General features: G+C 37.5%; 1 protein-coding gene across 1 annotated transcript; it reads right to left on the bottom strand.

Moving 5' to 3' along the window:
- Positions 1 to 71,812: 71,812 nt before the first annotated feature.
- Positions 71,813 to 142,520, bottom strand: LOC150077441 (soma ferritin-like). The gene is made up of 4 exons (XM_090386456.1): positions 142,264 to 142,520; positions 106,047 to 106,193; positions 88,676 to 88,801; positions 71,813 to 72,402 (listed from the first exon to the last, which is right to left on the bottom strand). The coding sequence occupies exons 1-4, from the start codon at positions 142,366 to 142,368 to the stop codon at positions 72,262 to 72,264; spliced, it is 519 nt and encodes a 172-aa protein (XP_090242582.1). The 5' UTR covers positions 142,369 to 142,520; the 3' UTR covers positions 71,813 to 72,261.
- Between the last annotated feature and the right edge of the window lie 1,659 nt (positions 142,521 to 144,179).

The following is a 144,179-nucleotide window of genomic DNA, read 5'->3' as shown; positions in this document are numbered from 1 at the left end:
TATTTCATTCAGAGAAAGAAAAAGGTACCAAATGAGAACGACTGGACAAAATAAAATAAATGAAAAACTCTTTATTACACTGCATCGTATGGCCTACAAATGTCCGCCACGTCGTAGTGCTTGAAAAAAAAATTGAGAGGAACAAACAAATATAAAAATCAAGGATGTGTATATAAGTTATGGGAGTGAAGTTGAAAAATATGTAATTATGTTTAAATTTCGCATGTTTATTTAATGAAAAAAACTTTGGAGCCTACAGGCCAGTAAGGCTCCTGGGGCACTCCCTTGCCCCTCTCCCTATAATCTTAAGGGAGAGGGGCAAGTGAGTACATTGAACCACAGAGGCTAATTATGAGAGCACTACTGGATTCGGGAGTGATTCCGTTGTATTGGAAAAGTGCCAATGTATCTTCAATACATAAGGGCGGTTCTAAGAGTGAATTCAGAAATTACCAGCCGATCAGTCAGTCTAACTTCAGTAGTAGGGAAAATCATGGAGACTATGATCAAGGGTGGAATTCAGGATCACTTAGATAGAAATGGAATTCTGAAGGATACTCAGCATGGTTTTGTAAAGGGAAAACCATGTTTAACAAATCTGGTTAGCTATTTTGACAGGGTCACTTGGCTGGACTTAGGGAATAATTTCATCATGTTTATTTGGATTTCAGCAAAGAATTTGACTCAGTCCCACATCAGCGGTTATTTTATAAGCTGGAACAGGTTTGAATCACAGAGAAAAATCCTTAGATGGATACCTTGATGGCTTCAGAGAAGGGAGCAGACAGAGGGTTGTGATAAATTATTCCTCAGATTTGGTTGATGTAAGAAGTGGGGTTCCCCAAGGGTCAGTATTAGGACCACTGTTGTTTTGGATTTTCATAAATGACATCGATGAAAAGATAGAGAGCGTGACGTCTAAATTTGCAGATGCGGTAAAGATTGGTAGAGTAGATAATGATCACCGCCAAGCAGAGCGTCTTCAAAGTGACCTAGATAGACTTCAGGGATGGTCAGAAAAAATGGCAGCTATGCTTTAATCCAGCAAAGTGTAAGGTATTGCACCTGGGGAACAGTAACTCAAAAATAACTTATACACCTGGCGGAGTTCAACTAAAGCCGGTAGTGGAGGAAAGGGACTTGGGTATTACCTTACGGTGGGACATGTTCTCCGAGCAATTACTAGTAGAGATAAGGAACAATTACTAGTAGAGATAAGGACGTCATAATCCCATTATATAAGGCTATTGTTAGACCACACTTGGAATACCGTGTTCAAGTATGGAGACCACACCTAAAGAAAGAAGAGCTTCTTGAAAGGATCCAAAGACGGATGATTCGCCTATTGAAGTCAGCAAAAGGGCATCTATACGAGGAAAGACTTCGAATATGTGGGTTGCAGAGTCTGGAAACTAGGCATCTTAGAAGAGACTTTATTGAGGTGTTTAAGGCTCTGAGAGGCATGAGCAAAATGAATGAGGACGAAATTTTCAAGGTTATAAATGACTCTAGAACTAGGGGCCATACTTTCAAGTTACGGGAAGAAATGTTTAGACTGGATTGCAAGAATTTTTAATTTAGCCAGCGAGTTATAAATTAATAGAAAAAGCTACCTACATGGGTGGTAGCGGCTGACATCGATGAAAGGATAACAGTTCGGGGAAATTCAAAGTTCAGCTGGATGTTGTTATTTGGTTTTAGGAGCATTAGCAACTAAGACCATATTGCTCCGGGTATATGCGGTGGTCATTTCTTGACCTTCCTCATCCTCCGTATTTTGGTGGTCACGAGCTCGAACCCCGGTATAATCAAGAAGCGTGTGCACTGCTGCTCCTGCCCACTTGGTTACGGAGGCGCCGGTCAGCTCGATCAAAGGTCAACGGGAGGAGAGAAACGCATAGGTTGTCTATTTCCTTTTCTCTTATTGGTTATTATTAAATTTTTAATTTTCTTCTTATTATTTTAATTCTTATTTTATTTTGTTTATTTTTGTTATTTTATTATTATTTTTTTCTTTGACTGGTGCAGCATAAGGCATAGGCTCCCTTGCACCATGTGAGGTACATCCTGAGGTGTATTACGCCGATTCCTCTCTATGCTTCAGAAATTTGGTCATCTGCCCCTGCCTCATACCTTCAAAAGTATCTCAGTTTAGAGTACTGGTTGCTTAGATGGATGAACAGGGTGGTAGGCCACCCCCTAACTATCTCCAGATCTATCCTACAAGCAAATCTGGGCACCACTCCCTGGAGACATATCATCATGACAAAAAATGTCTTCACGCTCGCACGGCTTCTAACGAGGCGAATTGATGCTCCATCAGTATCCACATTAATCTCTGGCCCGAGGAGGGCAAGGGGAGAGCACCCCGACTCCTGTCTCCCTCTACGCCTTATGCTGTCAAACCTTGATTCCCTGAGGAACATGTTTCCAGCCAATTGTCTTTGGATCTTCAATAAATTTAGGATCCATCCTGATAGGTTCTGTGAAGACAAGCCCTACAGGAAGGAAATCCTCAAGAACTGCTACCAGATTATGAAATTATAATACTCACCTGCTCCTGGATATGACAGACTGTTTTTTTTTTTTTTTTTTTTTTGTATATTACTGTATATCTTGTATATTATTGTATATTTATTCCTGTAAATGTCTCGGGTTGAGCACGCATGTACTCTTGTTTATTGTGCATGTGTTCCTCGCACCTTAGTCTGTAAACATTCACACCCTTCTGGCACAGAGCCGTCCCAGGGTGACCCAAGGTTTCTTGGGAAATAAACTGATTTAATAATAATAATAAATAATGTGGCTATTGCTAATATTAAGTTAAGGGAGACAATCCACATGGATATTTGGGATTGCTTGGTATGCAGTTCCACATCAGCACATGGATAACTAATAGGGTTAAGCAGTAATGGAATGCAGTGAGTGCTCTTCGGAGCGATAGATGAGCATCTGTACATATTTGATGTAGGAAGGATGCCGTTCTTGGACACAGTAGACAGGTGAGGTCAAATTATATGGAATACATGCATCAAGGGCGACTTAACAGAGGACTCAGCTAGCGAACGACTGCACTTGAAATTTACTAAAATTTTAAAGGGTTTATTCAAAGCATCCGTAATGTGTGCCATTGACATATGTCCCAGAGATCAGAAGAGTTATTTTTTTTTTATCAACTATCAGTATAGCTGTGGTCCAGGTTCTCCCGATGCAGATAAGCTGATGCAGATATAGAACTTCTAGATGAGTGCTCATATTGTGGTCCTTCCTTTATTGGAGAGGAAGTCGGCGTTTTGTGGGTTGTCCAGTTCCTCATCCAGTATTTATCACAAAAGATGGGTTTCAGAAGAGGTCCATAGTTCGGTCCATAGTGCAGCAGAGGGTCATAGTTCGGTTGCGTTAAGAACAAAAGTGTAGATATCTTCTAGTTTTTGCATGAGTTATACTACGACGAGCGGTTCTGCAAAGCGGCATGTCTCGGATAATTTAATTAACAATAATTTAACATGCTCTTTGTGGCTTGTCACATTTCTAATGATTGTATTGGTTGTATAAGCGTGGGAGATTGTTTCAAAGGAAATTACAATGACTGATTTCATAGTTTAGTTAGTTAGAAAGGAGACGGATAAATGGAGAGAAACAGCCTGTTTCTGATTATTTCATTGTCAGCTAATGGCATGATTTCAGTTAAAAGTTTATATCATCAACATATGCAATTAAATCATCTAGAGTACACGCATAAGGAACGGGGTGAGCAGTAAACAGCAGACCTGATAAAACACCTGATAGTGGCACACTTGTATAAACAATATGCCAAAGCGCATAAAAATCGAACAAACAGGAAGGCAATTTTTTATACGTAACACGAATAAAACTAAAAGCATGCATCCAATCATGATATAAATTCTGAACGGCATCTTCGATATTACTAAAAATTAAGGCATATATTTCTGAAATCAACCCCCTTATTATTTGGGCCTTTATACAGCACACAAGAAGAGTGACGTTTTCAGCCAGTAAGAACTCAATGTCGTACATAACTCATTAGTGACTTGTGCTCTTAAAACACGCAGCGCTAACTCTGCTATACCTGTGAACTGACTTAAGTGATAAATGGGTACTTCATTAATTAAAATAGCACTTATGACATTACGAAAACACTTCAAGAACTTCACAGAGAGAAAATGACGCAGAATCTCTAAGCACAGCATCTGAGAAATCCTCTTTCTCTCGGACAGAATATCATTAGCCCTTCTTATCATCGTCATGGGATTTCTTTGATGCCATCAAAGTCTGTAGCCGCTTTGTTTAGTGAAGTGTAAGCTATTTTGTTCAATGCCATCATGTATTCCGACATAATTACTGTCGAAGAAAGAAAGTCGTTAATGGACGGTTCTGTTTCATAAAGGATTAAAAATAATTACTTTATTATAGTCAGCTGTTTCCTTGGGACTATTGTGTCATGTAGTATTTTAGGGATAATTAATTTTGAACCCACAAAAGTTACTTCTTTGTAAAGTCATTATTGTTCTAAACAAGTAAGCACACTGAATTGTTGCTCCCCTGCTCTCACAAATTTTAAAATCCACGTCGGCTTCTTGTTAAAGGTTGTCTCACTAAAAACTTCCATTTGTTAATACAGGCAAAGAAGCCTTGTGGCGTAATGAATTCATTCAGTCTATTCCATTGACTACAGAGTTTATGTGGCGTATCCAATAATCTTTATTAGCAACACTACTTCAAACTGTAAGATGTAAAATCTTACATGTTTATATTTTAGAAAAAAAGTGAGATTAATGTAAAATAAAGATTAGGAAATGGCAATATGGGGCAGCGGAACAGTATGGGTCACAAATACTAATTAGATAATGGGTCACAGGCAAAGGGATTAAATGTAGACAAAGTAACGAGCAAAGGTTAGCGTGGGAGACTATGGGCTGAACGTGGCTATGGCTACTGGCGAGGAGGTGCGAACAATTTAGGCTAGGACAGAACAATACGAGAAGGACACAATCGGTCGGACATTCCTTTTGATCGGGGACCTCCGGAGTCCAGCCAGGTGGTAAATAGGGGTCAAATGCTCAGGTGAGAATTTAAAATCGGCGTCTGACTGTCGGCGATCGCAGGTTTAGAAGATAGTGTAAAACAAATTCGTTAAAAGCACAAAGTAGCGGCGCGCTTCAAAGGAACAGACAATCTGGGAAAATTTCTAATTTATTAAAATAAGAGGTTGCATTGTACATAGTAAAATTAGCTTGAGAAAGGTCGAAGGCCGAATAGGGCAGAAATAAAGTCGAAGAAAAGGAGAAGATTGGTTATAGAACAAAAAAGGGGCAGACCTGACATACTAGGGCGGTACGTGATTGAAATGACAAAAAGGAGTGAACAGGGGAAAAGAATCAGATCGGTCAGTTGAGCTTTATGTGGGTGGTTATGAAGATGAGTTAGAAACAATGAGAACCCCGAGTTGAGTATGTGGGGGTGTGTGGAAATGTGTTAGGAAAGGACAAAGTTTAGATTCTCGTCGGCTTTTGGGAAAATGAGTTAGGACAGGTAGTTGAGTTTTTTGTGTCATGTTATAAAATGGGACAGACACAGAGTTGAGAATTTGGGAGTGTTTTGCGAAGATGAGTTAGTAACGTGGACAGTTGAGGGTTCTGTGTGGCAGAAAATATGTGTCAGTTAACAGTTGAGTGTTTGGTCGTGGTGGGAAAAGAGCAGGGTAGCGCCCTGGGAAATTTTCTTCTTGAAAGAGTTCTTAATAGGTGGAGCGGGAAAACGAGGGTAGCACCCTATGAGTTCTTCCTTGTGAAAGGTTTTAATAAGGTGGAGAGAAAGGGAGCGAAATCCGCAGAATCAGTAGCTCGAGAGAAAGGAGCGAAAACCAGGAATTAGTAGCTCGATAAAGTGGCAAATGGAAGTAGCCCGTGTAAGTTGGAAAAAGGCCTCAGGATGAAGATAGCAGTCCCCATATCGACGGAGTATGATAGTATGCAACGTGCCAGCCCAGTTAAAGTGTACAGTGAGTCCATCAGAATACCAGAATTGTGATCCTCATTAGAAAATTCGCTAGAAGTTCTAGAATGAATGCCCTGATATACGATGATGACATTTCCAACTAAGAGTGGGAGGATCCAAAACAGCGAAGCCGCCTAAGAAGAAATTAAGTGATTAACATAGTATTCTCGTTACCTTAAAGGACTTTAGGACCCTAATAACAGATTAGTGGAGATTTAAGATACTGAGAGATATATACATGTATAAAAATATATACGTAATATAGAGAGAGATAAGTTAGGTAATAATAATAGAAATTTGACAGTTATAACTTTGTAATTAGTGAAATGAACTAAAGAAGAAGAAAAGGGTGTTAATGATAGTAGTGGCTTTGATTAATAATAAAACATATGTTACGTTATAAGCAAAGGAGAGAAAAGGAATATTTGTCATAAGTTGTTTCCTGAAAAATGTAGGTATGATTAGCATTTTGGAAGGGGAAGGTAAAGTCCTAGACCAGTGTATAAGGTAAGAATTATGGAGCATGTAAGGAAATTTATGGATCATGCGCAAGGAAGAAACTATAACAGTTGCTGTACTAATATCGTTTGTGTTGTAAAGGAAGGGATAACATTAATAGAGTATAACCAATGTACGTAATTGTATATATAACTAATACTAAGTAGACAAAGTTGGATATTAATAGTACATGCCTCAGTTTGTTCAATTTTTTTATGTTGTATATATATGTAAATAAACTATGTTATATATTTGTGTGTGTAGTTTGTCATCCTGGAACACCCAGCTCTTCCGAAGGGAATTATAATTAATCGAGAAGTTCCCTTGAATTTGGAATTCTTCTGTGAAGTAAAGTCAGATGCGTAAGTGGGGGAAATAAGAATAAAGTGGACAAACACCTAAAAGGGAACAAATAAAAAATAAAAAACGAAATAAAAGTAAAAATATAAGAAACAAAAAAATTATATATAAAGCATTTCTTGTTATTCCACCCCCCACAAAACCTCAAAGTGGAAAACGGCAGCATTAATATAAATAGAAAGGGTAAGCGATTAAAAATTCACTATTATCAGTGTTTAGATACACCATAGATAACTCTTAAGAAACTACAAAGTAGTTGTTGTAGGCATCATTTGCTTTTTCTCATATTGTGCTCTGCCTTCACGACGAGTTGCCATGATATTGCACTACTTCGAATAAGTAACGCTTCACTAATAGAGAAGACTATTGTTACTTATTCTCGGTTGAGTACCACCACCCAGACAGCACTGTTTCACGGCTATTGGCCGATCATCAGTGGGTGGGCAGGTACCCTGGTATTGCAGACATGACGACCCAGTTGTGAAGATAATCACACAATATGAGAGATGCCAAGAGGTGTTGATGTGAATATTTTAAATAAATAAATGCACATGGCATAATACTTTAAGAGTTTGGTATCTATATAATCTGATGATCGGCCAATAGCCGTGAAACAGTGCTGTCTGGGTGGTGGTACTCAACCGAGAATAAGTAACAATAGTCTTCTCTATTAGTGAAGCGTTACTTATTCGAAGTAGTGCAATATCATGGCAACTCGTCGTGAAGGCAGAGCACAATATGAGAAAAAGCAAATGATGCCTACAACAACTACTTTGTAGTTTCTGAAGAGTTATCTATGGTGTATCTAAACACCGATATTATATAGATACCAAACTCTTAAAGTATTATGCCATGTGCATTTATTTATTTAAAACTATTATCAGTGTGCGAGCTTAGAAAAATGAATGCCATATCAGTATAAACAGAATACAACTGTAGTCATAATGAAATTCGTGAACACCATGAACAAGAATTACAGCAATTCAACCAATTGATTATGATGCAATTCCATAGCAGACTCCTCCCAATAGCATAGGAATCCATTACATTGGACCGCTGACCTTCGGGCTGTAAAGGACTTGTACAACAGTTGCGTTCATTTTACAGTTGTCCTAATTGGAACAATGTGGCATTAAGGGGAAGTTACTGCAATGGATTAAGGGATGGTCGGGTGGGAGAAGACCCCTATGTTTCGATGTTCTGCCCATTGTTGTTTTCTGTATTTATCAATGATACTGATGAAAGCATATCGGGCTTAATATCAAGTTGGCAGTGATACAAAGGTTGGTAGGCTGATTAGAAGCAGAAATGACTGTATGCCATTGCAAAAAGATCTAGAAAAGTTAAGCAGATGAGCTGAGATTGTTACCAGAATAAACGACACAAGGGCTACTGAGGCCAAATTGTGTATGGGTTGAGAAATGGCAACTGAAGTTTAACATTGACGAATGCAAAGTACTGCATATAGTTAGCAGTAACCCCAGGATAATTTACCAACTTTGTGGTACTACACTCAGGGTAGTGGAAAATGAAAGACTTTGGGGGTTATTGTTCACTCATATATGAAGTTCTCTGAACAGTGCAGACAGACTGCCAGGACAGCTCATGGGGTTTTACCAATGTTATACAGGAATTTTGCCAGCAAGGATAAGGAGGGGATTATCCCATTGTATAAGGCAATGGTCAGACACCTTGAATACTGCATACGGGTCTGGAAGCATCAGTTTAGGAAGGATGTGGAGCTGCTGGAATCAGAATACAGAAGGGCAATGAGATTGGCTAGGGGAACAAATGGGTACTTTTACCAAGAAAGGATTCAGTTCTACAAATTGCAGCATCTGGAGACTAAGTACTTGCAAGGTGATCCTGACCGAAGTGTTTAAAGCATTGAATGGATTGAGCAAGCCCAATGCTAACAGGATTCTTCCTCTTGTTCAGAGCACACAAATTCAAATGGAGGAAGGGCGGTTGCAAATTAGATGTGCGGAAGTTTGTCTTTAGCGAGAGGGTGGTTGATTGCTGAGACAAACTTCAATCTGCTGGTGGTGTGGAAATTGATAGCTTAAATAATTTCAAGGAAGAACCAGACAAACTACTAAAGGGAATGTATTGGTAAAATGTAATTTTTTCTTTTTTTTTTTTTTTTGCTAATGCTGTATAAGCCTGCTTTCTGGCATAATTTGCCACTGCTAATGTTAACAGTCCGTCACAACGCGAATAGTATGACGTGGAGGATCGTACTGCTGATACAAGTATGGACCTTCCCCAATGTGTTTCCACACCTTAGGTAACGCATTATTGTCCAGGACGTCTACACAGATCTCAGCTTTTATGGTTTTGTGTAAAAATCCCAATGATCCTAGGCCAAGCCATGAAAAACAGTCCGTGACCATCACGCTATCCCCACTAAACTTAATTGTCGGGACAGTACAGTCCAGCAGGAAACTTTCTCCGGGCAACCGACACTCGTCACTCCAAAGCACAGCTTTCTATTGCGCTACGTTTCAACATTACGGACTTTACACCAAGCTGGATTCAGTTCGACATTACTCGGGGTGATTACTGGCTTGCGGACGGCTGCACGACTATGGTAAGCCATTCGCAGGTCGCTGCGCACGATTCCGAGCAGAGAATTCTTTGCAGGATTCTCGTGTTGCGTTTCGTCATCTTCGGAGGTTTTCGAGTCGCTTCGTGATGTTTTCAGTACCATTACGCTTCCATTTGTAGATCTCATCACCAATCGCTGAACTTGGATCTTGTATGCCGTTGAAATACTACGTACAGACCGATTGCTAATGTGGCATCCTATTATCATTCCGAACTGGAAGTCTTAACTCCGTCGATCGGGCCATCTTGCATTCACAATCGTACTACTGTTTCCTCGAATTCCTAAGAGCCTGTTTATAGTTGAGTCTGACACTTGGTGTTTGGGTGAGACGTGACAGCTGTCAGTGGAGGGAATTAAATAAAGGTATGAGCTGATAAATTACCATGACCAAGCTGGTGTGAGCTGATAAATTTAATTTGAAACTAATTTTGTCGATTATGTATTAATCAGGACAAAGAATCTCGATTTATGACCTCGCTTGTTTTAATTGATGTGTATATCGTTAAGTTACGGTTCAGAAATTTTATTGAATTCATTCCATGCAAACAGTTTGTTTTGTCAAAACAAAGTCTGACCATAATTTTACAATTGGCAAAACACAGGCGCAACAAGCAGCAACTCCTGACCTTTGAATCCACATCAGTGGCCATGTGTCTTTAACCATATCTTTAAATTGTTTTGTACACCTCAAGAAATTAAACCAAAAACTTAATTTTCTATAAATTAATCATGAGATCCTAAAATTAATTTATAAAGAAGTTTAGTAATCTCTAACCAACTGCTTTTACATTTCTCGCAAGGAAATTCTCATTACTCTTCAAGTTTCGTATACCAGGCATTCATTCCACCTCGACTTTGCAGAATAATTTGATCGTTTAAAAGAGTCTCATCACTTTCTTATATGGTTACTTAACTCTAAAGAAAATGACATTTAAGTATTGGGGTCACGCTAGCGTCCTTGGCTAAATGTCGTATGAGTGTAGTTACGGGATGCCTGATGACACCGTTAATGGATAGACGGGAAATAAATCACGGCAATAGAAACCACTCCTTTTTTCTTCCATGCATTATACACAACAGAAAAAAACAATAAAATCTGGGTTATTATAATCCGAAAGGCTAACAGAGAAATTGGTTTGTGCTCTTTTTCATTCAATGATTGCCGATCATATGTACTGCAGATACCCTGTAATTATCCAAATAGGGACAGGCGAGGGACGTCGCCAGTTAAATCACCACTGAATTGCTAATATCGCTTTTAGGCTATTACGTAAATCATGGACGAAAATTAAAAATTATTTTGTCGCTTGTTATTAGTGATAATAGCTTTACTTCAGAAGAAGTTTTAATTAACAATTTTTCGCAACCAAGTTGATGAATAACACAGCCTGTCACGCGATTTAATTAAGAAGTTGACTGTTTTTAAAACTTTTCAATGCATGTCATTAACACCCATTATAAGTGTCTTCAATAAAGACCTTCTGGCCATTCGAATCCAGATCATTAATTCTATCACGGAATATTTTTCAATTTACTAAGCATTATTAGGGAAAGAGAGGAAAAAGTAAACCCACTAATTAACGATAGATCGAGGGATCTAAATGTCATTAAATGAAACACTTTCGTTAAGCGAAAATTACAACTCATTGCACCTAAACACAATAAGTGTGGGGGAGTGCTAGTGTCATGATCTTCGAAAATCATCAAAACAATAGTTAGCGCCAAATTTTCATATATTTTGGCTATAGCCTATGGCGGCATAGCACGTGTAAGAGAGGTGGGGGAGGGGAGGGGAGGACCAGATTAAGCTCCGAGGTAACTGAAGACATGAGGCGTCAGATAACGCCGTCTGTGAATAGCGCATTCTACGCCCGGTTTGCGTGATGAAAACCCATATCATTTAACTGCTATTTTTGCGCATATGTTAATAAAAAGAGCTACAGTAACCATTAAAATTGATAAGCCAAACTAACTTTTGGTTAAATAATCGCACATTATACACTGAGTGTTCATTCATTTCTTCGATAAATCTAATAATTTTAATACGCGATATACTAGTTTGATTTGCCTCTGAACCAATGAAGATTAAATCAGTTATAATTACGATGATGATGATAATAAACAAAACACTATTACGCTATAATAGGCTATTAAACTCTTCCTGAGATGTGTTAGCGATGTCGATACCCTCGTTCATTCCTTAATAAGCAGAGGCTAGTGATAGATTAAATAAAATAGTAAAATGGCAACATTCACTTGATCTGAACCGGGCATATATTCATAGTGAACTTATCCTCTAAATCCCCATCTCTGCCTGCAAAATTGTCGCGGACACTGTGGTGGCTTAGCGAGAGCACCACAGTTGATAAGGATCACACAGAGCACTAAGCCCAGACTACATGACTGTCTGGTTGCCATCAAGTTAAGAAAATTGTAGTAGCGGCAAAGGATGTACGGTTTCATACTATTGCAGAAAGGCACCAAGTCAATCTTCAACAACCAACATCACCCCATGCACATCAAGGGAATAGAAGGCTGGATGATACAGTCCAGTCCCTCCACAGACTTGAACAAGAAAAACTATCCAAAAAAAAAATGATCAGACAAAGCATGACTGGCTCTCTAAATCATTTCACAACTCCTGCCTCCTCATCTGCACCCTCACTGCATTCAGAACATATCCAAAAGGAAATAGCCTCGACCAGAATGCGCAACCACGTCAAAGAAGTGTCAGCAGATTCTCACACTTGGCGACAATCTAAACAATACTTTTAAGTCCCAGGACCATCCTCATTTCAGTCTACCCAGCCTTGTCGGTCCGCAAACATCAGTGAACCACACAGCCAATGGCCCAGTGTCAGCCCAGCAACTCCGTAACAACCTTGAAACTAATTTGAAGACAACCACAATAAACTGCATTCATCGACCCTTCGTGCCCGTTTATATTTTAGCAACAGACCTAGAGTCAATAGTTCGGTGTTCCGGCACGGTAATAATATGCAGGTTATCTTCATTTTGATTTCAGTAGGCTAAGTTTCAATTGGTTTTTTCCGTCACTAAAGAAGAGATTGGAAGAATTCCAGACGTTTGCCCATGTATAATTAAGTTTGTTTTCTATTTTTTTATTATACTTCATCAGCCTCGAACGCAACCAGATTCTTAATAGAACCCTCCCTAATCAAACACCTCCACAGTAAAAAAAAATCTCGCTTTAAAATAAACTGTTCGAAACGAAGTGTTCCAGACTTTTTCATAAATGAAAAAAATATCACTGTACATTAAAATCTGGCGTTTTGTTTTTTCTATGAAACAAACTGCTTTACAACACTGTTTTTGTACTGCATGAATATCAAACTTTGACCATATGAACTTCGGTGGTCCAAAACATGCATCACTAATCATGCCCAATATGGGAGGAGGCTCTCTCTCTAACTAGTGGTGCACGCCGAACTCTGATTACGTTGCAGAACTTCTATTACTCTACTACGACGCATGTCAGTCGGCCGCTTCAATAGGAATACTCTCCAAACTATAATAATTAGCCGAATCTTACCACAAACAGTATACACGCTAATCAGCATATCATGTTACAAAGCGAACACGTTACAATACAGGAGAACGCAATTCACTATTCATCCTAAGGCCTTGACCAAAGTATTATTAATATCCCGATTTAACTTCGAAATCACTGTAGACAAATACCAAGCATCAAAGAATAAATAAACCATTTTTATAAATAATGATTTCAGCCTAAATTACTTCTGTGTTACTCAATTAACGTCAATCGGCGAACACCAAAATAAATGAGTACATCTTGCACTTCGACTCTGCACCCTCCCTTTTTTTGGGGGGTCACCCTGTACACACACAGGCAGTAGCGCAATGGATTTCACTTCCTTTCCAAATATTGGGACAAAAAACATTGTCATCACTTTACGCCTGAAGAATTTCACGTTCTACTGAAGCAGATGACAGCGAGTCTCTTGAATTAAAGTGAGCAGTCTGACCTCCGACACTTCCTTTCTTTTATTGCGATGTGCGTGTTATGCGAGGTCAAAAACTTCGTCGCGGGTGTCAAGGATTGCGTTAGCGTCGCACCAGAGAAATTGTGGCAACTAAAAAGTTTTTTTTATACGCATTTTGCGAGGAATATAACGAAATTGCCAATAAAATGCACCGATAAACGTCGTTAATAAGAAACCGTGGGGTGCCCAAAAAATATGCAGTTCACAATAAAAATTTTATAATAACGAATGTTGTCCTTCCTCCACGTTTCACACTATGCAATGCATCTAACAAAACTGGTTTCTTCTGGTAGGTAATTGAAGACAACCGAGATGAATACTTACAAAAAGCTATCTGGATTTTTTTTTTAAATGGATCCACAGTAATTATTACGAGAGAAAAAAATTAAATACAGATAATTTTCATCATACTCGAGCATGATAAGAATTGTCCTTCCAGTCTTTTTTTAATTGATATGCCCACTCCGATAATTATTAGTCTTAATTATTACAAGATATTAATATTGCTTAAAGAGCTAAGAGATTGTTTATTTTTGTTCTTATTAATAAATAAATTCTGAGTCCCGAGACTTACACATTTGCGGGGTTATAAGAGTCGTACAGAATGAGGTTTATTTTTTAAAATCTAAATAAATTTGGGATCAAATTCGGTTTCACAACGATTTTATTCCATTACGCGCAGAAGCCCAAACAATGTTTTAGTACTTTAACAGAATTACCCCTTCCCCCCCTCCACTATGAAACATCCCTCCACGAGAAGAGCAGAGTGACTGCCTAACCACGAGCCAAAATTCTCAGTCATTATTAACAGTCATTCAATAAAAGCATGCATATTTGGCTTATGATTTAATAAAATAAATACTTCCAGTTTTTTTTACGAACGAAAAAACAAAATTTAAGAACGACATCATGAATATCGCAATTACTCGTCCAAGCTTCATTACCAGTTCATTTAAATATCTAAATACGTATGACGTTTACAAAAATTCTAACCCTGTTCTGTCATTTGATTTAATAAATTAGTATTATTCTGTACTAGTAAAAAATTTAAAAATTAGCCCTCGAGCTGAGAATTAAGAACGCTCCATAACTTTTTCTAATATCCACTAAAAAATAACTTAAAATGCCATAAAAACATTTGCATGCAACGTTTAACATCCGAAAGAAATATTCCTTTCGGATATTAAACGAATTACATAAATGTAACTTTGTATGGATCGAACCAAACACTGTGGAAATATTTCTCCTTCGAATTACATAAAATACAACTTTGTATTGATCAAATTAAATAATGTGGAGATACTTTTCTTGGCACTATATTTCTGTGACTCTTTCGAATTAACATAATTAACCAATATGGTGATAACAAGGCTTACTATCGGAATACGTAACAGGTGTATTTGAACTCTCAGAAAAAATGGTATCTTAGAAAAGGTTTCCCATCGTGGATATTGAATATAATAAACCTACCTGTTTTTGTCACATGTCTTGAAAAGATGATTTTAAACACTACAAAAGTTATGTCACTACCACTTGGCTAACCACGTAAAAATGATGACAAAAGCGTTTTTGGTTGTAGAGGGCAGTATGAACGACAATATCGTCCAAGGAGTTATCGGCTCAAATTAAAATAAATCGCGTGATATAGCCCAAATTTGAAAATCACTAAAATTATATGAGCATGTTGTTGTAGAGTTTTAGGAGTATCGGCGACTAAGGCCATATTTCTTCATGTATACTGTCTGTAAATTTCTTATGTTCTGTGGTCAATTTTCTGTTTGCAGTACGATAAACAGAGTTTCCGGGAGAAAAACCATGCTGCCCTGGCCTGAGACTGACTAACTTAGCCACGTTGTGAAAAAGACCCATGAAAATTCCCTTTAAAATCCCCTTTAAGCACCAAATATCGAAATAACGACAAACCTATTCTAAAGTTAATGTGTCAAGTTGGAATGGTTTATTTCAATATTATTTCAGGGATTCATCTTTATTTATTACTCAACTTTTTCTGATTAGAGTTGTTCTATTTTTTTTAATTGTTTTGTTTATTAATTCCCTGTATTAGCGTGCCACGTAAGAAGTATAGATTAACCTCCTGTTAATTGAAATCCTTCAAATGTCCTTTCATAATGCATATTAGAAAGGACATTCGGTGGTGCTGTCAAATGCATTATGTACTGTATTATGCATGTGTGTGTATATACATAGACAGGTTTCTCATAGCATGGGACCCACTTCAATGATGGATTTAGGAAATAAAAACAATAAAAAAAAGTTCATCTAAACATAGGTCTGATTTCGCCTTGTTTCGATGTTGCAGCCATTTTTGTGTTCCAGCAACTAACTGCATGGAAAATGACCACAGTGCACCTGAACACAAGCCTCCAAACGCCTCATCTGGAACTTTTGAAAAGTTCCAGATGAGGACGTTAGCATTTCACAAAGTCCGAAACAGCGGACTTTGTGAAATGCTAACGTGCTGCAGTGATGAAAGTGTATCAAGACTGGACGAATGGGACAGTTTTGACGACCAGACATGCCAATTGTGGAGCCCAATGTGCCATTGATCCCAGAGGTGAAAGTCGGCTGAAACGGTTAGTCAGGACTGATCGGCACGCTACTGTTGCTCAACTGGCCGTCCAAATGAACCATGAGGGCCACCAGAAAGGCCTTCAATACGACAGTGCAGTAAACCCTGTGGCGCATTGGGCTCCGGCCCATGCTGACGGCCGTTCATCGCAAACAACGCCGTCAGTTTGCACAGCAATACCGACACTGGACCCAGGCCGAGTGGCAACAGGTGACCTCCGATGAGTCATGGTTTCTGCTCCACCGAGTGGATGGACGGTGGCATATTAGGCGTGAAACCTCCGAAAATAGAAAAGGTCAAAGTCGAAGTGTATTTGTTTAATTGCGATCTCCAGGGTTTCCCCTATATACATCTGTAGCTTCTGAAATGGCAAAAGGCCAAGGCTGGCAAGTTTATATATGTAGGTGTGTAAGTATACGTGTTGTTATGTTGAGTATTGAGCGCCGGCACCCATGCTTCCCAGCCAGGGGTCAGGGGACACCAGGTCCCAGGTCCCCTGACCCCTGATTCCCAACGTTGGCCACGAGGAGGCACGCCAGGATCCACTTTCAACCAGAGACACTTACTGGGGCTATAAGGCAAGCTTGGGAGCCTCAAGTTTTCAACTGAAAGGAAGATAGGAAATAGAAGGTTTAGTTAGGGAGATGGGAGGGGAGGGAAAGCAGAAAAAAGAAGGGGAAGAAGAAGACATCCCCGAAAATGAAGAAGTTAGAAAAGAAAGTTTAAAGCCATTAACATAATCTAAACTTATAATACAATTATACAAACGTTGCCATGTGCTATTATCATTACTAAATCAAAACTTAAATTACAAATATACAGTGGTTGCCTGTACCAAAGTCATGGTAAAAACAATTTAACAGCTGTACGGGAGAATAATCCCCTGCAATTAGAAACCCTCGTAAAGTAAGCCGTTAAACAACAATGTCAAACTTATAATAGAGTACACAGCAATTACAAAGATATGTATCAAGCTGAAACATCAACACAGCTGTGAAGGGAGAACAGTCCCAATATTTTAGGCAAGACAACAGTATCGGTTCCAAACTAATACAGTCCAAAACCGGTGAGAGGGATGTCACATGAAGGTTCAGTCTCATATGTATCTTACAATACATAAGTTACCATACTCAAGAACAGAGTATCAAGTACACAGGTCCTAAGAGCGGTTCATACTCATGGTCCTTACACATAGCCAAACTGCCAAATAGTCTGCGTCAGTTTCCAAACTAAAACAGTCCAGAACCTGTAAGAGAAATGCTCATTTACTATACAACCTCACAAATAACATATAACTCTGATGCCCGAGAACAGACACCCGAACACGATTGTTAGCTGACTAGTGGGGGCGGCGTTATGGTCTGGGGAATGTTTTCATGGCATGGCTTGGGTCCGCTGATACCTCTGGAGGGCACCCTGAACGCAAATGCTTACCTATCGATTGTCGCCGATCAGGTATACTTGTACATGTTGACCATGTTCCCTGGGAGCGATGGTATCTATCAGCAAGACAATGCGCTATGCCATGTCACCAGAATAGTCCGTGAGTAGTTTGAGGAGAATGACGAAGACTTCAAGCTACTCCCTTGGCCACCGAATTCCTCGGATCTTAACCCAATTGAAAATCTATGGGACCACCTCGATCAACACATCAGACGGATGGATCCTCCACCAAGGAACCTACAGGAACTCCGGGGTGCACTGCAGTCTGCATGATCACAGATACCCGTAGCAACCTTCCGCTGACTTATTGAGTCCCTCCCGCGGCGCATGCTGCGAAAGGCGCATATTCTGGATACTAGGTAGGTGGTGACTGGACCCTGTATGTATCAGTTGTCATTTGGTTTATTTAAGTTTAATGTTCGAAATCTCTCTCTCTCTTTCATTTCAATGTTCTCAATTGGTGTGGAATAAACAATGGCTTTCAGATGGTCCACAAGTAAAAATCGAGTGGATTCAAGTCCGACAGGCGTGCAGGCCAGGCAACAGGTCCTGCACGACCTATCCATTTATTAGGGAATTGCTCATTCAAAACGTTTCTAGTGACATATGACATCGAGCGTAACCTTTTCCAACAACTCATTTAAATTTCCTCTTAAAAAATTGCAGTAAGATGCTATTAATCACCCAGTCAGAAAAATAGGACCGATTGAATTGCCACCAATTATTCCTGCCCATACATTCATGCTGAATTGTTGCTGGTATTTGTTTGAACAATGACATGGGGATTTTCTTCAGCCCGTCGATTAGCGGCATTGTAAAAACTGACCAAACCATCCCTAGTAAATCTCGCTTCATTAGTAAACAATACAGCGGATAGGAAATGCTGATCACAAGCACACATCCACAGAAACCAGGCACTTAAAGCTCCTCGTGTCGGGAAGTCAACTTCAGTAAAAAGAAAAATAATAATAATAAAAATAAAATAAATCTTTATCTGTCCTGCCAAGATAAATAAGTGTTACATCGGTGAGAGACAAATTCCCTTCAAGCCAGTACATTCCAGGAGATTTACTGTACATATAATACAATATAAAAGAATATAACAAGCCGAGTACGAGCTATTTTGGCTGCACGTGGAGCACCAACATTATATTAGGTAGGTGGTCATAACGTTTTGGCTTATCGGCGTACATATAATACAATATAAAGGAATGTAACAACACCACCACTGAATACACTATAGACGTGGCACACTTGTTCACATAAGCACAGCATTGAGTACACAGATATTACAGAACGCACAGAACTGTCAGGCGACAGTAGCCTGAGAAAACCATATCGCGGTTTGTTTCCTGTTAGCCTTTCAAAGTCAATTCCAATTTGAGGCAAGCTGTGGACTGATCCCAATGCCTTGGCTGGTATGAACCTATCAGGCATGTTCAGCCTGTTAGCGTTCATCCTCAGGAATTCCGTGCCTCTTAAGGTGGATGGGAGGATATGCCACTCACAAAGCTGCCAGAATCCCGGTGATGATATCACTCCAGTCATCATCCTTATTATAGTTTTCAGTGGTTTCCAGGCAATGATGTCCAGTAAACGCCGTAGTTTAAGGTATTCAGCAAGCTGCGTGGTCCTTAAGACCACGTGGTCCTTAATGGAAGAGATGGCGTTTATTGTTAGTCCACTTCAGCAGCCAAAATCAGTCGCATATATTCTCCTAATGTGGGTAGGGGTGGCTGACGCCCACAATTCAACACCATACAATATGGCCGAATACACTGTTGTTCTTATGTATCTTGCGGTTGTCGCAGTTTGTTTCACGTGCAAGAGGTGTTGTTTGGTTATCCAACGTAGATAGTTTAATCTCTTTACAAGCATGTCAACATGCGCAGTGAACGTAAGTTTGGTGTCGAATATTATTCCCAGATCTCTATGAGTTGTATGTATGAGTGTAGGTGACTTTTTGAGAGAGTACACCACCATTACAGTCTTTCTGCGGATTTGGGGCTAGGCCAAATTTATCTAAGTATATTAATAGCTCCATAAGCTTATGATTTATCTGGTCACACACTGCACTGTTAGGTAAGGATGGATGGTCGTTAAAATCTTAATATCATCTGCGTACGTGTATACATCATTCCTGCCCTCGCAGAACGGATCATCATTGCTCTAAAGAGGAGTCCGGATAAGACGTCACCTTGTGGATCTCCTGCAAGGACTGGTCTTTGGAGGATCTGACTGTCTGTATGCAAATAAATGGATCGCCAAGTTAGTAGGGACTGCAGGAACTTCAGCAGATTTCCTTTTATTTAGAAGGCGTGTTGCAGCTGACCTAGTAGGGCATGTACATTGAGACTATCGAAGGCGGCCATTATAGAACTTCATTTCCAGCTTGGAAAGCGTTCAGTATCGCGATTTGCACTATAAGGATAGTTTACCTGTTAGATATTGCATAATAAATTTGTTTAGGCTGACTGGCCAGGATCTGATGCGTCAACTTTGGCAGTAGAGCTTTCCCCAGTATTTTTCAAGAGTGTAGATGCAGTAGATATAGGCCTACAGTGCTCCATGAGGTTATGGTTTTTTTGTAATTTTTGGCATAGGGATGATAGCACACTTATTCCAATTTTCAGGGAAAATTCTATTAACAAATATAGAGTTAGAAATAGCTTGCAGTAGTTCAATTAGATATGGGCTGAGACACTTTACCATGAAGTGGGCAACCCGATCGACTCCAGCTGTCTTAGTAGCCCTGATAGTTAATGCTTTGTATCGGCGCTTCTTTTATGATAATAAGAGATTCCAGCTCATTATCAACCAACGGAACCCACTCAACCTCGACCCAACTGGTTAAGAGAGATGTTGCAAGTAAGGCGTCACATGTGAGTAGACAATTCCATGAGATACAGTTAGCACAATATAAGCATTTATTCCAGTCCAGAAAGGCTGGCGAAGTCACAAGCTGGCTCTTGCATTTGTCGTTAACATTGAAGTCAATGTAGGGTAAGCATTAACACAGGACAGCGACTGCACTGTGATCGGAAAGAAAAAACGTTTCTGGAGGTACATCGATTAGACATTTACCAGAAGTAAGTTCTTTTATTCTCTTAAAATTGATGTGGATAAAGCTGTTGGTCCCGTAAAATGCTCCACACAGTCATATGTTCCTGCTGTTGCTATCCTTCGGGTGCTGTCGCCATCATTTTCTTAAACATGATTGAGGATTCGTTATTTCAAATCAATAGTTTTGGTGCTGATGAGTCGATCCCTATCTGAAACTCGTTTTCTAAATGAACTAATTTTCCACAAGACATACATATATTCTCTGAAGGTCTTCTTATTTGTCACATGATGATTAGGGACGTTTCTTGCATACACAGAACTTGCCTAGACTGTATTGCATCTGGCAAGTCTATAAATGAGATGTATGTCTGCCATCTCTCGATTTGAATAAGCCTCCATTATCACATCAAATGCAAAGTATCAAAATATTAATAACAAGCTCCAAAGGTAGTGCTATGCCCCTGTCGTGGGAATTAACTGAAATCCCTCAAAGAACACTACGGATCTTGTTTACATAACTACAACAAGATCCTCTATCAGATATTGAGCATGAATGGAGCCAGCCAAGTCAACTCAGTTTGTGGAAACAATTGCTGGAACACAAAAATGGATGTAACTGTGAAACAAACGAAATCATACTTTGTTACATGAACTTTTTTTATTGTTTTTAGATCCGAAATCCATCCCTGAAGTGGACCCCTATTGGAGCCCACCGTTGCCCACACTTGGTCCCGTGGAGGCAGACCAGATACACCAGTATTTTAAATGGTACTCTGGCAGGCCCTGCCACCTAATTTCCTGAGATTTCAGTGGCTAGGGCCTATAAAAAAAAAAAAAAGGGAGAATTACGCTAGAATTTTGCTAGGCCGAAATGGTCGTGAGCGATTACGCTTGTGTGAGGGTAGAGTGGGGAGAGAGACTGAAGGCTGGGGGAAAAAGTCAGAAATATGAGGACAATAGAGAAGGCATCCCCAGGAGCGGCCTGTAGGACAGCCCATGCCCCACTGGGAGGAGAAAAGGGGGGAGGGGGGGGGGGAGAAGTAGATGCCGTCTCCTCCCCCACCACCAGGGAAAAGGAGTGAAAATGAGCCAGGCAAGGACACCCGGCTCAGATCGCCAAGAGGCGTATAGCGAGCTGCAGAAATCATCGTGGGATGGTGTCCCGTCCAGGATTTTAGGATAGAAGTTCTTTGGTTGATGTCCTATCCAGGGTCGATGTGAAGTCTGCATATGTCCTTAAATCGGTTTGCCTGCGTGCGGGATGCAAAAATTAGAGTTATCAAACATCCTCCACCGCAGCTTAGTCGACTCCATACATCGCCATCACCAGCACATTACACTGATTTGATCCAATCCCTAGAATGCACCTCACACGAGCTTACCGCACAGTTCTTATTCGATCTACACGTGTATACAGTGTAGATGGAAACAAGTTTCTTCCCACTCGCGGTTCTGTGTTTCATATTAACAAATTTAGGCCAATATATTCTTAGTGATTAAAGAATGCGGGGTTCAAATATCAGTTGAAGTAACTGCATGAGCCCAACGCTTTCCCTCCTGTGGGTTCAGTAAACTGCAGATCTGAAAACTGCATAGGAAACTGCCTATTGACAACGATTGTACATTCCTTATATGAGTGGAAACAAGCTTTACTCTTATTTGGCAAGACATAAACGAAAGATCCGCTTAGCATCTAACAAGTTTTGATAAATTTAGATTGGAACACTACATAGTTATATCTTTAGCTGGATGAAATATTAATAATGCAGCATAATAGAGGTTGACGTCCTGTTTAAACATTCATATATGTACAGTCATTATAAGATGAACGATCCACATATAAAAATAGAACATGATCATTGCTCAATACTGAAAGTCGTTCTGCTACCATCATGCGCTCACAGCGTTTACGTGACACGACGTCAAGAAGGAACTTATAACGTTCTCTGCAGCGGATTGCAGACAATCACAGAAAGGACAGAAATATTCAGAAAATGTTTGACTTCTGTCTTTTATACCTAATCGGTAGGAAGCCACACACACTTCTCAACAAAAGAAAAAAAAAAAAAAAAAAAGGAGCAGAGGATCTGCACAGTGATTAGAAATGGTTGGAAAGGGAAGAAAAGTATTTTGATTGATTGTCTGTAATTTGAACTAAATCCGAAAAGTATACTGGTTTGCAAAATTTAAGGGACAGTCAGGTTTTCACCTGTAGCTTCTCATAGGAGTGGCCTGGATATGAGAAAAGCATACCAAAGGAACCTCGTGAGGTACAGAAACGATGAAGGAAACAACACCGACACAACAACGGAAACAAAACAGTACAGAGGGACTTTATTCAAAAATGGCAACATAGCACTTGTTGCCATGATACAGATGAATCATTGCCAAAGATGGAACAAAGGGAAGAGGTGATCCTCAGTAGGAGACATGGCCACCCCTAATGTCGATGCAGGCTTTGCACATACTTAGCACTTGCTTGTCCATACTTAGAACAATGTTGTTGATAAGTTCTTGCGATAACGTCGTCCATTCCTCTGTCAGCGCCACCTTCAGCTGGTGAACATTTTCTGGTGGGTGTGGACGTGCCGCTAGGCGTCTCCCCAAAGCTTCCCCCATGTGTTCGATGGGATTTAGATCGAGGGAAACGGGCAGGCCAATCCATACGAACAATGTCCTCACTTTCCAAAAGCATATCAACAGCTGCAGTGCGATGGGGGTGTGGCATTATCATCCATACACACGAACTCGGGGCCAATAGCATCTCGAAACAGACGCACATGGGGAAGGATTACCTCAATACAGTATCGTGCACCGGTTACAGTATCGCCTTCCAGTATCTGGAGTTGTATACGTCCGTCCAATATGTTGAGGGTCAGAGGGCTCCGGGGATTTCTCCCATCTCCGCGTATGTGCTATGTATCGAGTGACAGTAGCCTGTCTATGACAGAGGTTTAAAATAATGTATGGGTCATGTGATATATAGTATGTTGTGCCCATTGTTCATCCGGCCTGTTGGCCGCCGTGCCCCTAGTGGTACCCGGCGTTACCATACCTAGCGACGGGGACGCCGGCCGGGTGTACCAAGAGGCTAATTATACTCTGGTAGGTCCTGCCACTTATTTTCCTAGGATTTCGGTGGCTAAGACCTAGAATAAAGGTTGGAGCGATCTCGGTTGATTTCAGTAAAACTGCATTTAAAGAGCGCTGCGTGGGGTTTTACGCTGAAAGAACTATTTCTAGAGAGCCTAAAAGGTCGGGCAAAATTTGATGTGATTTAAATTTGGACATGTGGGGCAGTCGCTGTACAAGGGAAAGTGTTGGGAGAGGAAGGTGAAGACGGGGGGGATAAAATAGGAAGGTGATCCCCCATTTTCAGTGGGCATGCCCATGCCCTACTAGAGTGAAAATATGGGAAGGCGAGGAGGGGAGAAGAGCAAATACTCCCCTTCCTCCACGGGAAATAGGGAAAAAAAAAAAAAAAAGGCTCGTCGCCAGTAGGCCATCCAAATCACCCTAAAGTCTTGTCTTTCTGTGGTGTGAGTTTTTTGTATATCACGTGCTTGTTTGAGTTCTGCAGTCTTTCTAGTCGGGTTGCCTTTGTTGTATTGCTATCATTAATTTCCTTCTGGATAATAGATCCTGGGCATATTGGCTGAGTCCTCTTGAGCGTCCTCTTGAGTGTCTAACAGTTCTTGGTTGTTTGGTATATATTGGATTGCTGTTATTAGGCGTAGTCGTAGGTCATCATACAGATCGCACTCAAACATTAAGTGTCTCCAGGACTCCGGGTTGCCACACGGACAGTCCGCGTTATCTATGATGCCAAGTTGATAAAGCGTAGCTTTAAACGGGTCGTGTCCTGTAAGGAGGAAGGTGGTATTTCGACCAGGGTGAAACCACGCTGGCGCCTTAGGGTACAGCTTGGTGACAGTGGGAAGGAATCTTCTAGTCACTGCGCCTTTTTCTGTGTCGCTCCAGCTCCTCTGCCAAATCTGGACGAGGTGGTCGGTGATTCTTCTCTTCTCATAGTTGCGGTCATTAGTGATGTCAGTGGTGAGGTCATACGTTGTAGCCGATGTGCTTCTGGCAAGATAGTAGAGCAGACTGCAGCGGGTAGCTTCGAGGTCCAGGGGGAGAACCTCTCCCAGGACTTGGAGGGCAGCCGTGCTAGTTGTTCTAGTTGCTCTCGACACGGTAAGGAGGATGGTCCTCTGAATGGCTTCGAATCCAAGATAACGCCTTCCCAAACGAGAACCTGGACCGCCATATCGCTCTCTTTCAGTGATGTTTGCGGGGTGATACCGTGTGCCAACCTCTCGCCAGATTAGCTGACGTCCAGAATCGCAGCGATTCAGTCTCAGCAGCGATTCTGACGTCCAGAATCGCTGCTGAGACTGAATCTACTCTCATCAGTAAAGAGCATCTTAAGTAATGATTTTGTGGTTGTAACCTTTAGAAATAGCGTTGGTCCTTAAGTTTTGCACACCAGTGTATATTTGCGACTTGAGCACACGGCTCGCTTAAACAGCTTAAATTCTTACCACAAGGTAAGCTATTGCAATATAAATTTTTAAATGTTTCTACAAAAAATCATTTCCATGCACTCATTTAAACATACACTGCTTCAGCGTAACTCGATGGTTAAAATTACCATATTGTTGATCGCAAGAGATTTTTAATTAAATTAATCTCTTGTTTATGAGTCTTTAGAATGGATAAGGAAGAACAGCGTCTAGGGCGTGTGTCCTTTAGAACAGTCTTGTTTCTGCCATTCACTCGCCACTATCACCAGCGATAATTGCAAGATAACGAAGGATACTGCTTCAGTTAACAAGGCGGATTATCGAAGTAATCAAGCGAGATTACTTTCTCTTTGGAAGAAGTGTTTTAACAGCTTTTATATACCCCACAGGTAAGTCGAAGTGCGGTCTAGAACCAACTGGCCAACGGCAGAAAAGATAAAAAGTGGGGAAAGAGTTTTTCTCTTGAAACCACTTAAAGAATTTGTTTTGTTAGATTTTTTTTTGTTGTTTCTACTTTTTCTTTTGGATGATTTAATTTTACCTTCGAGTAAAATGATTAGGACCCAGATCAACACAAAGAAATTGGTAAAACTTTTGTAGTAGCCTCAACACGAAAGATTAATGAAGCTATAGTAGTCTTAGTACTGTGGATAGAAAGAGAAGTCTTTTATTAACGTTACATTTTAATTTCAAATGCATTAATCAAGATTAGCTGAAGAAGGAATCAAGATGCAAAACGCAATATGGCCTCAGTTGCTGATGCGCCTAAAATCCAACAACAACTAACAACAGTTGTTAATTAAAATAAATTAACTTCTACCAGAATCCGTCCAACCCTTTTATCAGGGGAACAATTTATATTTCTGCAACTCGTATTACAGAAACATTAGTAGCAGCGGCCAACTAGAAAGATGGTAATCCTCCTCCCAAAATTTGAAAAAATAATCTTCAGAAGGCTAATAGACAGACTGAATGTTAGGACTGTTCTTACATTTTTTTAAAACTAATTGAATTATTTTCGTTTTCCCTTATTCATAAAAATGAAAAGAAAATATATTTATCTGCTTATTAATTAATTACTGCGATTATAATTTATAGAACACTTAATAAAACTATAGGTTCTCTAAACTTAGCCGTTTTGTTTAATTACCACTGTATAATATTTATTACTCTATCCCGTGTATATTTTTTTCTATATTCATGCGCTCTGTCTATAAACGATGTATATTCTGTGGTAAGTTTGGCAGTTTGCGGAATGAAAATACCAAATGTTGGAAAAGAAAGAAATCGCATACCTTTGCCAGAGACCAACTTACTCAACCACCGATTAACGCTGCGAATTGTTTCCATAACCAACGGAAACCAATTGCCGCATTCTAATGAGAATCGAAATCGAACTCAAGACCTTTCCAAAAGAAAGGAAAGTGGCGTCCTTTATACTTCCACTGAGGACTTTCTGGATGAAAGCATGTTAACTTCGAAATGTTTCAATGTTAATACGCTTTCAAGAGCTGGGAAATCAAATGCCACATGTTCATATTGAGCGTCAATTTGTTTAGGTTGTCAAAGATTACGAAGCGGGAACTGGACATCTGCTAACTTTTGAATTTCTCCACGCTGTCAGCCTCGATCACACATGGAAGCAACTTATTCAAATAATTAACAAATCGCTGGTTAAAAGAAAACTTCCTGTAGTCGGTCTAAATCTCTTTCTCGTAATTTGAATTTATGGCCTCTTATTCTGGAATCATTTATAACAGTGAAAATTCTACCCTCGTTCATTTTACTTTCAACGCTAACCTTATACACCTCAATCAAATCTCCTCTAAAGTGTTCTAGTTTCCAAGCTCTGCAGCCCACATATTCGAAGCCTTTCCTCACATGGGCACCCTTCTGCCAGTCTCATCAGGAGGGTTTCAAAATTGATAAATAATAAACTAGCCAGTTTAATAGCGCAAAAAAGATGCCACGAAAAAGTTACAAAGCGATAAAAAGCACTGAAGCCTAACTTTTATTTGCACAAAGCCCCTCTCTTGAATCCTTTTTGGCAGTCCTACAAAATCCTTACAAATGAAATGTGCAATGCAAGTTGCTATAAACAAAAGTGCTGCTCTTGAATCCTCTTAGACACTGTCTATAAAAACTTCTTTCTGGAACAGTAATTATTTTAATTCAAGCCGATGCCAATACCAGTAGCGGTCCCTAATCTAAATCACCCCTTCTGTAGCGTGATATCATTTAACTGATTAGGAAGTTATCGATGTAATGTGGTTGGCTACATAACTTTACGGTTTGCTACTGGATAAGAGGACCAGTTCGAAGAATGAGTGGTAGCAAGGTGGATGAGTTGTCAGTCTAAGAAAGTCGGGGCATGCCTAATGATCAGTTATCTGTCGAACAACAATAACTTAGCCATTACACTGTGTAACCCATTGTAATCTATCAGGAAAAAAGATTTCTTTTTGCCTGTCGTGTCTGCAAAATATCCAACAACCTGTCACAGGGCATCGAGTCAACTCGAAACTCTACGGCAGAGGATCGATATGTTTACCGTTAGTCCGACACAATCCGCCCGCCGCAGTGTTTCAAAGCTACGTCAATTCATCTCGCGTTGCAGTGGGTGAGGAAATCATCGCACGCACTCCGGAAACAGACGCTCCGTGATTTAAACGACAGCCCACTCCACTTGTGCTGGTCGTAAAAGGAAAAGTCTAAGCCTGGCGACAACAAGTGATTGATCATTTGTATCCGGAAACGATATCGGGTTACTGCATCACCACCGTCAATAATGGCGTCTCTCAAGACGCCTTGTTACAGACCACGGAATAGCTCTGATTAACGAATAATCAGCAGGCTGGATAATGTACCCGGTTGTTTCGTGTCTTCTCAAAACACGTGTACCTCCTCGCAACCGATAAAACGAGCGCAAACAAAGTCCTTGTCAAAGGGTAAACACTTCTTGAAAACTTCAAGGATTCCGTCAGGTTTCCATGGAAACGGACTTCGAATCCTCCGACGTGAAGGAGAACAGGACGAGATCTATTGATTGGTTACTGGCTGTGACCTTTAATTTCAAACTCAAAGAATAGCCTCTCATTCATCACGATCTGTTAATTAAATTATCCTCTAAATTTTCTGCCGCGATATTTTTAGGACGTTGTAGCAATGATGCCCAAACAGATTGTCTTTCCCTATTGCCCATCAATCAGCCATTTCAGTTGGCACTGGTTATACAAAAACTTAAAAAAAATTAATTTCATAACTAAAATAATTAAACCTTAAATTTTAGTTATAAAATTTAATTAATTAAATAATTTAAAATGAAATTTAAACTTGCACGGGTCACCTAATGCCCCCTAGAGCTTAAATTTTCGATCCCGTCATGCTTTAAGTTGTCGCCTAGCAACAAGTCTCGATAAACCACTTTCATAATTCCTATGGGTATGTATTATTATCTAAAAATAACGAAATTACGCACTTATTGATTAAATTTATGAAGATAAAGGTAAATAAATATCTTACAATTTAAAAAATATGTCCTGTATTTAAAAAAAAACATAAAATTTTTAATAATCAGATAATAAATGTTTTTTTTTCTTTCCCTTGAGCGTGTGTCTCGTTTTCTGATGCAGCGAATATTTATTCCAGAACATATCAAATATTTCCACTCCTGCTACCTTAATTCTATATTAAACAAGCAGTTCAAAGGCTCTGAAGTGTTATTTCATGTTCTCTGAATTGAAAACTACCCTTCCTCAATATCCGATTTACTACTCTCGTTTCCCTTCGGGGTTCGATTGGATAGAATAAATATTGTTCCATCTTCAACGTGAGTAGATGAACTTTACCAAGTTTCTATCCCAAATGTATGAAATGCTATTTACACAATATCGCTTGATCGATAATATTTTGCTCGCTTTAAATGGAACGGATCGATAGCGAATTAGGTCGTCAACACAAGCGAACTGATTAAATTCACCGCCCTTGATATTTTTTAAGCTTTTATTTCGCAGGACGTAATTGTGTACACAAGAATTGCATGTAACAGCAGCAACCCTTCAACTAAAAAAATCTCAACTCAGAAAAGTTTGTTCTTTATTCTCGCAAATTAAATCAACACGCGGAGTAATAACGGGAAAATTTCAATTATGCAAAAAACAACACCTTTTCTATATTATCAGCAATTTTTTTAAAGGTGAACGGTTGATATTGTGTACTTTTAAGAGTATAACATCTTAAGAATGTTGACTGGAATTTATGAATTTTTTTTTTAATTTTCTGCGAATTAATTCTATTAATGATATTTTATTTGTCTCGTCCAAGCGAAATAAAAACTTTAAAATCGTTAGATCCAGCAACGCAGTTAATTGTAAAAAGTGGCACAAAAAATATAGCTTCGTTAAAAACAACATTAATAAAATTAAATTCATAATGACGTAAATTATTTAATACAGTATATTAAAAAAAATGCATGCGCTACGTCTATAACAATCTCACTTTACAGTTATTGAATAACTTGTTGCACTTACTGGTAGGATATTGGTACTGTCAAAACTTAGAATTATAATGAAATTAATTAAATAATTTCCCCGTGATGTGAGGGGAATGTGTTTGAACAACTTCCAAGTTTTATAAAGGAGAAGTGTTTCCAAAAATGCTGCAAATCAAAATTCCCAGGCTTTTAAAATTAAGTTCTGTTGGTTTAAAATAATAGTGAAAGACAATTATCTAGTATCTTTGATCACATGCAGGTACAACAGTCAGAAACGAATTTTCCCTGCAGCTGGTTCATTGGCTAGAATAATCATTTAGATCGGAGACTGCGTGGTGAGGGATTCATTTCGGAATACCAGCTGGAACTGCTTTGGCTGTGTCGATGTATTTCGCTGTGGTTGATATTCGACTACTTAGTTAATAAGCTAAGAAAAATTTTCTCGATGATATTACCATCTTTGGTGATTATTCTTATAAGAAATATTAATTACCAAGATATTAATTACAAGAAAAACTTACCTTTTTTTTTTATATTTTGCTAATTAAATGATGGCGTCACTTCCGAGCTATTTGAGTAATATCTCAATTTCAGTCTAATAACTGGAGGAACCAGATGCTTGACTTTAATAACTGCCATGGCAGAAAAGTTTTTATTACTTCCAACTTCTTAATCTTCCCGTTAATTTGGACAACAATTCTTTGTGGCCAGTGTGTTTAAAGAACTTTTCTACCCACATATATTCGCTTATATTTTGATATTCGATTATTAATAATGACAACACAAACCTAAAGAAGTCAAAATGTTAGACTTCTACCACATAACGTGTTGACATATTATCAATATTGATGCTACGAAGTTTATACACATCAGGGCAAAAAAATACCCAATTTATTTATCGATTCCGTCTGATAATTTGTCCAATACTCTTAAATACTTCAATCCGGTCATCAACCAGATGCTTAATTTCCAAAGATTGCAATTACAAAGCCCCCATTGGTAGAATCGCTGTCCTCCTCCACACCGGGTGGAAAAGACCTGAGTTTGAGTCCCGTCAATGACGTGAGGAATATATATATAGGCCTTTTTCACAACGTGTATGAATTAGTCGGTCTCTGGCAAGGGTAGCAGAGTTTTTTCTCCCGGAAACTCGGGTTTTTCGTCCAGCAAACAGAAAATCGACCATAGAACACACCCGATTTATAGACAGTATACAACGAGCAATATGGGCTTAGTCGCTGATGCTCTTAAAACTACAACAACAGCAATTAAAAAAGTAGGTTCCTAACCCTGCTACCTTCAGCTAACAAGCTGGATACACTATTATTATTATGGGCATTTTATTGAGGAGAGCAAGATTCACACAAACTCACACCCAGTTTAGAATTCTCATGAAGGAGATAATTTTGGTTCTTGTACAGATGGTGGAAAGAATAATTGGCATCACTTGAGTATCACAGTTCTACGAATAATGCCACATGTATGTAACTAGACTATTCATAAGACTATTCCTTAGAATTTAATGACTTCTGTCATTGACTATTCTTGCTAATTCCTTTCAACTATGTGTACGTAGATTTTAAACTGGTAAGCCAAATGTGATAGAAGATGGATTTCTTGATCAGAAATGTCGTTCTCAAATAAAATTCATATTCCAAGTGCTTTTAGTTACACACCCGATACTTTCCTTCATGCGCCACGTTTCGTTTATATTTAATAGCCTTCCTTGCACTCGTATTAAAGTCTTAAATATTTTAGAAAGCGCAGTTTGGAGAAATATAAAATACACTTGGGAAATTAAAGCTCTAAAAATTAAATTAAACAAAAAGTAAAGTGGAACTCACATTTTGATTGCATCCATACTGTGCCAGTTGGAAGGTGGAAATAAAAACGAAAAACTTTTAACAGTTGAAATATTATTCTGGCTATAAATTCTACTTTACCTTCTTTTTGTTTCTAATCTACAGAAAAAGAATTTCGTTTCTAAAAGAAGTTGCAAACTCCATTAGAAAGTTAAGAGAGTTTGCTCAATAACTCCAAATCCAGGGCACAAAAAGCAAAGGACGAAATACAGAGCCGTGTAAATTCGTAAATTCTCATTAAATGCTATTTTAACCCACATGATCTCATTACATGTAGAGAATGAGAACAATTTTTAAGCTAGTTAAAATTAAACTTAAAAATATAAAAATATATCACCATTACGATTATAATATTTTCATATTAACCTCTGGCATATAGCCGTGAAGAGTATTGTGTCCATTTTGTATACAATAAAGAGTTCTTTTTCTTCTTTAACTATAAAACGAAGTCTATTTGTACATAGACGGAGATCCTAATTGGCACGTTTGTCCAAGAGCAGGAAATGATATCATAAAACGTTCGCCCACTATATTTTGGAAATAATACCCCTTATCTAAAAGTACCATAGAGTATTTTAGTCTTATTTTGTTTCATACGCGCTTTACTGTGCCCGAAATTTCCCAACATTCACTTTTGTCAAAACAATTTTGAATCCGACTGCATCATTCAGTATGACTTAAACCAAAGGAGAAGAAATTGAGTTCGAAATTCCAGTTATTGACCTCGATTTCCCATCAGCCTGATTTCATGCAGCCGGTGGATAGTTTTCATTAATTCGGAAACTAATAAATATTAAATAAAATGTTTTCTGAAATGAAAGCAGACGTATGCATAAAATGAAAATGAATGAAGAGAAGAAAAACAGTGTTGCCCTGCTAGAAAATATGGTTCACTTATCCAATTTTGATCAGTGACTCCTTATTTTTTTTCCTGGCAGAAACCAGGCGAGAATCGGAATCGGATTCTGGATGAATAACTGCGAGATCTCGCTTTTAGTTACTTATAGGCATGCAACGTAACGTAGTCCTTCTGCTCATTAATTCTGGACCACTTCCAAGAACTCTTTGTACACCTACAGTTGAATTTTTATGTTTTATCCTGTTTCTTAAAAGAGATAGAAAAACTTCGAGTTTACATTGTATTCTGTTTGGATTCTGCGTTGATCTCCTAATTACCAACATAATTTTGACAGCAAACGATAAGCGAAAAGTTGAATGTTGTAGTTTTAATGAAGGCAACAAAGCTTTTTTATACATTAGATCGTGTTAGTCTACAGATGAAATTACTCCAATTTTGAGTTACCAACTTAAATTAGAAATTTCTAGAGCTGCAAGAAACTAGAGAATTGTTTCGTGATACTTTACTTATAAAAGCCAGATAGAGAATGAACAGATCTATAAATCGTTGTTTTGGGCAATGGAGAAAAAAAATTATTCACGAAATCCAATTGAAATCTTCTGCAAAAAAAATAAGCTTCCAATAATTACAAAAGTAGCTTTGTTTTCATTTGCTCTCGCCTTAGACTTACACAACAGATCTTCGTGATGTTTTCCTTGGGCAGAGCCAATAATAACCCTCTGTCTGTTGTCAGAGAGAAAATAAATTGTGTCTTTCTGTGTGTAGCTATATCCCAAAGGTTTTCTTCGTTCCCATTGTCGAATTCTTATCAGTGGAGCACACATTTTCCCTAACAAAGTATTCGCTACACGAGTTAAAAACAAAATACGCGCAATTTCTTGGATTAAATACGCGCATTCCTGTTAGAAGTGGGTTCTAACCAGAGAGCAGATTAAGGGACGAAACTGTTATCGCTACTTTGTTCATTGAAGTGAATATCCCACATCTAAGTAAGACAAAGAGACGAAAGTGCCTGCATACACGCATGTGTGTGTGTGTGTGAGAGAGAGAGAGAGAGAGAAATGATAAAAGCTAGCAACCCTGTCTCTTATTTTTTTAGAATTATACACGTTAGGAAAAGGACTTGAAATGTTTCTAATATATGGTGACAATATAAATGCATATTTTATTAAAACATACACGTACACATACATAATTTAAAAATGAATCGGATTAAAACATCGAATAAAATTCATCATAAAAAGTTAGCGTAGAGCCAGCAAAAATAAGATGTACATGAAATTTTATAAAATGAATTTTCAATTTATTTAGATAAAAGTTTATAGTTTATAGTTTATAGTTTTCATTTAAGCTTCACTGATATAAGAAAATTTATCTAAATTTCGGTATTCAGTGTTTGATTATTGTTTTAGAATGACAGAAATCACGAATCAAATCCAAATACATGAGTCCAGGTGAACAATGCAACATTATGGCTCAAGATCTTTGGAGGAACTTGATCTTAAACGAAGATCAGGTTCCTTGCAATGATTTGCAACACTTTTCCACACCTTCTTAACAAATGTCATTGTGGATGACGTTATGGAATCACGAATAAAATTCAAATACATGAGTCCAGGTGAACAATACAACATTATGGCTCGAGATCTTTGGAGGAACTTGATATTCCTTGCCAAGTGGCATGCTGAGAATGTATACAAATTTGTGATATGTATATTTTTCGTTCGTTTTGCTTGTTTTTGTAAGGTTCCTTTTGTTCTACAAAAGGAACCTTACCAAGAAACTATTTCATGTATAAACTGTCCGAGTCTTCTTAAAGAAGAGTTAATGTTCTTTGAGAAAAGTCAGGAGTCCAGAAGTAAGATTGAAAACTCGCAATAGAATCTGAATTTTGTAGGATACCCCGACAAATACCTCCAGAGATTGATTTTCCTTACAAATAATCACAGAGTCTTTAAAAGTACTTCTCTCGCTACCTTTAATCCTCCTGCTCTGTCTTTTGGATCAGGACAACTCTTAGTGAAATTAAAAATATCATTGATGATTATCAATGGCGAATAACAATATTCTTCTCTTCTGTTTAAGTTCTGCGTGCTCTGTTTCATAATGATACTTACAAAATTGTAGAATTCGAATTCCTGCGAGTGGAGCCACTGATAGATGCTGCATCTTTCAGGAAACACTTGGAGATTTCATGAATAAAGAATAATGCGCGAACGTTACTTCTGATTAATACAAACCATTGTAAGAATACAGCGAAAACCTTTTCGGTTTCCGTTGTAATCCAACGCAACATTTTTCATTGCTTTAGTTACCTGTAAAATTCAACAAAATGAACGAACGGGCCATCTAAGAGTAAAAATAAACGAGGGTCAATATATTTTGGCAGGGAATGTACGCGTAACGTTGCTGAACTATTACGAATGCCAAAATATAATAATAAATGAACAAAGCATATTTCTTGAGACATTTAAATTCATTAAAACTACTTTTAATCAATGAATTTCTCATACAAAGTGTATGAAAAAATAAATGATAATTGCTGGATATCTATTTTTCCGATTTTAATTAAATTTGGAATAGTTCGACAAATATAAAAGGTTCAACTATAAAATTTCATGAAAATCCAACCAGTGAAAGTCCCTCTGATACATGCGAACGGACGGACAGACTTGGTAAAGACAAAAGCAAACGCGTCTAATAAAAGGATGCAGCTATTTTTAGTAGGAGTGCACATTAATATTTCTTACTGTTATACATTTGAAGTGGGCGCTATTTGGAAGTTCATGTTTCAAGGCAGTACCTGACTTTCCAGAGAATTCATAAATAAATAGCGGTGCGGGAATATCACTTCTAAATACTTGCAAACCAACTCAAGCAAGCGAATTCTGCTTTAGATCTTCAATTTCAAAGAGAAAAATATACGTATGACACAGAAATTCGAAGTTCCTAAGAAATTCAGTAAAACACAAAAGGAGAAACATTGGATTTAATAAATATTATTAACATAAATATTCTTTTTTATTGCAAATCAATGACAGTTCTGTGCCTTCTGCCATTTCTGTAATCATGATGGTACACAGTTATATATTGTTCTAACCTGATAAATTTGATTATTTGCATGTACGTAATCAATTAATGTCCGGTGTCAGATAATTCCGGTAGTTTCGCACTAGTGGCACGCTTCTGTAATTGAAATGCCGGCGATTGCTCTGCTGAGTTTCACAAATTTTCCACCGATTTCGCTTCCACCTTCAGTTCGTTTTGTATTTGGTATGATCCGATGTATTCTTTTGTTTTTCAGAATTGTTCTATAAGTTTGATGTAGTTAGAAATGATGCAATAGCTGATAAGAAAAGCACGTGTCTCTAGTGTAACGCATCCGCATTACACTGGAAATAGCTTCGTGGAAAAGAGCAGTCAAACGGGGTTGTCTCGATTCCAGAAGCGAAAATAAAAAGAAAGGAAATGGAGAGGACATAAAATAAAAGGTGAGAGTATGAACGAAGAAGATAAAGAGAGGATAAACCTGTAGTAGGTTCTTCAACCAAGTTCAGCTGCGTATGTAAACAAAAAGGGGCTCTGCCCCTACTGCGATGTATTCATCCTACGTCTGATCTTTGGCACCATTATCTTGTCTCTTTTCAGTATAAAGTGAGATTGTGCCGAGTCCATTTCTCTACACTCACTGGCCAAAAAATTCCGGCTGACTGAATTTCTTCCTTTTGTCTTGCTCTAACTTTTAAGATGGTTGCTTTCGACGCATCAATTATTTCCTTTGTTTTTGTCAATTGCGGATCCTTGCTAAGCGTGCTCCAGCAATTAAGCCTTTTTGAAATCAGAAAGATCACCCGTCACCCCCCCCCCATGACCAGGTCGACCAAGAAGCCCTGGACAGCTACAATATTTATGTGAGACCAAGGAATTTGTGATCATACTATGCATAGTGTACGTTTAATTATCTGTTGACCCCAATTGTAGAACGTTTCTAATTTTTTGGCCAGTAAGTGTATAAGGATATTAAGTTGTCGGAATCGTACAATGTACAAGGCATTTACCACTTCAATAATTACATATATGCTTAAGAATTAGTTAAGCTTTGACTCAAACTGTAAGAGTATCTATGTGAGGAAGTTAACCCTTTTGTTAGAAGCTCCGAATATACGATGCATTTGGATGTCAGAAATGACGATATCTTAAGTAAAGCAACATCTAGGCTTAAGTAGTCTCAGCATATTTAAATTGTCATCGAACACCGTGAAAATGGCTAATAAATTTACAGTGTATTCATAAAAATGCTGATGAATAAGTAGTGGAGAACCCGAATTATAAATGACAGATATAGGTATGGTGATTCCTAACTGCAGAGGATTTTTTTTTTTTAAGTCACGTTAAATAATGTTTATAAAGTTTCATGTGTACCGAAACGTAAACATGATTGCAAGATGCATACTTTTAGTGATGAAAAAATAACGCTGGCGTTGATTTTTTCTGACAATGTCAAATGAACCTAGCAAACAGCTATTATGTCTTGTTTTTTTATTATTTCCTGAGCTTAGACTTTTCAGTATTTCTTGGGTGACACTTACTCCATCTATGAGCGAAGCTGCTTCGACTTAATAAAAAGCTCAAACAGTATAATGCCATTAAGCGTTTGTAAAATGCTCAATGTTTCACGGCTGAATCATTTTCATCAGTGAGCGCGTTCGTGTGCACGCGTGTGTGACGAGATGATAACAAACGTAAAAAGGAATCTCCGCTGAATATCTGCTTAAGTTTGAGTATTGATTAACATTTGCTACTACACGACCGGCGCTTTGTTTCTAGTGATGCATTGGAAATCAATATCGACATTCATTACGCTGTGAATTTTTCTCCGACTCGCGATGTTCAGGGCCAAGACAAAAGTCGAGGAAGACGAAATTCGAAGCAGTAATAAAATCGTTTCCAAGAAGATATCACTGCATTATTCAGCTCGACATTGTCGTGAGTCATTGACTTCCAATCTGATGGTCGCTTGAAAGTCTCTTACATTGGTGGCTCTCAACTTCTTCTTGGATACAGAATCGTGTAAACTGCACCAAAGCTACTCAAGCTATAAAACAATCTAATTATTATAAAAATGAAAATATATTTTCATTTTTACCATAATTAGAATCTTCTCCCCGTAAAATACATAAAGTGATTTCACTAGAAACTCCTGTAAAAGTTGGTTTGAATAAAAAAAGAAATGAAAATAATAATTCATAAAAAAGAGTTGTCCGGATTACACTGCAGCACCAAAAAATCAAAACTTTGAGTGCAATGTTTGTGCTGCCATCTAGTGAATATATCTTGAAATTATAAATAAATTTTCTGTATTTTTTTACTACGAAATTTCGGTCTTGAAATCTTTATTGCTACTAATGTTCTGTATAATATAAATGAAAAATGTGAATAATAATACATTAAAAATATGATCACTGAATAAATAAATAGAAATGCAATTAAATTATTAATAATTTTAAAATATTATTTCTCTAATTCGTTCTGCTTTTTCTCCGACCGTTTTAGTACCTCTAACAGGGAAAGGCAGAAGGTGCACCAGCTTTATAACCAGAATTATACACTGCCCTACCATTTATATCCGGACACCCCTCCATGGATGATGAAACAGGTCCTATGCATACAACATGTCACAGAACCTGCTATAAATATACACACTGGGCTTCGAACAGACAATTGGAAAAGTGTACATGCAAGATGGCACATTCAGCAGAATTAATAGACTTCCAACGTGGAATGTTAGTAGGATACAACGTAAGCGAGCGTTCTGTACGAGACATCGCAGTCACTCTGGGGATCACTAGGTCAACAGTTAGTGACGTTATATGCAAATAGCAGAGGAATGGGGCTGAATCTGCCAAAAAACGGCCTGGTAAACCCCGAAAACTAACAGGAGAATTCTGCGAAGAACTATTCGCCAAATCTTAATTTGCCATTGTCTTAAGTCACACAAACCCTCTGTGCGAGTATTGGGACTGATGTCAGCACTAGCACAATACGAAGGACACTCCATGATATGGGTTGCGATGGTCGTGCAACTGTTCATAAGCCATTGATCACCTCAACAAATGCTAGACGCAGATTAACATGGTGTAAGAAGCGCGAATCCTGGACTGTAGGGCAGTAGAAAACAGTACTATGGACAGACGAGTCGAGTTTCGCACTCTACCAGTCTGATGGCCGTTCCTGAGTGTGTGGAATGCCGGGGGAACAGATTCTTCCTGATTGTATCCTCCCAACAAGGAAGTTTGGTGGAGGCATTGTCATGGTTGGGCTTGGGCCCATTTACCGTTATCGACAAAACCATGAATGCTGTGCAATACCAGGACAACCTGGACAATTATGCACTTCCAACATTATGGCAATACTTTGGGGAAGGCCCATACCTGTATCAGCAAGACAACGCGCAACGCCATACTGCTCGGGTCGTAACAGAGCGGTTTGAGGACATGGGTGTGGAAAGGTTGGATTGGCCAGCCCACAGTAATGATCTGAACCCTATCGAGCATCTTTGGGATGTATTGGATCGTCGGATACGTGCACATCGAGATCGCCCAAAGAACAAGGCCGAACTGTTTTTTTTTTTTTTTTTATATGAACCCCAAACACGAGAGGTATTGGAACCTATAGTACTTAGTACCGCGCTTGGGTTGGAGGTTGAGAAGACGAAAGAAGATATTTGTTGACATTGGACTTGAACTTCTGTAGACTAATTTTGGGGAAATACGTATGAAGGAAGGTTGTTCCAGAAAACGGCACTTCAATGAATAAATGAGGAAGATGAAAAGTTGGTTCTGTGGGTTTGAAGTTGGACAGTAAATGGATGTTGACTGGTTGTGGTGCTTGTTCGGACTGCTTTGGAAGAGCGAGTGGGAATTATAGAAGCTAGTTCAGAAGAACAGTGCCCATGGAAGTATCTGTAGAAGAGGCATGCAGCAGAAACAGTGCGTCTATGAGAAAGCGAGTGGAGAGACTCTGTTAGAGATGAATCATTAATTAACCTAACTGCCCTCTTCTGAATGGAATCAAGAAGCCTGAGAGAAGTTTTGGGGGCACCACCCCAGATGTGGGGACAATATTCCATGGCAGGGCGGATTTGAGATTTATACAGAGTGAGCAGCTGTTTGGAAGAAAAGTAACGCCGAGAGCGAAAGAGAAAACCAAGTTTTTTAGATGCAGAGGAAGCAATATTTGTAATGTGCTTGTGCCAAGAGAGATTAGAAGTCAGGGTAATCCCCAAAAGAGATATCAACTTGCCTAGAAATCAGAATGTCACCAAAGATAAGCATAGGAGCAGAAGGATCCTTTTTGCGAGATATAAGAGAAGATTGAGTTTTAGAAGGATTGACATCAACTAAGTTGTCTTTGCCCAACTGGAGAATTACCTGGAGATCGACATTTAAGGAATTGGTAGCAGATATTCGAGAAGTTGAAGCTGATTGAGCAGGACAAGTTTTTTCAAAATGGAAAGTGGAATGCAATGTGCTATCATCAGCAAAACTATGAATAGGATTTCCAGTCAATGGAAGAAGGTCATTGATATACAAGAGGAAAAGAGTGGGGGAAAGAACTGAACCTTGTGGGACACAGGCATTAGTGGAGAGTTAGAAGACAGCGAGCCATCTACCATCACCCACAGTGAGCGATCAGAGAGAAAACTGGATAACCAATTACTAAAAACAGTTGGCAAACCATAAGATGGAAGCTTGTTTAGAAGACCTTTATGTCAAACACGATCAAAAGCCTTTGAGATGTCAAGAGCAACTACTTGTGTTTCACCGAACCTTTCCATTGAATTAGTCCACAAATGGGTAACATAAGCCAGAATATCACCAGTGGATCGACACTGACGGAATCCATACTGGTGATCGTTGATCAGACGGAAGGTTTCTACGTAGTTTAAGAGTTGGCAATTAATTGATTTCTCCATTACTTTAGAAAGAGTAGAAGTAATTGCAAGAAAGAGTAGAAGTAAATGCCGAACTGGTGACTGCGTTAAAGGCCGAGTGGTGGAACATATCACCTGACATTTATAAAAAGCTGGTTGAGAGTGTCCCGCGAAGATTGAAGGCGTCATAAAAACAAAAGGTTTCAACACAATAAAAGCTTATCTTTTTTTTGTCTAAAGGCAGATGTCCAGATATTAATGTTAAGGCAAATCGTGACTGTGTACAGCCGTGCGGTTCAGTGCTGTCATCGATAAAAAACGGACTCTTCGCCTACAGCACCAACACAGAGGACCATGGATTCGGAGGACCTCATCTCTATACCTAGTACAGTCATGGTCTCGTTCCTGATGATGAAAAGTTCTGTACCTCCAGAGAAAATAATGCTACCCCATCCCAGAAATCCACCTCCAACGAACTGTATTCCTGTATTAACACAGGGTTGTATTGGATTAATCTTTCACACCACACTAGAATTCGATACTAGAAGAATATGAATGCAGGCTACACCTGAGTCAACTGTGTAGAGCACATGGCGTCATTCTTCGTCAGTCCAATTGCGATGCTCGAGTGCCCACATTCCTCTGTCTCTACATTATGAAGCACTCGATAGAACACACACCATAAATCTTCTCGAACAACGGTACAAGACATTACACTTTACAATATCCGTACACTTTTAAATATCTAGCCTTTACAGCGTACTGTAACACACTACAATGTATACTACGCGGATATGGGCGGGGCCTGGTGCCGTTAGACCCTAAACACACTTTACTTTACGTAGATCTTCTCGGATAAGTCCGTGTTTGTGCAGGTTTCTGATACGGTGTTGTTAATGATCTACGACCTAGAGTATACGAACGGCCTGGAATTCTTGGAGCTGATTCCGCAACTTGCTGATGACATTTTGTGACATCCTTGGAAATATATTTATTTCCAAGATATTAAATATTAATCATAATTTAGAAAAACTTCAAAAAAACGGCAAATGATTTTTATGTTCAAAATTATGTAAAGAATCGTGACTGTGTTAAGCGAGCTTTAAACATACGTACCAACAAGACCAGAGTTTTTTTTCTATTACACGAATCACCAGTTAGTCAGTTGTAAGAAGAATAAAAGATGCTGAAACTCCCTACTACCACTTCGTGTCATCCTCGACCGTAAGGGCCTTTAAGAATTAAAAACTATAATGTCACTGATGGCCTATACTTAATTAATGCAAATTCATTATCATTGAATGTATTGAAGGTACATCCGCTCTAAATACGCGAATCCCTCTGACTGCAACCATACGAGGGGGGGGGGGGGTAATTCACACATACACAAATATGTGTGTTTTTCACACACACACACACAAGTTTGGTTGGTATGATTGTTAAGATCACGTGGAGATTTTCGGAAATCTGGCGAGGAACCCAAAATTTATAGTTTCGTTTCTGGTGGATGAACTCATAAGTAGGAACGGGCACAAAGCGCCGAATACCCACGTCCATCACAGCACAAATAAAGTTAAATTATTTTCAGTTGTTTTGTAGACGTTTGGTGGTAATGCTCTGAAAATTAAGATATTTAATAATTATGACACGCTAAAATTATTTACATGTATGTACTGATAATTAAATTCACTGGGTCATGTTCCTTAGCCAACCTTTCCACTTTAGCCACTCAATTACTACAACTGTCGCGAGCCGGTAATTAAAATATTATAATATTATGTTCTGTGGCTAAAATGTAAACAGTTAAAATATAATTTTTAAATAATATTAAACTGGTTCAGTCTTGTCTGTTCAGTGAGGCGTAACTCAAACAAACCAAATCCTGTTACTCGGGCAAGTGCCGCCATCTAGTGATAACATAATGATTCAGATTCTGAATCATTCATAATCCTTAAAGATACGCATCTCTGATACAAATTATGATATTGTAATTTTGAGTTACTTATTTTTTTCCTCTCTTTCTCTGTCTACTCTTTGTTTTTTTTTTTCTCTACTTTTCTTGTAAGTCGATTTTATAATACAGTTACAGCTAAAAATGTTCAGCAAGAGCTGCCATCTAGTGTTGATGTGGTGACTTATTAAAAGAAAAATTCTCAAGAGCTAATTTACATATTATTATTAAATCCCTACTGGATGTGTCAACCTTTACATAATGACAGTACAAAAGAAAGCATAATCAACACTGCCCAACATTACCCGAATATTCGTTGCCAGTGATTCACATATATAACTAAATATCAATATACATTAAAAAATAATAATAATAATAAAATAAAGGTCAGAGATTAACAGCAAAAGCTCGACAGTTTAAAATGTAAAAACAAATAACTACTGAGCAAGATTGAAAATATTTTTTTTTAAAAAAAGATAAACTAAAGCTAATTAGGATAATTAAAGAAAGAGCAGACTGAATCGATTCAAAAGGTCACTGCCTCACAATTTCTTGATCTGTAGCGATACATCGAGACTGAATCTTCTATCCCATGGAATCTTGAATGGATGCGAACTCTGCATTACGATTGACCTAATGACCAAATGGGTCAATACCATTATCCTTCACACTGCTACCACGATTGGCTAGGGACGTGTTCAACAGAAACAAATCAGCAGCAATTAAGAATATATATACCAGTATATATTCTTAATTGCTATATTCTTAATTGGAAGAATGGATGGACGGTGCAGTGGGTAGCGCTCATAAGCTTGCTTTCTTTCATCATTTGCTACTACTAATACTAATTTACCTGCAGTTATTTTGGAAGTTTTCTGGCCGTTCTTGGGGAAGTGGTCGGGGGTTGGGGTACGTGTTTTTTACCATTAATACTTGGGGAAAAAACACCTAACTCTCGACTGAGACATGCTCAATCAGCGAAGGCATATAGGACTTTAGGACTTTATAGGACTTCAGTCATATAAAAATTTCTACCACGGGAAGTACTTCTAAACTACAGCAGAAGTGGCATCCGAGATATGAGCAATGTTATCCCATGAGCAGTGTAGGATTTACATATAAGCTAAACAAGCTGCAGCTTAGGGCCTCACGTTCCAAGGGGCCTCGTTCCATCTTAAAAAATTCTTTTTTAATATTGTCACAGGTGAACAGTAAGGGAGAAGGGATTCATACATGTTATAGCTTAGGGCCACAACAAGTTTAAATCCGGCCATGCCCATGAGCAACCAGCGAGAGTCCAGTTAGGTGCAATCATCTCAGTGAAAAGTTTGAACACTTGAGAGTGCTAGGATGGTAACTTTGTAAAGCGCACCATCTTTCACTCTAATGAAATTCAAACTGTTCTTTATGCTGAATAGCTACTTTATTAGGTACGATACCCATTTTCATGAAAGGAAGCACTCCTACAGTAACATCTCCACATGTTCATACCATGCCAGATAAAACCAGGTGGACAGTTTTTTTTTTTTTTTCTATAAACCCCAAACACGAGAGGTGTTAGAACCTATAGTACTTAGTACCGTGTTGGGTTGGAGGTTGAGAAGACGAAAGAAGATATTTGTTGACATTGGACTTGAACTCCTGTAGATTGTAATTTTCAGGAAATACGTATGAAGGAAGGTTGTTCCAGAAAACGGCAGTTGAATGAATAAATGAGGAAGATGAAAAGTTGGTTCTGTGGGTTTGAAGTTGGACAGTAAATGGATGTTGACTGGTGGCGGCACGTGTTCGGACTGTTTTGAAAGAGGGAGCGGGAATTATAGAAGCCAATTCAGAAGAACAGTGCCCATGGAAGTATCTGTAGGAGAGGCATGCAGCAGAAACTGTACGTCTCTGAGACAGCGAGTGGAAGGACTCTGTTAGAGATGAATCATTAATTAACCTAACTGCCCTCTTCTGAATGGAATCAAGAAGCCTGAGAGAGGTTTTGGGGGCACCACCCCAGATGTGGGAACAATATTCCACGGCAGGGCGGATATGCGATTTATACAGAGTGAGCAGCTGTTTGGAAGAAAAGTAACGCCGAGAGCGAAAGAGAAAACCAAATTTTTTATATGCAGAGAAAGCAATATTTGTAATGTGCTTGTGCCAAGAGAGATTAGAAGTCAGGGTAATCCCCAAAAGAGATATATCATTTAGCCTAGAAATCGGAGTGTCACTAAAGATAAGCATAGGAGCAAAAGAATCATTTTTGCGAGATTAAGATAAGACTGAGTTTTAGAAGGGGTTTGTTTGGTTTGGATTTTAGTGGCGCATTAGCGACTAAGGCTAAAATGCGCCAAAGTTTTAGAAGGGATGAAATCAACTAAGTTGTCTTTGCCCCACTGGAGAATTACCTGAAGATCGGCATTTAAGGAATTGGTAGCAGATTTTCGGGAAGTTGAAGCTAATTGAGCAGGACAAGGTTTCTCAAAAGGGAAAGTGGAATCCAATGTGCTATCATCGGCAAAACTATGGATAGGATTTCCAGTCAATGGAAGAAGGTCATTAATATACAAGAGGAAAAGAGTGGGAGAAAGAACTGAACCTTGTGGGACACAGGCATTAGTGGAGAAGTTAGAAGACAGCGAGCCATCTACCATCACCCACAGTGAGCGATCAGAGAGAAAACTGGATAACCAATTACTAAAAACAGTTGGCAAACCATAAGATGGAAGCTTGTTTAGAAGACCATTTTGCCAAACACGATCAAAAGCTTTTGAGATGTAAAGAGCAACTACTTGTGTTTCACCGAACCTTTCCATTGAATTAGTCCATAAATGGGTAACATAAGCCAGAATATCACCAGTGGATCGACACTGGCGGAATCCATACTGGCCGTCGTTGATCAGATGGAAGGTTTCTAGGTAGTTTAAGAGTTGGCGGTTAATTGATTTCTCCATTACTTTAGAAAGAGTAGAAGTAATTGCAATGGGACGATAATTGGATGTGAGGGATTTGTCACACTTTTTAGGAACTGGCTGGATATGAGCAAATTTCCAAGCAGAAGGAAAAATACCTTTGGAATAAGAAAGTGATAAAAGGCGGCAAAGAATAGGAGTAAGTTTAGGAGCACAGGTTTTGAGAACACGTGGAGAAATACAATCGGGACCTGGAGCTTTCTTAGCATCAATTTTCATCAAAATCTTACTGATATCCTTTTGACGGAAGACCACAGGAGGCATTGGAATGGAGCGTGTTGGGAATGGTGGGAGGTGTTTTACCAAGATCATTAATACATGAGTTGGAAGAAAAATGGGATGCTAGCAAGTCAGCTTTATCCTTGGCTGAACTGACAGCAGAACCATCTGGTTTGGACAGAGGTGGGAGCTGAGATGGGCAAAAGTTGCGGCCAATAGCTTTGGCAAGAGACCAGAATGCTCGGCTACCATTCAGGCAGGAAGCAAGTTTTCTACTCTTAGCCTGTTCAAACTCTAGTTTGGACTGATTAATAACTGCTTTACAATTGTTGCGAGCTTTGGTGTAGGCAGAAAATGAAACTGAAGAATGAGAAACAAGTCAATTACGATATGCAACATTCTTCTCTTGAACAGCCCATTTATTGGAAAATAGCACATTTGAATAGCACATTTATTGGAAAATCAAGGTTTAGAGAAAGGACGAGATTTTAAAGTGAAGTGTGGGATAAAGGATTCCATTCCTGCAAGAATAATTTCACTGACACATGTGAGCAAACGTTGACATCAGAAGTTTTGAAACAGTAATCCGACCAAGGAAAAGAAGAAAAGTAGTCTCGCAGATCATCCCATTTTTTGTAATTCCAAACAACACGAGGTTGGGAATAGCCATGAGATAAAGGTTCCATTGGAGAAGAGACAATAACCAAGTTGTGATCTGAAGTGCTTAAAAGACCTCTCACTTCGACCGTGTACTTAGAAGGGTTGTTTGTGAGAAAAAGATCAAGCGTATTGGCTGTATGATTAGGATTGTCCTGTATTCTTGTACGTAAATGAACAATTTGTGCAAGGTCATTAGTAATTGCAAAAGCCTCAGCATCCCGACCAGCTGGGTCGGTGTGACTAAAAAACGGAAGCCAGCTGGAGTTGTGAATATTAAAATCACAGAGGAAAATTACCTCACTAATAGGAAAGTTGGACTGGAGAAAGTCAAGTTGCAAAGGGAGGAAGTCAAAGAGCTCCAAGTGATTAGTGGAGTTGGGAGAACGGTAGAGACAACAGATGAATTTGACACAATGAGGTAGAGAGATTTTAAGCCAGAGAAGATCAAAGAGAGGAGATTCCAAATTGCCAAGTCTCTGACAGGGAATATCAGAACGGACATATGCACAAGTACCACCTTTGATGCGAAAGGAATCATACAGCGAATAAATTGAGCATCTGAGATGAGCAGTAGTTGAATCAACCAATAACTGAGATTCTGTCAGAAAAAGTACATGGGGTTTGGCAGATTGCAAGTGGAAATGGACATCGTTGAGATTAGAGTTGAGACCACGTATATTTGTGAAATGAATTAGGAAGTGCTTGGGAGGATTAGATCTTTTCGCAGATAAGCTTACTCTATTAGTTTGACAATTCATGGTCTATTCAATAGTAAGAAAAAGTGGGTGGGACATGCTGTATGAAGTAATGAAATTTTTGGATATGGTGTAAACATGGTAAGAATATACCCAGATCCTTGACATAACGTGGCCTCGACAATGCTCCCCGCATACACACTACTCGGACTCCCTCCACTCACTATCTGGCAGAGTAGAGGTAGCACAATTATACACTAGCTGATCCGAAAGCCTCCTAGCTAGTTACCAATAGGTTCGGTCCGGTGTACTAACTAGCGGCCGGCCTGCGAACACCGTTTTAGAGCTGTACCCTCGAAATGTAAGGAATATTGGATCTCGCCACGATGTTCATCATAACCTGAAAAGGCATCAGTCATACTGCATGATGGAAGAGGTGGGGAAGGGTTGACCGGAACTTAGCTCTAGGGACTAAACATGGGTTCCACCACTTCAAGCCTCCAATCAGCAAAGTGGTGGTATTGCACCAGTTGATGAGAGTCATCTACCACCTAGGATACGTAAATACGTAAGGATAATCTTTATTTGTCCTACCAAACTAACTAAAGTGTTACACTGATGAGTAACAAATTCTCTTCACGGCAGCAAATGCCAGGGTATGCTGTTTGTAATTTTTTTTTTTTTTTTTTGAAAACCCTAAACACGAGAGGTATTAGAACCTATAGTACTTAGTACCGTGCTTGAGTTACAGGTTGAGAAAATACGAAAGAAAATATTTGTTGACATTGGACTTGAACTTCTGTAGACTGTAATTTTCAGGAAATACGTATGAAGGAAGGTTGTTGCAGAAAACGGCAGTTGAATGAATAAACGAGGAAGATGAAAAGTTGGCTCTGTTGGTTTGAAGTTGGACAGTAAATGGATGTTGGCTGGAGGCGGCACGTGTTCGGACTGTTTTGAAAGAGAGAGCGGGAATTATAGAAGCCAATTCAGAAGAACAGTGCCCATGGAAGTATTCGGTAGAAAAGGCATTCAGCAGAAACAGAACGTCTATAAGACGGAGAGTGGGGAGACTCTGTTAGAAAGGAGTCATTAATTAACCTAACTGCCCTCTTCTGAATGGAATCTAGACGCCGCAGAGAGGTTTTCGGGGCACCATCCCAGATGTGGGAACAATATTGCATGGTAGGGTGGATTTGCGATTTTTACAGAGTGAGCAGCTGTTTGGAAGAAAAGTAACGCCGAAAGTGAAAGAGAAAACCAATTTTATTAGATGCAGAGGAAGCAATATTTGTAATGTGCTTGTGCCAAGAGAGATTAGAAGTCAGGGTAATCCCCAAAAGAGATATATCATCTTGTCTAGAAATCGGAGTGTCACCAAAGATAAGCATAGGAGCAGAAGAATCCTTTTTGCGAGATATAAGACAAGACTGAGTTTTAGAAGGATTGAAATCACTAAGTTGTCTTTGCCCCACTGGAGAATTACCTGGAGATCGGCATTTGAGGAATTGGTAGTGGATATTCGAGAAGTTGGTTTTTCAAAATGGAAAGTGGAATGCAATGTGCTTTAATCGGCAAAACTATGGATAGGATTTCCAGTCAATGAAAGAAGGTCATTAATATACAAGAGAAAAAGAGAGGGGGAAAGAACTGAACCTTGGGGGACACCAGCATTAGTGGAGAAGTTAGAAGACAGAGAGCCGTCTAACATCACCCCAGTGAGCGATCAAACAGAAAATTGGATAACCAATTACAAAAATCAGTTGGGAAACAATAAAATGGAAGCTTGTTTAGAAGACCTTTATGCCAAACATGATCGAAAGCCTTTGAGATGTCAAGAGCAACTCCTTGTGTTTCACCAAACGTTTCCATTGAATTTGTCCATAAATGGTTAACATAAGCCACAATATCACCAGTGGATCGACACTGACGGAATCCATACTGGCGATCTTTGATCAGACATAAGGTTTCTAGGTGGTTTAAGAGTTGGCGGTTAATTGATTTCTCCATTACTTTAGAAAGAGTAGAAGTAATTGCAATGGAACGATAATTGAATGGCAGAGACTTGTCACCATTTTTAGGAACTGGCTGGATATGAGCAAATTTCCGTACAGAAGGAAAAACAGCTTTGGAATAAGAAAGCGAGAAAAGGCAGCAAAGAACAGGAGTAAGTTCAGAAGCACAGGTTTTGAGAACAATTGAAAAGAAATTTTAACCCCAGGGGCTCACATTTGGTGAGTATGGGTTTGACACACTCAGGGTCCTCAGCTGGATATCATCATTCTCTTCTCTTTCATGGTGATTCCCTTCTACCTCTCTCTCTCTCTCTCTCTCTCTCTCTCTCTCTCTCTCTCTCTCTCTCAGGGTAATTCAGAATTTTTTTTTGGCTGGCACAACATAAGACTCAAGCTTGCTTGCACCATACAGCTAATAATACTAATAATAATAATAATACCATCAGGACCTGAAGCTTTCCTAGCATCGAGATTCGTCAAAATCCATCTGACATCCTTTGACGGAAGACCACAGGCGGTATTGAATGGAGTGTGTTGGGAATGGTGGGAGGTGTTTTACCAAGATCATTAATATACGAGTTGGAAGAAAAATGGGATGCTAGCAGGTCCGCTTTGTCCTTGGCTGAAGTGACAACAGAACCATCTGGTTTTGACAGAAGTGGGAGCAGAGATGGGCAAAAGTTGCGCTTTGGCAAGAGACCAGAATGCTCGGCTATCATTAGGGCAAGAAGCAAGTTTTCTACTCTTAGCCTGTTCAAACTAGTTTGGACTGATTAATAACTGCTTTACAATTGTTGCGAGCTTTGGTGTAGGCAGAAAATGAAACTGAAGAATGAGAAACAAGCCAATTACGATATGCAACGTTCTTCTCTTCAACAGCCTTAGCACATTTATTGGAAAACCAAGGTTTAAGTAAAGGACGAGATTTTAAAGTGGAATGTGGGATAAAGGATTCCATTCCTTCAAGAATATGTATGTATGTATGTATGTATTTAACTGTCGAAGGGTGGCACCCGGACATACATCCATCTCCACCAATTTATCATATAATATCATGTTCTCATAATGGCCTGTTAGTGTAAGTGTGTGTACACGTGTGTGTAATGTGTTATAAGTGAAACAGGCTACTCTGCCACCAGGTGATAGTCCATTGGGCAATTACCACCTGGTGCCCATCCCTGGCACGAGGAGCTATGCCTGGATCTATTAACTCTGGCTGTGCATATTGCACCTAAATCCCGCACCCACCAGTAAGGGTGCAAGACTGGTGGGTGTCAGCAGTCCTGCTCCTGGGGTGCCCACACCCAAGAGCCAGCAAAAAAAAAAAAAAAAAAAATGCACCAACTAGGAGAATACATCTTACTAGTGAGTGCAACAATCCCGCCTCATGGTCATTCCACAAGGCCAGCCAAAAAAAAAAAAAAGAAAAAAATTTCTCCCCGCCTCCAAGACAGAATGCCTATCCATCCAGAGGAGGGGAAAAAAAAAAAAAAAAAAAAAGGTCTTTAGTCAGTATTAGTAACCACATGTATACTCCTTTTATTAAATGTCAACCTGCAAAACCGTTGAAATTCTACAAAATTCCTTTCATTAGACAGCCAAATTAATTCAGAACCCCTAATAAAATTAGGTACCAAATTAAATAAGTGTAATCTAAATTCATCATATAAATTGCATTCATATAAGATATGATCCCATGTTTCCAACCTTCCACAAACACAGTAAGGATCTTCCACTAAACCAAACTGATGCAACTTACTCTTTAAGGAACCATGCCCGTAATCAAACATGAGCATTCCATACTTGGATAAAACCAGCGATGCAATTTGTTATTAAAATTTGTTATTAAATTCAACACTATGTATAAATAAATAAGTTACTCTACCAGTACTACTGGAATCCCAACGGTCCTGCCATAATTTAATTAATTTCACCAAAATTTCTTTCTTCTGTTTGCTGACTGCAGAAGAAACTTCATTAGTAATCCCCAGAAATGTAATTTGTATTCCTTTTCTTATAAAATAACAAAAAGCTCTATACACGACTGTTAAATCCAAAGGCAATACCCCCGCAATCACCTGTAGAGCATTAGTGGAAACAGTCTTACAAACACGCAAAATAGTTAACAACATTATTCTTTGTATTGATAATAGTTTTTGTTTAAATTTTACATTGGTTTGTTTAATGTAGCCCAATCAGTCAAATCCTGAACAATAACTTCCATTCTACTTTCTAATACTGTTCTAGATCTTCCTGTCACGCACAAAACCAAATCATCAGCATAAGCCACCTTATAACAATTAGGGACTGTTCTACTTAACCACTGGTTTAAGACCAGATTCCATAAAATAGGACCCAAAACAGATCCTTGTGGACAACCGCGATCAATAATTCTATTAAAAGTTAAATGTTGGGATCTTATAATAATCTGTCTATCCATTAAATAACTTTTAATAATTTGGTATAACAAATTGGGACAATTTAATTCTCTTAATGAAAAAAGCACACTTTGATACCATACAGTATCAAATGCTCCTTCAAAATCTATAAATAATGCTAACACATATTTCTCACCAGAATTTACACTAAAATTAATCAAATCGTGTAGGGCATCCTCTGTTGAACTATTTCTCTTAAAACCATATTGATATTTAAAATGAAGATTTTGTTCGTTGAACAATTTCTCTAGCCTTAACAACAACAATCTTTCCAATATTTTGGCCAAATTTGCTAACAAAGAAATGGGTCTATAACCCCTAGGATCAGTCAACAATTTGCCAGGTTTTTGTAATAATTTTAACAGAGCAATTTTCCAAAATCCTGGAAAAACTCCTTTCAATAAACACTTATTATACATATTAACCATTATTTCTGGACACAAGTCAACAAACTTTTTAACACAATTATTTTCAATCAAGTCTAAACCTGGTGTTTTATTATCCCCAACCTTAGAACATACAAATTTCACTTCATCAATATTAAACAATTCCATCTCAGATGATCCAGTGTATTGTTCATTCCCCTGTCTAATTTGTTGCTGCTGTACACTATCTTCCCCACAATTGTCATTCAAAAATAAAGTGCTAGTAATAGTAGCAATTTCAGAATACCAATCAGTAGACTGAGTATCATTTGAATACACAGTATTAATTAAATTATTAACATTCAACTTATTTCTAGTTAACTTAAACAACAATCCCCATGGCTCACTATTTCCAGTAGTACAAACCTTCAAGAATAATTTCACTGACACGATCTGAGCAAACGTTAACATCAGAAGTTTTGAAACAGTAATCCGACCAAGGAAAAGAAGAAAAGAAATCTCGCAGGTCATCCCATTTTGCATTCTTGTAATGCCAAACAATACGAGGTTGGGAATAGCCATGAGATAAAGGTTACATTGGAGAAGAGACAGTGACCAAGTTGTGATCTGAGGTGCCTAAAGGTCCTCTCACTTAGACTGTGTACTTAGAAGGATTGTTTGTGAGAAAATGATCAAGCGTGTTGGCTGTATGGTTAGGATTGTCCGGTATTCTTGTAGGCAAATGAACAATCTGTGCAAGGTCATTAGTAATTGCAAAAGCCTCGGTATCTCGACTAGCTGTGTCGGTGTGACTAAAAAACAGGAGCCAGCTGGAGTTGTGAATATTAAAATCACCAAGGAATATTACCTCACTGTTAGGAAAGTTGGACTGGATAAAGTCAAGTTGCAAAGAGAGGAAGTCAAAGAGCTCCAAGTGATTAATGGAGTTGGGAGAACGGTAGAGAGAACAGATGAATTTGACACACTGAGGTAGAGAGATTTTAAGCCGGAGAAGATCGAAAAGAGGAGATTCCAAATTACCAAGTCTCTGACAGGGAATATCGGAACGGACATATGCACAAGTACCACCTTTGAGGCGAAAGGAATCATAAAGCGAATAATTTGGACATCTGAGATGAGCAGTAGTTGAATCAACCAATAACTGAGAATCTGTCAGAAAAAGTACGTGGGGTTTGGCAGACTGCAAATGGAAATGGACATCGTTGAGATTAGAATTGAGACCACGTACATTTGTTAATTGAATTAGGAAGTGTTTGGGAGGTTTAGATCTATTTGCAGACAAGCTTACTCTATTAGTTTGAAAATTCATTGTGTATTCAATAGTAAGAAAAGTGGGGGGACATGCTGTATGAAGTAATGAAATCTTTGGATATGGCGTACACATGATAAGAATATACTCAGATCCTTGACATAACGTGGCTCGAGAATGCCCCCCCCCCCCGCATACACACTGCTCAGACTCCCTCCAGTCACTATCTGGCAGAGTAAGAGGTAGGAAGATTATACACTAGCTGATCCGGAAGCCTCCTAAAGAGTTACCAATAGGTTCGGTCCGGTGTACTAACTAACTGCCGGCCTGCCAAAACCCTTTTTAGAGCTGTACCCTCGAAATGTAAGGAAGATTGGATCTCGCCATGATGGTCATCATAACCTCATAAGTCATCAGTCATACTGCATGATGGAAGAGATGGGGAAGGTTTGACCGGAACTTATCTCTGAACTCCTCTGACCGGAGTATAAACAGAAAAATTATTATTATTATTATTAAACATGGGTTCCATCACTTCAAGCCTCCAATGCAGTTCACGAAAGATTTAAGTGAGTTTGAACATATTAGTCTGCGTGAGATATTAGTCTGTGTCAGATTCGTTAGTGGTTGCAGGGTTTTAGACGCATCAGCCACACTGAAAAATACCCATAAAAATTCCTCGCGTCGTTGACGAAATTCGAACTCGGATCTTTTCCTCCCGGTGTAAGGAGAACGGTGATTATATAAACTGTGCTACTCACGAGGGAGGATTATACTCTTAGTTAAGGAAAACTGGGGCGGTGGAACCATTTTGTCCTGTCTTTTTAAGTTGATCAACAAGATTTCGCCGGATGGTGCCATTAATGCCAGAACACACCTCAACATCGGAGATCAAATACACCCAGCAATGTAGTATGCTTGCTTCTATGGATGGGGTAATTTTGAAATGATAATGCAACATTTACTGCATCAATTGTATCAGAGTGTTTGTAGGAAGAATAAGCATCTTCCCTGGCCAGCCAAATCAGTATGCTTAATCTTATCGAACATGTGGTCAAATGACTTATTAACAGTCATTTGACCACATCAAGAATTGACAGGTTTACATTAATGTTATGGTACAATATTACTTCTATATTGGCACAAAGTCATTTTACTGACTTTGTGCCGAAAGGTGATTTGGGCCAATGGCAATAAACACTATTCGTGTATGGTCATAATAAAGTGCATATTAATCTAGTTTATTGAGATAGGAAATTAGTACAGGTCACAGAGTGGCGACTACAAAATACATGGCTCTCATGGTAAAATTCCAGTTGGAAGATGCTTCAAGTGTTAAGGTTATCTGTAATAACCAAAATAGCTGCATAATTTACTATTCCTACTTTGCTTTGAAATTAATCATGTACATCAACAGACATTAAGTCATTGACTAGCACTGGTTCATTAATCAGTGATCGGGAACTGCTGTGTTAGAACTAGGTGACACTTTTTCCTGGTTAATGGACTGTGTCACACACAATAACCACAATATGTTATGTAAAGTAAATTCAACGTAACTTCAGTTGGCCACTTGTTACTTCTCGTCATGACTTATGTGAAGCAAAGGCTAATAATATCTTGTTTTTGTGACTGAACTATAATTGCTTTTTTACTCCTCCATTACCCATGTCCTAAATGAAGCACGATCATGTAACAACTGTCAGACAGCTTTTTTAATTATAAAAATTAATTTTTTAGCTTTTTACTGAATTTAAATAGGTGTTTTGTTACGATTTGCAAAACAATTATAAATTATAAAATATCGAACAAAAATAAATGAGAGAAGCAAATGTTTTCATATTTTTGAGAATATTCAAGGGCAAATTTATTAGTGTTGAATTGAAACACCTTGAGAACATCTTTTTGTCAGGTGTTTTTTTGTTTAGGTTCTATGAAGCTAGCAATGCCCAAGTTCTAGGGCAAGATTAAGACAGTTCCTGCAGATGTAAGTTGGTGTGAAAGTTCAGTATGTCAAATGTACACACTATTTGTTCGTGTGGTGTCTGCTAAACACCGTGAAAAAGAAAGTTCTCTTATATTGAAATTAACAAAATAATGTATAATTATTTAGTTAATACTGGGGAAAGGTGTACAACTGGATTTGATTTTATTTCCAAAAGTGTAAATATCATAAATTTTAAACTTAAATGTACTCTACCAATAGGATTGATCACGGGACTTGCCTCCAAACCAATGTAATAACTGGTACTTGGCTTTACTGAGTGCAGAAAAAGTCCTTCTCTTCTCATCAAGCCGTTTAATCAACAAGAAATGAACTCTCAAATCAATTATGTAGTGCTGATTAATATTTAATTTGATCGCTGATGCACTCTAGCTGAATTACGTACAGATATCAAGATCCTCAGTTCTCTTTGCTCCTATTCAAAACAACTATACTGACTATACTGGAGTTTGCTTCTCCTATATGGAACCCACAATATGCATACTTGATACAGCAAACAGACTCGCTCCAGATGAAATTTATCCACTATCTTTCCAGATGTAACCCCATGTTTTATCACAGAATCTTCTACCGGAATCTCTGTTCCTACTTCAAACTTCAATCTCTGAAAACTCGGCGAACTGTTCTTGATTTAAAACTGTTGTACCACATCTTCGCTGGTTCAACCTACCTGCAGGATCTTCTATGCCATATTGACCTTCACGCTCCAGCGGTGGCTACTAGAGAGAAGACTACATTCCATATCGGTAACTCTAAATTAGAGATATCCAGGAATTCCTTCTTCAAAAGAAAATTGGCACTCATGAACAAGTTTGACTTGGATATGGCTGTGAAAAAGAAACAGTTTCGCAGAACTATTTGGAGTAGGTTCACTGGCTGATGGGTGAGTTCTGGGCTAAAGATATCCTCATTAATTCGTGAGTGTGTGATGATGTATCCTGCAGCAACCTGCTCTACGCGATTTTTCATGGCGCTGGACCTGACGTCATGAATACCTTTTTTATTTCCGTTAATTGGACTTTTTCCGTTTGAATGAACTTTCATTGTTAAATATAAAATAAAAATTATTTTTTGTATGTTTGTTAAATAAGGAAGATTGAGTTGTAACCTTTATACATGCACAGTGCGGAAGAAAGTAATGAGAATGAATTCAAACAATCAGTCTGCTGACGCGGCTAGTGAGAGCCAGACGGTGTTCAAAGCTGCTAAGTTGACTTTTTTATTTATTGATTTGAAATTACAGTTTTTGTATAACTTTTGATTTAAAAAGAGCAGTATAGCGTTTTTTGTGTGTGTGATTTTCTGATTAATTTAGTGCATTTATTCTTTACTCGGCCTTGTAATTGCATAGAAAACCAATCGATTTCTGCCAGCATTAATTCGACAGGATCATTCGAATCTGCCGCAATTGTTTTCATATCGATAAAGCAGATACTGGAAGATTCTACGTAACTTGTAGCAGTGTAATCAGTATCAGTAGAGGATTATAAACTATAAATTATAGCAGGGTAAAACTCCAGATTGGGGTGCTCCATCCAACATGGCGGCTAGCAAAACAGTGATTGACAAGTTGTAACTCCGCCCACTGTCCTCCTAGGTTGATATGACTAGGGTGTTTTCCCCCCACTTGACACCGTTTTTAGATCGCGAACTCATTTTCCAATTAAAAAATAGCGGGATGAGGGGATAGAATAAACACCCTACTTAACACAAGCACCTCCCTCATCAATGGCACAAAACAATCAGAAAGAAAACGCCTTCACAATAAGCACCCAATCACAGCACTGAGTGGGATGTACCTCCACCTGTCAGTCACTTCTTTCCTTGCCATGTCGGATGGGGTACTGTAATCTGGAGTTCAGCATATAGCACTACTTATGTGTTTTAATAATTTAACTTGTCACGTAGATCGTAAGGTACGACATTAATATTCGTAGAGATTTTAGAATTGGTGATTTGGTATAAATAACTATAGTGTGGGAGTTCAAATCACGTGGGTGGCAATAGATAGTTCAATTATAACTACTTAGATTTTACAAACGTAATTTTTTAACTTAATACATATAACTTAAACTTGATAGGAGATACGAAATTAATATAACGTAACTTGGTAGGAGTTAAAACTCGATACTGAAATATATATTAGTAATAAAAAGGAAAGTTAAAAATTATAACGACTGTAACTAATATTTATTGGTCAATGCAGTTGCAGAGCAATCATGCATTACAACCATAATGTGTATAAAATATTGAGGATAATAATAGAAAAGGTAAATCAATCAATCAAATAATACCATTCAGGGATTTAGGAAAACGCTTGTCTGGGTTTGTTATCGACTGTTATTGCAGTCTTGTCTAGATGATCCTGCAATGCTTCTTTAACCAGTGACTCCATTATTTTCCCTGGAACACAAGTTAAACTGACAGGTCTGTAGTTACTTGTCACCTTTTGAACCTCCTTTGTGAATTGGTGATACATTTGCACATCAACAGCCCAAGAGGACCTCCCTGAGTCCAAGGAAGCTCTCATAATTATGGCTAAGGGTTTGCTTACTTCCTTTGCTGCCTCCTTTAATATAACTGGATACATTAGAAATACCAGATCCTACCATTACCGGTGCCGAAGCACATCCATGGCTAGGATCTTATTTTCCGGCGTCTGAATCTTAGGTAACAATTATTTATAAAAATTTAAAATTTTAGAACTCAATTTTTAACTCAAAATAAACTTGTGACCACTTAGCCTATTCTGAGGAGCAATACATTTGGACCAGGTCTATGTATCCTGATCAGCATAGTTCCCGTCCCTAACCACGGGGAGGTGGGTCGCCACTATCTATCAGGGCTCTTTTATTAAACATTTCATTAACAAATTTGTTAAAAAGAGCAAAATTGTTACAATCTGTGAACAGAATCCCCAGACTATCCTCGTCTAATACTCCTACAAGCATTTCTAATCTCCTGCGTATGTCCAAGTATGCGTTGCATTCGAGCATCAGATGTTTGGAAGTTTCATCTTCTCCACAAACACACAATCCAGAGCGATGTAATCCGAGCTGTGACAACTTATGTTTCAGGCCATGTCCAGTTAGTAAAAAGCTCGCTCTTAGCCCAAACTGTAACCAGGGCTTTAACCTACAATCAACCAGTCTTACATCAGGCAGGAACATATATGTTTGTCTACCTTTTTCACTGGTTTCCCAACTCGCTTGCCAAAGACCAACTATCTCAGTATTTATTCTTATCTTCTCGTCTCGGACTTCATTCCTAGAGTATTCTCGCCCTTCATCTGGACAGGAAGTCACACCCAGTATAGTTTTTCTAATATTGTTCTTGGTGAAGTATATTAGCCCTCTTAGTAATACTTCAAAATAAGCAGGTTTTCGTCCTGCCAGTACCTGGAGTGCATCACAGGAGACTGTACGGCATGCACGTGTAGTTCCGAGTAAAGCAAATCTTTGAGCCTGTACGAGATGCTTTTGTATTATGGTCTTGTCGACTCGGTGAACCCATGCACCAGAGGCGTAAGTAAGTATTGGGACAAATAAACACTGATATAACATGTTCAGGGAGCGTCCTTTTATGCCCCAATCTGTCCTTACTACTCTCTTGATCTTAGCGGACATGCTCGGTGAAGAACAGCCGCTCCTCTAACTGCACACCCAAGTATTTTGTCTTTTTGGCATAACGTATTGGTTCACCTTCCAATTGTACAGTAGGGTGTTTGTTCATGCTCAGTTTACCCTTCATTAGAGTCTGGACAGTTTTTTCCTTAGATATTTCTAATTTGTTCAACTTGGACCATGCGCTCAATGAACTCAGCGCATTATCTGCTCTGGTCTCCAATTGGGAGCGGGAATTAGCACTGATTAACATCACTAGATCGTCCGCATACGCTATCATATCTACACCAGCAAATCTGTTTTGGAGAAAAGTGTCAAACACCATATTCCAAACGTATAGACCAATTACCGAGCCTTGAGGGCATCCCCGGTACATAGGCCTGATAATCTCACCATAATTATTTCTTATGATCACATTCCTTTCTTTGAAATAATTCTCACATACTTGGTATAAGTTTTTAGGACAATCAATTTCTCTGATCCTAGCTAGGATACTCACCCACCAGAGCCTGTCAAAAGCACCACGGAAGTCAATAAAAACGGCAAGAACATACCTATCATTGCTTCCCTCAACAGTGCGGACTAGTCTGTATATAGCGTCCTCCGTGCTTTTCCCAGTTTTAAATCCAAACTGGAGCTCAGAGGACATAGACTTTCTTTCATATCTAATCATTATACGACTCACACAGAGTCTTTCATATACTTTGCCCAGCACCGGATAGAACTCATCTACCCCACGTACCTACCTTTATGTTTAACGTCAACAATTTCTCCTCCACTTTGCTCTGTTATTACAAAATCACTTAGCTCCCTGTTAGTTTGATAAACTTCTGGCATTCTCTTCCTTGAATAACTCATGTGTGAATATAGATGCAAAATACTCATTCAGTTCAATCAGCTACCTGAGCATGATCATCAATAGTCAACCCATCTATGTTAAGTGGTCCAATCTGATTCCTCCCTTTCCTTCTATAGTTTCATAGTAAAGAACTCTGTGCTGTTTTTCCTTTGCCAAAGATTTCTCATGTGCCTTTGCCTGCCTAACCTCTTTTGTGACTTGCTTACAGACTAGCTTATATCTGCCATAGGCTTCCGTGTCACCTGATACTTTATATGCATCCGATACATTTTTCTTATTTTAATTAACATCATATAGCATAAGCAACAGATACCCAAAGATTGGGAAACAGGAACAGTAATCAATTTACACAAAAAAGGCTCCGTAAATAACCCTAACTACAGAGGGATAACACTGCTATCAACTGCTTCAAAGCTATACTCTAATATACTAAAGAATAGGAACTTAATAAATACAGTGAACAATTCTCAGAAAAACAATGTTTGTTCAGAAAAGGGAGAAGCACAACAGATGCCGTTTTCTCATTACAACAAATTTTGGAGAAAAGAAGAGAATTCAATCTACCAACATTTCTACTGTTTATTGATTATGAAAAAGCATATGATAATATAAATCGAGAAAAATTTTGGCAGATTCTATGTGAAGAAAATATCCCAACCCAACTCCCGAAAGCGATGCAAATCCTATATAAAAACTCAAAAGTCTGCATAAAATATTTTAATGGTCAACTCTCAGACCCAGTAACACCAATAAAGGAGTCAAACAAGATTGTGGACTATCACCAAATTTATTTAATATCTAAATCAATAAAATTATTAAAGAATGGAAACGAACAATTAACAACAGAATAGTTGTACAACAGGAATAAAATCCAAACTATATTATATGCTGATGATCAAGTTATAATTGCAAAATCAAAAGATGAACTAGATAGCGGCAAATGAACTAAATAAAATAGGTAAAAAGTACGAGATGAAAATCTCCACCTCAAAAACAAAATCATGTAGATAAAACGCACACAGAGTCAAAATTGTTATTGATGACAAAATAATAGAACAAATACCTGACTTCATCTATTTGGTAAATTTAATATCAAAGACAACCATGCCAAACTACAAAAATATAATAAAATGAATGGAACGATTAAACACCACTTCGGAAAACAAGTGACAACTGAAACAAAATTACGACTGCATAACACACCTCAAAATCATCCCTCTTCTACAGCTGAGACTTGGGTCATAAATAAGAAAGATGCACACAAACTAGAAGCAGCACAAATGAGATTTTTAAGACCGTTATTAGGATTTGCAAGACTAGACCACCAAAGAAATTTAGATATCCGTGAGAAATTAAAAGTTGATAACATAGTAAATGACATAACAAGTTCCAGTCAATGTCTGGAAAGTAAAAATCTCCCATTATAAGACATTCTGATTTACTGGCCCACTATTTCTCTGCACAATTGCTCATTAAAAAATGGATCAGCCACCTAGAAAGAATGAACCCAGACCGGATCCCAAAATTAGCCTTTAACTACAAACCTACAGGCAAGAGAGAGATGTGGGTGGACCAAGACAACAATGGCAAGATCAAGACCACCTCCAAGAGCTACAACGGAACAGGTCTGAAAACATAAGCCAGGCCAAGTTCATGACATTTTTCTTCTCTGCCACGAGCCTCATTAATTCATCTGACATCCAATTAGGCCTAAACCTTGAACAGTATTTCTTAGTTGGAATGAAAAGCCTAGTAGCTTCCAAAATTTAGTCCCTGAAGGCTTCCCATTTAGAATTCAACGTTGGTAACATCATCAGTTGATCCCACCGTACAGAAATTAAAAGCTGAGACCCCTGTAGTCACATTTACAAAAGCCTTCCCTTTAGCCTGATGGTATTTACATCTTCAATTCCCACATCAGTACATTGCAATCAGTCACCCAGTGGTTACTTTACCTAGAAATTCTTAATGCATTAATAATCACTGCTGATAATCAGATTGAGTATCCCTCTGGTTGCCTCTCGAACATGTTGCTGTAGAAAACAGTCATCCAATAAATCCACCACAAGTCTTGCTAGTGTGCGACCAACCACAAGTTCCAGTCAATGTCTGGAAAGTAAAAATCTCCCATTATAAGACATTCTGATTTACTGGCCACCTGATACTTTATATGCATCCGATACATTTCCCTGCACAGTTGCTCATTATACTCATCACTATTATTAGATATATGGTGCACGTAGCCCGAGGCTTATGTGCAACAGCAAAAAAAAAAAAAAAATATATCTGAATTAGCCTGTGAGAGAGAGAGAAGTAAAAGGGAATCGCCAAGAAATGGAAGAATGATGATATCCAGCTCAGGACCTTGGGTGTGCCAAGCCCATACTCACCAGATGTAAGCCCCAGTAGGCCTACAAACAGACACTTTTCCTTTCTTACTGCTTGTCACACCAAACAGACTCAACATTGCATTGTCCACCATCAATCCTATGCGCTTCCTCAGATTTCATTACTTAACAGCATAACCCCTCCTCCATTCCTGTACACATTGTACTCCCCGAATTCCAATTCTGCACTGCTTCCATCTGTGACACCACATCTCTGATATCCCGACAATATCTGCCTTTGATGTCTTGACTAGCACTTCAAGCTCTTCAAATTTATTAACTATACTCCTAGCATTGGTGTACATGCAAGTTATACATGCACCTGTTTCTACTCTTAGTTACCCTAACACAGCCATATTTACTTGTTCCACGACTCCCAGCAGACCTGGAAATCTCCATTGCCTTGCTTTCCAGGCTGCTGCTGATTCTAATAGAAGCAGTACAAGAATCACTTCTTCCTCTAGCCACTGTTAACCTTTTAGTCTGTGTATCCCCATCCCCCCCCCAAAGCTAGCAATTTTCCAACCCACCTAACACTGCCTCGATAGCATCCCCTTTGTTTCGCCAGAGTTCCAGCACTATCGCTAGTCTGATCTTTGCTTCGCAGCTCTATTTTTGGGTCATGATTTCCATTTTAATACAATTAAATTAGCAATGAAATGTAAGATTAATGATATTTTTGATTAATTGATAATACAGTACTATAGTAAGCTAATAGATTCCTAACATTGTGCTTCATATTACACTATCTAGTTTTACATTGTACCTTTCACTATGAGTTCAAGATATATATACACATCATATATGCGGTGTTGGCGCATATCATACATGCGCCAACACCGGGAGTCTTAACTTCCAAAAGTCACTAGTTAAATTCAAAATAAGAAGCTAACGAACCCCTACTAAAGCTATTTAATATTTTTGTAAAACAAACAATGTATAATTCACTTGTATAAGGAAATGGTCAAGCTACACTATGAGTACTGTATACAGATCTGGAGGCCTCCTTTCAGAGTGCTGCTAAAAAAAAAAAAAAAAAAGTACAGAAAACGGCAACAAGATTAGTGAATAAAACAAAGGGTTGCTCTTATGAAGAATGGCTTAAGTTATACAAATTATTGTGTCTGGAGACGAGGCACTTGCAAGGTGTTCTGATTGAGGTGTATAAGGCCTTGAATGGTTTGAGCAAGCTCAATGCTGATGGGATGCTTCCTCTTGCCCAGATTTGCCTAGGGGGAAATAAATTCAAATTTAGGAAAGACAGTTGTAGGCCAGATGTGCAGAAATTTGCCTTTAGCCAGCAGGTGGTTGATTGCTGGAACATCCATGTGTCATAGAAGTTGACAACTTAAATAAATTCAAGGCAGAACTAGACAAACATTTGAAGCAATTGGATGGGCAAAATGGGAAGGGTGTTTTTTTTTTTTTTTGGCTGATGCTGTATAAGCTTGCTTTCTTGTGTCATATGCCTCTACTAATTCTAATAAGTGAAAACATGGATAAGGAAGATAACTGCTTACTCAGCTCTCTAAATTTATCCCTAAGGAACCAATTACACTTGTTACAGCCCTAAACTTGGGAAAACTCATTTGTGGTCATCTACTTCAAGGATCATCTGTTGCATCTTCTCTGCTCTCTTTAAAACACTTAAACCCTGAAACTGTGGAATATTACTAAGCTGTTAGTAACATTCTGCAATTCTGCCCAGACACGATAGAAGGGAGTATATGATGCGAGCCTTGTCGATCAATTCGGTCCTGGAAAGAATGTGCAAGGCTCAAGGGATAGAATTTTTTTCAGCCTGGACTGTACTTGTTAACAGGAGAGACTGCTTCTATAGGGATGGGATAAACTTAAATAGAAAGGGTGCAAGAATATTTGCTGATATTATCTAGGCAGTGTTAGGTGGGTCGGAAAACTGATAGCTTGGGGGGATACAAGGACTAATAGTTTAACAGTAGCTGTAGGCAGAGGTGAAGGTGATTCTTGCACAACTTCTATTAGAATAAGTAGCGACCTGGAGCGTGGGATGTTGGGGGTTTCGGGGACGGATGGCAGTCATCCTGAAATAGGTGGGTATATGGGATGTGTTAGGGTAACTAGGTGTAGGAGTATGTATGCTTGCATGTATACCAATGCTAGAAGTATAGTAAATAAATTTTATGAACTTGAAGTATTGGTCAAGACATCAAAGGCAGATATTGTTGGAATAGCAGAGACGTGGTGTCACACAGATATAAGGAATGCTGAACTGGAATTTGGGGAGTACAATGTGTACAGAAAGGACAGACAGGATAGAAAGTGAGGTGTTATGCTGTTAATCAAGAAAAACATAAAATCAAAAGAAGTGCATCCAGTTGATATAGATGAACAGTGCACTGTTCAGTCAGTTTGGTGTGACATAAGCACTGCGAAAGCAAAAATAAGCGGAGTGTGTTATAGGCCTAATGACTCGAATGAGTACAATGAACAATTGTACAGAGAAATAGAGTGGGCTAGTAAATCGGAATGTCTTATAATGGGGGATTTTAATTTCCCAGATATTGACTGGAACTTGTGGGTTGGTCACTCACACACTAGTCAGACTTTTGTGGATTTATTGGATGATTATTTTCTGCAGCAGCATGTTCAAGAGGTAACCAGAGAGAGTAATACTCTTGATCTGGTTATCAGCAGTGATCATTCGTGTATTAAGAATTTGCAGATAAAGGAATCACTAGGTGGCAGTGATCAGCGTACTGATGTGGGATTTACTTAAAGATTTAATTACCATCAGGGGTAAAGGAAAGGGTTTTTGCTTGCGTAAAGGTGAGTACAGTCGTCTCCGACAGTTTTTAAATTCTGTACAGTGGGATAAACTGACGATGTTACCAACAGTAAATTCTAAGTGGGAAGCATTCAAGGAATTAATTGTGGATGCTACAAAACGTTTCATACCTATTAAGAAATATTGTTCAAGGTTTAGGCTTAAATGGTTACCAAATGAACTAATGACTCATAACAGAAGAAAAATGCAAGGGATGCATATAAATTATCAAGCGACTCAGAAGCCTATGGCAGATATAAGCTAGTCTGTAATCAGGTCAGAAAGGGGGTTAGGCAGATTACGAGAAATCCTTGGCAAAAGATGCTAAGAAAAACAGCAAGGATTTCTTTACTTATATAAACTCTAAAAGGAAGGGGATGAATCTGATTGGTCCACTTGACATCGATGGTTCTACTGTTGATGATCCTGCTCAGATAGCAAACAAACTGAATGAGTATTTTGCATCTACATTCACACGAGGAATTATTAAGGTTTGAAAATGGCAGAAGGTTATCAAATTGTAGCAGGATACTTAATGATTTTCTAATAACTGAAAGCAAAGTGAAGGAGAAATTGAAGTCAAACATAAGAAAAGCACCTGCGGTGGATGGGATCTATCCAGTTATATTAAAGGAGGCAGCAAAGCAACTAAGCAAACACTTAGCCATAATTATGAGAGCATCCTTGGACTCAGGGGAGGTTCCCACGGACTGGAGATTAGGGCTTGCATAAAACCGAGAAATTTCAAAACCGAGTTTAACCGAAGTTTACTCTTAAAACCGGTTTTAAAACCGATTTTCTCAGATTTAGGGAAAATAATTAAAAGCTTATAACACAGGTATTTATTTTATCTTGGGTAGACTGTACAAATCGTAATCAAATATTTTAAACAAAATCTATCACCTCTTATAGTAAAAAAAATAAAAAATTAAAATTCTCCAAAAAAGTAACCAGCTTGAGATTATACAAAATTACAAATTGTATTCAAATCCTTTGAATAAAAACTATCTTCTCGTACAGCAAACAAAAAAATAATAAGCCCTACAATAATAATAATGTGAAAAAAACAGCTTGGGGAAATTACTATTTATTGCTCAGCTTTTTGCTGAAAATGATCCTTTAAAAAACGCAGTATATTAAGCATTTTTCCTGATAGACTTGACCTTATTTTTGTGTTAAAGAGACCAGTGATCGAAAACACTGTCAGATTGGACACTTGTTGGTTTAATGGGCAGCAGTGCTCTATAAACTTTCTCCAGATTTTCATTTCTACTGCTAGTTGCCTCCAAAATTTTAAATTCTTTGCTGATTTCCAATTCACTCGGATATTTTAGGCTCTTCAGTTAATTTCTTTATTACACTATCATACTCTCGCATGAGTGTATCTCCAACATCGGAACTAGACGAGTCTTTGTTTTCTTCTAAAAAAACAGTTCGTTTATTTTCAGTTTCTTCTTTCAACGCTAAGACTCCTTCGGAATGTTTTGCTGATAAATCTCTTCAGCATGCTTTTTCAAAACTTGCTTACTTGGAAAATCAAAAGTTTTTGAACCTGAATCTTCTTTCCTAAACTTTTTGGGGTTGTGCAGATAGCTCAGCAAAGCCACAGTTTGGCAATTTCGTCTTGCATTGTAACGCTGCAAAGGGCTTTGATGAAACTTTAAAGCAAATGGGTTTTCTGCTGTATCAAGCTTAGCAAGCAGAAATTCTATTGAAGACTCGGCTTTAAGTAAGTCTATCTTCTGAGGTTGTAGCTTTCAGAATCATTTCAACTGGTCGCTAAGTTTCACATAGCAATTCAAGTGTTTTCCAGTCATCGTCAGACACAGCTTCAGTTGACAGTACTGCATATAGAGCATTTGGAATGCAATTTTTCAATTTCAAAAAATTCTCAATCATATAGAATGTGCTATCCCATCTAGCCTTACAATATAATATAAGTTTATATTCTTTAAATTTTGCTTTAACAAAATTTTGTAATGTCATTTTTGGTAGGCGATTTTCGAAAAAGCTTGTAATTTTTTCTGACTTTGTTAATAGTTTGTGCAGTATTGGCCATTGGATTGAAGAAATAAATGAGCTCATCGGTAAAGTCGGTTTGATAAAGCATGCCTTGCTGTCTTTCTTCAACATCACTACTTTTTTCATTATTTTCATTTTCTTCGGGAGACTCAGAGACTGTGGAACCATAATTGATTGCTTTTTCATAAAGTACATCTTTTTTTTTTTTATGAAAACCCCAAACACGAAAGGTATCAAAACCTATAGTACTTAGTACCGTGCATGGGTTGAAGGAGATGGGGGGGGGGGGAGAACGCCGGAAACTTTGCTCTAGAGACTAAACATGGGTTTCACCACTTCAAGCCTCCAATAAGCAAAGTGGTGGTATTTCACCGATTGATGAAAGTCATCTACCACATCTATAACTGACAGATGTATACAATGGGCTATACATTGTTGATGATTAGGCGTAATTTGCTTGCCAAACTTAATTATCATTGCTGCTTCATCGGTGGTGCAGGCAACAATATCGTCATCCAAGTTCAAACCAAATTCCTTCAAGTGTCCATTCACAATTTGCTCAGTTCTTCTGCTATCAAGTGAACCATTAATCTCAATAAGACCTAACGACCAATGATTGTCTTTTGAATGCACACTTATATTCATATACATTTTATTTTGTATAGACGTATATTCGTCAATGAATACCATGCACCCAAAACCAATGAATTTTTGAAATGCTGAATGAGTTCTTCTTTCTTAGTTTTATAATAATTCAGAACCACATTTTTAATTCCATTCACTGAGGCTGGTGGTAATTTATCGTATTTATTTCTCTGAAGGTGAAGGCTTGATTGTATAAACTCACTCTCGGCAATTGAATTAACAGAAAATCCATCTAAAGCAGCTAATTTTGAAATCTCTTCTTCCATAGATTTTTTTAACGATAAAATTTTCCAATGTTCTTACCATTTTTACGGGAGGTTCACTGTTATCTAGTTTAATGTCAATCTGATGCATTTTCTTTAAATGCAACATCAAAGATGATTTAGATCCTTCAGACGACTTCATTATCTTCTGACATTTCGAACATTGTGCTTCATCTTTGCTTTTTCGAACAAAATAATTCCATACATTTTATTTCATCTTAGACATATTAAGAGTAATAAATATTAATTAGTAGGAATTTATATCACCGCAATTTTAAATAAAAATATTGAAGATAACAAAGGCACAATACTATGCGTCACTCCCGCAAGCACTGAATGAAGAGTCTAAACGAGGCAAGTTTCAAAATTTTCAAAAGAAATTTTTTATTTATTTACTTGCAATTTTTTTCCCCAATTAAATCTATTGTATTTTCAAGATTACATAAAAGCTAAATTTGGTGAAGCTGCTTTTTGGAGAACATTTGATCGCAAATTTAATAGGAATAAAGAAGCAAAAAACTTTCTACGATTGAAATTTGATGCAGTATTCAGCGAATCTGTTTCTAGTGGGTAACCATCAATAAGGCGCGTTCCACAACTCACTCAGTCGTATCGTAAATGAGTACACCTGCATCGTGCCATGATACAGGTGGGAAGATAAAAGGTACCCCTCCTAGATTTGGGCCATTGCCCATGAAATTCGTACCTAAACATAAAATAAAATAAAATAAAAACATGTTTAAAACAAAGCAGTTGAACGATACAGACAAACGAACAAACGAAAGAAAATGTGCGTAACAAAAAACTATATTCGAGGGCTAACTAAAAAAAAATATTCGAATCCGGTTTTAGAAGCTCGGTTTTAACAACTCAATATGAAAACCGGATTTAAAAGGTTTATAAAACCGGTTTGCAAGCCCTACTGGAGATGTGCAAATGTATCCCCAATTCACAAAGGGGGATCGAAGGGTGACACGAGTAATTAGACCAGTTAGTTCAACTTCTGTTCCAGGTAAAATAATGGAGTCACTGGTTAAAGATGCATTGCAGGATCATCTAGACAAGACTGCAGCAATAATTCAGACACAGCATGGGTTTGTTAAGGGAGAGTCTTGTCTGACAAATTTGATAGGATATTATGTGGTTACAAAGGAACTGGATGCAAAAAATAATTTTGATATCATATATTTGGATTTCAGGAAAGCTTTTGACACTGTTGCTCATGGAAGACTATTGTACAAATTGGAGCAGAATTAAGGGTAACTTGCTACAATGGATAAAAGGATGGTTAAGTGGGAGAAGACAGAGGGTGGTAATCAATGGGTGCTGCTCTTCTTGGACTAATGTTATTAGTGGAGTCCCACAGGTTCGGTGTTAGGTCCACTGTTGTTTAGTATATTTATCAATGATATTGATGAAGGTATATCAGGCTTAATGTCGAAGTTTGCAGATGATACAAAGGTTGGCAGGGTTGTTAATGACAGTAATGGCAGTGTGCTACTGCAACAAGATCTAGATAATTTGGGCAGATGGGCTAAGAAGTGGCAACTGAAGTTTATCCTTGACAAATGCAAAGTACTGCATATGGATAGAAGTAACCCCAGAAAAATGTACCAATTCTGTGGTACTACACTTAAGGTGGTAAAAAATGAAAAAGACCTGGGAGTAATTTTGCAGTCAGATATGAAGTTTTCTGAGCAATGCAGACAGGCTGCCAGGGCAGGTCATGGGGTTTTGTCAATGATATATAGGAATTTTGCTAGCAGGGAGAAGGAGGTGATTGTCACTCTGTATAAGGCAATGGTCAGGCCACACCTTGAGTACTGCATACAGGTCTGGAGGCCTCATTTTAGGAAGGACGTAGATTTACTTGAGCGTGTACAGAGAAGGGCAACAAGATTGGTGAGGGGAATGAAGGGATCCTCTTACCAAGAGAGGCTTAAGTTCTGCGAATTGCAGTGGCTGGAGACTAGGCACCTGCACGGTGATCTGATTGAGGTGTATAAGGCCTTGAATGGGTTGAGCACGCTGAATTCTGATAGGATCCTTCCACTTGTTCAGATTACGAACCTAAGGGGGCATAAATTCAAATTAAGAAAAGACATGTAGAATAGATGTGCGGAAATTTGCCTTTAGCCAGCGGGCGGTTAATTACTGGAACAAACTTCCATCTGTCGTTGTGGAAGTTGATAGGTTGAATAAATTTAAGGAGGAACTGGACAGGCATTTGGAGGGAATGGTGTGATTTTTTTTTTTTTTTTTTTTTGGCTGATGCTGCATAAGCTCATACACTTGCTTTCTTGCATCACATGCCACTACTACTACTACATTCCATATTTCAGTGACTTTGGTTTCTGATGATGGCATTAGACACCATGCACTAAAAAAGCAAGTTAAGTCCAACTGTTTAGCAGGTCACACTTCTATGCTTTTCTAGTAATCCATGTTGAAGAGATATCCACACCACATTTTTAATTCAATCCCATTACTTTTTTTTGCCACATTCCTATACTTTAACTTACCTGGCTTTGTTCATAAGCTTTTCACAGCATAGTAATATTGGCAATTGCTACTATTCAACTTATGATCAATGTATTTCATATATGCTGCTGTTGTGGTCATGATATGCATTTGCAAGTCAAGAGTAAATGAGTGAGAACTGAAATTAGAAAGGTATTTAAGAACTATTTTGTGGGAAATGATTTATAATGAAATGCACTTGCCAAAAAAAAAACTCCTATTCATTTTCAGCAAATCAGGTGAAATATAGGTTATATTTCCATGTTTAACTTTCTTTAGACAATCAAGCAAAGTCTAATCAAGTAAAGATTAGAAATTCAAAGGATTTATCCTATTAAAACAGGATAAATCCTTTGTATGATAAATCCAAAACTTAAATTCTTCACATGATGGTTTCTTGAAACACAACACTGGAATTCAAACGGATGAAATGGAACTAAAGCTTCAGGTGGACATTATAGCAAGCTTCACAATTTATTTTAATGCTGCATTTCAAGTATTAGGCAGAAGTGTCTACAAGTTTGATAAGTAAGCACAAACTTCATTTCAGTATCAGTGTAGAACATGCAAAAGACTAACTGGAAATGGGGGGGGGGGGAATGTCTAATAAATATACCATATGTTTATTTTTGCATGTGTGTAGTACATAATAGTATGTGTAGCATGTGCGTATGTAATCTTCCAGTGGCCACCATAAAATTAGGCTTTATTACAAATTTCTAAAGCTGCGATGCTCTATACAAGATTTATCTTTCTGTGAAAATGGGGAAATAAAAACCATCTGTAAAGTTAGTTTTACTACAGAACCTTACTATTAAAATCTAAGATGTTTTTAACTTAATTAAAAGTAGTAAAATACTTTGACTGTGAAACTTTGTTTTAGGCCAATGTACATAAGAAACCAATAGTCACAGAAGCAGTTTGTCACATTTATAAATACTTATATCATTAAACCAAGTGATCTGTTCAGTAATTTTAGATTTGTTTGGAAACAGTAAAAAAAAAAAAAATTCAACTGTTCCCTGGCACCGATTCATGCTCTGATCGTCTTATGTATGCCAAAACTTTAATATTTCAGGAGACATAACACTCAGAAATGGGAATCTGTCAGTTCCTCTGGAACAAACTGTTAAGTTAGCAACACAAACAATTATACATTACATTCTTCAATTTAACAATCATAGAAGACAAATTACACTTGCATCCAATCCTTGAATTTCTAGCACCAATGCAGCCATATTTTCATGTTGACATACAAGTTTGGATTTCCTATTCCCACAATGATTTTAATTATTCAGTCATTTGTGACAATTACACTTGATAAACTACTACAGTTTCACCTGTTCTGTTTTTCCAAGGGTATTTTTATAGTAATTAAAGACCCAAATGACACTTTGAACAAGTGCAGCCATTGTTGCTACAGCAACACCTGATAAATGTGAACTCACATCTCTTTGGAAATTTACAAAATCATGTGAATTTCCTCTTGCTGGTGAACTGGGGTACTAATCAGGTCATATGGCCTTATAGCACTTTTCTGCACATATCAATGCCATATTATCTCTGATTAAGCTCTACACATTTTTTTTGCATAGCTTAATCATTTGCATTTTTGTCAAACCTCCTGCATTTTCCTAACAAAATCAGGCAGTACATAGTTATATGTACATAACTTGCCTGTGTACACTTCAAGGAGAAAACTGAATAAAACTGAAAAGTAAGGAACAATAATGGCAATTCTCAATAAAGGATTTCTACCCTTAAGTTTACAAAAAGAAATTAAGATTTATTCTTGAGCAAAGTGTATGAAATATCTCCCATAAAAAAACAAGTACTGGACAACAACCAGTCTTGGTAATTTATTTTTAACCAATTTCTTTTCTTACATGGTTAAACCTACAATTTTTAAACCAATACAATACACTGTCAAATTAATATGAATCACAGGACCATATTAAAATGAGAAATTGTGCATGTCTAAAATTGCTCATAATTTCTGGTTTAAGTACATTCTCACTTCATATTTTAAAACGAAATGCAAAAAATAATAATTTTTTTTTTTTTACATTATCTAAATGCACAATAAATGCAATATAACAATATAAGCCCTATCCCTAGTCAAGAATTTTTTTCTTTTTTCTTTTCTTTGGTTTTTTTTTGTTTTTTTTTTTAACATTTTCCTGTTATGAAGAAGTATCTCAACTTCTGTATTTTTTTAAGATGGTGAAGTGCTCTCCAACTCCTATTCCAAGCCATTTCTGGAAAGGAAAATAGACGGGAATTAATCCTGAAGGGTCTCCTTGTCAAACATATATTCACCAAGGCCAGAACCCACACGTTTCAGATTTGTTATATAGTCTGACAGCTGCTTGATAGCCTCTACCTGTTCTTTTAAGTATTCTCCCTCCAAGAAATCCATCATCTTTAAAAAAAAAAAAAAAAAAGAACAAATTATTATATATGAAATATAGAACGTTATTAAAATTACAAACAAAAGTGCACGGGTCATTTCTTATAAAAATTACAGTGCACATGCAGTACAGTGATAGGTTAATGCAATGGCATCAGTTTAATTCATAGCCATCTACCCAAGTAGTTGAATTGGCATTGTTTTAATTGTATCTCAATATTTTGAATACCTTCACGAGTTGCCATGGTATTGCACTTCCTAAAATAAGTAACATTTCAACCAATGGAGAAGACTAATGTTACTTATTCTCGGCAGATATCACCACCAACCAGACGGCACCATTTCGAAGCTTACTGGCTTCGAATAGGTGGCTGGGCAGGTACCCTAGTGTTGCAATAGTGACAACCAGTTATGAAGTATAACTACACAATATGAGAGATGCCTGATGGCATGCAGTAGTATCTTCTCTTAAAATACTCTATAGTGATGCATTCCATAATAAGTGTTGCATAAATTCAAAGAATGTTGCACACTTCAATATTTTCATTTGCATATTTTGACTTATATTGCATTCATATAGCAATGTTTCAAAATAGAGTAGAACAGCAACTCAAGTTAAATGTGTCAATCAGAGTTCCTACCCCTTAAATGAAACAGCAAGAACCTAACTAAGAATCCAAAAACCAGGATAGCTTGCAAGCAGTTTGTGGAGAAGATATAGATGATCACTGTAAATGCAAATCAGTATGGGAATTTTGAACCACAACTGAAAACAAGCCATGGAGATAATCTTAACTACCCTCACACAAAGTGTCTCTGGCATTTATATCAATATAATTATAGCACACAACATAGTGACAGAAATTAAGAGTAACTGAAAAGAAACCATGAAAGATTTAACTAGAGAAATTTCCTCAAAAAACAAGTGGAATAAAAAGTCAGAAAATCTGAGATGCTTTTGGCAGCATTCCAATTCTGCATAACAAATGTTATACAAGAAATAGCACAATTGATCTTTTGGATGGGACATGCTTTATTCAGCTTACTGATTTCAGTTCAGTTTGCATTATAATTAATTACGATGAAGAAATGTTTATCACACATCCAATCGAAGTCACTGTAGCCCTCTATTCGGAAACAGTATGTAGATATAACAGATGCCAACAATGTTCATTTAAAGTGGGACTTTAACTTCAAACGACACAGGATTATATTAAAACTCATGCAGACTAAGCAATATAATGATATGAAATAACCTCTCATTTTAATTTGGAAATAACAAAATTTAATCAATGACATATTTATGTACAATAGATGCAGTTCACGGGTAAAGGCAAGAGTTCACTGGGAAAATATCTATTCCAGTTATGGGCTAAAGCCACTGTCAAGAGATACCTCTGAAACATTACCAGTAACCAAAGTACACTTCCAATCAAAATGATATAAATTCATCTTTCATATTACATTTTCTTAGCAGGGCTGATCGAGTGGGGCACAGGGCATCAAAATTTAGGGGAGACAAAATTCCCCACAAATTCACTGACTTGCTGTAAATCTCAAGTCATGATATGAATTCAATCTTACGTTCTAATTCATATCATGATGTGAAGTCAATCTTATGTTCCGATTCAAGCAATTCAAGAGCAAATTGCTTGAATCAGATTTAAAAAAGAAACAGTTTCTTTCTTTTTTTTTAAATAATAAAAAAAGTATTTTTCAAAGTAACAGTAAAAATATAATGCATAAACTTAACAAGAAGTTGAAGGTGCACCAAAAAACTTAACACAACAGATTTCATTAAATAGCATTTGCAGCTGTTATTCCTTTAAATAATAGTTTAATGTAACCTCCACGAGAAGTTATCATATGTTCAATGAAACATCTGAGAAGTCAGTGGTTAAAAGCACAAAGTTAACAGTTAAATACCGTAATTGGTCTTTTATGAATAAATAAAACTCAATAAAGCATGATGGGACATGCTTTATTCAGTCTCACTGTAAGGAAAGGAATCAACCAAACTGCAAATTGATTTTACTGTTTTATGGCAGTGACCTCCAGAAATGTGCTTTAGTAAAACATAAGCATGTAATATGTGAGAATAGCGTGTTTCTGCCTTTACTGCATTGTTTATTCAGTTGCTACTTGTTCGCTGTGCGTTTATGTATATCAAGCTTGCCTTCTCATTTTTGTTCATTTTATAATTGTGCTCTATTCTCAAAAAGAATAAAATACTTGAAGTGTGAAAAGGAAGCATTCTGGTGAAAATACTTCAGAGAGAAAAAGAAAAGCAATATCGATAGAAGAAAAATACGAAATTGTGAAACGCTTTGACCGGAATGAAAGAGCATGCGATATTGTGCATGCTACAGGACTAAATGAGGTAACGCTGAGAACAATTAGAAAGAATGCAGAAAAAATAAAAGCAACTTTCATAGCAGGAACAACACAAAGTGTAACAAAATCAGTTAGATCAAGACACAAAGAACTGGAATGTCTTTTATCTGTTTGGATAGAAGATCAAACAAAGAAGAGATCAGGAACAAGTTCGCTTACAATAAAAGCAAAGGCATTGGCAATATTTGAAGACCTCAGAAATAAAGCTGAAAATCCTCAAGAAGTGCCTCCTTTTACTGCCAAGTATGGCTGGTTCAATAATTTCAGGAAACGTCACGCTTTCCATAATGTGAAATTATCAGGTGAAGCTGTGAGTGCAGATAAAGCAGCAGCAAAGGTATTTCTGCCGATACTGAAAAAACTAATTGAGGAAGAGGACTATACACTGGACCAAATTTTCAACTTTGATGAAACTGGACTGTATTGGAAAAAAATGCCATCACGAACATATATCTCAAGAGAGAAAGCATGAGCTCCAGGCCTCAAGGCTGCTAAGGATAGGTTGACCGTTATGTTAGGAGCAAGTGGCGACTTGAAACTGAAGCCTGTTGTTGTTTACCATGCAGCCAATCCACAAGCGTTAAAAGGGATCGCAAAGACTACCCTGGGTGTTTACTTTAGGAACAGCAGAAGAGGGTGGATGACAGGGCAGATCTTCACTGACCTTCTACTACATGTGTTTGAGGATGTGTTTCAAAGCTACTGCAAAAAGAAAAATTTGCATTTTAAGATTTTAATTATTTTGGACAATGCACCAAGTCACCCTCCAACCCTTGCTGAACTGTCACCAAAATCAAAATCCTGTTTTTACCACCTAATAATACAACATCTCTTATCCAGCCACTTGACCCAGGAGTAATTGCTGCTTTTAAGCACTATTACACAAGATGCACATTTAAGATGCTAATAGCAGAAACAGAGGGCGAAAATTCACCAACAGTTAAAGATTTCTGGAAGCGATTCAACATTAAGAATGCAATTTACATAATTGTGGAGGCTTGGAACGAAGTGACGAAAGAATGCTTACATGGTGTTTGGCGGCCTCTTTTACCAGATTTTATTCGTGATTTTAAAGCCTTTGATCCTGTAAACGAGCTTCCTAAATTAAAAGCACATTGTGTTGCCCTCGCAAAGCAGGTTGGCTTTGAGGAATTGGAGGAAGATGATTTAGAAGAGTTGCTTCAGTCTCACGAAGAACTTTCAACTGAAGAACTGCAACAACTTGTTGCTGGAGGGCAGGTGGAAGATGAAAAAGACGACGAAGTTGAATGCCTGAACACCACCATAAAATCGCTTTCTACTTCAGAGTTATCGTCAGTTTTAAATTCATTTGAGAAAAGTATGCAATGGCTAGAAGATAACAATTATAATGCAGAAAGAAGCAGAAGGGCACTTCATACAATTCGGTCTGCTTTGGAGCCATATAAGCAGCTGCTTTGTGAAAGAAGGAAGATTGCGAAACAACAGAAACTAGGGTCTTTTTTTTTTATGAAAGCACCCAAGAAAGAGACAGAAAATGAGCCACAGCTCTCTAGTTCTGGTGTGACCACATTTCGTCCAAAGTCCTCATCGGCATCTCCTCCACCACCCAGTTGTGATAATGATTACAACCTGCCGCCACTTTCCCCATAATTCCGCTGCTTCAACCCTTTCTCTCAAGCTGTCTTCATTTACTTTTAAGGTAAGAATCTAAATTTAAATGATTAAATTATTAATTTTACAACTGTGTAAGTGTTTCATTACGATTATTTATTGTGTTTGGTAATGTTTTGGTTACAAATGTGTGTCCAATCTTGGATGGTCAGCACCTAACCCTATTTTTTCCATAGGGCCTGTTTATATTGCAGGATTTTGTATTGCATGAAGGTTTCTAGTAACATAACTATCATGTTATACAAGGGCTGACTGTATATGTATTCTTAATGCTAGGAGTACAGTAATCAAATTTGATGAATTTGAAGTACTGGTTAAGTCATAAAATGCAGACATTGGGATATTGGAAACATGGTATCACTCAGACATAAGGGATGCAGAATTTGAATATGGTAAATACAATGTGCACAGAAAGGATGGGGGATAGACTCCTGGCTGGCTGACTGACTGACTGATTTAATTTTTTTTATGGTGCATAGGCCATAAGAAATAAAAAAGTCCTCTATGGTTAGCTATAAACAGGCTACACATCAAGAAGTAAATAAAAAAGCAAATTATAAAAGTATAAATTTAAATTTGTGTGTATAAATTAATTGACTATAGAAACTTAAAAACAGACATGTCTCTGTCATCTAAAATCTTGATGAGTGTAAACGATTCAGCTAGACTATTAAAATCAGCAAAATGAAATCCATGCATCTCTAAACACAGGACATGCAATAAAAACAAATATTTAAAATAGTTTCATACTTTTCACATATGCGGATCATCTGTCCTCAGCAGAGAGTGTCAGATAATGGTGACCTATATGGAGCCGAGAAAGAACTCCCTCTCTTTGGATCCTGCACAGACTGGACTACCATTTCTTGATTACAGGCTTAATCTGATATAGTTTATTTGTGGCCTGCCCATGCCAAGAATCTTGCCATTGGGAATATAAATTGGTGCATATTTGCCTGTAGGCCATATAGGGGACCGAAAGACAATGGTCATCCGGGGTAATTGCCGGGTTTCACAGTGGTACAGCTAATTCACTTCTCCTGATCCCAATGAAGCATGGGATTCTGTTACCCCTAGAGTTTTGCAAACACTGTATTTGCAAAACTATGTGAGAGAAAAAAAAAAGCATCTGCAAAATCTGAGACAGGTCTGGATGAGGATTATACCTCATCAAAACTAAAACCTGTAACATGCTTGACAAATCAGTACAGGCTGGCCTCGATTAACGCGATTAATTCGTCCCACGAGCGCATCGTGCAAAATGGAAATGCATTAATCAAATATAATAATCAATAGGAAAAATAATTGGTCCTTGACCTTCTGGAATGTCCATAAAGAATTTTAAAAATAACTTTTTAACTGTATACAATGTAAAAGATAATGAAAATAAATGTTTATTGCATAAAACAGCGGTTCCCAAACTGTGCGCCGCGGAATATTTTAAATTTGAGGGAAACACAGCGCGAACTACTAGCTCGAGGTAGTTCAGTTTCAGCATTTCTTATTAAATTGTTTGGACCTAACTACTAAATGGAACTGTTAGGTATTTCTTTTGGTCTGGGTGCACCTTGAAAAAATTACTGAGACACTAAGGGTGCCGTGAACCGAGAAAGTTTGGGAACCTCTGACATAAAATACACAACGAAGAAATGACTGTTGCGGAAATATTTGAACAGTGTTGACTTTCTCTTTTCATTAATCAATTTCTGATAGCCGACAATCTTCTCTGGGCCCTGGCGAAATAAATATCGCAGGGAACCTCAAACCTTTTGTTTGAGGTTCTATGCGATATGAAAGATTTCATCTAATTCTTTTACCGTTATCTCCTTTGCAGTAACATTTTCATCTGACTCATTTAAAAATTTGAATTTTTATGCAAGTATGCATTGTCTTTATTAGCAGGAGACAAACAAGTAACACGTCTTCTTCCGATGGTTGATGGAACACACCCAGGCAGACAGCAGGCAAACGTTTGTTTATTGCCTGTATGACTTGCGGTAAGCTTAACGCGCGATTCAAATCTTTTTCAACTATCGCATTAAAAAAAAAAAAAGATCGCATTAACTGGAAAGTTGCATCGTGTAAAGTGAAATAATTTTTCAAATAGCGTTAACTGAAAATTGCGTTAATCAAACTCGTGTTATGCGAGGCCTGGCTGTATATCATATCTTTGGTAATGGCTATCTTTAATGTAATTTAAACCTATTTCTACTGCATACAACTCTGCAGTATATATGCTAGTTTCTTGGGAACCTTGTTGGATAATATTTTGTGTGGGAGGACAACAGCTGATTTCAAATATGATTCTGACTTCGAGCCATCTGTGTAGACTGACAGGAAGTCATATAGTTGTGTGAGAGCCTTCCCCAAGATCTTGATAGTATGGTCATAGGATGGAAGATGCGCATACCAAGGCAAACGGGGTTGGCTTGGTGACATTGTCTGTCTACTGTAATGTTTAGTTCATTTAACAGCCCATGGATTCAAATACCAAAGGATTGGTTGGCAGTCCATCAGGTGTTATACAGATTTTCCTATTGTGGTTCAAAAACTAATGCCAGGCAGGACAACCACTTATGTCAAAGAGACAGATGGTTCATTTGCTTCCATGTAAAGGCTTTGAACAGATGTACAAAATGCTCCAGTGGCAGTCCAGATGGCTTGGTGGTGGAATGGATCTAACCACCTAGCAGAAGCATAAACCTGAGAACCATAAGAGTTCAGAACAGACAAGGGCTCAGTAGACACACAAAAAAGGATACAGCTATCTGCACCAGACAACATTATGAAAAGGGATCACAGAATATTAAGCCCCTTGGCACACCTTGTTCTTAGATGACAAATGCTGTAGAAAGTCGGCATGTCAAAAATTAGTCCCGGGAAATTTAGCTTCTTCTACTACCAGGATGATATTTTTCTCTAGCCTTAATTCTGAATCAGGATAAAGATTCCGTATGTGACAAAAGTATACTCAGTCTTCTGTGATGAAAATCTGAATCTATTAGCTAAATGTTCATGATGAAAAATGATCAATGGCTTTTAGCACTTGCCTTTCAATTACCCTCTTAATGCACGAATGAAAAAATATAGTACTAATAAATGGAAAATGATGCAAGGAAGCAAGCTTACACAGCACCAACAAAAAAAAAAAAAAAAAAAACCCCACCCCATTTCACTTATCCATCCCCTCCAATAGTTTGGGTAGTTCTACCTTGAATTTATTCAAACTATCCACTTCCACAACAGTGGATGGATGCTTGTTCCAGCAATACCAACCGTTAGCTGAAGAACTTAGATCTATTTTGCAACCATTTTTCTTCAATTTATATACCCCTCATTTGCATAGTCTAAGAAAGGGAAGAATCCCATCAGCAATGAGTTTGCTCAAGCCTTAACACCTCAATTTGATCACATCACAGGTACCTAATCTCCAGATGCTGCAATTTGTGGAACTAAAACCTTTTCTTCATAAGAAAACCCATTTATTCCCTCTCGTCAATTTCACTGCCTATTCTTCCACCACTAGCATGCTCGGGGTATAGAAGGATATTGCTCTCATTGTTCTCATAGTCTTTGGCACAACATCAAGCAGGAGCAGGGTTACCATGACAGGCTGTTTACAAGTGGCCATACTCAGCACTTAAACACCTTAGCAGATTTGCAATGTAAGTCAGTACTGGGCAGCAGCCTGCCTTGATGGAACTTGGAGGCCGTGGAGTGTTGAATGTAAGGATGACAATTCATGTAGGAACAAGATCCCCATATTTTAGCACTGACATTTGCTTGACAGCTGTCACACCTTGTTCTTCCAATTCATATTTCTGAAGATCCCGCTGTTATTACAACCACATGAAGAGTTCAGAGTTTTATGGGGAGGGATTACAACAATAGGTATTTCCCCTATTTGAATGCAATAAAGAGTTCTTCTTCAATGTAACTTTCAGAATTTACTGGACATGTTTTAGCCATGAAGCTTCAACTAAAGTCTCCAGAACAAAACCTTTTCACAGATTTTGGAGATCCTGCCAACTCTTCTGATCCTTTCTGGATCAAGAAGGGCAACATTTTGATTGCCGACTCTCCAGTAGAATGGAAAATGAGGAAAAGCAGTGTCACTAATGGCAGTGTATCCTCAGTTCTGTGTCTTTTGACAGAAGTGTTATTTGCATTGTCTAATCAATTAGGCATGGGCTTGGAGCCTTAGAAAAGGATTTAAATTACTCATGAGTAAAATAAATTTGTGATGCTTCAAGTATCTCACTGACCATGGAGCTCTATGATAGGATGCCAAGTTCACTTAGAGCAACATACCTAAATTTCCAATAATGTCTGACTTTTCCAGGGACAATGACCTATTGAAATGCAATTGACCTTAGCAGTAAAACCACCCACCAACTGATCCCAATCAGGCAATGGTCCTGGACCTCCCATCTTGTTTATGCAGGGGCTGAAGTGGTTTTTGGGATTGGATCCTCATCCACCACAGTTACTCTAAATTTCCATGGCCACAGCATATGCGTTGGATTACAACAATGTATCCCTGGAACCAAGGTATGGGTGTTGAATCACTGCGATATAAATCTAAAAGGCCAGCAGCATCACTGGGAGGTCCCCTCACCACATATGGGTGCCCATGTCAAGGAGTAGCTTTTTTTTTAGCTAACACAGAGAGAGAGAGAGAGAGAGAGAGAGTCTAAAGAAGTGCAGCAACCAGCTGACAATGGTGGCTGATGCAATATTATATTATCAATTTAGTGTGATATAAGCAGTGGGAAACAAAAATCAGAGTAGGAGTGTCTTATGGGCCAAATGACTGGTGAATAACAAACAATAATACAGACAAATAGTGAGTTAGTAAATCACAATATCTTAACTGCAGATACTGACTGGAACTTGACTTGGTCACTCACACAGTAGCAAAACTTATCTGGATTTATTAGATGTTCAACCAGCATGGTCAAGAGGCAACACTTCTGATCTGATTATCAGCAGTGACATTAAGCATTGGTAGATAAAAGAATCACTGGACAGTGATCACTGCATACTGATGTGACATTTACTTTAAGATATAAGAACTCTTAAAAGCAAAGGGAAAGGATGGATTTGTTAATGGACAATTTTTTCTGATCAATCTGAGCAGATACAAAGTAACTGCATGCAAAAAAAAATTTTATTCATATAGATATAATGATAATGATGAAACATGATAAATCATATCTATTATATGCTTATATTTTAGAAAAGCTTTTGATCAAGGCATGGTTGAGTGGGTGAAGACAATGGTCATCGATTGGCAACACTCTCAAAACTAAAATCAAAAATGAGAAGCAGCCCCTGGTCGTTTGGTTTGAAGTTAACCCATTTAATTTCTTTTTAACTTACTTGGATTAATCAAAGAAAGCACAAACCACTTTTTACCAAATGATATTTAAATAACAAAACTAATTAACTCTGGGACAACCAGTTTGGAAATATTATGCAAATAATCATTCTGGATCATTCAGCAGGATAGATTTAAGGTTAAACTGGTTAAAGAAGTAATGCAGGATCGTTTGGACAAGCATGCAATTATACTACAATAATAGCATGCATTTTTAAGGAGCAGTCTTGTCTAACCAATCTGATAAGTTACTATGATGCAGTGACCAAGGAATGTGATGCAAAAAATAATTTTGATATCATATACTTGGGTTTCAGGAAGGCTTTTGATACTGTTGAACATAAGACTACTGTGAAAATTGGAGCAGTGTGGCATTAAGTGCAAGTTATTGCTATGGATAAAAGGGATGGTTAAGTGGAAGAAGACAGAGTGGTTATCAGTGGGCACTGCTCTTTATGGATTAATGTTATTAGTGGAATTCTCCAGGGTTCATTGTTTTCAATATATATCACTGATACTAATGAAGGTATATCAGGCTTAATGTCTGATATACAAAGGTTGGCTGATTGGTTAACAACAGCCAACAGCATGAGCCACTGCAGCAAGATCTAGGAAAATTGGGTTGATGGGCTAAGAAATAGCAGTTGAAGTTTAACATTGACAAATGCAAGGTAATGCACATAGGTAGCACTTTAGGAAGGCTGTAGATTTGCTGGAACAAGTGCAGAGAAGGGCAACTAGATTGGTGAAGGAAACAAATGGGTGCTCATACCTAGAAAGGCTTCAGTTCTGGAAATTGCAGCATCTTAAGACTAGGCACCTGCAGAAAGATCTGATTGAGCTGTTTAAAGTCTTGAACGGACTGAGTAAGCTGAATGTTAATAGTATTCTACTACTTGCTGAGACTACACATGAGGGGGCATAAATTCAGGTTGAGGAAGGATGGTTGCAGGATAGATGTGCAGAAGTTTGCCTTCAACAAGTAGATGGATGATTGCTGGAACAGGCTTCCATCTGTTGTTGTGGAAGTGGATGGGTTGAATGAATTCAATGGAGAACTCGACAAATTCTTGGAGGGTATGGATGGATGAGATTTTTTTTTTGTTTTGCTGATGCTACATAAGCTTGATTTGACATTATAATGTCATTATACATATGACATTATACTACTACTACTACTGGCAATATTCTTTCTTAGCTATGCTGTTGAGTTAATTTCATTAGCAAACATGCACTAAACTTATCTCCCTTTTCAATCACCAATTGATACTAAAGAGTAATAAAGCTTAATTATAGAATAAAATGTATCAACATTCAATATTGCAGTTCTTTTGAGAAAGAAAAAAAGAGTTAATACACAAACTGTACTCAACTCTTTCAAACAAAACTGTATGATATATGAATACTAAGCTGAGCTGGATGGTAGCACCTTTTGAAATCAAACCAATTGCAACAAAGTTTTGATTAACTAAAATGTAACCAACAACTGCAATGTTTAACTTTAAAAGACATATACATTCCCATTACATTACACAAGCAAAAAAAAAAAAAAAAAAAAAACTTCGTTTCTGTCTAACAAGTGCCCCTTGGTTACACAAATTCCAGGGCAAATTCCTCTTCAAATTATGCCTTTAGCAGTTATTGCCATTCTACACATGATTTCATAGCTTTGAGTTTCTCTGTGTGTGATTAGTGCAATTATTGTGTCAGTGATGTAGGCTGCTGTATTTTTTTCCCCCTTTTGTCTGTAATTGAGGCAAAAAACTGAACATTCACAGTAATCAGTCAGTGACAAGGATTATTTTTTTTTTTATAAAAAATTTAATTGCTAGTTGGCAGAACATACTTCTGCAAGGGAATACAGTAGCTCAAAAGTTCACAGTTGGAAACCATTGCATTAACACGTTGACTGCCGCATCAGCCATATATGTCAGTCACCATTAGGTTTTTCAGGTGCCGCGTCAGACATACTGCCAACATCTTGTTTTTTGGTGGGACCTCCGTCGGCTGTAGAGCACTGACAATTGTTGAAAATTTACATTTTTGAAAATGTGTGGCCTCTTGTGATACATGTGATGAAATTTGCATGCTGCTATATGAAAAAATAAGCGAATAACTGTTCAACATTTTAAAATTCTTTGTTATACGAATTTTACAATTACAAAATTATGTAGATTTATGGTGTTGTCCAAAACACTAAACACATGAAAGGCTGACGAATATGGTCTGGGCAATAAGTAAACTTTTCTTCCTTTCTGCTAATAACTGACCTTCCTTCAGACTCTTTCAATTTTACATAACAAAAAACTTGCATTCTTCTAACTTTCTTGTTGTTTATGTCAAATTCTGTAGTTAGTTTACAAGTATTACCATAATTTGGCTTTCCATGTTTCCCTTCCTGTTCTATATTTAGTAAACTGGTAACTATCTCTTCCCAAAGCTCATCTTTATATTTTTTATATTTTCTCATGTGCCACTCTTGTATACCACGTAGGCATTGACAAGCGATATACAAGTATATATACTATTGGTAATTTGTGGTACTACTTTATTCCCTTTCTTAGCACTGTGGCACATGAACCCATTTGGTCCGACAGATCAATGCCTGCTTTTCCTTAATGCTAGATTAGGAAGTGGTTTGGCTTCTTTTTCATCTTACTTTACTGGAAGAGGGTCCCATCAACCATTTCTGGGGCATACTTTGTTGTCAGTAGTCCCACATATCACCACTTTAGAACAATTCCATTTTTTTTAGTTCCGTGGCAATCATCTCCCCTTTATTTAGCTTTCAGTACATGCCTTCTTTAGGCATAAATTTTTTTTGACTGGCTCATAACATACCAATAATGAGTTCTGAGTGCTTTATTTAGTATATATTGTCGAAATATCAGCCTAACCCTCCAAGGAATAAGAGTTTCAATGAAGAAATCTTGGCTGGGGAAAAATCTGATATTTAAGCTGCAACACATCTATCAGGTGTTGTATCTTACTGAGTCTGTCCCCTGGAATGGCAGTTTCATTGTCTGAAAAGTGAATGAGGTGTAACAATTCAAATCTGTTGCGAGCCAATTTTTATTACTGTTATTTTTATAGATAGATTTGGTTGACTAGTAAGATGCCATACTGCCCAATCTTACTAGTTCCATCCAGGTAAGAAGGCCAGAAAAACTTACCTCATCAGCAGTTGTTGGAAACCACTTTTTTAGACAACTCTGCCATGGAGATGGAGTACTCTGAAATTTTCTGTTCAGCATACCTGTTTGTTTCCTGTTCAGCATACCTGTTTGTTTCTGTTACAATAAGATTTATCACTTATTCATCAAAAAATAATGAAAACTCCACAAGATGAGTAATATTTCTTAATACTTTCTTGATATCTGCAGTCCCAATTTGCCTGTAAAATCAAATCTTTTTTGGTATCCTTATTCAGTATATATCACTGACTTCATTTATAATCAATAACTTCATTTGTTTCAATCTCAGGTCTTTTCAAATTGCTCATCAGTTTTTACTTCTGCTATCCAGTCTTGAAGCATTTCTTCAATATTTAAAGAAATATCCCAGTCACGATGTTTTACCAAATCAGAGTCAATCTTTTTCATCTTCAGAACTACTAAGATTGTCAGCAATTTTTCTCAGTTCCTCTTTTTTTTAGTAAATTTTCTTAAACACGCTTGCGAAGAAACGCACAACAAATATAATGGATAATAGAGTGCGCTAATGAACATGTTTTGACAAAATCTTTAACAATACTGACAAACTTATTGCGACGTTTGCTAAGTTATTTTATTGCGATTAGTTTATTGCAGTGTGGGCACACAACAAACTAATCACAAACAGCATTACATGTATGTGGCCGACATGGCTTCAAGAAATAAAGTAACCTACTAAGCCATAAATGCAAGAAAAAAAACTGATATTTTAAGCAAAAAAACTACATAACACTGACATTACAGTATTTTGAAATTACTAATCAAATTATTTACTAATATTTTTTGGCCCCGGGGAAAATTTTTTCTTAAACTAGCTTGGCTGTCAATGTATTAACTGGTTTTCTCTCCATGAGGTATAGAGTTTGCTGCTGTCAATGTAAATTGCAAAATTTCTGTGTTTGCCACAAACTGCATTTTTTTTTTTTTTAACATTCATTTGCCAGGACATGATCACACTGCCATTATATCTGCAACTGTGGTATAACGAGTTATGGTATATCAGGACTGCTGAACTGCATTTAATAGGGATGTTATTTTGTCATAATATTTTTCTCTCACATTCTCATTATTGCCAGAAAATGAATTTAAAAACAATGTCTAACCATTCATCAAGGAACAAAAAATACATGCTAATATTATTATTATTATATGATATTATATACTTTGATATTGTAACTGATATTCTTTACTTATGTAAACTCTAGAAGGAAGGGGATGAATCAGATTGGTCCACTTTATATCGATGGGTCAGTAGTGCCCCATGCATTATCCAATACATTTTTGTTTGCTTATCTAGCAAACAAAATCTTATAGTGCAGTATCTGTCATAGGAAACAACAGCTGACTTTTTTGCATGTAAAAAGCCCCAATCAAAATTAATTAAAAACATCACATACCAGTTTGAAAAATTTTTTAAACAGCCCAAAGAATAGTATGCTGTAGATGAATAGAAAATGAAAGCTTTTTATTATGCCAATGGTAAAAATTGGACACATCACGTTGCCATGACCAATGAGTGTAGTGGGTTGCACAAATTTGCCATGAAACACTGCTGTAACATGGATGGTGAATTGTCTATGATGGTAAGAACCCTACCCATAATCTCTATTAGTATGATACCATAAGCCATTGAGGAATAGAGGCAGGGGAATAAGGACAGCAGGTAAAATTCCGTAATTTATGCAATTCCTGTTTTATATGTTAAATACCCACCAAATATTATTGCCATCAACTGCTTCAAGGAAATACTAATACAGACTTCATCTCTAAAATTTTGAGGGCAGTTCTGGAAATGTCAGCCATGTCTAGAGACAGCAGGGTCGTTTAACTACACTCAGGTGTAGTTACTCCTTTAGTAATAAAAATTAAGTGTAACGGTCATTAAAATTTCACAAAACACAACTGTCAGTCTACCATGTTCTGACAGGCAGGTGGGTAGAGTAAAGCTTGAGTGGCATCAGATATATGGATTAAAAAAAAAAATAATAAAAAAATAAGCCTCCTAGATTTTGGGATTCTGAAAATGAGGCACCATACTGTACTTCCAAAACAGCATGCACTTGCTTGCCAGATTTACGCAAAAGCCACCGAATTCGAGGTGTAAAAAAACTATGCAAGGGCTGAATATGGAATCCCAATCCATCCCTCCCTTTTCAAAAAAAAAAAAAAAAAAAAAAAAAAAAGACACTATCATCTTCAAACTTTTTTTTTTTTTTTTTCATATTACTTTCTAGGCACTGCACAAAACTCTTATTCCCAATTTACAAAAGATTTAATCTTATTTTTCATAAGATTAAAAGTTTGTAAATTAGGTTACTGTATTAAGATACTAGCCATACTTAGGATTTTTTTCTGTCTGTCAATTCCTGTATTATCTGTTAAATATCCACCAAATATTATTGCCATCAACTGCTTCAAAGAAATACTAATACAGACTTCACCTCTAAAATTTTGAGGGCAGTTCTGGAAATGCCAGCCATGTCTAGAGACAGCAGGGTCATTTAAAACAACCCCGCTGTCTAGACTTGTGCCAAGGTCATGATCAAGTTTCATCAGAAAGTTCTGAAACAAGCTTCCCCCCCACCTGGATAAATATCCTTTCAGTGCAAGAGCAATTGTTAAAATTCCAAGTATGACTTGACCCCTGAAAATAAAACAAAAGGCACTTCTTCATTAAACATAACAGAATTTTGCTTGTTTTAGAATCTCCATAATCCTAACAGTAGAACTATCTATGTGCAAGTCTGAATCAAATCAACCTTCTGATTTAGTCTGTTTTGATAATCAACTTCCAAATGGAACAGAAGAATTAACTCTTTACCTAATGAATTTCTGCACTCTTCAACATGTCAAGGTGTTATATGAGTAAATGGATACAATGTGAGGTTTGTCTGAAGGGCTATGCTCAGGATTTTCAAAAGCTGACTTAACATTAAAAAAAAAAAAAAAAAAAATTTCAAATATAAATAAAAGTCCAAAATAAACTGAAACTGGCAGAGTACCTCTGTCTACTTCCATCATACCCATAAACCCTCCTATTAACTTTATGCAAAGTGCCAGAAGGCACAAAAATAAAATTAATATTAACTGAAAATAAAAATCACAAAGCCTCAGATAATTATGATGCTACACATAACCCTTAGTGGTCCCGATTCCAAAATATATTGCCAAATAAATATCTGCTAAAAGAAAATAGATTGAACAGCTTCCATAATTTCAACAAATAAGGTGCTGCCACTTAAATACTCCTGCTGGTAGTACACTATTATGAAGCCACAGAAAATAACTGCCAAAAAAATTACAGAAACTGGAAACCACAAATGGGGAACCCATAATGAAGTAAAGCCACCTGCAACAATCCTAAGCATCCAAATAGTTAGCCACGTAATTTTGCCTATGTTTCTTTCAGCCTTATATAATATAATCTTATCAATAAAAGTTAGGGTTTTGGATGATATTTCTTAAGCAAGATGGCTAAGTACTTAATAGCCATCTCGCTTAGGAAATATCATCCAAAACCCTAACTTTTATTGATATGATATGTTAAGGGATATCCCATCAATGAAGATCTATATTAGAACATTTTAAGCTATTCTGTATAAAATCATTGCAACAAATAATTTTAAATAAAATGCTTAATATTCACCTGTGCATCATTGTGGTTTGCAGCAATCTGATGTAAATCTAGAAGAGACTGATTCACAGTTTTCTCCAGTTCTAATGCTGCCTGCATGGCATTAATTCCAGTACCCCACTCTTCAGAAGATGGTTTCTGAAAATGAAACATTAAATAATAAACACAAAATTGCATTAAGGCAGCATAATCATTAATGAAAATATGTAACCAACTGAGAAGTAGGTCTCCCAATATTGTTCAGGCCCTAACAATCCTTGCATTGGAATTCCAAATTCTGTAAAAATAAAAACTATGTACATAAATTCTTTTACATAGTAATTCTTATTACTCAACAGTCCAACATTAGAGTGTGATTTATTAAAATCAAATATAACTGGTCAAAACTGAATCAAAAATACCTTCTCTTTTCTTAGTTGTTCACTATCTTTTTTTTTTAACCAATAAATGATCCTATGAACCTATTTATGTATAGCTCAGTTCAAATAAATGTGCATTTCAACCAATATCTTGGTCTTGGTTGAAATGCATAGTAAAAACTTTCATCCTAAAATGGCAAATAACCAAAGATTTTTTTTTTTTCTCTATTTAATAAGCATTATATAAGAGCATTAAAAATTCTACTGCATTACCAGCAGGAATGAAGCACTTTATGAAAGCACCAAAATTAAATTGAGTGGTAGGATAACTTAAGTTCTATGAAAATCAAATAGTCAACCGCTGTTTAACGAACTTAATAGAAAAATAGCACATTTTTCTATTAAGCAATTTTTTCTTTTATTTCCCCTTGGTTATTACACTGAAAATAGTTTCTGTATATAACAAATGGATTTCGAGAGACCTGGGTACACATTGTTTGCACCTCTGGCCTTTAGGCATAGAGCTGATGCTGGAGAAAGCACGAATTAAAGAATTAAAGAGAATTAAAGGATTAAACAAACAATTTAGTGGGGCCCATAAAACCTATACAATCGCCTCTATTGCACCAATAAATTGCACTGGTCAGCTGCTGTCTATGTGCCCACAGCCATTGGCAAAGATTTGGAGAGGGAGATTTCTTTATCCCGGAAATTCATCTGTTGTTTCACAGAAACGAGTCCTCCACACTTTCACCTTTCTCTGTTTACATGAGATGTACAAGTAGTCCCTAAATCAGTTTTGTTTTAGCTGCTGTGCAAAAACCTTACAATGTCTTAGAGAAAATCCTTGAGTGTAGCAGAAAAAGAAGAAGTGCTTAATAATGTAGATCAGCACATTAAAAAAAAAAATTGCTTTAAAATTTGGAATCCCTGCCAGTAGCATGTCAACCATTCTGAAAAACTGTGCGAAATTATGCCTGTATGAAGATGTAGATGAAGCAGTTTAAGTGGGCAAAGTTGATTTGAGACCAAAACATAACAACATCAGGGCCATTAATAATAGAAAAGGCTAGGGAGTACATATCTATTCTGGGGCATAAAACATTAAGCCAGTTCTGGTTGGCTAGACAAATTTAAAGTGTCATGGCTAACTCAAAAAAGTAAAGTTATGTTGAAAGTGGAGTTGTAATCAAAGACTGTACCCATTGGAAAGAAACAGTTTTGAAAAAATTATGGAGGACTATGAGCCCAAAGACATTTAATGCTGATGAAAAAGGTCTATTCTTTAAATGTTTGCCGAACAAGACACTTTTGAAGGTGATTAATGTTTAGGTGGTAAAAATAGTAAGGAAAGAATTACAGCCTTTGGTTGGTGCAAATATGGCTGGTAATGAAAAACTGAAGCTTTTGGTAATAGGCAAAGGAAACAATCCCAATATTTCAAAGGAGTAAAGTCATTACAGTTGGCCTACAACTACAACAAAAAAGCTTAGATGACAAGTGAAATTTTTGAACAGTGGATTTTAAATTTCAAAAGAAAGATTACAAAAGAAAACAGAAAAATCGTATTGATGTGATGGAAACACCTATTAAGAATTGTTTTGCAAAAGCAGGTTCTGCTAAAAACTCCAATTAACACAATGAGAGGGATGAACTACTACAAGACATTGAGCAATCTTGGAAAGAACTCCAATCAAGAGGTTTGATCAGTGGAGAAATTGTTCTTGACGAATTTTTAGGAGTTGATAATTATGTCATAGTAGCCAAATACCCGAGTGACTTCAACATTTGAAATAGTCAAAGAGCTAGTAACAATATCGATGACGAATTGGATGAAAATAAATGAGGGCAGTGAAGGCAATATTAAACTTTCCAAACATGAAATGTTGGCAGCACTTGAAACTGTGTCAAGGCCGTCAAGTGCGAGTGTTTAAACAAATGCAAAAATTTTTATGAATGATATACAGTAAAATCCAATGCACAATAAAAAAGTAACCAAATATTTTACGTAATAATTCTTAAGCATATTAATAAATTGTGCGTATCATGTAAGTAGTAATTTCCTAATTTCAAATAGATATTTACAGTATACCCAGTATAAAATAAAATATAAGTACAAATTCAGTAGCTTTCGGAACTCGTGTCCCTTTATCAACTGACAAATTTGAATACATTACAAGCAAAGTGTGGCATGTTACTCATTCGTCATTGTTGTAGCACGGACGTGTGCTGGAATGAGTAACGAATGAGTAACGTGCCACACTTTGCTTGTAATGTATTCAAATTTGTCAGTTGATAAAGGGACACGAGTTCCGAAAGCTACTGAATTTGTACTTATATTTTATACTGGGTATACTGTAAATATCTATTTGAAATTATTAAACTATGGACCCCAGTACTCCAGGCCCATTTGTCACTAGTAATTTCCTAATAATATGTATGTATTAATAAATTAATTGTTTTAAAATGTTAGAAATTTATTCATTCCTACTTATTTCTCATCTTTTACTATATTTCTGAATGTCAAATTACAGTATTTTTCATTGTTGAAAGTCATTTCTTTAGAACAAAATTTCTGTTTAACGAATATTTTAAACAGAACAATCAATTTTGTTATATAGAGGTCTGACAAACTGCAGTTTGTTGGACCTCTATATAACTGAGAGGGCATAATTCTATACTAACCATAAGCAAATGTACATCTTTAGCTTCTGCTAAATGTAGTGAACTATATGATGCCTATGTACATAAAGGAAATATATAATATCGGTGTGTAGATACACCATAGACAACTCTTAAGAAACTACAAAGTTGTTGTAGGCATCATTTGCTCTTTCTCATATTGTGCTCTGCCTTCACGATGAGTTGCCATGATATTGCACTAGCTCGAATAAGTAACGCTTCACTAATAGAGAAGGCTATTGTTACTTATTCTCAGTGAGTACCACCACCCAGACATGTTTTAAGGCTATTGGCCTATCATCAGTGGGTGGACAGGTACCCTGGTGTTGCAGACATGACGACCCAGTTGTGAAGATAATCGCACAATATGAGAGATGCCAAAAGGTGTATATGACAATATTTAAAATAACTAAATGCACAAGGCATAATACATTAAGAGTTTATCTTCACAACTGGGTCGTCACGTCTGCAACACCAGGGTACCTGTCCAAGTGAAAGCTACTGTTGCAGACTATGTCCTCTTCAAAACAATGAATAAGATTTGTTTATAACAATGGCCTTGAATATCAAAAACAAGGGATCCAAACTCTCACATTATTTTTTTATTATTTGATTAATAATCTTGTCATACTCAGCACTGCTATGAGAAACAGTTAAAATGCCAAACAGGGTTTGACAGAATTTGTTATATTTCAAGCTTCCTTGTGCCCTTTTCAGTTTCCAAACCAAGACCCACTATACATCAATTCTTTCTTAATAGCATCTGGCAGGCTCTCACACTGAAATTGAGAACTGATAGTGTAAAACATTTGTTGGGTCGTCAACATTTTTTTTTATCTTTAGTGATATTAAGAAGTACTGCAAAATTGTTCATACAAAATTTGAAAATGATAGACTGCCAAGTGATAAAATGTGCTACCTAGGCATTTATAACAACATTCTTCAATGGGAACTTGTGTACCATGTTATCAGATACAGCAATAAATTACTTTGCCATTAAACAAATTAACAGAATCTATTATTTTAGACTCCACAGTCTTGTCAGTAGAAATGCCTATAGCTAAGCCAGAAACATCCTTTAGTTCTGTCTAGTTCGATAATTAGTTCCAGAATGAAAGCAGGAGTAGCAAGGGCACATTACATTCTACAACATACTTAGGAGTAATAATCTCACCAAATGGATGTGAGGTACACTTGGATTAACAAGTTTGGATTTTAAAACATTAGCATCCTAACATTTAAAAGAAACAAATTGCTTTATTCAAACAAACTGCTTCATGAACAGACTTTCTGCACGAGTGAAGATAGTATGCCTAGAATTATCAACATGGCCAGCCTATTTAAGATTGCTTTCACCAGAAATTTGACATTCAAAAGTTTCTTCTTGAATTAAGTCAAGTCATTAGGTCTTCTTTCAGATTTTTTGATTCCTTAACTGAATCTGGACATGGGCCATTTACACTAACTAGTAATCAGCTGAACTTTAATTTGATAACTGAAAAGCGCTATGGCTTTGCTCACCATTTCTAACCTCTTCTTTAGACAGATTTGTCAGAGGTTGTGACCATTTTACTAGTCTAGAAAATTCACATTTAATATTTATCCACAGACAGCAAACATGTATATGCACACTTGAAATATTTTTTTTTTTTTTTTAACTTCAGTGGCATGCATTAATTCAACTCATTTAAATTACTTTTCCTTTTACCACTTTTCTATATAGTAGTAAATATCCACCAAATATTCACCAGTTTCTCAAGATAAGTAGATCCCATTTCAGCAAATAAATGAGATGACCAGGGCAGCACATTACCACCATGGGATCAATCTTTGATTTTAATACCCTTGCTAATCCAATTTTTTGGCCTATCATAGCAGGTAGGCATTATGAACACTATTTGCAAGACAGTAATTTAAAGGAATTCCAAATGCTTTCAGGGTGTTAATTAGGAGTCCAATGTTATACCCTGTACAGTTCATACATACAACATTATCAAGATCACCAGCATGCATTTATTTTTGAATTTCTTTAAGCAGTGTACATTGTCATTATGCCTATTTGTTAGAAAACATATGATTACATAGTTTCACATCAATTTAAATTGAAAAATCTCATTTATATACATTAGACATAAAAAAAAAAAAGTTACTTTACCATATTTTACAATACATCAAACAACTCATGTAGAAGACTTCTGAAAATTTAGGCTTCGTTCCTTTTTAGGTTTACCAAAAGAAGTTAAGTTTAGAAGTCATCATTCTAAAATTTCAAAATTATATACTGCCAACCGATGAAATGTGCTACCTAGGCATTACCTTTTTTTTTCCAATGGAAAATTGCACACCATGTAGGCCATAAGTTATATGAAGAGGAATTCTGTAGGGAAGTGGAGTCTAGATACTTATCTAACTAACAGGGAGCTAAATGATTTTTTAATAACAGAGCAAAGTGGAGGAGAAATTGTTGAATTTAAACATCAGAAGGGGCCCCTGGGGTGGATGTTTTCTTTCAAGTTACATTAAAGGAGGCAGCAAAGGAAGTCAACAAACCCTTAGCCATAATTATGAGAACTTCCTTGGACTCTGGGTAGTTCCACACGGACTGGAGATGTCCAAATATATTCCCAATTCACAAAGATGCATGCATTAAAGGGTGACAAGTAATTACAGAGCTGTTAGTTTGACATCTGTTCCAGGGAAAATAATGGAGTCACTGATTAAAGAAGCAATGCAGGATCATCTAGACAAGACTGCAGTTACAGTTCAGACACAGCTTGGGTTTATTAAGGGGAAGCCTTGTCAATAGCAACCAATAGTAACCAATTTGATTGGATACCATGATGTGGTCATAAAGGAACTGGAGGCCAAAAATAATTCTCATATCATATACTTGGATTTTAGGAAGGCTTTTGAATACTGTTACACATGAAAGACTACTGTACAAATTAGAGCAGTATGACATTAAGGGCAAGTTGCTGCTATGGATGTATGGACTGTTGCGTGGGAAAAGACAGAATGGTAATTAATGGACACATCTCTTTGTGGACTAATCTTATTAGTGGAGTCCAAGGGTTTGGTGTTGGGCCCACTGTTTTGTATATTTATCAAATGATATTGATAAGGTATATCAGGCATAATGTCCAAGTTTGCAGACAATTCAAAGGTTGGCAGGGTTGTTAGCATTAGGCACAGGATGCAAGAAAGCAAGTTTATATAGCATCATCCAAAAAAAAAAAAAAAAACACACCCTTCTCATTTTTCCTTAAATGCTATCAACTACTACGACAGATGGAAGTTTGTTTCAGCAATCAACCACCTGCTGGCTAAAGGCAAACTTCTGCACATCTATCTTACAACTGTCTTTCCTCAATTTGAATTTATCCCCTCTCAGGTGATTATTCTGAGCAAGAGAAAGAATCCCATCAGCACTGAGCATGCTCAAACCATTCAAGGCTTTATACACCTCAATCAAGATCACCTCACACGTGCCTAGTCTCCAGACACTAATTTGTAAAATATAAGCCTTTCTTCGTAAGAGAAACCCTTTCTTCCATTCACTAATCTTGTTGCCCTTCTCTGTACTCATTCCAACAGCTCTACATCCTTCTTAAAATGAAGCCTCCAGACCCATATACAGTACTCAAAGGTGTGGCCTGTCCATTGCCCTATACAAGGGGATAATCACCACCTTATAGCTGCTAGAAAAATTCCTGTATATCATTGACAAGACACCATGAGCTACTCTTGCAGACCATCTGCACTGCTCAGAAAACTTCATATCTGGCTGCACAATTACCCCAGGTCCTTTTCACTCTATACCACTGTCAGCGTAGTACCACACAGTTGATACGTTACTCTGGGGTTACTACTTTCAATATGCAGTACTTTACATTTGTCAATGATAAACTTCAGTTGCCACCTCTCAAGCCCACCTGCTCAACTTTTCTAGATCCTGTTGCAGCAATGTATTATCATTAGTGTCATTAACAACCCTGCCGACCTTCATATTGTCTGGACATTTAAGTCTGATATACCATCATAAATATCATTAATAAAAACACAAAACAACAATGGACCCAAAACTGAACCCTGCGGCCTCCACTAATAACATTAGTCCACAACGAGCAGTGTATATTGATTACCACTCTGTCTTCTCCCACTCAACCATCCCTTTATCTATAGCAGAAATTTGTCTCCAATGCCACACTGCTCTAATTTGTGCAGCAGTATCAAAAGCCTTTCTAAGATCCAAATATATGATATCAAAATTATTCTTTGCATCCACTTCCTTTGTGACCACATCATAGTATCCAATGGCCAGACAAGACTTCCCCTTAATAAACCCATGCTGTCTCCAAGCTATAACTGAAGGCTTCTCTAGATGACCCTGCAATGCTTCTTTAACCAGTGCCTCCATTAAATTCCCTGGAACAGAAGTTAAACTAACAGGTCTGTAATTACCCGTGTCTCCCTTTGTCCTTCTTTGTGGATTGGGGTCACATTTGAACATCTCCAGTCCATGGGTACCTATCTCCCCCGAGTCCAAGGAAGCTCTCATAATTATGGCTAAAGGTTTGCTTACTTCTTTTGCTGCTTCCTTTAATATAACTGGATAGATTCCATCCACCCTGGGTGCCTTTCTTATGTTTATTTTCAACAATATCTGCCTTTGAAGTTTTGACCAACACCTCAAATTCATTTACCAAACTCCTAGCATTGGTGTACATGCACCTGTTCCTATTCTTAGCTACCCTAACACAGCCCATATTTTTACTTGTTCCGCAATGACTCCCAGCAGTCTCTGGAACATCCTGCACCTTGTTTTCCAGGCTGCTGCTCATTTCAATAGAAGCAGTGCAAGAATTGCTTTCACCTCAGCCAGCAAGCTACTGTTAATTTATTAGTTTGTGTATCCCCAAGCTAGCAGTTTTCCGACCCACCAAACTCTGCCTCGATAGCATCAGCAAATATTCTTGCACCCTTTCTATTTAAGGGTATCCCATCCCTGTAGAAGTAGTCTCTCCTTTTAACAAGCCCAGACCAGGTTGAGAAAAATTCTACCCCTTGAGCCTTGCACAACCTCTCCGGGGCCGAACTGATCAACAAGGCTCTCGTCATATACTCCCTCCTATCGTGTCTGGGCAGAATTGCAGTCACTTTCAAATTCAACCCTAACTCGCGACTTTTTTTTTTTTTTTTTTTTTTTTAACATTGACCTGTACTTGTTAAGCAATTCCGCCGGTCTCCTACTCTTAATATCATTATTGCCAACGTGTACAACAATATCAACCTTTTGTGCCCTTAAAGGATGATATCTGCTCTACAACGTCATCAACCTTTGCCCCTGGCAGACATACCCTGGTCCTGTTCCACCTACCCTTTTTGCACAAAATGTTTTGCGTTTCCCTGACAATAGTCATCAACAACTAGTTTCTTTGAGACCAGTGCATTCTGCATTGCCGCTGTGTTGCGTGATGTTCAAGTGCAAGCTCTGGCATTGATGTGGGCAGCTGAGAGCTTGATGGGCCTCTCAATTTAAATCCTTTGAGGGCATCCACCCAGTCCTTCAAGTTTCTATATAGGCCCATAACAACTCTCAGATGGCACACGATTTCCTCACACTCCTTACATCACGCACATACAAAGACATTCCCCTTGGCAATATCATGTCCCGTTCCCTCCACAAACATCAAACAAGCAGTGCATTTCAAAAGGCTATGATTCAGAGGACAACCACCCCACCTTCAGTTCTCCCCTGAGCCAGAGCACTCCCATTAGTTTGAGCCTTTTGCTTTGCTGCTCTGAGTCACGATTTCTATTCAATTTCAAATAAAATTCCAATACAAAATATAACCCTAAACTTATATCCCAATGCAGTTATAACAGGTGCCTCCATAGCCAGGTGGGAAGGAGCAGCAGTGCGTAGCACATGCTTCTTGATTAGACCAGGGTTCGAGCCAGTTACCACCAAATACGGAGGATGCAGGAAGGTCAAGGAATGACCACCGCATATTCCCGGAGCAATATAGTCTTAGTTACTAATGCTCCTAAAAACCAAATAACAAACAAACAGAAGTTATAACACTAATATATATATATATATATATATATATATATATATATTTCAGTATCGAATATTATCTGAGTTACATTATGACTTTCTTATCTCCTGTCAAGTTATATGTATTAATTTATAATGTTACATTTGTAAAAACTAGGTTGTTATATGTATTTAGTTAAAAAAGTACAATTTAATTGACAATGAAATTCAATATGATTAGTAAATTTTACTGATTAATTGATACTACTATACTTGCTATCTAGTTTTCCGTTAAATCTTACACTATCTAGTTCGGGGTATACATTGTATTGTATAGATAGTATGAATCAGAGCTGTAATACTCAATATGTTCTACGTTGATAATAATATTAGTAAATTAATAAGAGGAGTTTACCTCAATATAGTACGTGGAACACTTCCGTATGACACCCTCCAGAAATTAAAACGGAAAAAACGAAAAAAATCGACAACTTACAGGTACATTAAAGTAAAATATAAATAATTAGAGTAAAATATAAATAATTAAATAATCAATTTAACACAATTCAAAATCAATTCAAAACAATTAAAATACAAATTAACGCAATTAAAAGAATCTAACGAAAATATTCAAAACGATTTTCCTTCCTGAAGCTGACAATGCTTTTCGACCACTGTCGTGATCACAGGAATGAAAATTACTGAATCAGGCTAAACCTGCAACTTAAATAGTGATTATATGTCTTCGCGCATGCGCGTAAAGGTCCACGCATCGGAGATCAAATATGGCCGCCGAACATTAACAGAATTCTCGTGTAATTTAATTTCAACGGTTTCTGCAATTAATAGTCGCGTATAATTACGTTGAACGTTAAGTATTTTGGCCTCGTTAAATAAAAAAGTATGTTTTTCGTTAATGGCATGAAAGGCTAATTCTGATGCTGCTGAACGAGAAGCACGAACTGAGGTTTCGTGTTGATTTACACGAATATTAAGCGAAAACCGCGTCGAACCCTGGTAAGACGAGTCGCAATCACCGCAAGAAATGTTGTATACTAGATCATTAATTTGTGTTGCGAACGCGGAAAGAACCGAGCGATTGTTCAGTATAGTGTAACTTCCGTATAGGCCTAGCTATAATTTTAAATTCGGTATCTTTAAAGAATCTGTTAAGCTGTTTGTGCCATTGTTCAACATATGGGACAGAAATAAAGTATTTTTTGATATTACTATTATTGATTGGTGTAGTATTTTTTTATCCTATCCTTAGCTTGTACCCTAATTCGATTTATTGTGTTAATGGGATAACCCCTGTTCAAGAATCTGCTAGTTAATATTTGTATTTCTGAGTCCAAAGCAGAATCTGTCGTTGAATATTTATAGGCATTTAGAAATTGATTAAAGATAATCGATCTTTTGTAGGTGAAAGGGTGGTAGCTATTATAATGTAGAAGCATACCGGTGTTTGTGGGTTTTCGATAGATGCTAAATTGTATTTTGTTCGAGTCACGGGTAAGCGTGAAATTTAGGAAGTGTAATGACTTAGTATCCGTATCTTCCCTTTCCAATGTAAATTTGAGTCTAGAATGAATATTATTAAACGAATGTAAAATGTCTTGGATAGTACTACTATCAGTAATAACTAGAACATCGTCTAAATACCTCCCATAGTATGTGATACGGGGACGAAAAGGTGTCAAATGTATCTGCTCAATCGTTGAGAGATAGATCTCTGACATCAAGCCACTCAGGCTCAAACCCATTGGTAATCCAAAAATTTGTTTGTACACCTTGTCTCGAAAGGTGATGTAGTTAGCCTCAACTAATAGTTTAATTAAGTGAAAAATTTCCTTAATGGGCAGCTTCGTATAATTAATCGGTGTCGAGTTTTTATTTAACACATCCCAAATAATATCTAATGTGTATTCAACGTTTACATTCGTATATAATGAGGTAACATCTAATGAGAATAAATTGTCATTGTCGCCGAGTCTACAGTCTTTAAGATTATTAAATAATGTATCGTAATTCTTAATCCCAAATTGTATAACCTGTCTAAAAGGTTTTATAATATTATATACATGTGTGGCTAAGGCTGAAAATGCCGAGTTCCTGTAGGAAACAATAGGTCGAATCGGAAATCCAGGCTTGTGTAATTTTACCTGACCAAAAAGTGCAGGAATATTGTATGTTCTGGACTTCAATTCCTTCAACTGAACCATAGTAATGTAGTCATTTTTACGATATGTGGTTAACGTTTTATTGTATTGATTTACCAAATTGGTAAACAGTGCCGGGTCCACTTCACGATAAGTGGAGGTATCAGACACAACTGAATCTAACTTATTAATATAATCATGTTTATCTAGTATTACCACTGTATCTCCTTTATCTGCCCTCTGTATAATAATATCCTTATTTTCTCGAAGTTCTCGTAAAGCTGAACTGCCATGTGTATTCAATTTAGGAAGTCGCGTTTCTTTTATGTTATTCACTACTTGGTTAACTTGTTGAATAAATACATCTTTTTGTGGAACACTACGAAGTCCAAATTCAATATCAATTACTCATTGTTTTTTCGGCAGCTTTCGAGGTGGTAAATTATAATTTAATCCTTTGGATAAAAGTGAAATCTGGTCCTGCGATAGTGTACACGAGGAAAGATTTGTAACCTGTTGATATGTCGGTTCGTTGGATACTGGGTGAGGGGGTGTTCGTGAACTAGCCGACATATTCTGTGGTAGTGCGTTATGTGTCTGTGGGGGGGGATGTCGCCCAACTCGTGTGAACTTGGTCGCAAGCTCGCGACAATGTGTTAGAATTCACATGAACGTGTCTTGAACTATTCGATAATGCTTGCAACTTATTAATGTGTCTGTTTTTTATTTCTGAGGCTAATATCACGTAATATTGTTAAGCTTGCCTTAAAATCTCGATATTCGGATAAACAAAAATACCTTTCCCAGGTTAGGAAGCTTCGCGATAAATTAAAAAATTATCTACATCCGAACGATTGGTCTGTATTGAAGACCTCCATAGATTTGCGACGGGAAGCACAAGCCTCAGAAATAAAAAACAGACACGTTAATAAGTTGCAAGCATTATCGATCACCAAACAGATTTACCCAACTTCAGGGCAGATTTTCTGTATATTTTAACTGTATACTGATCTAGATATTAACAGAACACATCAGCAGATATTTTGAACAGGACCTATTCCACACAATCTAGAGTACACAAGTGCATTTCCTATACAATTCCAAGAATTTGTTACAAAAAAGATTTTGCAGGTTCACTATATAACAGCAGGTAGAGAAATGTCACACTAGTGGGCGTCATTGTAACCATGAGTATCAACTTTTTGACAATCATGGTTATAATGAATAGTACAGTAAAATCTCATTAATACAAACTCATTTTATACAAAGTACTCGTTTATATGAAGCACATACCATTCCCCTGCAAAATGATAGGCTTTTCTATGTAAATATATTTGTTATTACAAAATTCAGTTAATATGTATTAAAGTTCTTTTTCACCCTGTGAGAAAGAAATATTGTCATTTTGTATGTTTAATATAAATCTTGGCAGAGCTGTTCAACTATTGCCTTTGGCCACCTGGCTCCCTACATCTCGAAGGATGACACAGACTTGTTAGAAATCAGTTTTGTGTAAACAAAAGCAGTTTATGGTAGCTAAAACATCTTTCTGAAGGATGAGTTGTTAAATTAACAAAAGAATAAAAAGTTTTTTAGAACTTGTCTTTAAATTAATTTAAAATTTGTTTATATTAAATCTTATCTAGCAGTGTTATAACGACAAAACAAACAGATGGAATTAAGCCTGGAATTAAACTAAAAATTATACAAGAGGCTGATGTGATGGAAAGAAGCAAACAGACATTGCAAAGGAATAAAGCATCCCTTTACCTACAATACTGAAAATGACCACGTGTATGACACTGGAGCAGCGATGAAAAACAGAAAACAAATTCGTGGTGCAAAACACGAGGAGCCTGAATCAAAACTTTTAGTAGTACCAACAAATGCATGCATTTAATTTGCCAATATAAGGTCTGATTTTGCAAGATAAGGCAAATCATCTAGCTCAGCAACATGGAATTAGCAACTTCAAATGCAGCAGTGCTGGCTCCAACGATTTAAAGACAGGAATAACTTGGTTTCACAAAATGTTTGCAGCGATTCTCAATTAGTCAACAAAGAAAAGGCTACAGACTGGTTGTGTTCTGTATAGTCCATTCTTGAAAAACGAGGCAAAGGTTATTTTTAATCTTGATGATTGTTGCTGTTTGGGGTTTAATGGCGCAAGCAGATTCGGCTATATTGCCCCCTGTTCAAATTTTGTTATTTCCTGTTATGCTGTTACTGATTCGACATAGATAAGATTGGTTAGGTTTATTAAACTGAGGTGTGAAAAGCATTCATTGACATTTGATTTTTCTCCCATAATGAGCTCAAGGCTTAATGGCTCATTTGAATGCGATTTGAAAGCTGATTGGCGGGCATCATCATAGAATGTCGTGGACATTCTGTGATGATGTGCTTCACTGTTAAGGTGGTCAGACGCTGTGGGCATTGTGGAGGATCATCTTTCATTAGGAGGCAAGAATATGTTAAATGTGTGTGGCCAATGCGAAGCCGAGCAAGGATAACCTCTTCATGTCTGTTTGACCGAAAACTTGATTTCCAGGATTTCTGCTGCTGTTTGATTTGGTATAATTTGTTTGTTTGAGATTTCCAGGTCTGCACCCATATATTTTCAGAGGCTTTTTGATTGATGTTTTTAAAGTCATTGAGTGTAATTTTATGCAAGTGAGAATTTTCGTTTGATGGATGTTTTGCAGCATCATTCGCACGTTCATTGCCGAGTATTACAGAACGTCCAGGAATCCAACTTTTTTTTTTCCTAAGATGTGATTAGAAGGAAAATTTTTCTTACATACGGATTAGATCTATGATCTTCTGCCTGTAAAGCATATATTGCACTTAATGAGTCTGTGAAAAATGACACTTTTATGAGAGACGTTTTGGCAATGTGATCTATGATGAGACTTACTGCAAACAATTCAGCACCATAAATACTGCACTCTACTGGAAGAGACTGTGAAATTATTCTGTTTGGCAATACAACTGCAGCACCAACGTGTGCATTCGTCTTGGATCCATCAGTGTACAGATGAGAATAGTCAGAGAATTGCGTTACATAAGAGGAATGTAGCTGTTTTATGTGTTGATTTGGGATATTGTTCTGTTTCCATTTTATGAGGGCCATGTCAGTCAACTGAGCTGATTTCCCATGGTGGAAATCTTGATGAGACAGGTTTATTTTATAATTTGCTGCCAACCAAAACATTTGCTGTTTGAGGAGAGTCTTGTCATGGTGGAAAATTTAGTAAACAAAGACTCTGTTCTGCTATGCTGCAATTCAGATAGCAGTACAAAACTGTCCACTTGTGATTGGCAAGTTTTCCAAGCCAAGATGTTCTAAAGCAGTTAACCAACTTCCCTGTGATTATGAGGTCAATAGAAGTGCTTGGCTTACGGTCAAAATTTTTCAGCCTTGGTTATCAAAAGTGGACAGAAGAATGGCTTCAGAAAAAAAAAAGGAACATTTTGACGATTCTAGGTTGTTGTACAACACATTCTGCCGAGACACTTAAGTTGACAAATATACGGCTGTTGTTTTTACCCCCGCCCCAATACCACCAGTTTAATGCAACCACTGGATCAAGGCATTATTTATAACCTCAAGAGAACACAGAGCCTGCCTGATAAGGTACTTGGATCCGCAACATAGGAGGGAACAATTTGCAGCCAAACTGGAATGTCATGGATGCTATCCGTAATCTTGTTATTGCTTGGGACAGTATTGCATCATGTGTAATAATCAACCGCTTCAGAAAGAATGGCTTTGGAAAGAATATCATTGAAAAACATGATACAGCAGATGAATGTGATAGCAACGTTGAATGGAGGAATTTGAAGGAGGAGCATATGCATTTTGTTGGCAAATTTGAAGTTTGTGAAGGTGGATGATGAAGTTGCTACCACTGCAATGTCAACATCAGAAGAGCTGCTGAGCACCAAACAAAACAATATTTTTGTTACCAGCAACAGCAAAAGTGAAGCGCACACACTGCCATCTAAAAAAGATGCCCAAAATGCATTAAAAATAATAGAGAATGTGTTAAAGAAACAACTATTGCATTTGATGTCTGTGCTGTAGTTAAAAATGCATATAGGACAAAAACTGTGCAAATAACATTGGATTCTTTCTTTAGATTAATTTATTAAAAAGTTAATGGTTTGTATGTCTCCTTTTATATTAAGATTGTAATTCTTTTTTACTGTGTTACTAAAATATTGTATACATCAAAATATATATGCTGTACAATATTTTCATTTCTGTTAATTGCTTTTTCCTTAATTTAATAAAAATCTTTAAATGTTATTTCTATTACTGTATTATTAGACAAGGCTTTTGTCTTTTTATTTTATTTTTATTATTTTAATTTAAATTAATTTGATATTATTATTCTTAGATATGCAGTATGTACAAAAAAAAAAAAACATAAAATTGACACTTTGTGGACCTCGTTACTACAAAACGAGAAAATTTAGGTTTGAGGTAGTTCCCTTGAGCTTTGTATTAACTAGATTTGACTGTACTTTAAAAAAGCCTATAGCAATTCTCTGAATAAAGGAAGCAAGAAACATTAGTTTGAGCATGGCAAAAACAATAACTTTATTTATATTAAAGATTGCTTTTTAGTAGTGAAACTAAAGTGCATTTTGTTTGCAAGGAACTACTCTTGCCTGTACTAAAAAAAAAAAAACTTCAACTTAAAGAAAGTTGTCTACACTCACCATGGGAGGAAGTCCACACAAGATGTCTTGTTGCCCAAGCTCTACACAGCCCACATAATCCATTTCCTTTCTCTTATGTTCACCCCCCTTCTGTCAATCTCACCATGCATGTTGCCCATTGGACATTATATTCCAAATACAGTCTTACAACTGCCTCATACAGTAGGATTATGATCTCCCTATCTCTACAACATAATGTTCAATAAATCATTGAGATGGTCTCCTGTTTACAAAACATCTCATATCTGCCCATATCATAACTCTGAAATTCCTTTCTTGCTCTACTATTTTTTAATTCAACTCCACCAAGCGTATAAGTTATTGGGGGTTGCCATTCCCAAAGTATAAGACCTTGCATTTTTCTGCATTAAACATAACTGCCAGTTTTCTGACCATTCTTGAAGCCTGTTCAACTCATCCTGAAGAATGCACTGCTTCGCACTGACCATTAACAACTCCAATCTTTACATAGTCTACAAATTTTGGACATCATGCCCATTATCCATTTATCAATGTCATTTATGAAAATCAGAAACAGAGTCAAAGAACCAATGCTTGAGGTACCCCAACTTTTGACATTACACCACCAATCTGAAGAATATCCATTAATCACAACCTTCTGCCCTGCAGCCCATCTCAGAATCTTACCAGTAATCACAAAAACAAAAAAAAAAAAAAATCCAGCTTATACAGTAACCTCTCACAAGGGAAATGTATAAGTTACAAGTCAAATGCCATGCTAAAATCTAAATAAACTATGTCAAAACCGTTTCATACATCCAGCTCATGATGTAACTACATCATAATAGCTTACTAGGTTAGTTAAATATGATTTCCCCTTAACAAAATACATGTATCTTCAGAATGCCATCTCTATCTAAATGTACCCAAACTGCATTTGTAATCATCACTTCTAAGATTTTCCTTGCTACTGAAATACTGACAAGTCTGTAGTTATTCACTTCTCTTAGAACAGGCGATACACTTACACTTCTCCAATCCAAAGGAATCTCTCTAAGTCCAATGAAGCCCTCAACACAAGAGCCTTATCTGCCTTTAGGCCGTAAAGTTTTTCTAATAAACAGTCGTATGTAATTTTGAAATCACTAATTTCATATGGCTCAGCCTCACTTGAACAGCCTCCCTTCAGCAAGAGGGTCTTTTAATCAAAAAAGAGCAATGAGAAGTACCTATTTAATGTGAAATGGTACAGAAGATAAGCAAACCTAAAAAGAACCTACTTTACCTGATACTACATATAAGGTTATGCCCCACTTGTACAGTACTCTTTCGCATCTCTCATGACATAAGACTTTCACACTAAACTTATACATTCTTATATTTAAAAGAAATCATAGCTGTCAGAAATTTCACTCAATCTAAATTTTTGCAAACAAAATGGATAACAGCTTTACCTGGATATTCTGCAAAACAATGCGACCCCCACGCATATTTTGATACTTCATTAATTTCTCTGCGTGTTCACGCTCCTCTTCACTTGATTTTTTGAAAAATTTGTGAAATCCCCGAAGAGCAACATCATCTCTGTCAAAATAATATGCCTTTACAAAGAAAAAAAAAATAAATTTATAAGATTTTCTAATTTTTTAAGTAATAGTCATTTATAGTATACAGCAAAATAAAAATGCATAAACATATCCAAGGGTAGCATAGGATTTATTTTACTATATTTTTTTTAAATAAAAGAAATGCTGTTTTCTATAAGAACATACTAAAATCTTAATTGTATAAGATTATTTTATTAAAAATCTCTAGTAATTTTGTTATTCTATCAAATTAAAAGGTCTATGTATAAAATTTCACAATAGAGAAATGAGTCCATTTCTCTATTGTGAAATTTTCTTGTTGAGGACCTAGTCTGAGAATAATTTGGGCTCGCATCTGGTGAGTATGGGCTTGGCACACCCAGGGTCCTGAGCTGGAACCATCATTCTTCTCTTTCTTTCTTGGTGATTCCTTTCTACTTCTGACTCTTGCGTGCACACAGGGTAACTCAGGAATTTTTTTTGGCTGGTGCAGCATAAGCCTCAGGCTTCCTTGCGCCATATGGCTAATAATAATAATAATTACTGCAATTCAAAGAGTATGCCATCAAGAAGTTGGTTTCAAATGTTGCATTTTCTGAACATATTTATCACTGTATTTCAAGAAGATGAACAGCTAATGATAAACCATGATCAGATACACCAGGGCATCTACACCATAGCATTTTCTGAAAACTGCTCAAGCAATATTCAACAACACTATGAACTGAAACTGTTTCTTGTGGCCATTGAGAAAACCTTACAGTCCTATACATACATACAAAGTATACAGGGTAGCTCAAAAATATTGATACAAACGTTTAGGGGAGGTAGGTAACATCTAAAGGAATGTGAATCGCATAGGAACCCATAACCGGAAACGTCACCGTAAGCCAGCGACGGTACACTGCGCTGTTCATCAGTTCGCGAGAGGGAAAATTTCTGGTTTACTCATTCAAGCAGTAGTCGCCGCACGAAGAGCATGCATTGATATACGAACTGTGAGCTGGCAGACATGCACCTAGTGTATGGATTAACAGAGGACCCATGCGGCACAACATCGCTTCGCAATAAATGTGTGGGCAGGTTTGGTCGGTGACTGCTTAGTCAGCCCATACCCATTACCATCCCACATGAACTCCGCTAAATATCAGATCTTTCTTGAATAAGTTCTACCAGGGTTACTTGATGATGTTCCAGCAAATGTGAGACGCAACATTTGGTTTCAACATGACAAGGCGCCTGACTATTATGGAAGGTGTGTTTGTGACCATTTGAACAGGTGTTTTGGGCATTGATGGATTGGCTGTAGTGAATCAGTTGCCTGGCCCCCACACTCATCTGATTTATCGAGCCTTGATTTCTTTCTGTGGGGGGTATCAAATCTATTGTGTATGAATCGCCTGTGGAGATGGAAATGGATCTCGTGGCGAGACTCGTCTGCGCTGCTGCTACTGTCAAAGAAACTCCAGGTGTGTTCGACCGTGTCCGCCAATCCATGCTGCGTCAGTGTCACGCATGCATCACGTCTCATGGTGGAACCTTCTAGCATCTGTTGTAACATCATGAAATGCATCCATCTCGTACTCCATTGTTAACATTATGTCAAATAAATGTTGCCACTAATTACTGTCTTGTGTCATTTCTGCTTCTTGTGCCTCTGCTACTACTTTACCGTGACATTTCCGGTTATGGGTTCCTATGCGATTCACATTCATTTAGATGTTACCTACCTCCAACCTACCTAAACGTTTGTACCAATTTTTGAGACACCCTGTATATTCTTCACATAACAAAGTGCTTATTCACAAACTCCTTCCAAAGGATACTAATGCTTGCTTGTAATTTTCAAGCAGGTTCTTGTGATTGTTTTCAGAACAAAGACCAAAATTTTCCCACTTGTTAACAACAATGCTTGGTTTTTCTTTACTGTTTCATAATCAAACCCAGTTTTTTTTTTTTTTTTTCAGACGACATCCAAACTGTGCACAGAACACTACAATTGCAGCATCTTATCAAGTGATGAAGAACTAATTAGTCCATACTGATCAAAGCAAGACAGCAACAGCAAATGATGAAATATACTGGTACATGAACCAGAAACTTGGTGTAACCTGCTACAGGAAATCTACCCAATTGGCTCACATCTGGTGAGTATGAGCTGGATAACAGCATCCTTTTTCTTGGCGATTTCCCTCCCTCTCTAATTCAGAAATTTTTTTTTTTGCCTGGTGCAGCATAAGCCTGAGGCTTCCTTGCACCATATGGCTAATAATAATAGTAGAATTCAAACAGCTAACTAAACGAAGACGCTAAAATATTCTGCATACAAAAGGTAGAAGTGAAAATATGCTCCTGAGGTGTTCCACCATAAACCCCTTTGGAGAGTTAGTGTTCCACCAGTGCAGTCCTGTGATTCTGGCTCCAATTTTGCCATTCGTGAACACCATGTGCTGCTACTCATACAGAGGTGATTCACTTCATAGGATCCCCAATTCCATGCTCCCCTTGCAGAGGTGTTTAGTTTCCACCAGTGGGAAAAAGTGACAGTGAATAAATAAAAACTTTTTGCTGTGGACTTCATTTTGTTTTTGTCACCATCCTAACTTTTAGTAGCTGATGTTTATACTGTGGTCATCCATATTTTACCATCTTAACCTCTTATTATTCTGTAAGTTAGGATACTGACAACAATTTTTATTATGTTATCCTATTTGATAAACATAACATTTTGTAGATTAGTCATGACAATCTGGTACCCCTTCAATCCACTGTTGCAAGTAGCAGTGGTTAACAGGCCTAGCTCTTCCCACCAGTTCCTTTTTACTTAGGGTTGGAGTGAATCCCCCACCACCAGTTTTAAAATTGGAAAATGCATTCCCGATTTTAAAACAGTTGCAAGGTGGGGTGGGGGAATAAACATACTAAGTGGGTATGGTATACTGAAAAGGTGGGTTTCCAATCACTGCAAGGAAAGCAAAGAGTAGGAGTGGCTAAGCCTGTCCATCACTGCCACTCACAACAATGGATCAAAAGTGGTACCATGTTGTAAAGACCAACCCATTTTGTATTTTTGCCAATAGGTTACTTTTATATAAAAATATCAGAATATTTCAAGAATATCATTCTGAATAGTTTTTGAAATGCCTTTAAATGCTGCATTACTTTCTAAATGGTTCTTTTAATTGGAATCTAATGTACAGGCAAAATTTATTAATCCTCTGAATACTCTTGGATTTTTAGAATCTTCTTTTTCGGCATGTCCACGTAAAGGAATTTCAAGCTGTCCACAAAATTTAATGCAGTCTATTTTAGATAATACCTCATGATTCTTGGCAACTTTTCTGTTATGTTTGCAGATCGAAAGTGTGTAGGCCTCACTAAGCTGTTCTTTAATATTTACGCTTCCTAAAAGTGATTGTGAAATCATTATCAATATGCTTCTTCGAACTCTCATGTTTTAGAGTTTTTTTTCTTTCATTCTGTTTATGTTTGTAAAGCCACTTTTTGACCACGTTAAATCACCTCCGAACAGTAAACACAGAAAAAACAATGAATTTTTAACTTCACAACCACAAAGCCAACTTTCCCTTTGGTACCATTCAGTTTTAAAACTGCGGATATTTCTTATTATTACTTATTCCCCACTGAGAAATTTGGATCTTTGGTGTGGGGCGGACTTCTTTTTTAATCGTATTTTTTTCTTGGAGAGATAACTGAAAAATTAAGTTGCTGAAGTTTATTCGCTGTCACACGATTTACTTCATGGGGAAGCATGGAGGCCATGATCGAATCAAATTTCACAAAATAGTGTACTGTAGAAATAATGTTTTACCTAAACATCACATAATTTAATAGTATGAACCAGAGCTATAATGCTCAATACGTTCTACATTGATATCAATATTTGTAAAAGGATAAGAAGTTTACCGGATGACTCTCCAGAAATTAAAATGCAAACAATTAAAAATCAAATCTTACATTACAGTAAGAAATAATTAACAATAATTAAAAATCAAATGAACACAATTAAAAATTAAGTAAAAAATTAATCTGGAGAGTATCATAAGGAAGTGTTCTACATATCACATTGAGGTAAACTTCTCTTATTCTTTTACAAATCACCTTATTATAACTTCAACTTACCAAGTTCAATCTCAATTCGCAATTAAGCTGTAATCACATAATTACACTGTTGAATGTTGAGTATTGACTTAGCACTGATATTATTTAGTTACTTAATGGGAATATCGGGCAAATAACAAAAAAGATACTCACATTGTGGCTACACATCCATCATGGCCAACAATGAAATCTGCATTGCACACTTTACAGTGTGCAATGCAGATTTCATCGTTGGCCATGATTCGTTTCAACTATAAAAAATGTATATTCTCAAGTTGCCAATGGCAACCAACTACCAGATATTCACTGGAATGCAAAATGTGTCACTGCCTAGCACACAGTGAGGGCTGCAGTTAATTAAACTTCAAAGTTTGAAACAATTTAGTGTTTTTATTCGTTTATTATTGAAATGATTACTGGAAATAGAGGACTGGCATAATATATGTGGGTCCTGTTAATAAAAATTTTCATTGTGTTGCATTGTTCTTCACAAAATTTCATATAACTCCGTTCACTGTATATCTAGATTTAAATAGCTGGGGGTGATGCAGTGCCTGTGGAAAAGCCACCCCTACTTATATAGCTATAGAACTCCACTACAACAGACTGTATTTGTTCCAACTATCAGCCACCCGCTAGCTAAAGGCAAATTTCCACACAACTATTCTACAATTGACTTTCCTCAATTTGAATTTATGTCCCCTTAGGTGAGTAATCTAAAAAAGAAGAATCCCATCAGCATTGATGCCCGCTCAAACCATTCAAGGCCTTATACACCTCAATTAGAGCACCTCACAGGGGCCTACTGTCCAGACACTGCAATTTCCCAGAACTTAAGCCTTTGTTCGTAATAGCAACCCTTTGTTCCACTCACCAATCTCGTTGCCCTTCTCTGTACTCGTTCCATCAGCTCTACATCCTTCCTAAAATGAGGCTTCCAGACCTGTATGCAGTACTCAAGGTGTGGCCTGACCACTGCCTTATACAAGTGAACAATTGCCTTCTTATTCCTGCTAGCAAAAGTCCTGTATATCATTGACAAGACACCACGAGCTACTCTTGGGCCTGCCTGATGCCTGCACTGCTCGGAAAACTAACTTCATATCTGACTACACAATTATTCCCAGGTTCTTTTCATTTTCTACTATCCTGCATGTAGTACCACCCAGTTGGTATGTTACTCTGGGGTTATTGCTACCCATATGTCAATGTATTTGTCAATGTTAAACTTCAGCTGCCACCTCCCAGCCCATCTGCTCAACTTTTCCAGATCCTGTTGCTGTAGTGTACTATCATTACCAACCATGCCGACCTTTGTATAGTCTGCAAACTTAGACATTAACCCTAATATACCTTCATCAATATCATTGATAAAAACAGAAATTAACAATGGGCCCAACACCGAACCCTAGGAAACTCCGCTAATAACATTTGTCCACAAAGAGCAGTGTCCATTGATTACCACTCTGTCTTCTCCTTCTCAAACATTATTTATCCACTGCAGCAACTTTCCGTTAATGCCATACTTTTACTGAGGTTTCCTACAATCAAAATATACGATATCAAAATTATTTTTTTTCATCCAGTTTTGTGACCAACATCATAGTATCCAATCAAATTTGTCAAACAAAAAACCCATGCTGGGTCTGAATTATAACAGCAGTCTTGTCTAGATGATCCTGCATGGCCCCATTATTTTCTCTGTAACAGTAGTTAAACTAATAGATCTGTAATTACTCATGTCACCCTTTGTGAATTAGGAACACATTTGCACATCTTAGTCCAAGAAAGCTTTCATAATTATGGCCAAGGGTTTGCTTGCTTCCTTTGCTGCCTCCTTTAATATAACTGAGTAGATTCCATCCACCACAGGTGCCTTTCATGTGTTCAATTTCAACAATTTCTCCCAGTTTGCTCTCAGTTATTACAAAATCATTTAGCTCCCTGACAGTTTGATAAGCTTCTGGCCTCAACTTCTCTACAGGCTTCATCTGTGAATGTAGATGCAAAATGGTCATTCAGTTTTTCAGCCATCTCAACAGGTTCATCAACAATCAAACCGCTGATGTGAAGTGGACCAATCTGATTCATCCCCTTCCTTCTAGAGTTTACATATGTAAAGAAATCTTTGCTGTTTTTTTTTGCATCCTTTGTCAAAGATTTCTCATAATCTGCCTTTGCCTGCCTAGCCTTCCTTTGTGACTTGATTACAGACTAGCTTATATCTACCATAGACTTCTGTGTTAATTTATATGTATCCCATGCATTTTTCTTCTCTGCCACGAGTCTCATTATTTCATCCGCCACCAATTTAAACCTAAACCTTGAAAAGCCTAGTAGCTTCCAAGATTACTTCTCTGAATGCTTTCCATTCAGAATTTGCTGATGGTAACATCATCAATTGGTCCCACAGTATAGAATTTAAAAACTGTTTGAGACCATCATAGTCACCTCTACCAAAAACCCTTCCCTTTACCTCTGATGGTAATTACATCTTTAAGTAAATTCCACATCAGCACACTGATCACTGCTACCTAGTGGTTCCTTTATCTGTAAATTCTCAATGCATGAAGAATCACTGCTGATAATCAGACCAAGAGTATTACTCCCTCTAGCTGCATCTCGAACATGCTGCTGTAGAAAACATCCAATAAATCCACAACAGTCTTGCTAGAGTGCGACTGACCAACCCACAAGTTCAAGTCAATATCTGGAAAGTTAAAATCTCCCATTATAAGACAATCTGATTTACTGGCCCATTCTATTGTTTGTTGACTGAGTACAACAACAATTGTTTGTTGTACTCAGTCATTGGGCCTATAACACACTCCTATCATTTTTGCTTTCCCAGTGCTTATGTCACGCCAAACTGACAACATTACACTGTCCACCCATGTCAGCTGGATGCACTTAGTTAGATTTTGTGTTTCTTAACTAATAGCGTAACCCCTCCTCCCTTCCTATCCTGTCTGTCCTTTCTGTACACATTGTACTCTCTGAATTAAAATTCCACAATCCTTATATAAATAAATAAATTTTCTGTTTATACTCCGGCACGACAACCAAGTCAGTAGAGTTTACAATAAATCGTCGATACAAATATTTATCGTATTTAGTAGTCACGACTTGAACCTCGGTCCACTCAAGGAATGCGTGCTATGCACTCTCGCTCCTATGTGACACCACGTCTCTGATATCCCAACAATATGGGCCTTTGATATATTCACCAGCACTTCAAATTCATCAAATTTATTCACTAAACTTGTAGTATTGGTGTACATGTAAGTATACATGCACCTGTTCTTACTCAGTTATCCTAACACAACCCATATATTTACTTGTTCCATGATAACTCCCAGCAGTCCTAGAAATCCCCAGCACCTTGCTTTTCAGGATACTGCTCATTTCAATAGAAGCAGCACGAGAATCACTTTCATCTCTGCCTGTGGCTACTGTGAATCTCCCCAAGCTAGCAGTTTTCCGACCCACCTAACACTGCCTCGATAGCATCCCCATATGTTCTTGCACCCTTTCTATTTAAGTGTATCCCATCCCTTAGAAGCAGTCTCTTGTTAACAAGCACAGACCACACTATGAAAAATTTTGCCCCATGAGCCTTGCACAATCTTTCCAGGGCCAAATTGATAAGGCTCTCATCATATACTCCCTCCTATCATGTCTGTGCAGAATTGCAGACAATTTAAAATTTAACCCTAACATTGACCTGTACATCTCCTACTCTTAATATCATTTGTGCCAACGTGTACAACAATATCACCGTTTGACCCCTTAAAATATGATTTCTTCTCCACCTATCATGCATAGATGGCCATAAATTTTAATTCTAATGATAGACTGAGTTAAACTTGCACCATTTGGACTTTGACATGTAGGTAGTTTCTATGGTTATTGCTCTTTTTAGCATCCAGCAGTCTTAGTACAACGTAACGATATTCCATTCTCCTTGGTACCTTTTTCCATTTCTAACAGTATTTAGATGTTGATGAAATCTTCCCCCCTGCTCTTTACTAAAACTATCTAAACTTTCTGTGAAATAAGTTGCAATGAAAGTGCAGGAAACTTACCTCAACACTCACATCACAGCTTCGTTTTCTGAAGTTCTTTAGATTGTCACTCACAGCTGTCTCATTCTGGGTGGTTACTGTTCACCAAAAAATTGTGTACTAATTTAAAACCAGTCCAAAAATCTTAAGTTTGGCTCATGGATTCATCAAATAGATTCTAGGCAGCTTGTGGATTTGAGGTCCAACAAAAATTCCTGCTTTAATTTTTTTTTTCACATGTAAAAAATGGGAGTTAGCACAAACATAGATGAAACAATTGCCTTCTTTATTCAGGGCTGGAAAAACTATTTCATTAAACTTAACTTTATATGCAGAGGCAGTACCAGTACTGTGTTTTGATCTACTACTGGCTTCTAGTAGATCAAAACAAAAAGGTGACAACACTTCCCTTTCCCAATGTTCACTCCTTGCCTGCCTATCTCATTGCACAGAAGCAAGGCATTTTTGCATAACCAAGTTGTTGGGAAAGCAGCAGACACACTAGATAACCATAATTCTTGTACTGAATTTTTTTCCTAAAGAAGATTAACATTTTCATAATCTTCTTTAAGTGTGCTAAACAGACTACAAGAAATAGATACATACTTGTTTCCATTGTGAAGAACTACTCTGAGGCTTTGTTTCGATGAGTCGATAAGCAGCCTCCACTCTGTTCGCTGGTAGAAAATTCCAAAAAAAAAAAAAAAAAAATCATAACTGGAAGCATGCTGTTACAATATATCAATTAACTTTTTTTGGGAAAAATGGGGTACTAATTCTTTTTCAGTGTCCATACCCTGAAAAGATTCTTCCTGGGGGTCAGTATTCTCAGATTTCCATTTTGATCCAAAAACTCTGCAGACCCTTTTGGGTAAATTTAAACTTCTCACCAAGTCATTGAGTTCACTCTGTGTAAACAGCAGTGGTCCACAGTTGCATATTTCTTTGTTACAATAGTTATATCATCCTCTAGATCACAAATGTCACAATAAGCATTCAAAGGAATATATTCAAAACACAACTGGGGGGGTGGTACCCGCCTAACAGCTAAGTTATTATTGGAGTATGCAATGCTCTTCTTGTTCTTTGCATTATAACCTGCTACATCTATGGAACAAAATGTAGAACTCAATGTGATCCCATGCTGTTCCTTGCACAGCATGGGAAGAGCAAAAATGTCACCGATTTCTTTTTAACATCCTTCCACAATGACAAGCCTTCTGCACATATATAGCACACTTCATGGGGGAGGTGGATGCAATTTTATCTTGGTCACCTAATTTAATTCCAAAATAAGTGGCATATACATTTTGCACAATATTATATCCTACTTTTGTTTCTCCACAACATTTGCCAGGTAACAATGTGAAAAATCGCATGGGAAACAGATACTAGCAACAGAAAACAACTAAATTTAGAAGAAACACTTTGTAAGTTTATATAGCTACTTGACATGCATGTCTAACCTCGAAATTGCAAAATGTGAAAAGGCTGAGGGAAGAAGATTTAACAGCTGAAACTCTTGTTTGTTCCTTCACTCTCAAGGGGCTTGACAAAGTTTTTCAACACACAAAAGCAATTGATATTTTCAAGTCAAGATTCAAATTTCAAGTGCACTAGAAAAGTTGCTACAGATTTTAAAAAATGCTTATGCATGCTACCGAGAAATTTCTAAAGAAAAGAAGGCCAAACGGAGGGATGAAATTGGGAGTTTTTTTTTTTGGCGGATGCTGCTTTCTTGCATCATGTGCTAAGCTTGCTTTCTTGCGTCATGTGCCTCTACTAATGCTAATCTTGGAAACAAACGACTAAGCATTTCCCAAGAAGACTACTCCTTGTGCTTCCAACAATGAGTGAAGAACCATCAATGTGTGCATTTAGTCGATTATGATGAATAAATATTCTTCAACATTTCTAGGATGTAAAAAATAATTTATTATTATAATTTTCTTGATTTTAAAGGCTATGTTTTTATTTCTGTGACTAAACAAATCACTGTTTAAGCAAAACTTATTATTTCATTGACCTTTGTTTAACATTACTATGGTCAAATTTCATTGTTGAAAACGCAATCTTTTTTAGCATAGCATCAACGTCTATGGAAAATAAATTTCAGCTTTACGAGTTTTGATTTACAAGTGCATGCTAGGAACAAATTAGCTCATAAAGTTGGGAACTACCTGTGTAACATGTGGTAACTACTAATTTCTGTTCTGCAAAAATTAGCCCAACATTTTGATTCAATAAAATTATTGCTTCTTTATTTACCATGTATTTTATCAAAGGGAATTGCAATTAGAATGTACATTTTTAAGATTGTGAACAAATTATAATTTTTAAGGTATATATTGAAACAAAACAAAAGCTATAAGGCAATAGCTTTTGTCCGAGCTGAAAGTTAATCTGAATGTTACATTAGGAAAAAAATAATAATAAATAAATAAAAAAATAATGCAAGTATTTTCCGGATGTTCTAGCAACTTATAAAAGCACATACAGAAAGGTTTTTTTGTTGTTGTTTTATTTCTGAGGTAGTTGAAGGAAGGCAAATTTAATTGTAAACACTTAGGCTGTACATGCGTTGTATTACATAGGAGGTCCTTGTGGACCGAAGATATGCAAATACAGCCCCAATTCACTAAGGGGCTATCAGAGTGTGACATGACAATTATAGATCTATTACTTTGACCTCTGTTCCTGAGAAAATAATAGTCACTAGTTAAGGAAGTAATGCAGGACCATGAAGTAGACAGGAATGTAGATATACTGCAACCATAGCATGACATAACAATGTTGTCTGACCAACCTGAATGGATATTATAAACAATAACAAAGCAACTGGATGTAAAAAATTATTTTGACATAATATACTTATACTGTATTTCAGAAGAATTTTTTCATACTGTTGAATTTCAAAATATATAAGAACAATAAAGCTCAATCTTTCCTACTTTAATACTATTTGTAAAATATAGAGATTAACTAATACCTTTTAGGAAGTTCTTCGGCCTGATGCTCACATCAAATTAATCCAATTAATACATTATATAAAACATTTGTGGACAAATGTTATTAGCAGAGTTACCCAGGGTTCGGTGTTGGGCCCATTGTTGATTTCTGTTTTTATCAATGATATTGAAGTAAAGTCTTTTAAAAAAAAAAAAAAAAATACTAATTCTTGTGAGCACGGACAACTCCGAAATAATTTTGTCCCTTATTAGGAAGTTTAATCTATAATATTTTGGTAAATCTGACAATTGTCTTCAATTTCCAGTCCATTATTGCTGGGTGGTTTAGTTTTTAGTGGGTTGATGTGCATTGGCTTCGCTTTTCCTTTTGGCAGTGAGTAGATTACGGAAATTGAATACAGGATTATTTTTAAGAAACCCCTATATATTAACAATTTTAAACCATAATATTGTGTCATAAATTTACTTTTATAAAATGTATTAATTGGATGTGAGTGTCAGGCTGAAGAACTTCCTATAAAAAAAAGGGTATAAGTTAATCTCTATAATTTACAAAACATACTGTTGCATATAAAAGACTGCTTTTACAAATAGAAAAAGTGTAGAATTAATTATAAAGTGATGGTTGAACAGAAGACCAAGTTGTTATCAATGGGTACTGCTCTTAGTATTAATAGTGGCAAATGATGCAAGAAAGTAAGCCTTTTTTTAACTAAATACATATAATGACTTAGATTTTACAAACGTAACATTATTAATTAATACATAACCTCATTACATAAGTTATATAACGAAATTCTGAGATAATACTCAATACTGAAAAAAAAAAAAAAAATATATATATATATATATATATATATATATATACATATATACATATATACACATATACATATACAGGGTGTTTCAGTTAAACGTTTCAGAACTTCTAAGAGGGGTAGGGTACATCCTGACAACTCGAAATCATATAGCAATGTGGGGTCGGAAATGCTTTCCTGAAGCGGTGTTGTACACAGAAGCGCCATAAAGAAAAGAGACCGTAAGTGAGAAATCGTTTTAATAATACATGAAAAGAAGCAAAAAAGGTACATGGATTAAAGTAAGTGTTCGAAGTTTCTTCCACGGGCTACAATGCACGCCTCACATCTCCGACGCATGGACATCCGAACATTCTGGAATACTCCAGGCGAATTTCTTCGGCAGCTACTGCGATTCTTGCAACCAGCTCCTCAGCATTGTCAACAGGGGTGTCATAAACTAGCGATTTCATATGACCCCAGAAATAAAAATCAAGACATGATAGGTCGGGTGACCGAGCAGGCCAACGCACGGGACCACCACGTCCGATCCACTGTTGACCAAATGTGACATCCAGGTAGTTATGAACATCTCCGCTATAATGGGCAGGGGCTCCATCGTGTTGGAACCACATTGTCTGTTGCGTCGATGCAGAAATCTGTTCATCTCTTAAAAGTTGTCACCTGACCTATCATGTCTTGATTTTTATTTCTGGGGTCATATGAAATCGCTAGTTTATGACACCCCTGTTGACAATGCTGAGGAGCTGGTTGCAAGAATCGCAGTAGCTGCCGAAGAAATTCGAAATTCGCCTGGAGTATTCCAGAATGTTCGGATGTCCATGCGTCGGAGATGTGAGGCGTGCATTGTAGCCCGTGGAAGAAACTTCGAACACTTACTTTAATCCATGTACCTTTTGCTTCTTTTCATGTATTATTAAAACGATTTCTCACTTACGGTCTCTTTTCTTTATGGTGCTTCTGTGTACAACACCGCTTCAGGAAAGCATTTCCGACCCCACATTGCTATATGATTTCGAGTTGTCAGGATGTACCCTACCCCTCTTAGAAGTTCTGAATCGTTTAACTGAAACACCCTGTATATATATTGTTATAACTGCATTGGGATATAAGTTTAGGGTGATAATCTTGTACTGAAATTTTATTGAATTGAATTCATGACTCAGACCAGCGCAGAAAAGCAAAACACTCAAACTAATGGGAGCACTGTGGCTCAGGGGAGAACTGAGGGGGGGGGGGGTTGTCCTCTGAATCACAGCCTTTTGAAATGCACTGCTTGTTTGATGTTTTGGAACAATCGGGAATGGGACATGATATTGCCAAGGGGAATGTCTGTGTATGCGCGATGTAAGGAAATCAGGTGACAACTTAGCATTGTTATGGGCCTATACGAGAGCATGAAGGACAGGGTGGATGCCCTCGAAGGATCTAAATTGAGGGGCCCAATTAAGCTCTCAGCTGCCCACATCAATGCCAGAACTTGCACTTTTATCACGCAACACAGCTGCAACCCCCCAAGGCAGAATGCACTGGTCCCACAGGAACTAGTAGTTGTCGGTGACTATTGTCAGGGAAACGGGGAACATGGTGTGTAAGAAGGATAGGTGGAACAGAACCAGGATATGTCTGCCAGGGACAAAGGTTGATGACGTAGAGCAGATATCTTTTAAGGGCACAAAAGGTGATGTTGTACACGTTGGCACTAATAATATTAAGAGTAGGACACTGGCGGAATTACTTAACAAGTACAGGTCACTGTTGAAAAAAAAGCCGTGAATTAGGGTTGAATTTGAAAGTGTTTGCAATTCAGCCCAGACACTATAGGATGGAGTATATGATGAGAGCCTTGTCGATAAATTCAGCCCTGGAGAGGTTGTGCAAGGCTCAAGGGGAAGGCTCAAGGGGTAGAATCTTTTTCAGCCTGGTCTGTATTTGTTAACAGGAGAGACTGCTTCTACAGGGATAGGATACACTTAAAAAGAGGCCCCGGGTGCCAAGCGATTGTGATCGAGCGTTTTCTCTGTGATTAAAGTGTGATTATTCAAAAGCGATTTAGAGTTATATTAAGTTCCTGCCCTTAAATTTATTTATTTAAAATCAGCTACTGTTACAAAAGTACTTGTACAGAGCAAGAAAGAAAAGTTACCTTTCTTTATTTCTCTTATATCTTTTACTAACACTTACTACTTTACGCTTGGTCACACCGGGCACTGCTCCTGCCTCCCCGTGGCGGGGCCGGAAATCTTGGCAGAAAAGCTAATCTGCCAAGGGCCAAAAGGAGCAAGCATGGACCAAAATACGTTTCCGCCTCTAGAGCCGACAAGCTCTCGGCCAGAGATAGACATTGACCATAACATGTCGCAACCCAAAAGGTTGAAAACCACTTCCTCAGCGGCAATTTATCCTACATTCCTTATAATGCACTCTCTTGCAGATCAACCTCTGAGTAAGCTCTCTCCGTTCCTTATCCAGAAACACCTGGAAAGTCTGGCAGGATCTCCTAAGACAGTCCCTTCTATTGGAAACAGTAAATTGTAAACATTCAGAGAAACTGCTAAAACTTACAAGCTTTGCTGGAATTCCAGTAAAAGTTTCTCCCCATGCTACCCTAAATACATCTAAGGGCGTTATATCCAGCTGGGATCTATTGAATGTCACGGAGGAGGAGATAACACAAGAGCTTCAAGATCAAAGTGTCATTGCTGTGAAAAGAATTATGGTGAAAAGAGAAAATATACTCACACCTACAAGGAATATTATTCTAACTTTTAACACGCCAAATCTACCACCATCGATAAAAGCAGGCTACTTACTCTGCCTGCATTAGGCCATATATTCCTAACCCATTGAGATGTTTTAAGTGCCAGAAGTATGGCCACTCTCAAACGGCGTGCAGAGGAAACCAGGTTTGTCCTAATTGTGGGTCCGCTGAACACACCCAAAGTGACTGCTTGGCAAAAGAAATGACTTGTCCCAACTGTAAAGGAAACCATCCTGCCTACTCAAGGACATGTGACAAATGGAAAACCGAAAAGCAAATCGTAAAATATAAGATAGAAAATAAAGTAAGCTTTCAAGAAGCACGGAAATTACTCACTCCCACTATAAATAAACGTACGTACGCCAATATTGCGCAAAAATATCAATCAGTAGCCACCCAAACTGATGTTACAGTCCCTTCAACCACCTCAATCTCTGACTGGGCTCGGACTGTTCTCTCTCAGCAACAGTCCAATGTCCCGAAACAGTTGAACCAGGCAAGTAATACTGCACTTACAGTACCAGCTACATCTCCTTCTCCTTCTCCTCCCCCAGTGATTTCTTCTATATCAAATAATCGTAACTCAAATTTAAAAAAGAATATCCAAGAAACATCTATGGATACTATTGACTCATCCAGACAAGAAGAACCGATCTTAGAAATATATGCGGAAGAAGAAATGGACACCGGTCGACCATTATTCCCAAAAAAAGACAAACCAAAGCCTGAACGTCACAAGACAGTCACATCAAAAAAACAGTCAGAAGCAGCTTCTTCTACTAAACATCAATAATGCCTTACATTCTACAATGGAATTGTAGAGGATTTCGTAGCAACCTTAACGATATTCAAGTCTTAATTAACCGCTACTCTCCAGTTGGTTTCTGTCTACAGGAAACCTATCTAACTCCGCAAATTTCCGCCAACATAAAGAACTATGCCATCTATCGGCACGATCGTAATAATTCAAATGCTGCCCGTGGGGGCATGGCCATCTTGGTCAGCTCAAAGATCCCTACCAAGCAAATTGTTTTGCAAACTACAATTGAAGTTGTAGCCGTACGCTTGATAACTCAGATTGCGTTAACACTAGCATCAGTCTATCTCCCACCAAGTCATACCTTCTCTTACCAAGATCTGGAAAACCTGCTAATGCAATTACCACCCCCTGTCTGTATGTTGGGTGATTTCAATAGCCACCATCCCTTATGGGGATCAACAAAATTAGATACACATGGCCGCCTAATTGAAACTTTTCTAGACAAGCAAAACCTTACTGTTCTTAATACTGGCGCACCCACTCACATACAATTACCAACTGGACAAACTTCTGCAATTGATCTATCAATATGTTCCCCGAATCTGTTTCCAATCATAGAATGGTCTGTTTTAGATGACCCCTTAAACAGTGATCATTTTCCGATTATTTGTGATCTGCTCACTGCACAGCCACCAACAGTCAAACCCTGCAGGAAATGGAAGTTCTCTCAAGCCAACTGGGTCAAATTTCAATCAGCTGTCACCCTGGATGAGCAATATATACGAACACAGTCAATAGATGAAGCCACAGATTATATCACTTCACACCTACTATCTGCAGCTAAATGTTCAATTCCATTGTCGAATCCTCAATTCCGGCAGCACATTAACTACTGGTGGAATCAAGAATGCACAGTAGCTAAGAAGTTAAAAAATAAAGCGTGGAATTTATTTCGTAGATCCCCAACCACAGCTAATCTTATCAATTACAAGAAACTAAGAGCAAAAGCACGTCGTATTCAAAGAGAAGCCAAGAAAAATTCTTGGATTCGGTTTGCTTCTACCATAAACAGAAACACTAACTCCAGGTTAATATGGAAGAAAATCAGGCAGATTTCCGGAAAATTTCCAACTACCCCTTCACCAATTCTTTCATGGAATGGGCAAGAACTATCTGCTCCTGAAGACATTGCAAATGCCTTGGCCAAAACCTTTGCCGAAGTTTCTGCGACATCAAATTATTCTCTGGTTTTTCAGAAAATAAAGACCCAGACTGAAGAACGAGCCATCAACTTTCGAACATCAGTTTTCTTTCCATATAACCAGCCTCTTCAACATGCAACAGTGCCGCTGGACCAGATGGAATATCTTACATTATGTTACAAAACCTTGGTGACAGAAATTTACAAATACTGCTGGTCTACTATAACCGGATATTTATGGAAAACATTTATCCCAGCTCTTGGCATCATGCCACAGTTCTTGCCTTTTTGAAACCCGGTAAAGATCCTACCAGTCCTAGCAGTTATAGACCTATTTCTCTATCCAGTTGCCTCGGTAAATTACTCGAAAAAATGATCCATAATCGCCTTGTTTGGATCATCGAAACGCAACAACTAATTAGCAATAATCAGCATGGCTTTCGAAAGAACAGGTCCTCCTTAGATCTCATGATCAAAGCAGAGTTTGCAATTCGTAATGCCTTTGTAAAAAATGAACATCTTGTTATGGTTTCCATAGACATAGAGAAGGCATTTGATACTACCTGGCGTCGTGGAATCCTCAGTGACCTCCATGCTCTAGGTCTACGAGGCAACCTGCCTATATTCATCAGGAACTTTCTCAGGACTCGTTCGTTCCAAGTTCGATACCGCAACTCGCTTTCTATGTCATTTTTACAGGAAGAAGGAGTGCCACAAGGATCTGTACTGAGTGCAACTCTTTTTGCCCTAAGAATCGATTCCATCACAAAAGAACTTCCAAATACTGTTGAGACCTACCTTTATGCCGATGATCTCTCTATTTCTTGCCATTCTCAGAATATGAGATCCATTGAACGACAGCTGCAGATATCTTTGAATAAAGTCCAAAGGTGGGCAAAGTTAAATGGCTATCGTCTATCACAGCAGAAAACTGTTGCAATACACTTTTGCAATCAACGGAAAATGCATACAGATCCCGAACTTCAGATGCAAAACTTTACCGTTCCAGTGACTAACAACAAATTCTTGGGATTAATCCTTGACAGGAAACTGAATTTCCTTGAGCTCATTAAATCTGTGCGTATATCCTGCCTCAAAAAGCTGAACATACTAAGAGCTTTATCTGCCTTGTCTTGGGGAGCAGATCGTACATCTTTGTTGCTCTTATATAGAGCATTGATCAGATCCCGATTGGATTATGGTGCTCCTCTTTATGATTCCGCCCGTAAGAGTACATTGAGATGGCTGGATCCTATACAGCATAGCGCATTGCGGATTGCACTTGGTGCTTTTAGGACATCTCCTACTCATAGTTTGTACATCGAAGCTGATGAACCCCCCCCTTCACCTCCGCAGAAAAACGCTGCTTCTAAAGTATGCAGCCCGAATACAAAATTGTGGTCATCATCCTGTTCAGCCATACCTCTTTAATCCACCTCTTCAAAATCTCTATAGAAATAAACCCAGTAAAATAAGACCGGCAGGCTTACGCCTCATTGAGTTAATGCAGAGTTGGAACGTTCAAATTTTCAACAGGCAACATTTAATGAATTACTCCCAACTGCCATGGATTCCGCCACCTCAGTTATATTTGGATACTTATCTTGACAAATGGGGAAAGAATCGTCTACCAACACTCAATATGAAACAACTCCATGCAAGCCATATTCAGAAATACATTGATTTTTTGCCCATATATACTGATGGCTCCAAATCACATTCAGCCGTTGGAGCAGCGGCAGTATTTCCCTCTACTATCATCTCAGCTGCCCTTCCACCTGAGTACAGCAGCTTCTCCGCAGAACTTCATGCAATAAAATTAGCTTTAGAAAACCTGAATCTCAACCCATCTGTAAAATATGTTGTATACACAGACTCTCTCAGCTCAATAACTGCAATGCAAAACTCCTCCTACAAGGCTCATCCTGTGTTAAATCAAATCGGAAGACTCCTATTACAAATTGAAGAACGTCATCAATCAGTGACCTTTTGCTGGATCCCAGCACATTCGGGGATAAAGGGTAATGAACTTGCTGATGAAAATGCTAAAAATCCGTCAACCTTTGATTTAACCTCCAGTCCGGTTCCAGCCTCTGACTACTGTCACATCATACGAACAGCAGGTTTCGCGAAGTGGAAAGAGCTATGGCACACACAAAAGAATAATAAACTCTATCAGTTGAAACAGGATCCAAAGCATTGGCGCTCTAGCACCAAAACAGTGCAAAGAGAAGAAGTGGTTCTTGCATGGGCACGTATTGGACACACATATCTGACCCACCTCCATCTGCTCAGAGGTGAAGATCCTCCTCAATGTCCATACTGTTCAGAAAATTTAACAGTCAAACATATTCTGATTGACTGCCCTCAATATCAACAGGACAGAACATCCGTCCTGTGTTCCCTGAGAAATCTACGAGAACCAATGACATTGCAACATATTATTGGAGATGATGCAAACATCAATGAGTTTTTCTCTTATCTGAAAATAATTGGACTTTATGATAAATTCTAAAATATCTCTGTAAACGCAACCAAGCTGTTATGGCTAAATTATGTTTTTAGCTATGCTTAAATTTTGTGTTTAGCATTTTCATGTGAATAGGCGCATTATAGCCACAGCAGCTTATGCGCCGATAAACCCCCACAACACACACACACACACACACACACACACTTAAAAAGAAAGAGTGCAAGAATATTTGCTGATTCTATTGAGGCAGTGTTAGGTGCATTGGAAAACTGCTGGCTTGGAGGGGATACAAGGACTAATAGAATAACAGTAGCCGCTGGCAGAGGTGAAAGTAATTCTTGCACTGCTTCTATTGGAATGAGCAGCAGCCTGGAAAACAAGACGCAGGGTATTTCAGAGACTGCAGGGAGTCACTGCGGTACAAGTAAACACATGGGTTGTGTTAGGGTAGCTAAGAATAAGAACAGGTTCATGTATACTTGCATATACACCAATGCTAGGAGTTTGGTAAATAAATTTGACGAATTTGAGGTGTCGGTCAAAACATCAAAGGCAGATATTGTTGGGATATTAGAGACGTGGTGTCACACAGATATAAGGAATGCAGAACTGAAATTTGGGGAGTACAATGTGTACAGGAAGGATAGACAGGGAGGAGGGGTTATGCTATTAGTTAAGAATACACAAAATCCAAGGAAGTGCAGCCAGCCCCCATTGCTGAGCGGTGCAGTGTCGAGTCTGTTCGGTGTGACATAAGCACTGGGGGATCAAACTGCGAGTAGGAGTGTATTGTAAGCCTAAGGACTCTGATGAATATAATTATCATTATAAGACCCAGTAAATCAGGGTCTTATAATGGGGGATTTTAATTTCCCGGATACTGACTGGAATTTGTGGTTTGGTCACTCGCACACTAGCAAGGCTTTTGTGGATTTATTGGATGATTGTTTTCTACATCAACATGTTCAGAAGGCAACTAGAGGGAGTAACACTCGATCTGATTATCAGTAGTGATTCTTCATGCATTAAAAATCTGCAGATAAAGGAACCACTAGGTGGCAGTGATCAGTGTACTGAAGTGGGATTTATTCAAAGAGGTAACTACCATCAGGGATAAAGGGAAGGGTTTTTGCTTTTGTAAAGGCAAATACGGTGGTCTGAGACAGTATTTAAATTCTATATGGTGGGACCAACTGATGTTACCAACAGCAAATTCAAAATGGGAGGCATTCAAAGAATTAATCTTGGAAGCTAACATGCTTTACATATCAACTAAGAAATACTGTTCAAGGTTCAGGCCTAAATGGATATCAGATGAACTGATGAGACATGTGGCAGAGAAGAAAAATGGATGGGATACTTATAAATTAATGGGTGACATGAAAGCCTATGATAGATATAAGCTGGTCTGTAACCAAGTCACAAAGGAGATTAGGCAGGCAAAGGCAGATTATGAGACATCTTTGGCAAAGGATGCAAAGAAAAACAGCAAAGAGTTCTTTACTTATGTAAACTCTAGAAGAAAAGAGATGAATCAGATTGGTCCACTGGATATTGATGGTTCAACTGTTGATGATCCTGCTCAGGGGGCTAACAAGCTAATTGAGTATTTTGCATCTATATTCACACATGAATTATTCAGTGAGGGGAATGCCAGAGGTGAGTTAAACTCTGGCAGTGAGCTAAATGATTTTGTAAAAACTGAGAGGGAAGTGGAGGAGAAATTGTTGAAGATAAACATAAAAAAGGCACCCGGGGTAGATGGGATCTATCCAGTTATATTAAAGGAGGCAGCAAAGGAAGTAAGCAAACCCTTAGCCATAATTATAAGAGCTTCCTTGGACTAGGGGGAGGTACCCACAGACTGGCGATGTGTAAATGTGACCCCAATTCACAAAAGAGGATCAAAGGCTGACACAAGTAATTATAGACCTGTGAGTTTAACTTCTGTTCCAGGAAAATTAATGGAAGCACTGGTTAAAGAAGCACTGCAGGATCATCTAGACAAGACTTCAGTTATAGCTCAGACATAGCATGGTTTTGTTAAGGGAAAGTCTTGCCTGACCAATTTGATTGGATACTATAATGTGGTCACGAAGGAACTGGATGCAGGGAATAACTTTGATATCATATATTTGGATCTTAGAAAGGCCTTTGATACTGTTGCACATGGAAGACTGCTGCACAAATTGGAGCAGTGTGGCATTGGAGGCAAATTGCTACTATGCATAAAGGGATGGCTGAGTGGGAGAAGACAGATTGATAATCAATGGACACTGCTCATCATGGACTAATATTATTAGTGGAGTCCCTTAGGGTTCAGTGTTGAGTCCATTGTTGTTTTCTGTATTTATACAAAATATTGATGATGGTATATCAGGCTTAATGTCCAAGTTTGCAGATGATACAAAGGTTGGCAGGGTTGTTAAGGACACTAATGACAGTAAACTGCTATAACAGGATCTAGAAATGGTGAGCAGATGGGCTGAGAGGTGGCAAATGAAGTTTAACATTGACAAGTGTAAAGTACTACATATGGGGAAACAGTAACCCCAGAGTAACATATCAACTCTGTGGTACTACACTGACAGTGGAAGAGAATGAAAAGAACCTGGGGGTAATTGTGCAGGCAGATATGAAGTTTTCTGAGCAGTGCAGACGGTCTGCAAGAGTAGCTCATGGTGTCTTGTCAAAGATATACAGGAATTTTTTCTAGCAGGGATAAGGAAGTGATTATCTCTTTGTATAAAGCAATGGTTGGGCCACACCTTGAGTACTGTATACAGGTCTGAAGGCCTCATTTCAAGAAGGATGTAGAGCTGCTAGAATGAGTACAGAGAAGGGCAACAAGATTAGTGAATGGAACAAAGGGTTGCTCTTAAGAAGAAAGGCTTAATTTTTACAAATTACAGTGTCTGGAGACTAGGCACCTGCAAGGTGATCTGATTTAGCTGTATAAAGCAGTGCTTCTCAAACTTTTTTGGATCACTGCCCTACTAAAAAAAAGCCCTCGCCAGGGCTTTTTATAGCCCACCAATATAAAGTGAAGCTAAATAACTGAAATGAATATTTGTCTATTTGCCTCCAAAAACGTAAATGCAGCCCTGCACGTATGTGTGTGAATTATAAAGAAAACTATTTACTGCACTTTATTCCTTCTTCGTAAAAAATTACAACTACACAAATAAGTCATGACATTAATGGAAATAGTTTATTATATTTTAATATTTAATGCAATGGATAAGCTTAGTGGAGATTTATTAATCTATCAATATTAGGTTTAATATCTGTAAGTAGAAGTCTTTTCGCCACATTTAACAATATCCAGACAATCTTTGTTTTGTCAACAATTAAGATACAGCACTGAAACCGGTTTCGACTAGATATTCATTTAAGGGATAGTTAGTCTGTAGCACACTAACACAGGTGACTCAGGCTATTTGTCTGTTCAGCCTAATCATATAATTTATGTAGTCAGCATTTGGTCAAAGCAATTAAAGGCACGAATTATTGCAAGCCGCCTGTTGAACACAATAATACCTAATGCCCCCTGTCATACACCTTCATGCCTATTCCCCCGTCGCTCCATTTCATACCTAACGCTCCCCAGGGGCAATATCGCCCACTTTGAGAAGCACTGGTATAAAGCCTTTAATTGTTTGAGCATGCTCAATGCTGATGGGATTCTTCCTCTTGCTCAGAATAATCACCTGAGAGGGCATAAACTTAAATTGGGGAAAGACAGTTGTAGGACAGATGTGCAAAAGTTTGCCTTTACCAGCGGATAGTTGATTGGTGGAACAGACTTCCATCTTTTGTTGTGGAAGTTGATAGCCTAAATAAATTTCAAGGCTGAGCTGGACAGGTATTTGGAGCAAACGGAGGGGTGAAATGGGAGCATTTTTTTTTTTTGGCTGATGCTGCATAAGCTTGCTTTCTTGCATTGTATGCCTCTACTAATGCTATACAGAATCAGACAAAAAAAAAAAATTTTTTTTTTTAAATTTCCCATTTCACCTATCCATCCCCTCCAATAGTTTGTCTACTTCTTCCATAAATCTATTCAAACTATCCACTTCCACAACAATGGAGATAATCCTGTTTCAGCAATCAACTACCTGTTGGCCGAATGAAAAATTTCTGTACATCCATTCTAGAAAATATATATAGAGATTACCTCAATTCAGCTTTGTAGGATGTCTTCAACACGACAAAATTTTGCAGGTGGTAGATGACTCATTAGCTCCCTGTTAGAGTTTGATAAACTTCTAGTATCCCCCCCACCCCTAAAGAATTCCTCATGTGTGAATTGGTTGCAAAATACCTATTCAGCCTGTCAGAAATCTGAACAGGATCATCCACGACTAATCCATCAACATCAAGTTGGCCAATGTGATCCATCCCTTCCTTCTGCTATTAATATAAGTAAAGAAGTCTTTGCTGCTTTTCTTGGCATTCTTTGCCAGAGACCTCGTAATCTGCCTTGGATTCCCAACCTCCTTTGTGATTTGATTATAGGCAAGTTCATATCTTACACAGGCTTCTGTATCAGCCAATAATTTATATGCATTCCATGTATTTTTCTTCTCTGCACATGTCTCAGTACTTCTTCTGACATCCATTTAGGTCTAAGCCTTGAACTGTATTTCTTAGTTGGCATTTTCACCTTTACAATGGGGGGACTGTTAGTAATCCTGGGTATAACCTCCATGCACAAGCACACTGTGGGTGACCACCCAGGTGTGAGCCAACGTAAGCAGGGATCGAGGTGTGGTGCCCACACCACATGGAGGAATGCCACTCCTCTGTGTTACCAGGCAGTTCTAGGTGGTAGATGACTCATCAACCGTTGCAATACCACCACTTTGCTCATTGGAGGCTTGAAGTGGTGGAACCCATGTTTAGCCTCCAGAGCTAAGTTCCGGTCAACCCTTCCTCATCTCTTCCATCATGCAGTATGATTGATGACTTCTGAGGTTATGATGAACATCGTGGCGAGATCCAATTCTCCTTACATTTCGAGGGTACAGCTCTAAAACAGTATTCACAGACCGGCCGCTAGTTAGTACACCGGACCGAACCTACTGGTAACTCTCTAGGAGGCTTCCAGATCAGCTAGTGTATAATCTTGCTACCTCTACTCTGCCAGATAGTGACTGGAGGGAGTCCGAGTAGTGTGTATGCAGAGAGCATTGTGGAGGCCACATTATGTCAAGGATCTGGATATATTCTTACCATGTGAACGCCATATCCAAAGATTTCATTACTTCATACAGAATGTCCCACCCTCTTTTTCTTACTATTGAATACACTATGAATTGTCAAAACTAACAGAGTAAGCGTATCTGCAAAAAGATCTAAACCTCCCAACAGTTCCTAATTCAATTAACAAATTTAGGTGGTCTTGATTCTAATCTCAACGATATCCATTTCCAGTCTGCCAAACCCCATGCACTTTTTCTGACAGAATCTCAGTTATTGGTTGATTCAACTACTGCTCATCTCAGTTGACCAAATTATTCACTGTACGATTATTTTCGCCTCGAAGGTAGTACTTGTGCATATGTCCATTCCGATATTCCCTGTCAGAGATTTGGTAATTTGGAATCTCCTCTTTTTGATCTTCTCTGGCTTAAAATCTCTCTACCTCGTGTCAAATTCATCTGTTCTCTCTACCGTTCTCCCAACTCCATTAATCAGTTGGAGCTCTTTGACTTCCTCTCTTTGCAACTTGACTTTCTCCAGTCCAACTTTCCTAACAGTGAGGTAATATTCCTTGGCGATTTTAAAATTCCCAACTCAAGCTGGCTCCTGTTTTCTAGTCACACCGACAGAGCTGGTCGAGATGCTGAGGCTTTTGCAATTACTAATGGCCTTGCACAGATTGTTCATTTACCTACAAGAATACTGGACAATCCTAACCATACAGACAATACGCTTGATCTTTTTCTCACAAACAACCATTCTAAGTACACAGTCTAAGTGAGAGGTCCTTTAGGCACCTCAGATCACAACTTGTTCACTGTCTCTTCTCCAATGGAGCCTTCATCTCATGGTTATTCCCAACCTCGTATTATTTGGCATTACAAGAATGCAAAACTGGATGACCTGTGAGATTTCTTTTCTTCTTTTCCTTGGTCGGATTACTGTTTCAAAACTTCTGATGTTAACGTTTTCTCAAATCGTGTCAGTAAAATTATTCTTGCAGGAATGGAATCCTTTATCCCACACTCCACTTTAAAATCTCGTCCTTTACCTAAACCTTGGTTTTCCAATAAATGTGCTAAGGCTGTTCAAGAGAAGAACATTACATATCGTAATTGGCTTGTTTCTCATTCTTCAGTTTCATTTTCTGCCTACACCAAAGCTCGCAACAATTGTAAAGCAATTATTAATCAGTGCAAACTAGAGTTTGACAGGCTAAGAGTAGAAAACTTGCTTCTTGCCCTAATGGTAGCCGAGCATTCTGTGCCTCCATTCAATGCCTCCTGTGGTCTTCCATCAAAAGGATGTCAGAAGGATTTTGATGCATCTTAATGCCAAGAAAGCTCCAGGTCCCAATGGTATTTCTCCACTTGGTCTCAAAACCTGTGCTCCTGAACTTAATTCTGTTCTTTGCCGACTGATTTCTCTTTCTTATTCCAAAAGGTGTTTTTTCTTTTGCTTGGAAATTTGCTCATATCCAGTCAGTTCCTAAAAAGGGTGACAAAACCCTCCCATCCAATTATCATCCCATTGCAATTACTTCTACTTTTTCTAAAGTAATGGAGAAATCAATTAACCGCCAACTCAAACTACCTAGAAACCTTCCGTCTGATCAATGATCGCCAGTATGGATTCTGTCAGTGTCGATCCACTGGTGATATTCTGGCTTATGTTACCCATTTATGGACAAATTCAATGGAAACGTTTGGTGAAACTTAAGCCATTGTTCTTTGACATTTCAAAGGCTTTCAATCGTGTTTGGCATAAGGGTCTTCTAAACAAGCTTCCATCTTATGGTTTGCCAACTGTTTTTGTAATTAGTTATCCAGTTTTCTCTCTGATCACTCACTGTGGGTGATGGTAGATGGCTTGCTGTCTTCTAACTTCTCCACTAATGCCAGTGTCCCACAAGGTTCAGTTCTTCCCCCCACTCTTTTTCTCTTGTATATTAATGACCTTCTTCGATTGACTGGAAATCCTATCCATAGTTTTGCTGATGATAGCACATTGCATTCCACTTTCCATTTTGAAAAACCTTGTTCTGCTCAATCAGCTTCAACTTCTAGAAAATCTGCTACCAATTCCTTAAATGTCGATCTCCAGGTAATTCTCCAGTGGGGCAAAGACAACTGAGTTGATTTCGATCCTTCTAAAACTCAGTCTTCTCTTATATCTCGCAAAAAGGATTCTTCTGCTTCTATGCTTATCTTTGGTGACACTTCGAATTCTAGGAAAAATTATATATCTCTTTTGGGGATTACCCTGACTTGTAATCTCTCTTGGCACAAGCACATTACAAATACTGCTTCCTCTGCATCTAAAAAACTTGGTTTTCTCTTTTGCTCTTGATGTTACTTTTCTTCCAAACAGCTGTTCACAAATCACCCCTACCATGGAATATTGTTCCCACATTTGGGGTGGTGCCCCCAAAACCTCTCTCAGGCTTCTTGATTCCATTCAGAAGAGGGCAGTTAGGTTAATTAATGATTCTTCTCTAACAGTCGCTCCACTCGCTGTCTCATAGATGTACTGTTTCTGCTGCATGCCTCTTCTACAGATATTTCCATGGGCACTGTTCTTCTAAATTGGCTTCTATAATTCCTGCTCCGTCTTTCAAAACAGTCCGCACACATGCCGCTACCATCCAACATCCATTTACTGTCCAACTTCAAACTCACAGAACCAACTTTTCATCTTCCTCGTTTATTCATTCAACTGCCGTTTTCTGGAACAATCTTCCTTCTTACGTATTTCCTGAAAATTATAGTCTACAGAAGTTCAAGTCCAGTGTCAACAAATATCTTCTTTCATCTTCTCGACCTCCAACCCAAGCACGGTACTAAAGGTTCTAATACCTCTCCTGTTTGGGGTTTACATAAAAAAAAAAAAAAAAAAATTAAGGCCTAACAGCTTTATGATTATTTACCTAAATGCTTCCCATTTAGATTTTTTTTGTTGGTAACACTGGTTCGTCCCACTGTATAGAATGTAGAAATTTTCTGAGACCACTGTAGTCTCCTTTACAAAAACCCTTTCCTTTACCCTTGATGGTAGTTACATCTATAAGTAAATCCCACATCAATACACTGATCCTGCCACTGAGTTCTTTTATCTGCAGATTCTTAATGCATGAAGAATCACTGCTGATAATCAGATCAAGAGTATTGCTCTCTCTTGTCACCTCAACATGCTGTTGTAGAAAACAGTCATCCAATGAATAAAACAAAAAAAGTCTTGCTAGTGTGTGAGTAACCAACCCACAAGTTCCAGTCAAAATCTGGAAAGTTAAAATCCCCTATTATATCACATTCTGATTTACTGGCACACAATCTCTCTATATACTGTAACAAGGTCTATACAAATTAGGTAGATGCGCCAAAACGTGGCAATTGAAGTTTTAATATTGACAAATGAAAGGTGCTTCCTGTGGAGACCAGTAACCCCACCCAGATTAATGCCATGTGGTACCACACTCAGGGTAGTGTAGAAATAAAAATACCTGGAGTAATTTTGCAGTCAGATACGAAGTTCTGTGAGCAGTACAAATAGGTTGTCAATATAGCACATGGGGTTTTGTTAATGATATACATGAATTTTGGAATAAGAAGGTGATTATCCCATTGTAAAGGGCAACGGTTAAACCACATCTTGAATAGTGCATACAAATCTACTGGCCTCATTTTAATTGTTGGGATCTGTTGGAATGACTACAGAATAACAAAATTACTGAGGTTAACAAAAGGTTAATCTTACCAGGAAAGGCTTCAGTTCTACAAACTGCAGTGCTGGGAAAAAAAGCACCTGAGAGGAGATCTGAATGAGGTGATTAATGCTTTGAATAGATTAGGCAAATTTAATGCTGGTGGAATCTTTCCTCTTGCTCAGACTACCCACACACGGTGCATAAAATCAAACTGAGGAAACAGTTGTAAAATTTGCCATTATTAATACTAATGAAACAGAATTATCCGAGATGCAAATCCACAAAGATAAGGAGACAGACAATTGCCCACTACACTGAGCAACTGGCATCTAATCAAGAAATGAATTCAAAAGGATCAAAGATAAATCCAGATTGGGCCAGCCATGTCAGCCACAAATATCACTTGTTCATTACCTGATTTTGGAAAAAAAAAAAAAAATATATATATATATATATATATATATATATCAACTGAAATAGGGAACAATATCATGCAAATAAATTTCATTCACAAAGAATGTCAGCATGGAAAATTTTCTGCCAAATGGGTACCAAAAGGTATGAATACAGACCAGAGGAATTGGAAGAATAAACTTTTGAAAGACAATTCTTGTAAAATTTGTGCCAGAGTCAAACAAGTTTCAACAATCCATGGGGTGGCAGTAGCTTCTCACCAAAAAAAAAAAAAAAAAAAAAAATTTTGGAAGAGGTGGCATCATTTTCTGAGACAAAAAGGAGACATTCATTTACATTCAAATGGTAAATCCATTAAGAGTGAATGTCATTTATTCTTTGTTGTTAATGAAACTGAGCATTTAAACCCAAAATGTCATGAAATTCTCCAGGGAAATCCTCTACCTTCATGGCAATTGTCTATCAGCCACAGCGTTCTAGTAACCATGGAGGCAGTGAATGATTTAGATCAGCATTTCCCAAACTGGAATCCACAGACCCCTTGGCGTCCATAAACTGGTTCCAAGGGGGTCTGTGAAACGGACCCTCTGGAACTGGTCAAATTATTCATTCTATGTATAGCAAATTGATGATAAATAAAGTTATTATATATATTTATGTAAAAATGAGAATAAAGTTGTTTTAAACATAAAACTTTGAATTTCAGAAAACTCAGTGTTCATACATATATACTCACACAGAGAAACATGTGTGAGTGTGTATGTGTTTTTTTCCCTTGTTAATGGCATTATGATATATATATATATATATATATATATATATAGGGATCCATAAACTTTTTTTGATTTTTGAAAGGGTCCATAAAACTCAGTATTTGGGAACCACTGATTAAGATTATAAACTGCAATAGGGACTATTGAAAGGGTGGTACAAATGTTAAAATAAAAATTCACATATTTTATGATCCTAAATAACATTTACAATCATATTTAATAATAAAAATATTATATTCAAATTAGAGGAAAAACTACTAAGTTCTTTTTAAGTCTATTTCTCAAGAAAAGAGGCATGAAAGTTTGCTCAAGACCTTTCATGTTCGAGTTATAAAATACCTTTAATGTATTGCATTATCAGCTAATTCTACTATAATGCTTAATGACATCAGTGATGTGAAAAAAAAATTCTTTCAGCAGTTGTTGCATCTAAAAATCCTACAAAAAAAAAAAAAAAACAAAACTAATTTTCAGTAACTCTGAAAAATAGTACTTTTATAACCCTTGAGGGAGGAGAACTCTAAACTGCTGTATAAGCTTGCTTTCTTGCATCACATGCCTCTACTAATGCTAAACAAATTTTTAGAGAAAAAAAAACAACCTTTTCTTTTTAAAGAATAAGATTATAACTCTTCAAATAACTGAGTAGCATCAATAATTTGCACTTCTGGGTTTCAAAATTCTCAAGCAATTTTTGTAACAGATTTGCAATACCATCCACTGAGATGAAAGACAAGATGCCTAACTACGTGAAAAGCCAATATTCTTTCACACTCGTTTTTTGCTTGTTCTTAAGTTCTATGTCAGGGGCAAGACCAGACATTCTGCTGCCCAAGACAAACTATGAGTATGAAGCCAGTGTTTCAATTAAAGGGCACTGGAATATATATTGCTTTTTTTATGTTTAAGCTATATGACACTGACTTTTGTTCTGTTTGGTATAAAATTACACAATAAAAAATCTGTGTCAAAATTATTACCATTTAGATTAAGATTTCTAAATTTAACCTTTGCCTAATCCAGTGGTCCCCAGACGTTTTCAGTCGCACACCCTTATTTTACTTAAAAGGACTAGCATGCACCCCAGAATAAAAAATTAAATATAATTTTTTATTTATAAAATCAATTATTACATGGAAGGCATTATATCTAAAATCACATTTATAAAATCATATCATTTTAAAAGATCACAAATAAAAAAATACAAAGTAAAATTAAATTGAAGTTAAAATACAAAATGCATGTACTTGAATGTGCATGATTGATGGCATGATCAAATAAAGCCGCGCGATCAAAAAAAATCCACATACTGAAGTACTAAAAAAAAAAAAAAAACACATTTATTTATAATTTTTATTTTCAATTACGTTTTGAAAAACTAGTCTTCATAATTAAGAAATATTGATTTATTGCTGATCATCTTCTGCACCCCACTTTGGAGACCACTGGCCTAATCAACTGCTTTTTTTTTTTAAATGAAAAAGTTAGTGAAAAAAAATGCCACTGGTGTACTCCAAAAAGAACATAGCTTTAAGTGTTGCTATTTTTATATTCTAATTTATAAATTTAAATTTTGCCAATCAATTGCTTTTTTCCTCAATGGGAAAGTTGATCTTTATTTTCAGTTTAGCCTAAAAATAACATTGGTGTATTTCTGAAATGAAGAATCCTTTTTATATGAACAAAAAAAAAAAATATATATATATATGTGTGTGTGTATATATATATATATATATATATATATATATAATAAAAAGAGCAGTTCAATAAGTAATGCACATTGCCCACACAGTGCATAAAAAAAAAGAGGGGAATTTGATGTAAACTTGTACTACTACTACCACCAATTACTCATTAACACACCTAATATATTTTTTCTGGTGTTTTTAAATCTGAAGATGTGGATGGACAAAGTGACGGCAATTCCTAGCAAAAATGTGTGATGGAATTCCTGTTCAAATTGGGTATCAGTCTGCCACATCTAACCATCACAAACTCCTTGTAGACTATGGGGACCAGACGACTGATCAAAGTAACATCCAGAGATGGCTCCATCAGTTTCAGGAAGGTGATGTCAACATCCAACAGAAGATCAACATCTGTCATAAACAGTGAAAACTGAGAACTCACTGACCAGCTCATTCTAAATGAGCTCAACACTTGTCTGTAAAGATCTTCTGGAGATGATTGGCACCAGCAGTCCTAAGTGCTTTAAAGGGGACTTCATATGTGATAACATTGCTCTTCCATTATGGCCCACAAACAAAATGACAATCCATGAAATGGTCACACATGACATTACCTATAAACAAAACTTTCCAAATTATTGGAAAAACTTGTGGCAACCTTCTTCTGGAATCAAAATGGCATCAGTTTTACCATCCCTGAAAAAGCCTAATTGAGCTCTGAAAACCAAAAGACCTAAATTGAATCAGCAGGACATTGTTTCATCAGAATAATGCAAGGTTGCACAAACAGCACAACGACACTGTCAAGCAATGCCCAGCTTGGATGGAGCATAATGTCTTACCCACCCTATAGCCAATGACCTCACCCCATCAGATTTTTTTTTTTTTTTTTTTTTGTAGACTAAAAAGCATACCTGTGTGGTAGTGTGCGAGAGTGATATGGAACTTATTTCTAACATTAAACATTGGTGTAAATGTCAGCCTCCAGATTTTTAGGGTCTGTAGTCTAAAGAAGGACCCTTATGTCTCTCGGTTGTCTGTCTGTCCGTCCATCCGTCACAGCATTATATCTCTGGAACCACTCAACCTATTGACTTGAAATTTTGCATGGGTTTGTACATCATGTGGGCCAACATAATGCCATATTGATCTTTGTTGACAATTTTTATCAGAGAAATGGGGGTAAAATGTGGGGGGGACAAAAATGTTGTCAACAACCTATACCTTATTATACACTGTTGGAAAGAGCTCAACGAGTAGGTTTAAAATATAATTTTAAAATTAAAAATAGTGGCACCATACAGGAAAATGCAAGTAATTTGTGTCCCTCCCTCTATTTCCGTCACTTTTTTTTTTTTTGTCCTCTCCTTTTTCCCATTATATATATATATATATATATAGTAAACCCCCGCTATTCGCGGGGGTTACGTTCCTGAGAAATGCCGCGAATACTGAAAACGCGAATACTGAGTTATGGCTCCCATAGTAATAAAGGGGTTCCGTTCCAAAGTATGAAATATATAAGAAAAACTAGTCTATGTATGTATTATATGTACCTTCATAATATGACTATGTACATAGACAGTACATAGTGAAATGCAAGCATATGGCATCGAAATGAAAATAAGAAACAATTTAATATTAAATGTAATATTTATTAGAAATTTCGAACAAATCTTTCAAACCAGCGCCTTTGCTAGGAAAAAAAAAAAAAAAAAAAAAAAAACTTATACCGCGTTGACTCATTGATTTTATAATGTTTTGCCACTGAGCAGACACTTTCACCATTAGAAATTTTGTGTAATAACTCAATTTTATTCGCTAATGTCATCACCTTCTTTGATATTTTCACATTTCTCTTGTTATTCGTAGCCATATTTTTGTACAGGTTAGAAAGAACTTGTCCACAATAAAGTCACTTTCGTCCGTTAACACACTCGAAAAAGTCTGTTTTACACTGCAAAACGGTAGATTTATCACTTTTGTAAGCATATCAATTTATAAATTGATAAATTTATTCAATTTATAAGCATATAAATTAAAAGCAAATGACGAAAACTTCCATTACAAGCGCATAACACACACTGAACAAGGATTAGCGAAAAACATCCACGCTTGCGATTTTGTCACCCCTCTCCCCCCACCCACTGAGCGCTGTTTTGACCGGGAAAGATTTTAGCCACGCCCATGTTTTTTATGACGGATAATATTCACGGTGCTTTAAAATTCACATTTTTTTAGGTTTCATTTTATATTAAATCAGCGATCGCGAATACGTGAAACCAGATACCGCGAATAGCGAGGGTTTACTATATATAAATATATGGTCAGCATTTTTTTACTGTTTTGGCATGAAATTTTTATGGCTGGATGCCCTTCCTGACGCCAACCCTCACCCTTTATATGGGCTGGGGATATCCGGTGGTCATTCTCTGACCTTCCACATCCTCCATATTTGGTGGTCACAGGCTCGAACTCTGGTCTAATCAGGAAGCGTGTGCTACGTGCTGCTGCTCCTACCCACCTGCCTATGGAGGCACCCCTCTATTTCCGTCATTAAATGGAGCTAAAAATCTAAAAATCACATTAGCTATGCGTTATTCAATGCTTATCAAGGGAAAACTATTCTGATTGAAATCTATCATTTACTTTTTGTGTTAAAATTAAAATACACAATTTTTTTATTGCACTTTGATAGAACGCTTCTTTATACTAAGTAACTCTCCTTTTGGTGACAAAAAAGGTTGCTAAAGAGTTGGTTAATAATTCTATAAGGGTAATTTATTAAATTTTGCAATGAGAAGTATTTTTTTTTAACAATTTTCAAAGCTAGAGTTGTCCCAGCAAGGAGGTACTCAGAGAGCCAGAGTTGAGGCAGCAGTGGTGGAGAGGCGCCTAATCGGAGTCTTGCACGGCCCTCACCTGCCAGTTGCTTCTTCCCCAAGACTTTTGCTTCTCCAGGAAGAAGTCAGAGTCGCTTCTCCCACCCTTATCATTCACAACAACTGGAAAGACTCAAATAGACAATGTTTTTGTTATTTCCTCAGTTTTAGACGAAGCCGGGGTACTAGAAACTTTTCTCAGTTACCATAAAGCTCTCTATTTCAGATACTACACTAACAACCATTCGTGACTACAGACCCTTCAACACGAGTACCCAACACTCAGTAGTTGACCGATTTATTACCAAAATGCATTCACTGCCTGGAACAAAGAACACTGCAGAAAATGAAGCAACTCTGAAAATATCATAGTTGAAAGTTTGTATTTTATGTACATAGAGTATGGTTATAATAGTTAAGATAATAAAAACATTACAGTGTAATGTATTACTTACTGACCCACCCTCATACATAGGTTGTTAACAATGCTTGGTTATTTTCCATTCCTTTATACTAGGATTACCAGCATAATGCTGGTAATCCTAGTATAAAGGAATGGAAAATAACCATTTTACTAGGATTACCAGCATTATGGTTATTTTCCATTAAGGTTATTTTCCATTTACACTAGGATTACCAGCATAATGCTGGTAATCCTAATATAAAGGAATGGAAAATAACCAGTTTCCATTGACTGTTCCTGGAACTGACTACCAGTCTCCAATTTTCAGAATATATCGATGGAAAAGTTACTCATAAGAACTGCCAAATCACATACTTGACACTACTCTCTCTCTCTTTATCAATGTTCTGGACATCATGAGCTTTTGAAATTGTGAATTATAACAGATTTGTTTATCTATACCACGCTGCATTAGTGCAAACTCAGGTGACACAACAAAGGTACGGCATATGTTCTCCACAGGTGCCATATAGCATTAAAGAAAAAGATTCAGAGCAATTGACTACGATTTATTTTAAAAATATGGCTACAGTTTATTATTAAATCATCAGTTATTACAGAAGTCTGTAATTCTTATATAAATGCTAATTGGTGTTAAATTAAGTTACTGAGTTAGGTTTATTCTGTCCTTTTTTTGTATGATCAGTAGTAGAATTTAAGATTTCCTACTCAAGGCTCCTACTACTAATTCCTCCTACTACATTAAGATGAGCATTTCCTACTAATGCTCATAGCAAAGCAAAACAAAACAAGTTGTTGTTGCACAACTTTCACTTTTTTTTTGTAGTGCAACTGGAAGATTAACCTTTTGTTAATTTAACTACATCACCAAAAGAGGTTAGCTGCAAAAAATACAAAATCTTCCATCATGCCATTACTATACCTTTTAAATAAATGGCAGGTTAACCTTTTGGCAATTTAAATTTGTTGGAAAGTAGTGCAATACAAGGGCAACTCGCAAGAAAGGCAATGCTTGATCTGCTGCGAACATTAAGACCATTGCATTAAATACTGCTGAACACAAAAAGGAAGTCCTAATTCCATATAACTTCATCTGTTTGTTAAATTCATTAATTTAACAAATTATTATTTAAATCTGCACAAGGAAATTCAGAATTGGCATACCTTTTCTGTTTTTTTTTTTTTTTTTATTTACAGCCGTTTGGCCTCTGAAGGGAGGATGTAACCCTAAGGGGGGGGGGGGAGTTGATAACCTTAACTTTTACTCGTGTTACTATGGGACCAATAATTTCTCCACGTTATCTCACTCCACTGCCCTCCACCACTGCGCCTCTCTCGCCTTAGGCAAGGTCATCATTAGACACTGATAACAAGACAGAAATAGTTATTTAGCTTAAACACGCAATAAGCTCATGTTTGCAGACAAAAATTGAGCTCTTTACATACTTTCGAGACAAAACATTTTTCTTCATCTCGATATTTCCTACGCTATTACTTATGTCTCTCTCTATTACTCTCTCTCTCTCTCTCTCTCAGGGAAGGGGGGGGGGAGAATTAAAGCACTGAAATTTTAAACCTTCCGTAATATAGCGACGCTACTTAGTTCCTCTACCATATTCGTAGATATTTATATTCATGACTCCGTGGCATATCTCCTAACGGGAAATGCTGTTGTAATACACACCTATGTTTCCTCATCTAAGTTCACCAATGCGTAAATAAATGCATAATAAATTATCTGCTCGTGTTCGAATACATACTTGTTCAGCTGATACGCACAAAATGTATGGAAATAGTTTATAAATGCTAATCACAAAAATATAATTACCATGGACAAGTAAACATAACTGGCATACAGCTCCATGTTAATTTGCTTGTTAATGCCTGCTTCGCAATCGGAGTGATAATTCTGGCGAGGTTGACTGGCTGCCATCTTCACCGGGATCTATAGCTTCAGAATTCAACTGCTGGTAAGAAGAGGACAAAGGCAGGGAATAAGAACGTGGAGATGCTCGTTCAAACACTGTTGAAGCAAAGCATCTACCAACTTTTGACGTCAGCTTCTTCTTCCCAGGTACTTATACTACCAAGGCTGTTCCGTATACTGTCGATACCCATATGGTTTCGAAATGACTTTTTCAATCTTTAAAGGAAATATATAAAAATATTAAGATATTTATAATCATTTTTAACTTTATCCAATCTTTATATAACAAATAAATGTAAAATAAATGACCTCCTAAAATTTACCTTCTAAATGAAATATAAAAGTATCCATTTTAGTGGGGCGTTGGCCATGGTGAACAGTAAATGTATCGGATCAACTAAATCGCGCAGTAATAGTACGGTATTCACCATTGGCATTTCGATTGCATTAGGTGACGAAAAGGTTGCTAACGAAAATAAGAAACAGGATATATTAGATATTAAAAAAATGTAGGGAAAATGATAAAGTCAAAACGTATCGCGCATAATGCCGATATTTGTGAAGAGAAATCTTCATAGAAATTAATGAATTAATTAATGCATTTTCAACCCCAGGGGCTCACATCTGTGAGTATGGGTTTGGCACACCCAGGGTCCTGAGGTGGATATCATCATTCTTCTCTTTCTTGGTGATTTCCTTCTACTTTTGACTCTCTCTCTCTCTCTTAGAATAACTCGGGATTTTTTTTTTTTTTTTGGCTGATGTAGCATTAGCCTCAGGCTTCCTTACACCATACAGCTAATAAAAATAATAAATCGGTATTATCGATATATTAAAGCAATAAGTTTAATTCATGGAAATGTAGAAACAACCAAATAATTTATATCTCAAAATAGTAAGGCAAGTACTGCGCCATGGGAGAATTTATTCTATAAAGAGAGGTGATATTTTGTAAGAGCTGCTTGTTTCCATCCCGCACACAGAATATAAGCATGTACTCTGTAACCACACAGAATATATGATTGCTAGAGTATATTTATGAGAGCAACCTAAGTTACCTAACCACAGATACAACCAATTACTGACATATTGGACGAGTCAAAAGTCCTTACTGGCAATTTTCATTCCATATGTTTTCCCTTATGCTAATTATATTTAGCGATTTTAGTAATTTAAAAAATCGCTCATTGTAATTACAAGTCCGTAATAGTTACAGAATAGTCGGATTTATGCTGTAATCGATTTCTATTCCAGCGGTTCCGAAGCTTTTTATGTAACGTTGTTCACATTGAATAACTAAATTTGTTTATAGAGTCCCCATTGGATAGAGATAATTAGGGAGCTGCTGTTTAAAAACTCGCTATAGCGCAGCCAGTCTTCAGAAACTGTAAAAAAGTGTATGTGATGACTTGTATTCACCCGGTATGTACAGTATATAAAAGAGAAAGGAAGTTGGAGAAACATTGTTTATTCCCCATTAGTCCCACTAAGTCAGTAGAGTTTACAATTAATAATTTCAACAATGAATACAATCGTTAGCCGTATTTAGCAATCACTGCGAAATATTTAGCCATTTTTGTGATGATTGGCTCCAGCTCCTCCCAATCCCCAAGTTTCCTGCTCAAGTAAGCCACCGTCGAGATTATAACTGTCTTCTGCTTATTAATGGCCCGAATGTAATGTTTACCGTTTTGATCTTGCTCTGCCTTTTACGTTCTCCTCAGTCCCCCAATGGAGCCGGTTAAAACAAACTGTATGGCTTCCTCCTTCTTCATCCAAGGAAAGACAAGGGTTATGCTTGAAACAAATTTTAGAGA

Source organism: Mastigoproctus giganteus, chromosome 12 (assembly GCF_048544385.1).
Source record: "Mastigoproctus giganteus isolate SK-2022 chromosome 12, ASM4854438v1, whole genome shotgun sequence".
Lineage (NCBI taxonomy): Eukaryota > Metazoa > Arthropoda > Arachnida > Uropygi > Thelyphonidae > Mastigoproctus > Mastigoproctus giganteus.
This window is presented reverse-complemented; position numbering and strand designations above follow the sequence as displayed.

Coding starts and splice junctions, on each gene's coding strand:
- LOC150077441 (XM_090386456.1), bottom strand. CDS start 142,368: ATGGCAGCCAGTCAACCTCGCCAGAATTATCACTCCGATTGCGAAGCA. Junction 106,194..142,263: donor GTTATGTTTACTTGTCCATG/GTAATTATATTT, acceptor TTCTTTGTAAAG/GCATATTATTTTGACAGAGA. Junction 72,403..88,675: donor CAAACCACAATGATGCACAG/GTGAATATTAAG, acceptor TTTTTTTTAAAG/ATGATGGATTTCTTGGAGGG.